Here is a 141,118-nt window from a genome sequence, read left to right as displayed (position 1 = left end):
AAATCCCACTGTATCTCAGAGCTTCCTGGCCTTTTGAACTGCATCACTGTATGGTGGCTCAAGGGGGATTTAATGTCTGCTGAGAAGAGCAAACCAAGGGGTGATTAAATGACAGGGATTTGGTTAATGTGATAATGATTCCCTTTAACTATAACCTATGGCAGGGCTGTTTTACTGGCTAAAAATAACTTGTACAAAATGTTATCTGCTTGGGAAACCTAGAGCTAGGGAAAAAGGCAGACTCCCTAATTCATCTGTTATCCCCAATAAGCACATGCCTTTCTCTGGAATGGGCCCTCCTTCCCCTCCCCCAGCACTTGCTCCTTACCCTTCTTTGCTCCCATCAGCTAATAATCCATCTGGGATTTCTACAAACAGGCTCTGGCTGGACAGGACTGCATCCCAGGAAGAGACTTTCACCTCAGTGACCTCATACTGGAAGTGGACAATGTGAGGTTTTCCATCGTTCACAGGGAGGTCCTGGGTCACAGTGAGCTTCTCGTCCTGGGAGGAGATCAGATCAGAGGACCAGATCACTACCGCTCTGGCCACATTATAGGCCCCCTAACCTAGGTGGGTCCTGGGAGTCTTCTTGGGCCAATCTCAGGGTAGCATGGGATAAACAGCACGCTGAAAATATAGTGCTGCATGCTGGCTAAATAGAGCCATCCATCACTCATCAGGCACAAAGACAAGTTGATGGCAGCGAAAAGCCAGCATAATGGGAAAGGAAATATTTACCAAATGTCCATGAGATGCCGAGTTCTGTGCAAGGTGCTTTCCCATTTTTCAATCACCACCTCAAGTATGTGAAGTCGTTACTAATATCCCATTTAAAATCTGACACACTGGGGCCCAGAACAATTAGGCAACTGACCCAAGCTAGTAAATGGCAGAGTTGAGACTCAAACCAAGTCTCCCTGATTCTAAGCCCATGTGTGTCCCCTACCCCAACGTCATGCTCTTTCTTCCCCTTCTCTCTCTGAAAGAGCAACATTAGCAACGAATGAAAACATATGTGAGGGTCTGGCTGGGGCCCAGCTCAACCAAAGCCTGCTTCCAGGTAGGCTGCAGGGTCAATGTTGTCTCCCCTGGGCACAGTCTCAAGAGACCAGAACTCAGCCACCCTGCGACCTTTCAATGCCAATCTTAGGGAGAAGCTAAACTTCTGGGCCTCAACCACAGAAGATTAAAAGGCAGCAAAGGGCTGACTACACTAGCCCAGATCATTCTCAGGCCAGACTGCCAGCAATCTCTTAAGCTCTTGGGATGTACCCTAAGCTGCCAGGATGACAGATGATGGAGCTGCAAAGTCCCTTCTCATTACCCCCTGCTACACTACCTGCCCACCCCCTATGAGGCTAGTATGGGATGGACAGCAGAATGCCTAATAGTCTCTGACAATGGGAAAACTGCTCCTCCTGGCCCTTGGTACCTCAAGAGAAACTGAGGAGTCACACCAAAAAGAGTTCTTGCACCCCTCCCATTCATCATTGTCCCACCCACTCAGGACCCTGAACCGGCACTGAAGCGCTGACCACCAAGCTGAGGAGATGGCAGTGTTTGCTGGTGCACATATCCTCCCCTCCTAGTACTCCCCAAAAGCCACACGGCAGCCTCCACTGAAAAAGTTCTTCCCGATCCCCTACTGGCCTGGCTTAAGGGAAGACCAAAGGGCCACAATTACTGCCCTTAAGCAGCAGCTCAGTGGTATCCGAGAGGGCTCTGCTCCAAGCCTTCCAGCCCAGAGTCCTCCTTACCTTATATATTAGAGCTGAGAGAGAAGGATCCCTGCCGCCCCCTCGCCCACCGGGGATCTTCGACAGTGGGTGAGGGGCATCAGGAGCACCACAGAGGCCCCGGAACAATGTGCCTGCAGCACTGGAGCTGGGGACAGTTACTCAAAGGCAAAATACTACTGCAAGAGACAGAGAAGGTAAGACCGTAAACACCAAGACTTGAAGACTCATCTCAACATCCCCTCCAACCCCTACCCGGTTCTCCCTAAACAAGCACTACACCACTGCCCGCATCCTTTTGGCTTTAGCTTCTAGATGTAGTCTGCCCTCTTAAAGCACACCCATCCTCGTGTAGAAAGCAGGTGGAATCCCAGAAGTGCTAAGGGAGTCAGTTGGACATATCTGACCAGAGGAGCACCTGTTAAACATCAAACAAATCTCTGTGGCACTGACAAACCTTGAGAGGAACCAGATCCTGGCTTGCCTTCAAGGCCTAGAACCCTGTACCCCCACCAGTCCCTTTCCTTACCCTAACAGTGTCTCAACAACCTATGTGACAGAATCTCAAAACCTATACAGTCACTTCTGGCTGGAGAGGCATATAGGCCTCAAGATACCACATGGATGGGGTACCATGTCCTTGAGGACCCAAGGCCACTTTTCCTCCCCAATCTAAACAAAAGAACTGAACAAGAAGACAATGACCCAAATCTCTCCACGGTCAAGAACTTAATTAAATCCAGGGATCTGGCTTCCAGAGAAGAGGTACACTGTAGTACAGAGTATTATGTTCTGAGCTTGTCCCTGGTATGCCACCAAATGTTGGGCTTCCTTGCCCTTTGCTAGACTCTAACCAGGGCATGGGTGTTTAGATTATACTGACACGACTGGTATGGACACTCAGGTACATGTGTATCAAGGATGGGGTGTTGCTAGAAGGTAGATTTGCTGGGAACTAAGTAAGGAAGCCAATAATCATATGGATCAGAGAGGGTGAAAGGCTCCTCAAGGAGCTCCCTGTGATCTCCAGGTGTGTACTCTTACTGCCACCATGATTTTCAGGTGGACCCTACAGGGCTCCAGATCTGCTCCACTGCCTTCTCTGAATCCAATTTAGTAGTTCCTTAAGCTGAGATGTAGCTCACTTCACAGGACAGCGGCAAGTGAAGCAGGGAAAGAAGCAGACTGCGTGTACACAACTCAGCAATAGGTCTGTCCCTTGGCCCCAACACCCCAGGCAGCAGGCAGCTGGAATGCAATGGATAACATATAGGAGGACACTGCAGTGGGTGCTGGAGCCAGCTCACAGGACTGTGCCCGTCTCTTCCCAACTGTGTGTTTAATGAGGTCATGCTGGTAGCTTGAATGGCTCTGGGGGAAGTATCTACACCACAAAAATCATCAAATGCTAGAAGTCAAGGCTCCCCCCCTCCCACCTCCGCCAAAAGGCGGCTGCAAAATAATGCAAGGCCCCATTCTTCACACTATTTGCTTTATACGGCATGCCAGATTTGAGTTCTTCACTTGGGCTCAGAGTGACAGAACTGAACTCACACCCAACGCGGCAATGGTACAATAACGCAAAGGGCATCCAGCTAAGATCCTCAGTACTAAGAGACAGCTGAGACAGGAAGTCCAAACCCTTCACTGCTCTAGCTCAGCTCCCCTTTCTCTCAAGGATTTCAACCAGGGGCCTGAAATTACACTTAGAAATTTCATTGGGAGATGGAGTTCCCAGGGCAATGTCAGTGGGCCCGGGGCAGCATCAACACCTGGAGGTAAAAAAACACATGCACCATTTCCTGCCTCCTCTGGAAAACCTCAGGCCATCCTCATCTCCCCTACTCTTAGCCTCAGTAACAGAGGAAGCAGAAGAAGCATGACTGAGGATTATGCTGTTTCCAATGAGGGACTTATTTTCTACTGAGGACAAAGAACGATTATAATGCCCCCATTCCAATGTGTTAAGGGATAGAATAATAGAGTATCCAGACCACAAAAAATTATGACCACAAAAAAAATTTGCTGTGAATGGCAAATTGCTTCTCTTTCAAAAAAACCTGATTGCCATTTCTGAAGTGAGAAGAACAGGAAGATGGGTATATACATGGTGGTTAAAGAAATTAAGGGGCATGAACAGCAATCAGGCAAGAGAAAGAAATACAAGGCACTCGGTCACTATTTGTAGATGACATGCTACTCTATACAGACAACCTCAACACCTTCACCAATAAACTATTAGAATAAATCAATTTAGTAAGGTTGCAGGATACAAAATCAATTCAATTTATATAAATCTGTTGCATTTATATATACTAATAACTACCAGAAGGAGAAATTAAGAAAACCATCCCATGTACAATTGCATGAAAAAAAAAAAAAAATAGAGGGGTGCCTGGGTGGCTCAGTTGGTTAAGCATCCAACTTCAGCTCAGGCCATGATCTCACGGCTCATGAGTTCGAGCCCCATGTCAGGCTCTGTGCTGACAGCTGGGAGCCTGGAGCCTACTTCAGATTCTGTGACTCCCTCTCTCTGGCCCTCCCCCACTCGTGCTCTCTCTCAAAAATAAACATTTAAAAAAATAGAATATCTAGGATTAAATTTAATGAAAGAAATAAAAGACCTATACTTTGAAAACTGTAAGACACCGATGAAACTGAAGATGATACAAACAAATGCAAAGATATACCATGACACGAACTGGAAGAATATTGTTAAAATGTTCCTACTACCCAAATCTAAAGACTCGGTGCAATCCCTATCAAAACACCAATGGCATTTTCCTCAGAACTAGAACAAATAATCATAAAGTTTGTATGGTACCACAAAAGAGCCTGAATAGCCAAAGCATTCTGGAGAGAAAAGCAAAGCTGAATGTATCATACTCTCAGATTTCAAAGTATATTACAAAGTTACAGTAATCAAAACAGTATGGTATTGGCACAAAAACAGACATATAGGTCAAACAGGATAGGGAGACCAGAAACAAACCCATACACATATGGTCAATTAATCTGCAACAATGAAGGCAAGAATATACAATGGGGAAAATACAGTCTCTTCAATAAATGGTGTTGGGAAAACTGCACAGCTACATGCAAAAGAATAAAACTGGGCCACTTTCTCACAAAACTAAACTCAAAATGGATTAAAGACTTAACATGTAAGACCTGAAACCATAAAACACCTAGAAAACATAGCAGTAAGCTCTTCATCAGTCTTAGCACTATTTTTTGGGATCTGTCTCCTCAGGCAAGGACAACAAAGGTAAAAAATAAACAAGTGAGACTACACAGAACTAAAAAGCTTGCAAGGGAAACTAACAAAACGAAAAGGCAACCTACTGAATGGAAGAAAATATTCACAAATGATATATCCACTAAGGGGTTAACATCCAAAATATATAAAGTACTCATACAGGGCTGCCAGGGGTGTCTGGCTGGCTCAGTCAGTGGAGCATACAACTCTTGACCTCGAGATTGTGAGTGTGAGCCTCACGATGGGTGCAGAGATTACTTTAAGAAAAGTAAAACCTTAAAAACAAAAACAACTCATACAATTCAGTATCAAAAATAATCCAATTTAAAAATGGGCAAAGGGGGAGGGGTGTGGCAAAAAAAAAAAAAAAAAAAAAAGGCAGAGGAAGGGTGCCTGGCTGGCTTAGTCGGTTAAGTGTCTGACTCACTCCCAGTTCAGGTCTTGATCTCAGGGTCATTAGTTCAAGCCCCTCGCAGAGACTACTTAAAAAATGGGCAGAGGTGGGGCGTCCGACTTCGGTTCAGGTCATGATCTCGCGGTTCGTGAGTTCAAGCCCCGCGTCGGGCTCTGTGCTGACAGCTCAGAGCCTGGAGCCTGTTTCAGATTCTGTGTCTCCCTCTCTCTCTCTGACCCTCCCCTGTTCATGCTCTGTCTCTCTCTGTCTCAAAAATAAATAAACGTTAAAAAAAAAAATTAAAAAAAAAAAGGCAACATACAGATGGCCAAGAGGCACATGAAAAGATGCCCAACATCACTAATCATCAGGGAAATGCAAATCAAAACCACAATGATACAATCATCTCATACCAGTTAGAATGGCTAATATCAAAAAGACAAATAACAAGTGTTGGTGAGGAAGTGGAGAAAAAGGAACCTTTGTGCACTACTGGTGGGAATGACATTGGTGCAGCCACTGTGGCAAACAGTACGGAGGTTCCTCAAAAAATTAAAAATAGATCTACCATGTAATCCAGCAATTTCACTTCTAGGTATTTATCTGAAGAAAATGAAAACACTAATTCAAAAAGATAATGCACCCTTATGTTCATCACAGCATTATTTACAACAGCCAAGATACAGAAGCCACTTAAGTGCCCATCAATATATGAATGGATAAAGCTGTGATATATATATACACAATGGTATACTACTCAGCCATAAAAAAAGAATGAAATTTTGCCATTTGTGAGAACGTGGATGGGCCTAGAGGGCATAATGCTAAATGAAAGAAGTAAAAGACAAATATGATTTCAATTATATGCGGAATCTAAAGGAACACCACAAATGAACAAACAAAACAGAAATAGACTTATAGACACAGAGAACTGATGGTTGCCAGAGGATGAAATTGATGAAGAGGATTAAGAGGTATAATCCTCCAGTTAAAAAATAAAGACATGGGGCTATGATGTACAACATAGGGAATATAGTCAATAATATTGTAACAACTTTGTACATGACACATGGCACCATTTTGAAACATATATAAAAACTGAATCACTATGCTATATGCCTAAAAACTAATAACAATATAGTATGTCAGTTATTCTTTAATTAAAAAAAAAAAGAAAAAAGAACAGGGGCACCTGGCTGGCTCAGTCGGTAGAGCATGCAACTCCTAATCTTAAGGTCGTGAGTTCAAACCCCACACTGGGTGTAAAGAATACTTAAAAAATTAATTAATTAATTTTAAAAAGAACAGCCTTCTGTTCTTGTATTGGCTTTAATGTTCGAAATGGTATTGTGGCAAAATATGCCACCAATCTCAACAGAGAACAGTGAATCTTTTAAGAACTTAAGTACAGTGAAAGTGGCTTCTAAACACAGGTCCTTCTGTCACAAGATCCAAACCAAGTTAGGTTTCATATTCAGTTCAGTTGTGTTTCTACTGGTTCCAATGCCCAGCTTTTTCCATTTCTTCCTCACATCTTGCTCACTCCATTGGGGGGAAGGCATGATTTAATCTTTAACACCAAAAAGAGGATTTAAAAAGTCAGTCTTAGGGGCACCTGGGTGGCTCAGTCAGTTAAGCATCCAACTCTTGATTTCGTCTCAGGTCATGATCTCATGGTTCATGAGATCGAGCCCCTCATCAGGCTCCATGTTGAAGGTGTGAAGCCTGCTTGGGATTCTCTCTCCCTCTCTCTCTGCCCCTAACCCACTCACGACTGTGAGCTCTCTCTCAAAATAAATAAACATTAAAAAATAAAAATAAAAAGCAGCAGCTCAGTCTAGAGCCCGATCAGGCCTGATCAGAAAGATCAGGCTCATTAAGAACAATCAAATATATCAGCCTGAACCCGAACATCCACTTGGTCTGGTCTTGCTTTTGGAGAAGACACAAATATACCATGCTAGAAATGAGGGTGTCAAGTATCCAAGTCAATTCAGAAGAAAGATGGGAGATCAGAGCCTGTTAGTGTCTTTATTTTCTCAGTTATCAGACATGCCCTTGGAAACACTCCTCAGGATACATATGAGTGCTACGACAGATCACATCCTGCTGCCTCTAATTTAAAGCATTCTGTGAAACCGTTGCCTGAAATGTCTAATTTCATACACTGACTAGAGACAGGCACTGCACGTAGCAGATGTATTCCTGGGGAGTGTTGCTGGTAAATCAAATTTTTATAATTCAAATCCTATTTTTAAATCTCTAGGGTGCTTACTATTTAAAGGAAGGAACTTTAAATCTCTTAATAGAGTAAAGAATCTATTAAAGAATCACTTCCAGTTGATTTTTTGTCAGTTCTGATTTTTATATTTAGTTTGCTCAAAGCAGTGGATAGCCTGCTATGTAGAGATTTAATATAAAAGTAATTCTGTGGCTAACTTCCATTCAGCTACATCTAACAAATATGTGAATTCATATTCTCCTTGATATACTTTTGATCATGTTTCACTTGAATCAGTGGCCTGCGCTTGCTTAGGTCTGCACCCTTTCTCTCTGGTTTCCATTACCTATCGGAAGGGGTGTTAGATGGCCTTGGTATTACCTATTTTGTGGTATCAAGTGAAAAGACATAAAAACCACATTCCCAAGCATTCTAAATTCATTCCCCTCTCTCAACCTCTTCTGATCCATTCTTGTCTCAGGCCCTACCTCATAGAACACTCTCTAGGCTCAGACTTCCCTCACACAGGCTGCTTTTACTGAGACTAGGAAGGCCTCTGATGACTAATCCCTACGCAAAGAGGAACCAATCCAGGGCTGCCATCACATTTAGCCAAGAAGAAATAGGAAGAAAGGTGGGAGGTGATGGCCACCTCCAGTCTAGTGGGACCTTAGAGGCTGATTTCCAGCTGCCAATTCCCTTCCCATATGAGAAAGGAACCCTGGGCAGATGCCAGGCATAAGTCATTTCACTAGGGCTGTTCTATGTGCCAAAGGGAGTCTACTTGCTAAGCACAATTATAAAGAAAATGACATCACCACTCTGAATCACAGACTGAAAGCAAAACTGGGTTTTGGTTGATTCTCCATAAGAAACACACTTACAATGGCAGCAGAATATCTGCCTCTGAGGTTTGCTTATAACACAACTGACACTGGTACATCTTTTGCCAAAGGTAGGCATAACCACATACGCCAGAGGTGGATGGATAGCTAGGTACTCATGCATTAAAATTAAACCTTAATTTTACATTTTAAGTACCTTGATCCAGTTTTTTTTTTTAATGTTTATTTTTGAGAGGGCGAGAGAGACACAGAGTGTGAGCAGCAGAGGGGCAGAGAGAGGGAGACACAGAATCCGGAGCAGGCTCCAGGCTCTGAGCTGTCAGCACAGAGCCCAACGTGGGGCTCGAACTCACCAACCATGAGATCATGACCTGAGCCAAAGTCGAACACCAACTGAGCCATCCAGGTGTCCACCTTGATCTAGTTTGTATAGTGAACTCATCACCCAGTTCCAGACTCTTCCCAGGACAGAATTACTTCATTGTTTACATGGTATCAAAGGCCTAGGAAATTTTCCTAGGGATTCTCTTATGCAAAGCATTTTATTCTGCTGCTAACAGGAAACTATCTGTTTGGTTCACTTCAAGTAACAAAATTCTTGCTCACCTACTTGGCTATTTCTGGTCTATAGCTTTCAGTTAGGCTTTACAGCCTTACGAGTCATGAAGCCAACTTGAATCAACACTGCATACTGTTTCAAAAAGGGATGAATTACTTTTTTTTTTCTAGAAATGCACATATATAACATCCTCTAACCCACTCCGCAGTCCCCCTTTTTATATTTCTGAGCAGCTCTGAGGTTAAATTTGGATTTCTTGGCAGCATGAGGAATTACTATTATTAGTCCACACTGCTTTCTGAAGCATACCTCCAATTCGGGGGGATTCCCAACTATACTAGGAGTCTCTCTGGCTCTCTCTGTGGAAATGACCTTGAAGGTACATGGTAGGAAAACTTGCTCTCCTTATTATCCCATACCCAAAAAGCCACAGTGCCAATAAATAAGGAATAAGCAAAACCATATTCTTTGGGGGAAGAGAAAGAAATTCCATCACTCAGGGAACCATTCTGTGAAGATACCCAGGGTAGCTCTGATGTGCTCTCGTGCTCTGTCCACCTCCAAGAGAAAACACCTGTAGAACCAAATGCTTCTCAAAGCCCATCAGACAAAGATTGTTTATAATATAGATATAAGGCCCAGGCAGGCGCTTCTCCACATACACAGGTGCTAAGCAGGCCCTAGACAGAGACTGTCTTTTTGCCCCCACAAATCCAGGGGAGAGAAAGGCCATGAAGCTGGATTTCCTTGGATTTAAACCTCATGTTCAAAAACCTTAATAAAAGTGCCTGTTCCTGTGTCTTCTTCCCTCCACCACCATCAGGAATTTTGACATTCTGGAGGTACTAATCAGAACAAAACTGAAAAGGAAGAGCTTTGTTTCCAAAACATACTGCCGGTTCCTCTGCAACTATTTCTTCCAGGAAACCAAGCCTCCACCTCTTGAGTATTTCACTAGAGCCAGGGAAGCTAGGAAGCCCATCCCCCACCCAATGAGAGCTCAACTCCTAGCCAGCTCCCCCTCCCCTCTGCGGATACAAAACACCAAGCACACAGACTGGGAAGAACATCCGGCTCTTATCGGGATCCCTAGTTAGGGCCTACCAGAATCCCTTTAGAAAGTTACAGGCAGGCCACAGAAGGCTGGGAAACATGTTATGGAAATAGGATTGCCATAACTCAAAGAAACCAGACACCCTGCACACACCACACCACACCACCCCACCCCCAGGCCAAAGTGGAGGAGCCTGATCCCAGGCCTTGCTCCTGCCCAGGACTTGGCAGGCCAGCTGGCTCCTCCCTCCACCTGCCTTTCATACAGCCAAGCCCCTCAAATTACCAACACACTAAGGGCCTTGGAGACAAGCAAGCCTGTTTTGCCACTTAGGAAGCTGGAAGGAATCTTGAGTTAAGCGAACCCAACCCCCTCTTTTTGTATGGAAGCACACTAGCCAAGCCAGATCTAGAACTCAGGTCTTGCAACCTCACAGTCAACCAAGGCCCTTATGTATTGGTTCCAAGTGCCCAACTCTGAAGGCTCAGCCTGCAAAGGACTTGGCACCAGACCAGCTCAGTCCAGAGGACTCCAGAGACTGCCTGCTGAGACCACACCACCCTCCAAATCCCACTGTGGAGACAAAAACATAAAAACAGAAAAGAAAACCCATCTCTTATACCCTTTTAGCAGACTTCCCTGTAGGTTTCTTTGCTTCCCTCCACCCCTGCACGTCATCCAGCCCTCTCTCATACCTGCTGTCTTATCCTCATCACACACGGCTTTCTTTATCACAAGCAATACCTTTTGCATCCACCTCCACCTCCTCAGCTCCAGAGGGGCTGGGTAGAGAAGATGGAATAAAAGCGGGAATGCAAAGGGACATGGACGTGGATAGCCTCCGAAAAAGAAAACAGAATGGGACTGTAAAGAAGCCTTGAGAGGTGGGGGTAATGGGTCAAATACAACCATAACAAACCAGGAAATGAGGGGTGGATTTTCTTTCTGCATGTTGGGAAGAAATAGAGGTGTGGGGGCTAGGTAAGAGTCTGAGAATGAAAATGTCTAATGCCTAAGAACTGAGTAACTCAAGGTAGGAGAATTTAAGAGGCTGTTGTGGGTATCTTGGGAATTTCTGGATAGTACCTGAGAAAGAAAAACTAAGAAACCCCTGAAGGAGACAAGGCCCTTTTCAGTAGAGAAAGAGCTGACATTCACTAAAGAAATATGATGGGAAAGGTCTTGAGGGGGAGGGGGCGGAGGCAGTGTTTCTTAACCCTGGCTGCACATTACAAAGAATTAACCTAGGGAGCTTTAAAAATACATACAAATAACCAAGCCCCACCCTAGGCCTTACACCAGATCTTTGAAGGTGGGGTCCAGGTGACTGATTTTTTCAAATTAGCAGCCAGTGTTGAGAAACATGGAGATACAAGAAAAGCTAAAAACACAGCTGGAATATTTAAGGATGGTGCTGCTAAAGGACTGGGAAAAGGCAAGTTAGAGACCAGCTTAGGGAGAAGGGAGCCCAGGTTTGGGAGGACCCCTGAATGGTAGGTAGAGCCCTATGGGAAGAAAAGCAATAAGGAAGGATAAGTTTGTAAAAAGAACTATAGTCTAGCTCTGGAGACACCACCGCACAATTTAAGGAGGATGTACAGGGAACAGACCTGCTTGCAAAACAATGAGGCCCAAGTATGGGGCAGAGGCCATAAGGCCAATTCTGGGGACAAAGGGTCTGGTGTGGAGAACTAAATGAGCTTCAGCCTCATTTCGGAAAGGACAGCAACAAGTCTAGGGGGTAAAATGAGGAAGACAATGAGACCCAAATTGTAAATAGAAGGCATTCTGATGTATAAAAAAACAACAAGGGTTAAAAATTGTGGGGAAACAGGATTATGGAGCAGTTTCAAAGAGTGTGGGGGCAGAAATACAGAGTATATTTGAAGAAGGGATGGATGACAACAAGGGCTGCCTTGGGAAAAAGAAGTAGAGAGAGGAAAGCTGAGTGATAAATTCTGCCTAGCTTGGGCAGGGGCAAGTATGTATGAGGCAAGTTCAGAAAACCACTGGTGCTGTTTCAGAAGGACGTGCAGCCTTTCTCTCCAATTAATGGGAGAAGACTGGGATCAGATTTTGAGGGAAGAAACTTGCAAAGGCCCAGTAGCCAGAGAGTGGGGCCTGATTTGCAGGCATTGGAGGTACAGAGAAAGAAAGGAGGCCTTCAATAGAAACAGGGTGGGCTGAGTGCTGTGATCTAATGATGGGATTCAATTAAGAAGGGAAGAATAAGAGTAAAATGAGTTCCAGCTGAGATCAAGTGTTTAGAGGCTAACAGAGTTTAGAAGAGTGTTGGGGGAACCCCACTAGGGGAAAAGGACGGCAAACAGAAGTCCAAAGTGTTTGAAAAATACAAGGAAGAAGGTTGGGAGCCAGGGATAAACGAGCTAACTGGGAAAGGGGTGTCGAGGGAGGAAGAATGGGAAAAGATAAAGCAGGAGTTAAGGGACCAGAGGGACAGTGGGGCATCACTGTAAAAACTATTAGGCCTGAGAAAAGCGGGGGAGGGGAAGGGGTAATGAGTCCAGTTGAGAGCTGAAGGTTGGAGCCTAACTGGGGGAGGGGCGGCAGTGATAACACAGGGGTTTGGAGGATGCAGTTTCAAGGAAAGAGAGTCAAAGCCAAGGGTTAAGTAACTAAAGAGGGAGGAAGATAGATTTGGGGAAATGGGAAACAATTTGGGGAATGTGGATGAGGGAGAAAGCCCAGTTTGGGGAATGGGGCACCGTCCGACAGGACTTAAAGGAAATGAGGACTGGATTCGAAGGTTGAGTCCTGGTTTGCGTGGGGGTTGGGGGTGGGGGCTTTGCGGGAGAAGGAGGCCCGGATGAGGGGGATGGGCCAGGCTGGAGGGAAGGGGCTAAAGGGCGGAAGGAGGCCCCGTTGCGGGTTTGGGGCTTGGACTGGGGTGGCTGAAGTAGGGAAAGGACCCAGTGGGGGGGTGGGCAGGACCCCGCTGTGGGAGCGGGAACCGGCCGGGGATGGGGGGAGGCCCTCAGAGGCAGATGCGGGGAGGATGGGGGCGGGGAGCCTGGGCCGGGCCGTTACCTGTCCTGGGTGTTTATCATCCTCGGCGACTCTGCTCAGGGTGAGAGGAGGCGGCGCAGGGTATGGGTAGGTGGATGAGAGGGTGGGTGTGGGGTCGCGCGCGCGGGGCCGATCTCTGAGGGCTAAGTCCCTGTCAGGCCGCGGGCCCAGAGCCCTCCTCCTGCCTCAGCGAGCGCCTGCCTCCAACTGACCCTCCCCGGCCGCCGCCGACGCCGCCGCAACCGCCCCGCCCCCAGTGCCTCATCTGCATAGCCCCACCCCAGCGCCGCACGGTGTCCTGGGAAACTGGGGCTCACAACAAAGGGCAAAGCCCGGCCCCGCCTCCGCGCAGGCGCACCAGGGCGTGAGGGGGGTCTGGATACGGACCCTCCTCTGCGGGCGGCTATGGCCGTGGCGGTGGCCTTAAGTTGCGCAGCAGGAAGGGTGCGTTGTATTTCAACTAGAGTTTTCTGAGCATTGGCCCGACCTAGTCCTCGTCCCTAGGCCTTGTTTGCATGGGGCCGAGCAGAGGTGTGTCATTTGTAGGCCCTAGGAGGATATTCTACAAAACAAAATCAGAAATCTAAGAGTAGTACACATATATTTGCGCCATTCCCAGACTAAGCCCAGGTTCAAAGATCTCAGTTACCTCAGCTCACAATGCAGATCAATAATCTCAGCTGCCAGTTGAGATCAACAATCTCTGCATCTGAAAGACACCTCAGGTCAATGGTTAAGGTCTAACAGTGGCTGGTGGTCATCTGAAGCCAAATCTCTGTGGGTCAGGATCACAGTCACCTGACAGCAGTGATGGAAGACACTATCACTAACTCGTTCACTTGAGATCACAATCATGCAAGGTTCACAGTCACCTCCATTCACTATCCCTGCTGGTCCTTATCACAGGTCGGTGACAACAGGTCACAAACACTGGGGCACAGACCCCTCAGATGACAGTCACTGCAGGCCACAGACACAAGTACTTCAACACAATCTGTTCATAGTCAATCCAGACTCTGGAGGTCACAAGAGAGGTCACATTATCTTAGGTCATGGTGGGGTGATATTACCTCAAAGCCCCTTCATTGATTTATTCAACAAATAATTATTGAGCAGCTACTTACTATGTACTCCAGCCATGTGCTAGAGTCCAGTACTACTCAATGGTCAATTAGGCAAAGTTCTTGCCTCACATGTCACAATCTAGTCAGAAAGAGAGACACAGGCCATCAAAATATGAAGTAAGTAAGTGCTCAATCTGAGACCACAGAGAAAATATGGAATTATGGATGGGTTCACCAAAAGGGTTGTCAAAATCACTCCAAATCAGAGTTCACTATAGTCCCAAATCACAAATGTCCCACATTAGAATCATCTCAGGACACTGCTACTTTCCTTCACAAACACCATGTTTTTGGTTCTTAGATGATGGGGATACAGGGATGGAAGAAAGGTTGGAGCTACCAAACAAAGGTTTTTCCAGCAAAAATCAAAGCAGTAAATGATACTAGAACTTTCCAGATTATGACTACAGTCTCCCACAATCTGGTTCACTTTAGATCCTCTTCCTTGTCCCCTCGGCTATCTCTACCACCACTTCCAAGTTCAGGTGTGGAATATTCTTATGTCAGTATATAGTAGAACTGAACAATTAAATCCAGCCCTGATCTATTCCATCTTGTGGTCCCAGAGACCTGGAACTCAAAGGGAACTGGGATGTCTCATTTCTGCCAGCACATCCCTGAACAAGTAACATTTTGACCTGAAGGATAGTTTTTGACCAATCAGCAAATATTGGGAACTCACTACATCAATAATAGGGACTATTTATTGAATATCATGCTAAGGCACTAATTTTTGCAATAGCTCCCCACTCCCATTCTACAGATGAAAAGAAACCTCAGGGAGATTTTGCCAACTAATATTTATTGAAGGCCTATACATACCAAGCAAGTTAATTTATTTGCTAATTCAAAGCCAGTGAGTGGTGGAGATAGAATTTGGACCCCAAATGGCCTGATTCTGTGCTTTGTCTGGATTCATATGATAGAGGAATGAGAAGGTCTCTGCACACCTTGCTGTTTGGGGGAATGATCATCCTGATGGCCACCTGGCCAGCAAGTGAAAACGTCACAAAAATGGGAAGCCACCTTCCTCTAACCTGTGCTGTCCAATATGATGCTGTCCAATGTGATGTCCACATGTGGCTATTTAAATTAAGTAAAATGAAGTAAAGCTATGAGGTGCTCCGACTCTTGATTTTGGCTCAGGTCATGATCTTATGGCTCGTGGGATCAAGCCCCACATCAGGCTCTGTGCTGACCATACGGTGCTCTCCCCGTCTCTCTGTCCCTTCCCCCGCAAAAAGAAATAAACTTAAAAAACATAAAAAAAAAATGAAGTAAAGCTAAACATTCAACCTCTCAGTCCCACTGACTACAGTTTATGTGTTTAATATTTATGTGTGGCTAGTAGTTACAGTGCAAATTTTCCATCAACACCAAAAGTTCTGGACAGCACTATGTCCCATCATTCCCCTATCCCTATTTACTTCAGTCAACACCACAGGTTCAAGCTCCCTCATCTGCTATCACCTCCATCCTTGTCCTCCCACTGGCAATAAGTTCCCTGCTCCCTGCCCCCAGGCACATCCTTCCTCTGTGCCCTCTGCAACCTGTAATCAGCAATTTCTCCATATCTTCAGCCTTTTCTCAGAATGTTGTCTTCACCTCCTTGACTTACCTAAAATTTTGTTAGCCCTGATTTGTACACTGATTCTTTAGCAGCACTCTTAAGTGAATGTTATTTTCTTCTCATTCTCCTGTACCTCAGGTCAGGAAGTGGTAAGTGTATTCCTCTCCCAACCTGAATGCCATTTCTAAGCCAGTGCTCCCCCAACCCCTCCTACAAAAACCCTGTTCCTTTGAAGCTTCACTGTCTGAGCATACCATCTTGGTTAATGTCCTCAATCAACCTCCAGGTCTCTCACTGCCCATCATTTAACTCTTGGCTCATTGCCTCTCTCTCCACCCTAAATTTTGTTATATTGAGTGAGCTCCACATCCATGTGATGGCCTCTCCATCACTTCCTTGACCACCTCATCTCCAGAGATATTTTCCACACTCCACAGCAGCTGGACCACTTCTGTAGTCACACCCTCAACTTTGTGTTCACCAAAAGCCATTCCACTTCCAGGGACGCCTGGGTGGCGCAGTCGGTTAAGCGTCTGACTTCAGCCAGGTCACGATCTCGCGGTCCGGGAGTTTGAGCCCCGCGTCAGGCTCTGGGCTGATGGCTCAGAGCCTGGAGCCTGTTTCCGATTCTGTGTCTCCCTCTCTCTCTGCCCCTCCCCCGTTCATGCTCTGTCTCTCTCTGTCCCAAAAATAAATAAAAACTTAAAAAAAAAAAAGCTATTCCACTTCCAATATGGAGACTTTCCAACTACAACCTTTTCCTTAATTAAATCTCCCTTAATAATTCTTTGACCTTCATCATGAGTTCTGATCCCTTGACTTCACTAATGTCTCACTACTCATGAGATTCACTTTCATATTCCTTCTTTCTTACCTTCATTTTCATCATCCATTACTATAATCACTCTCTTGCTCTGTCTCCTCCAATTGTGTTGGCTTCTTTGTCTCCCTCTATCTCCCCGTCCGCCACTCACACTCTGTCTCTCTCTCTCAAATAAACATTAAAACAAAATCAATACCTCAACGAAACCAATCAGGTAATAAGAGAAAAAGGAATAACAGAACATCACCATTTTGTACACCCTCAATGAGATCAAGATCATCAATAGCTCTAATATTACAAAGGAGAGACACTTGGAGGTTATGTGCCTCCTGATGAAAAGACACAGCACCACCTATGGAGTATTCTTGATGAAAACCTGAACCTGAATCAAAGCAAGCCTTTATATCTAACAACCGTTTACAGAAAATGAAAGGAGGTAGAGGAAATGGTTAAATGTCACCATAGGAATGCAATCAGCAAAATCCTGAATAGGAAATTTCTGAAGGACAAAAATCTCTATTTCTTCACCAAAAAGGGGGTGATAAAGAAGTGGAGAGGGAAGATCTGTAGATTATAATAGATGTAAGAGAGTTGTCCATCAAGTGTAACATTAGCTCTTTGAGGATGGTGCCCTATAGGCCATATGACATGATATATGACAATCACATGACAACCTGACATCACTATTAAGTGATGATATCACTATTAACCTCACATGCCCACACCCTTGATTCCACCTGCCCCCTCAAACCTTGTCCCTCCCCAGGCTTGCCCATGTTTCCCATCTTCACAAATGGCCCCACCACCATCTGGTTGCTCAGGTAGCTACCTAGTTGTTGTTACAATTCCTCTCTTTCCTTCACCCCTCCCCTCTTGTATCCAACACATCATAACTAGTCCTGTCATTTCTGTCTCAGAAGGGGTATATTTCTTTTCCATCTCTTCCACCCTGATCCAACCCACCACCATCACTTGCTCGGATCACTGCAGCCGACCTCCTGTCTCCTTTCTTGCCCTCTTCCAGCCCATTCCTTCCAGTGCCGCCAGGATGATTAATGTTTTAAGTATTTTAAAAATATGGGTAGGTGGCGGGGGAATTGGATGAGGGTGGTCAAAAAGTGCCAACTTCCAGTTATAAATAAGAACTAGGGGTAGAACGTACAACATGATGGCTCTAGTCAACACTGCTGTGTGATGTATAGGGAGGTTGTTAGGTGGATAGATCTGAAGAGTTCTCATCACAAGGAGAAGAAAAAACATATACTAATTTGTTATTGTTTTGGGTTTTTTTTTTTTTTTGTCTGTGGTTTTTTAAAATATCTCTGTGAGGGGCGCCTGGGTGGTTTGGTCGGTTGGGCGGCCGACTTCGGCTCAGGTCATGATCTCGCAGTCCGTGAGTTTGAGCCCCGCTTCGGGCTCTGGGCTGACAGCTCAGAGCCTGGAGCCTGTTTCGGATTCTGTGTCTCCTTCTCCCTCTGCCCCTCCCCTGTTCATACTCTGTCTCTCTCTGTCTCAAAGATAAATAAACGTAAAAAAAAAAAATTAAAAAAATTAAAAAAATATCTCTGTGAGATGATGGGTGTTAACTACATTTACTGTGATAACCATTTCACAATGTATGTAAGACACATCACTATGCTGTACACTTTAAACTCCTACAGTGCTGTATGTCACTTACATCTCAATAAACCCAGAAAACAAAACAAACAAAAAAGAAATCATGTTGAACTCAAACACAGGGTACCTACCATGTTCCAGAAATGAGCTGTTCATGCTCAGAAAAAAATAAACTAGCTATTTATCTCGAAAAATAGATAGATAGATAGATAGATAGATAGATAGATAGATAGATAGACAGACAATAAAAATCAGAATATAGATCATGTCGTACTTTAAACCCTCCAGTGGCTTCCTAACTTGTAATAAAATAAAATCTGAATTCCTCACCTCTCCTTCAGTGATCGAAGGCCTATATATACCAAGCAAGTTAATTTATTTGCTAATTCAAAGCCAGTGAGTGGTGGAGATAGAATTTGGACCCCAAATGGCCTGATTCTGTGCTTTGTCTGGACCTGAGCCTCCTGCATATTCTGATGCTTCCTGCATCCCTCTCCTTCCTGGAGTGACTCTGGCTCCTTTTCAGGGTCTCAAACATGACAAGCTCAGGGCACTTATTCCCACTATTCTCCTGGCCCAGATCTCTCTTTCCCCAGATCTTCATAAGGCTGGCTTCCCATCCTTGAGATCTCAACTAAAATGCTACCTTCTCAGAGAGCCCTTGGGAACATCACTAAACCCTGGGCATTCCCTTCACATCAACTGTCACATCTGCTGTCATTAGTCAGTTGTTGCCTTGTTCACAGTCTCTTACGCCCTTTAGACTGGAAGCTCCTCAAGGGTGAGATGCAAAAAAGCCTGGGCTGTAGTAGACACTCAATTGTAGACACTTTTTTTTATTTTGATAACATTCAGTGACTATTTTGTGCAGGCAGACTTGCGGCATCGTTGGAGAGACGTGATTTACACGTACGAAACAAACTAGAAGCAAGTGCAGATGCCAAGATTAGTGCAAAAGAGGGTTGCTCAGCCCCTCAGTGCAGGAGTTTAGAAGAATAAGCATCAGCTTCTTTGCTAAGAACAAAAGACAATTCAAATATCACTTTTTCAAGGTGAAAATAGAGCCTGAGGTACTAAAAAAGTAGACAAAAATAGAGGTTCCAAAAGGCCCAAGCAAGAAGATTAGGACATCAAGTGACTGATGTTTTTTCTTCTGTTCCCTCTCAGGGCTATGCCAACACTGCCTTTGGAAATCGTAGAAGGTTTACAGAAAGACATTGCCCAGGAGTCAGAAAACCTGAGAGTCCCAGTTTTCTCCCTTTTACTGGTTGTTGCTCTTGGGCAATGCACACGCGCTCTTTGTGCCTGAGCTTCTCACCTACAATCTGGGAGTTTGGGAGTGGGCTTTTGAGCACTCTTCCCTGCTCTCAAGACTTTAGGCTCCCAAGTGGCCCCTTGCATATGGCAGAGCTACACGGGGACAGAAATCGCTGAAGGAGGGAAGCCAAATGTCAGGGGAAAGAGACTGGGATTCAGGACTCATCTCATCCATCAGGAGAAAGGGCCTGAGGATTGGCCTGTTGTCATCTATCTGGTGAGCTCCCCTCACAAACTCTAACTTCTAACCTACTCCCTACTCCCTGAGATAGGATCTGGGGAAGAAGGGGAAGCCTGGCTTTTAGAGGTGGCAAAGATTACTGAGGAATCCTGCCCCTTGGCTCCCAGGGCAGGAAGTGCCAGGCAGAAGGCAAGGCAGGGGAAAGCACTAGAACTGAGAATGAGCAAAGAGCAGTACTGCCTGGGGCGTGGGGTTCCGGACCCAAGGAGAACATTATTTGAGACCAATAAGGAAAGAGAAAAGTAGTGGTTCCCACCGACTTCCCAAACCAAGGAAACTGGAAATGACTAGTAATTCCTTTCTGTTCCTCTGAGAATATGGCCCCAACAGGCCTGTGAGCGCCTCCATCCCCTCCTGCCCCATCAAGACGGCTCTGCCCAGAAGAGAGAATGAGGACTCCCAGGGGCTCTTGTTCCAGCACTCTCTCTATTTTCAGGACTTGCTTTCACCTCTGGAAAAAAACTTCAGGAAAAGTGACCCCTCCTTCCCACCCATACCCACTGACCAAAATTTCCATCAAAGCCTAGCTTCTGTCCCTCATGCCAGGAATCATACCCAAGTGGAAGCACAGACATCCCTGGCTACCATACAGCAAGGAAGGGGCCAACCCAGGAAAGGGGTGAAAGGTGATGTCAGCCATCTGAAGTTTCCCAGGGATGGTGAGAAGGTAGGGGGGAAGGTCTGAGGAAGGCAACCTTCAGCAACAGCCACTGAGAGGGAGGGGTGTGCAGTGGGAGTAGAGCAGCCAGGGGCTGTAGCCCAGGGCTCTTGGCTCGGTGCCCAGTCTCTGATCTGCTGCATTGTTCAGCTATTTCCTTCCTTGGAAGTAGTAAGCGGGTGGAGGGGACCAGGATTGCATGGCTGGGAGTAAATGGAGCAGGGTGGAGCTTCCATTGGGGGAGGGGGCCTCCAGTCTGTTCCCATGACCAGCTGCCCTTCCGGCAGCCAGGGGACTGCGTGGGAAAAGTTCTTGGAAGTGCTGGGGACAGTGTGTGTGTGTGTGTGTGTGTGTGTGTGTGTGTGTGTGTGTGCGCGCGCACACGTGTGTGCGCAAGCGCACTTTTTCATTTGTGTCTGACTGCCTTGCTTGGATTTAGTCACAAGACAAAGCCCTTTGAGAAATAGTCACCAGTCTATGTTCCCACTGGGCTGTGCCCTGGGAGAGGCACAAGAACCCGCCCCAACGCCTGAGAGAGGGACACTGGAGGCCTAAGACCAACTCCCTGAAGTCTTGACTTCTAGTGAATCTACATTGGCTGACTTCCCCGGATTTATGAGGATGCTTCTGGAATCTTCTGCAAAGCTTCCAGCTTCCTGGCAGAACTCCATTACTAGAGGGATGTTGGAAAGCAGGTGGGAACCAGACATGGGGAGTGGAGTCAATAATTCTCACAGCATCTCCCTAAAAAGCCTAGAATCCTTCATAACCACAGATCTTAGAGCCAGGCAGCATGCCAAGAGATTATATGATGGTCCAGTACTCAGCCTTCAGACAAGAAACCTTAATACAAAGGTCACAAACTAGCAGCACACAGGTGAAATGCATCCTGTAAACACATGCCTTGCTTAGCCAGCACAGCGCTTAAGAAATTTTTGAACCGATATTGAAAGATTTCACACAAAAATCCCAATTTCTATAGTCTCTTGAAGAAATTAGAAGATATGGCTAGACTGATGCCCTATTTCCCCAAGACAACATTGACTGGGCTGAGTAATGACTGCTCCCTTAGAAAGAGTGTGGGCTGTCCATGTTCCCACAGTCCCTATGGTCCCATTGTCCTCAACACTGAGGCTAAGTATCACTTGCTGTTGCTCATCATACTTGTGTGATTACTACACAGTTTTCTGGGCCTTTGTCTCTATCAAAAGGGGGAAATAAAAGAAACCAAGAGGGCCACCTGTTTCTAGAGAGAATATTTCTATGCAGCAAGTATATCCATGAGCAAACAAAGATGGGATTGGGTGTCCTTCTGCCACCTTTTCTACATCATCCCCTCCACTTTTCAGTGACATGATGCTTAATGCCACCCTCTGACAATACTATGTCACATGCTTTGTGCCAAAGTTGTCCCCCCACTCCTTCCCTCACCCCCAAATCATAATTCTCCTTTTCTCAGTGAGCAAATTCCAGCTGTAAGCCTACAAAAGTAATGTACTGGAGAAATCCCCAGCACCTGCTTGCTAATGACCCTGTGATAAAGCTGAAACTCCTTACCTTAGGTGTTCTCTCATGCAGCACGCTGCAAGATGTGCATGTGAATACACAGAAGCACACCTGAAGGAGCTAACACCAAACTGAAAACCAAGGTCACCTCTGGGGAGGTGAGGAGGAGACCAGAAATGGAGGTGATGGTCCCAAGCCTATCCCTAAAGCTTTAATATTTTACAAGGAGATTATAATCATGCATAAGATGCCTTAGCCTGCTGTTAGTCTCACCTCAGTTTATCTTTCCTGCTTACCTCCATGAACTGATCGACTCACAGTTTCCTATTCCCCAATTTTTGTGCCCATAGCTTTTCTCTTTTTCATACCCAGAATGCCTTTCTCCTCCTCCTCTACCAAGCCAAATCCAGCCCATCACTCAAGGCAGTAGTCTTTGAAAACTGTACCCCATGAGGGCGCCTGGGTGGCTCAGTCAGTTAGTCGTCTGACTTTGGCTTAGGTCATGATCTCACAGCTCATGGGTTCAAGCCCTGTGTCAGGCTCTGTGCTGATAGCTCAGAGCCTGGAGCCTGCTTCAGATTCTGTGTCTCCCTCTCTCTCTGCACCCCCATTCCCTGCTCACACTCTGTCTCTCTCCCTCTCTCAAAAATAAATAAACATTAAACATTTTTTTAATTTAGCCCATGAACACCCTAAACAAAGTTTTAAATTATGTACCCCTCAATAAAGCAGGTTTTTAAAAAACTATATATTCTCTTGAAGTTAAAAAATTTTCTTTCCAACTAGGTTTAAATACGGTTGACCCTTGAATACAGAGGGGTTAGGGGTACCAACTTCCATACAGTCAAAAACCCACATACCACTCTGACTCCCTCAAAACTTAACTACCAACAGCCTAGTATTGATCAGAAGCCTTACCAATAACATAGTCTATTAACACATATTTTGTATGTTTTATGTATTATATACTGTGTTCTTACACTAAAATAAGCTAGGGAAAATAAAATGTTATTAAAAAAAACATAAGGAAATACTGTACTGTAAAAATGTACATATAAATGCACCCTTACAATTTAAACCTACATTGTTCAAGGGTCAACTGCAGTTGCAAAGAGTATGATTTCTGGTGTAATGGAAATATTTACATTTTATGTTATTATTTTTTTTAAGTTTTTATTTATTTAAGTAATCTCTCCACCCCCCGTGGGGCTTGAGTTCATGAGCCTGAGATCCAGAGTCATGCTCTTCCAACTGAGCCAACCGGGTGCCCCGTTATCCACATTTTATTTATTTTTTAACTTCTTTTTTAAACTTTATTTATTTTGATAGAGTATGTGCGCACAAGCAGGGGAGGGGTAGAGAGAGAGAGGGAGAGAGAACCCCAAGCAGGCTCTGTGATGTCAGCGCAGAACCCAACACAGGGTTCGATCTCACCAACCGTGAGATCAGGACCTGAGCGGAAATCAAGAGTCTGACACTTAACCAATGGAGCCACCCCAGCACACCCGCCCCCCAATACTGACATTAAAAAAACTTATATTAAATGTATTCACTGGAATCACAGTGATTTGATACTCATCATCAACATTTGCGAATTGCATAAGCAAGCTCTTAAAGGAAAATTTACATCATTGCTTTTGTCCTTGAATTTTCTTTCCACTTCTCCCATATAATGCTATCCTAATGTAATACATAGTTTATGCTGGAAAATATTTTATTTTTTTTAATATTTACTTTTATTTTTGAGAGAGAGAGAGAGAGAGAGAGAGAGAGAGAGAGACAGAGTGTGAGCAGGGGAGGTGCAGCAAGAGGGGGAGACACAGAATCTGAAGCAGGCTGCAGGCTCTGAACTGTCAGCACAGAGCCTGATGTGGGGCTCAAACCCACAGACTATGAGATCATGACCTGAGCCGAAGTCAGATGCTTAACCGACTGAGACACGCAGGCGGCCCTTGAAAATCTTTTATTGATCATCAAACAATACTTCTCTGCCATAAATATATATGTTTATATAAAAATTAAAATTGTATTCTTTTCTTATTTTTTGTGGCCATAAGGCTCCAGAGTTTACAATTTTCTTCTGGATTGACTTATCATTACAATTATTATTAGTTTACTGTTTGTCAAACAACATAAATATATTGCAAATGTTGATAGAGCATTATTAAACATGAGTAAAAAAAAGTTTTAAAGTAAGTTCTATGCCCAACATGGGGCTCAAACTCATGACCCCAAGATCAAGAGTCCCCTGCTCTACTGACTGAACCAGCCAGGTGCCCCAAATAGTAAAATTTATAAAAAATACAACTCGAAAGAAAGAAAGAAAGAAAGAAAGAAAGAAAAGAAAAGAAAAGAAAAAGAAATACAACTCATATTGAAATAGTCATATACATGCTGGAATGAGACAGTGATCAGCATCAATTTTATCTCTACAACCTATTTTTATAGATGATAATGCTGAGAAATCTCGTTCACATAAACACGTACATGGGAATTGAAGAAGTTTGGGCAGGGTCGCTCAATTCCACCTAATCATTCAACAGGTGACAAATGAATTTGTTTTACTTCCTTCAATTGTGGAAGGCAAATATTGGGAAATTTTGACTTGCAGAACAATTTGTTGCCCAGACAACCTGAGTCATTTGCTTTCTCAATATTGAAATCACTATTTTAAATTGTTTCTTTGGGGGCACTGGGTGGCTCAGATGGTTGAGCGGCCTACTCTTGATTTCAGCTCAGGTCATGAGCTCACAGTTCATGGGTTCGGTTCATGGGGTCTAGTCTGGCGTTGGGCTCTGCATTGACAGTGTGGAGACTGCTTGGGATTCTTTCTCTTCCTCTCTCTCTGCTCCTCTCCTGCTCCCACTCTCTATCACTTTCTCAAAATAAATAAATAAACTAAAAAAAAAAATTGTTTCTTTGGAGCCCCAGAGATTTTTACACACCAAGGCAACATACCAAAATGAGAGTTAGGATGGACCAAAGATAAGTCTTTTGTACAATAGTATAGGTTAAATTATGTTATAGTAACAAGTAATACCAAAAATCTCAATTGTTCAAACCAACAAAGATTCTTCTCCCCTCTGTCCCCCAAACTCACAATACGTATCCATCACAGGTCATCTGGGGGTTCTGATCCATGCCATCGTCATTCAGGGATCTAGACCTCATCATCTGAAATGTCATTGGTCACCATGGCAGAGAGAAGGTAAGGAGAATCATACGCTGGCTCTTAAATGCTTCCACCCAGAAGACACATTTTTGCTCATGTATCATTGTCCAAAGCAAGTCACATGGCCACACCTGACTTCTAAAAGGTGGGAAAGTACCTATAAGAGAACAGGGAACATGGATGAGCAGCACAGATGGTTAACACACTTGTCTTTTGTAAAATGGAAGCCAAGAAATTGTGGAAATGAAGGGAGGAGACGCGTTCACAGGCACAGCCTAGTCCTTGTTGAAGATGATGTTCTGGAAGTTGATTCCCGTCAACATAACCCTGCCACCTACCCTTCGCTAAGAAAGCCTTTTTGCACCTCTAGGGGTACATGTGCCCAAGTGTGAAGACCACTGCTGCCTTTGTGAAGCCTTCCCTTCAGATCCAGGGACCTCTTTGAGTTCCTGTCATTATTGCCTCTACTATCCATTTGGAAGCTATTAGAAGAGTTAATTACATTTTCATATATGTGTTTCATGTTTTCCTAACAAGTTGTAGTTTCTTTGAGGATGGAAACCATATGTAAGTTTTTATATACCCCATATTATCTAGCAAGAACAGTTAGAACTTGTGAGTTCTGCTTGATGGCTGAATTGGTCACTTTTCTTGGTATGCTTCAATCTCATCTGTGCAGTGGGAATAACAAGGCTTCTTGCCCTTAGGATCACAATCAAGATGACAGAAGTAAAAGCTCTTTCCATCCCACTCTCTTTGACCTGACAGGGATCAGCGTCTTGAGACTCCACTTCTGAAAAGCTGTATGTAATGATGAGTCATTAAAGGCTCTTGAAACATCTGTGGAAAGTGGGTTTAGGAAGATGAGGCTGACATTAGTGAATGCTGGGTGGTTGGGGAATCCGACAGGTGGGTGGCGGGGCAGGGACAGGGAGTCCAGGTAGAAAGTTGCACTTCAGAGGTGATGCAGGGAATGGCGAGCCACATTGCACCCTCAGGGAGTGACCCCAGCTGACTTCCTGAAATTCCAAACCTGGATTCAGGGCTGAATCAGGTGGTAATAACAAACCTCATGCTTCTGCCAGTCAAAACCAAGCGTTCTCTGCACCCTGACACTGCCCCCTGGTGGCCTCTGGAGTCATTGCCAATACAAGGAAGCCGAATTATCATTAGGGGGATCTGGGATTGATGTGGGTGAGGACAAGATGGCCAAAATTACGGCTGTAGAAAAGGAAAGGAACCAAGGAGAGAGAGGAGGGGGCCATACACATGGGTTGGGTGTAGGCCAGGGGGAGTTTTTATCCCTGGACTTACTGCACAAAGTGAAAACTAGAAAGAGTCTTTGAGATGCAAACAACAGCACAAGGGCATGGTTTAGCCCATGCAACTGTTTTCAAATTTTTGGGTTAGTTGCCAACGTCCCAAATCAGGTAATTTCACATTAAAATCGGAATGTCCAGTTTCTCTTGAAAAATCAAAAACATCAAGCTATATGAGGCCACCATCCTGCTGAGCAGCAGCTAGTTGGGGCTGAGAGCCTTTCTGTCCCTTTCAGCAGGGCAAAAGCTTCCCTGTCACCCAGTCACCCAGGCTGCCTTCCTCAGTTCCACTGCCCCCTTATCCTGCAGGCTGGGAGTTTGTAACTCCTAAGTGGACATTTCATGCTGGAGAGCAGGGTCAAAAGGTATCAGGATGGGACCAACCAGTCATCCAATGCCTCCAGAATTTGTCTATTACACATCATCCAGGGGAACCTGGGTAGCTCAGTTGGTTAAGCATCCAACTCTTGGTTTCAGCTCAGGTCAATGATCTTACAGTTCATGGGTTTGAGCCCCATATCAGGCTCCGTGCTGGCAGTGTGGAGCCTGCTAGGCATTCTCTCTCTCTCTCTCTCTCTCTCTCTCTCTCTCTCTCTCTCTCTCTCTCTCCTCTCTTTCTGCCCCTAGGCTGCTCATGTGCCATGCTCTCTCTCTCTCTCAAAAATAAATCTTAAAACAAAAACAACAGCAACACAACAGAAAACAGCATCCAGCATATGCTTGAAGACCTTTGGGGACAAGAAAATCACTGCCTATTAGAGCAGCCCATTGCACCTTCGGATAACTCAGACCGCTTTCACAGGGTGGGAATGTCTGTCGAGGTTGTACTCTCCTGAGGATACAGGCCCAGAGAGAAGAGACTTGCCTACAATGTTGTCTCAAAAATTAAGCAGACACTTAGCAGGCATGTGTGAGGCACCACCAAGTGCCCGAGACTATGCTGGTGAGTGATGATGGCATGACCTGTGCCCTAAAGAAACTTCCAGTCTGGGCAGAGGTGGGCCAGGTTTACACAGATGGTATCAATACCTAGCAATGCTGATATAGTGACATCTGGGAATAGTGCATTGAAAGAGATCAGTCCAAATTTGAAATTCCAAGTCTCCCAGACATGAGAAATTAGACATGTAAGCTCTGAAAATATCAACTGTGGTTATAAAGCTCTGTGCCACTCCTGGCACATTACTACAGACATCTGGGAGTTGACTCCATGAGCCAGAAGGGCATACAGGCAACTGACTTGATCTTCTTTGAAACAGTGAGTCACGATACCTGAGTTTTATGTCAGTTCTGCATAACTGAGTGAATTTGGGGACATCTCTTTGCCTCTTAGGGCCAAGGCTTCTCCATCTGTGAACACAAAGGGCTGAATCAAATTTCTCAGGGCTTAATATTTACTTTCATATCCCCAGTACCAGCATAGTAACGGGCTACCTAGAATACAAATTCAATAGGTGCTCCCTAAATGTTTTTTTGTCGAATTAACTAATTATATGTTTGTTTATTTATTTTTAAGAGAGAGAGAAAGAGCAAGCTGGGGAGGACAGAGAGGGAGAGAGAGATCCCAAGCAGGCTCCACACTTTCAGCGCATAGCTAGATGCAGGGCTCAAACTCACAAACCTTGAGATCATGACCTGAGCTAAAACCAAGAGTCAGACCCTTAGCCAACTGAGGCACCCAGGCACCCCTAACTTAATTTATTTTTTAAGTAAACTGTACTCCCAACGTGGGGCTTGAACTCATGACCCCCAGATCAAGAGTCCCAAGCTCTGCCAACTGAGCCAGCCAGGCGCTCCAATGTTAACAATGCTCTCTAAATGTTTGTGATTGCCTGCTGACTCTGCTTCTGGGTGCATTACCCAGAACAGAGGCACCCAGAACAAATGGGCCCTGGAGTACCGCTCCTCCCCCTCTCCACGCCCCCCCTCCCCCCCCCCCCCCCCCCCCCCAGTTCCTCCTGGGAGATTAAAAGGGAAAAAATCCGTGTGAGTGAGGCTTGTGGCATTTTTTTTTTACCACAAGAGGGCGCCAGAGCACCACTCCACCATCCTGGACCCTGGGAAGAGGGAGGCCCCATCAGAAGCCACTTAAGTAGTGCTGTCTTGGGTGAACAGAAATGTCACCTCAGGCACCACTGGGGGCCGAGAAAAGATTCCTGAGATGTAAACACAAGAGGACACAGGACAAGGAGGCAATGGAGGATGTGGAGGAGGGAGGACAGGGAAAGAGCCAAAGAGAGAGAAAGGGACTCGCTGGAGTCACAGAACATGACTAGAGATACATAAAGAAATGAGACCTAGGATGAGGTAATACTGGGGTCCCATGTTACCTCAATTTCATAGGGAAAAACCTCTCTCTGAGCATCTCAGAACCTGCACAGTGGTCAACAAATGTCTTCACTTGACTGCACAGTAAAAAAAGGGCCAGAAGACAGATTGGGGTAGATCCTGAATGCCTGAATTTGACCATCAGCCCATAGGCTCTAGAGAACCATGAAAGAAAGTCCTTCAAAACTATGAAAGTGATATTTTGGAATGATTCATCTGTGGCTATGGACAAGAGAGATTTAAATATATACGTCCATAGGGGCACCTGGCTGGCTTAGTCACAGAGCATACAACTCTTGATCTCAGGGTCATGAATTCGAGCCCCTCGTTGGGTGTAGAGATTACTTAAACAAATAAAAGCTTTGAAAAAATAAATATATACGTCCATGAAGAGTATATGCAAATAAACTTGGGGGAATTTGATCTTTGGGAAAAATCCTAGTGGAGATCATCGCTTTGTGAACGGTTACTCCCTCCTTATTTCCCTTCCTGGTGCTTCTCTCTTCATCTCTTTCCTGAGACCCAAATCACTTTCCAGGAGGCACACTGTTGATTCCAGGGAGGAGAACCTGGGCATGGAAAGAGAAACAGGCACAGCTGAGAAGCCTCTATCAGGAGAGGCCAACTTTAGCAGGGGCTGAAATCTAGGGTGTCCTGCTCTGGAAGTTGAGGGGTTGCCTTGGGGTGAGAAATGGGGGCATCTCCCTCCACACCCACATCTTAAACCACCCATGTAGCTGTTCTGAGAAGCCAAGCACAAGACCACAAAACATGTCTCCAGAGCAGGGTCTGGACTCTTAGGGGAGGGGAGGCAGAGAACAGGAGGGCAGCACCCAGGAGGAAAAGGGAAACTGAGCCATTTGGAACCATTGACTTCTAAATCTTTCCCTTCCTGGTTACTACCCCCTTAAGTAGATCTATAGCCCAGACCCCAGGCTGCACCCAGAGAACAGGAGCTTTATTCTCCACCTCAGCGCCAAACACAGGCGACATGGGGAGTATACGTTCAATAAGAGTTGGTGGCAAGGATGAATGACTGCGGAGAGAGAATGGATGGTAATAGGGTGTGGTCCTTCCCCTTGGTGACAAGAGCCAAATACAACTTTGGCACCTCTCCAAACTGGAACTTCCTGTCTGTGAACTGGAGGTGGTTGTTCCCCAGACCACTTCCCAGGGCAAGTGCAAAAATCAGAGATAAGAGTGCTTTGTGGCTCCAGGCTGTAGACTTAGCTCCTGCCTTCTCTCCTAGCCCCATGATTTTAAGTTACTGAACACCAAAAACTCAAGTATTTCGTCTTGAATGATAAAAACTACTCATTCAGGCAACATTGTGAAGATGCAGTTGCTTACAAATGCTGACAAGATCACCAGATTCCAACATCAGTAGTTGCTGTAGGTACATGTGTAATCCTGCTCTTGCCAAATTAGGAAACACGTCTACCTTCAGAGATTTCTGAGCTCTGATCACCCTTATCCAGGTTTTTTCCCTCCCACATACTGTAATGGTTGGAGCCTTTGGTTTTTGTTTGTTTAGCCTCTTTCTTAACCAGGTAACTAGAGAGCTTTGGGTCACTGCTGGCTCTTCTTCCTGCCCAAGTGGTTCCCAGTTCCCATGAGGCTCTCCCAGAGTCTCCCAGGAGCCCTGGCTTTTGTGGGACCCTGTGGCCCAGAATTGCAGAGAAGCATTTAACTCTGGACGGGGATGCCAGAAAACTGGGTCTTGAGCCTTTTGCTTTCTGTGGGACCCACTTAACTTCGGTTTCCATAGCTGCAAAAAGTAGATAATGCCTTTCTTGCTTATCTCATAGGGCTTTTATGAGGATCACCAGAGATGGTGTATGTGAATATGTTTTGTAAACTGTAAAGCAGTTTATGACTATATTACTATTAGTATGACTGCTATAATTGTCAGAATTCTCAGATCCTACCAGCTAGCTCTGGAGGCTTGCAGATGTTCTCTGGGATTCCTGGGCGCCTGCCATCTCCTTCCTCCACCACTCCTCCAGGTAGAATGTGGGGCTAAAAACCTGTTGAGAACCCTTGATCCACTGGGAAAATAACCAAGGAGTACATAAATTAGAATCAACTCAAATTTTATTGTTAAGGATGAGAGAAAGATGACCAGGTGTTCTTTTAAAGATAACCATAGCAAACTGTTGAGTACCAACTGTGCTTTAGGCATATTCCTTACTATCATTCCTCTGTTACCCTCATAATACTGTGAGAGAAGGACCCAGATTCAGAGGGAAGAGATGGGCTTTCATGGAATGATACAGCCATTCCTTATATGAGACTCATCTTACTAAACTGTGTTGCATTTTCTCTACCCCAGGCAGAAATGGAAATACACTATCTTGGTTCTTGCGTAAGCAGAAAGCCAGATGGGTCCTATAGGCCAAAAACCTTACCCCCTAGGTTAAAAGGCCAGAGAGACGGCACAGGGCTAGATAGGTCACTGAGGGCTTCTCTGTGTCCCAGAAACCAGGAGCAGCACCCAGTATCCTGGAAAGAGATCAGTTCAGACTAAGACCAAGATTCCCTGGGCAGAAAGCAGAGAGTGGCATGATAGGAAACCTGAACTCTAGTCCTGGTTTCTGGAACTGCTGGGATAGACTTCCAAGCCCATGGCCATCCTGTGGCTGCAGCCTCTCTGCTAAAGGGTGTGTGTGTGTGTTTCTGGAATGGTCATGCAGGGGATGGGGGCGGGGGGGCAGTGGAAGGAGTCAGGCTGGGAGTCAGGAGACACAAGTGAAGCATGCCTTTGCCATTGTTCTTATAACATTAGAGCAAACCACTTCCCCTCTCTGTTTCGATTTCCTCATCTGTAAAATGGGAGAGAAGACTGGACTAAATACCCTCCATGCTAACATTCTGATGGTCAAGGGTCCCTCAGAAAACCAGGTGAAGTGGTTTGCTCTAAGACCAAGGGGCACCTGACCTCACTCACTGACCTCTCTCCAAATGCCTGCAGGGACTCCCACTACCCAACCCAATCAGAAGCCAGACGATGAGGGAGCTGTGGGTGTTGTCCACACTGACTAGAGAGTATGGTAGGGCTGGGTGATGGTCAAGGAGACCCAGGAGAAATGCCTTAGGAGCTCAGGCCTCTTTCCTGTCCCATTGCCAGGACAGTGATCTGCCCAGACTCTCCCTGCTCACAAGGGTGGGCCCTCAGCTGCTATATCCCCTCCTCTGTTCCTCAGGGAAAACGTCAGAGAGCAGGGTCTGCTCTCATGAAGGTGGCCCATTGACTGGAGGGGTAGGGGCCCGGAAGCCTATAGCTGGGTGGAGAGGTTTTTGCTTCTTCCTCCCAATACTTTGTAGGAAAGTCTTTCTTCTTCCACGTTTACATTTCTTTCTAGGGTTCCCTTCTGGTACTTTCCCTAACCCTACTGAGGGGCTTTGCCCTATTTCTCAAGAGTATTTGCATTCTAACAAGGAGCTCCTCAAAATCAAAAAAAGCTTTATTCCAGAACTCAGAAAAAGGAGCTCAGCAGGGCACATGCGTGACAGGCAGAGGAGCGGGGAAATGGCAAGGGACGAGGGAGTCCCCTTCCCTCCTGAGACTTCCGGGACCCCAAGGAGCCTAAGCCTTTACCCTGTACTGTTTCTCAAGGAAGCTGTCAGGCCACACAGCCTAAAAATTCCAAAGGTGGGCTGGGAACTTGCTCTCCTACAAAGGCTACAAATTCAGGCCAGGCACAGGGGACAGCCAGGGGCTCCCCAGTGCCTCAACAAGTATCCATTTACACAGGCCTCACTTGTGTGAAGAGGAGTGGAGACGCATGTACTCTGCCATGGAGACCATCTCAGCGCTGCTGGCAAGGGGTCCCTGAGCCAAAGAACCTTGGTTGTTCCCAGATGCCTAAAATCCTTTCAGAAAGGAAAGAAACCTTTCACCTGTAGTCAGATCAGGATTAAACCCCTCCAAGAAGGAAGAGGTGCTTTCTGGAAGGAGCACAGAATGGGAGACAGGGCCTGGCTGCTTCTGACTGATCTTACTGTCCTTACTAGGAAGTCATTGAACTATTCGAGGTTCATAGCTTCACAGTTCAGTCCAGACATGACTATCTGCTAAGGCCTCTCGCCCTGAGGAAAGGCTCCAGTGCAGCTGGAGGGCCCCTCTGGGATGGTTTCAGGGCCCCCTCACGTTCCCCGCTCCTCCTCTCAAGACCCAGGCCTGGGCCCTGCTCAGTAAGGCGTGACGGAGATCCCCCAGGGAAGCCAGAGGAGCAGGGGCCTTTAAATTATGGAGCAGCTTTCTTAGCCCCTCTCAGAAAGGCCCGGCGCCCCAGTTAAATAATTCACCACCTCAGGAAGACCCAGTGGTTCCTGACACTGCTGAAGTAGGTCAGGCATCAGCTTGGCCCTGGTGGGGCGGGGTGGTGGTGGTGGGGGGGGGGTAGTGGGTCTCAGAGCAGCTCCTCACCAGAACTAGGAGAGGCTGCAGGCTGGGAAGCAATGCCTCTGGATACTGCAGGGAGGTGAGGGGTACAGGGTACACAGGTGAACGCAGCCACCAATTCCCCTCCTCCCACCCGGACCTCTCCCTGGGGTCCATGTAACCAACCCTCTAGCCTGACACCCTGTGGCCTCCTCCTCCCTCAGAGCACCTGGGGTTGTGTCCTCTCTTTACATGCAGATACCAGCTGGGGATGCATGCGTCACCCCATAGCCTTTAACAGCTGACACATTTATCAGAACATCTTAGACCCAAAACACCCATTGCAGGACTGGGATTCAGAAAAGGTGAAACAGAGAGAGGGATACCAAGGTCACCCAAGACATAGGTGAGAAAGTGACCAGCCACAGCTGCTCCAGTTTCGCCCAGAGCAAGACTGGAATGAAACCACAGAGTGGGGACACTCTAGGGCCTGTCCTGCCCTCCCTGTGTAGGCACAGCTCCAAGCCAAGCTGTGAAGGGTATGGGGTGGGGGCACACAGATGGAAAAGACAAACAGCAAAGCCATGGGGTCAGTGCTCCAACCCACCAGAAACAGCTGGAAAGGATTCCAAACCACTACTTTACAGATGAAGAAACTGAGGCTCCAAATCACAACAGGGAACAACTGGGGCCAGCTGCAAGTTCAGTGAGGTCCAGGGTCATGGCTCCACATTTCTTTTCATGCCCATGTACTCTGGCTTCTAGCAAAACCTCCCCCTCAGGAACCAGAGCCACCACAGGGAGCCTACAAGGGTGTGGGAGAGTGGCCCTTTCTAGGGCCATCCTTCTTCCCTCCAGCACAGCCTCACAAAATATATACCAAGGACCCTTCCTGGGGGAGCCCACCCTTCCAAACCACACTCCTTCTCTGCTAGAGGGCCTGAAAAGGCCACAGGCCAGGAAAGGTCAGGCCAACTAAAACACAGCACCCAGAGAAAACAGAGGTCCCATTTGGGTGCTTACTCTGGGTGCAGGGAATCTCCATCCATAGCCTCAGAACTCTGGATGAAGGAGTGAATGAATCAAACACAGGGTGGGCTGGCAGATATGCCCCTGTTGAGGGGTCCTCTGTGAGTCTCTTTCCTCCAGGACTTAAGGTGCACAAGGAGGGAAGGTGGGAAGGGCTACATGAGCCGTAAGGCCTGGGCCCACCTCACCTCCCTCCCCCAGCTCGCAGCAGCTACCCTTCAGCGGTGCCCTCCTGGCGGCCGTCTAGGTCCCGTGGAAGCAAAGGTCAGAGAGCAGTTACTTTGGATGACTTTTTATTTTGCATTTCATATATTATCCAGCTTCACATTCTCACAGGATCAGCAATTACAACAGCCACCTTGTCTCCCAAGTATGAAAACGGCAAGACAGCCACACAGCTGCGGCCAAAGGCAAAAGCACTGATGTGCTCATGAAACAAAAAAATTGCACAATTTTTTTTCCTTCATTTTTCTGAAACTAACGCCTGAAACAAAGGCTCATTGCTGGAGAACGGAAACCCTTTTTTTCTTCATGCCTCAAACTAAACATTAAACTTATCTGACAAGGCGAACAAGGTCTCTTTAATAATTAATTGCACACACACACGAAAAATCCTTTATGATGCATAAATATTTTGTTACACAGGGTACAAAAATACTTTCACTTTTTGGTTGGTTTTGAAGTACGGAAAGAATGAGGAGCAGGGCAGGGGTGGGGTGCGCTGTGGAGAGGTAAGCAAAATGGGCAGAGAAAGGATTTTCTTAGCAGTTGTCGGCCCCTCTGAGGAGGACGCAGAGGACCCGGACTTGAAATGAAAAAGAAAACACTATCTCTGTCGGGTGGTGGCTGCTGTTCGGCCTGGAAGCGCGTGGGGGTGGTGGGGGTGCCAGGCTGCAGGACCGCAGGGCGGGGCGAGCTGCAGGGCTGGTCCTCACTGAGACAGGGGCTGCAGGGGAGGGTGTGCACAGAGGGACCCGGAATGATGGACCATTGGTGGCCAGGACCTGTTGCTATGGTGACACAATGTGAGAACAAACTGTACACTCACATATACACAAATTTAAGTGTCTTAATTCATGCCAGAAAACATGCAAAATTAAATGCCTCGTTTCTCTGAGGTGGAGCTGTGGAAGCAAGTCTGGACCCAGGGGGTCAGGCCTTGCTCAGTCCCAGTGAGACCTCCGGCCTGGGGCTGGGTGTCCCTGCAAGAAGGCCCCTGAATCCTCCCGGGAGGCCTTGGCGAGGGGCTCTGGGGAAGGACAGGGCTGAGGAAGAGGAGAAAGGAAACAGGAAGCAGTCCACTGAGTCAGGCTTAAAATTCACAGTCTTTGGAGGGAAGCAGCAGCTCTCCACAGGCCGCCTGGGGGCAGTGGAAGCTCAGAGCGGCTTCCTCCCCAGCGGGGCAGGGGCTTCAAGCTGCGGTGACAAGACCTGGAGGGAGGGGAGAGAGGTGGCCGTGAGCAGAGGTGAGGGACTAGAGATGAACCCAGGCTTCGCCCTTGTGAGGAGGCTGCAAGATGGATGGCAGGGGGTGTCGGTGGGAGGAGAAGGGGAAAAACCAGCCAGAGTGCCCTAGCACGCAAGCCCAGGTGGACGCCTAGCACCAGTGAGCTCTCCGGCTCAAGTAGAGGGAGGAACCACGGCCCTGCAGTAAGCCAGGCTCTAGAACACTTATCCTGGGCCTCTGGGCCAGCACTTACTGAAGAACTAACAGAACTGACGATATTTCCATCCTTGCTGGGTGGTATCAGAGGAAGGGTACCAGCGCACCTGCAAGAGAAGCCAACGTCAGGAGCTAGCTGTGCAGTCCCTTCTCTTGACTGGGGAGTCTTCAGTGTCCCTGCTGGAGTCCTGGTTCTGTCACTGACTGGCAGACGCCGGGCCACTTACTCACCTCTAGGCATCAGTTTCTTCATCCTGAAAATGGGAGAGCGCCACCTGACCTGCCTCCTCCGCAGGGTTGAGGTTCAAATGAGAGAATCGTTACCAAGGTGTTTTATGCTCCACTGAGCCCAACTGTACCAGGTGGACTTTTGGCAGTGGGGGTGCTGGTCAGCATTCTGCCCTTCCCCCTTGACTTGAAGAGTGTAGAATTTCTGACGTTAGGAGCATGAACCTAATACATTTTTGCTCAGTTTCCTTCTGTCTCAGTGCCCTCACCCAAGTACAGGACAGAGATGACGAAGTCACAGGGTGTCCGTGAGGATCAGGTGAGACACAATGTACAAACACTTTAGAAACCAAAGTTGCTGTGGTCTCTAAGGGGTAGGACTCCTGTCCTTGTAGGATTCTCTAAAGAAGTCATGGCTGAGACCCAGCTGATGCTTCCATCCCTTTCCATCCCCCTTGTTCCCTCCATTATCAGCCTCCCAGGTCTACAGATTTGTAACCCACCAGCTGAGGCCTCCAATGGGGGCCTGGCAGCTGTCTCAGCCCTGGCACTTGCCAGAAGGCCCTTCAGAGCAGTAGCCCCTAGCAGGATTCCCAGAGACGGGTCAGGAAATCATACGCCCTCCCTTTCTAGGCACAGCCTCCCCACGGGTCTGGGCAGTAAGCTATGCTGGGTGCCAAGCCAAGACTGCAGGAAGGCCACCTGCCCCAGTTATAGACAGCATGTCTGCCCCAGCCTAACCCATGGCTGCCTGGGATCAGTGGGGGAACACAGCATCACAAGACCTTGAATGAGGGGTAAGGGGAAGAATGCCCAGGGAGGGGAGTCTGGGGTCCCCTCAGGAAAGGAAGGGATGGCACGCCAAGAGCCAATGTAGAAAACAAGTAGCAGCTGGGCCCACAGACAACTAGCTTGACAGTGTGGTAGTTGGACTCAGTTACCCACTTGGCTGCCTGGAATCCCCGCCTCTGTAAGCGGAGAAGATGTCATGTAATGTCAGGTCGTCTGCGGGCTGATGGAAGCTTCCTGAGAACATACTCCTCTGTCTCCTCCAATTCTTACATGTTTTGTACACCCCAGGACTCTGCTCACCACATGCTCAACAGCAAGCAGAAGCTGGTTACCCTAAAATGCCAGGACACTTGGCATATAGCAGAAGCAGGTCCTAGGCCACCTAATCAATGCCAGAATCTTCCCTGGGCTCCAAGGATGTGGCACTGCTCTCACCAGGACACCGTGGACCCGAGCTGCTAGAACCACCTTGATTAAGCACCATATCACACACAATAGGAGATCAAGTGCCTCTTCTTGCCTTTGAGCTGTCCAGCCTCAGAAGCCACTATTTTCTCTCCTGCTGCCTCAACATCTGGAAGCAGTTCCCTCCCCTCCTGGCTAACAGCCAAGTGGGAGGCCAAGTGGGAGGAAGCCTCTCCTCCCCTTTGCTGAGCTGTGGGATGCACTCCCACCTGGAAGCGTGGCTGGACATAAGAGCTCATTCCGTAAGAGAGGGACAATAAGGAAACCAGCATGTGGCTACCAGATAAGCTTGTGGCCCACTCCAGCTTAGGGAATCCCCCGGTGGACCCTGACCACCACCCCTCACCTGGCTTCCAGCTGGAGCAGCCCCGTGACAAGAGATCCTGACAGGTGAGGTGCCTTGTAGGGCTGGACAAGATGCAAATGTTGGTTAGTGTGGGAAGGGCTCGGAGGCTTCTGACTCTCACCACTGGGGAAGCCAGCGGCTGCTTAAGGGGCTCCCTCGGCAAGCCTGCTTCATGGGGTCCCCCACTCCCTCCATTAGGTGCTGTGACTCAGTCTCCAAAGCAGCAGCTTTCCCCCCAGCCTGAGATGAGCCACTACCCCTTTGGGGAAGAAGTAGAGGAAAACCTGCATTTCTGAGCTCGGGATGGATGTACCATCCCAGTGGACAGTACATACGTGAGGGGCTGCCTTTCCATTTCCTCAGACACAGGTAGAGGCTGGCAGTCAGGGTCCTCTAAAGAAGTGCTGTCCCTTCCTGCCCCAGCTCAGAACAGGAGACACCCCCAAGGCCCAGGGATCAGGGCCAGCACATCAGGGAGTGAGTGAGCAGCCCACTCTCAAGGCCTCCAGTTGTTCATAGGGATCTGGGGGTCCTGAGAAGCCACCGCACAGGGACAGGCCCATGGGCATCTGGAATGACCAGGCTCCAAGAAGGGCAGCATCAAAACGAGGGGGGCGGGGCACACGAACTCGGTCCTCTCTCAGATCTTGGGACTAACTGAGAAGATAGACCAAGAGGTGGAGAAAGGAATAAATCCACATGGGAAGAAATATGAATAGCCAATAAATATGGGAGCCTCACTCATCAGAAAGTCAATTAAAGGAACACTCAGGTTGCCAAGTCTACACTGTGACCTTGTAATAGTTCTAGGAATTTATGATAAGGAAAACCAGCAGGACAGGTACCCAGGGAGGGGTGAACAAGGGCGTCCATGGCAGCACAGCCTATTGGTAGCAGAAAATTGTGTAACAACCTAATTTACCATCAATAGGGAGCTGGACACAATTATACAAAGGTGGGCTTGCCAGGCATCCAAATGTAGATCTACATTTACTGATGGGAAACAGTGTCCTAATATTTAAGTTTTAAACAGATTAAATGTGTAACTTTTATAAAAGCCACCTGGGTGGCTCAGTCGGTTAAGTGCCCAACTTTGCTCAGGTCATGATCTCACGGCTCACGGGTTTGAGTCCTGCGTCGGGCTCTGTGCTGACAGCTCAGAGCCTGCAGCCTGCTTCGGATTCTGTGTCTCCCTCTCTGTCCCTCACCTGCTCATGTTCTGTCTCTCCCTCTTTCAAAAATAAACAAACATTAAAAAAAAAAAAAAAAAGCATCCACATCTATGGATTTATTTATACACGCACACCCAACTATCTACTAACCCTATGGACTAAAAGTAACTATTTTCGGGGGAGCAGGATAATAAGCAAAGGGAAAAGACAATCTTACCATCTCCATTATACAGATAAGAAAATAGAGGCAAGGGAGTTCATGTAATAGGAAGGTCATTAGCAAGCGGTGAGCCAGTGTAAAGAGGGGGGAAAGAGCCCCAGTCAAAGATCCCCACCATCCTCAGATTGAAGTGGAAAATGAAGTCAAGTCTGGGAGGACTCTGGGATGCAAGGGGACACAGAGAATTCCCACTTTTAGGCATGTGCCAGACCCCATGCCATCTACACCTCTTGTGTGCCTCATCCTCTTAAAAGAAAAGTTTCTATCAAGAGGACCAGAAGGTTGAAGAGCACCTGGGTGGCTCAGTTGGTTAAGCTTCTGCCTTTTGGTTTCAGCTCATGTCATGATCTCATGGTTCGTGAGTTCGAGCCCCGCACCAGGGTCTGCACTGACAACGTGGAGCTCACCTGGGATTCTCCCTCTCCCTCTGCCCCTCCCCTGCTTGCTCTCTCAAAATAAATAAATAAACTTAAAAAAAAAAAAAAAGAGGACCAGAAGGCTGAGCAATATGGCCTCACGCTAGACAGAGCAGGACTAAGCCATCTCCAATGCCCCTCCTGTAGGTCTGGGCCCCACGGCCACATACGGATGCCTTGGCTGAGGCTGAGCTAGTGGCAAAAGGCATGCAGTCAGGGTATGTATGTTGGGACACAGAAAGGAAGGACTGCTTTTCATCCCCTTTTTCTACTACCTTCTCTCCAAGTCACCTCCTTGCTCATAGGCCCAGAATCAGTTCTGTTGTTCTTCTGGGTTCAGAATAATGCCCTCAGGATGAACAGCATCCACTTCTGGGCAGCACTGTCAGGGGGCAGGGAAGGAGCTCTTGGAAGGAAAAGACACAAATGCTATTACTGCATTTGGTTCGGGCAGTGCATTCTACTGTTGTGGAGACGGACATCCAGAGAAGTCCAGTAGCTGGGACAGAACTAGTTACTACCTCGTCCAATCTCTTGTTGCTAGCCTGCCTCCCGACAAGTGTCATTAGCTTTCAAGGTGGGCTTTATCCCCATCCCAGGGAGTCCAGAAACAGGGACTGAGACACAATGAGGCCTCCAGCCTCGGAGAGGACCCTGGGGGCACTAGATAATAGTGATATTAAATAATAACCATGATAACTGGCACTTCTCTAGCATTCCCTCTATGCTAATATCAGAAAAACAAATACCTACAAAGTAGGTATGATTATCACCATTCCAAAGAAATTGAGACAGAGAGGTTAAGTAACTTGCCCAAGGTCATAGAGGTGTTGCAAGAGCCAGGATTTGGACTGAGGCAGCTGGACTGGAGTTGGGCAGCCACTGGGCAGGGACAGGGTGGGAGGGAGGAAGCTAGAAAGGAAGAAAACAGGAGGGCACATAGCCCTGCAGTATGGAATTTAAGGACAGGAAGTAGCGTGCCCCTTTCAGCCAGCTGGAGGAGCTACCCCAAGAACGGCAGAGGCACCTCTGCTTATTAACTTGACATACTATCTCTGGTTCCCAACCTCTGCCTCACCATTGTCATGGCCAAGCATCTTGGAGCAGACAGGGTAGAACCCTCTCCACCTCATCTTGATTGCCCTCTCATTTTACAGATGAGGACACACACAGAGGCCCAAAGGTGAAGTCACTTGCAAAAGATCAGGTAGCGAAATGGTTGCACAGCTAGGATCGGAGCAAAGCGCCCGGCAAGGCCTCATAGGGCTGCTGCAGTGAAACTCCCTGCGTGGCCAGGAGCACTACTGCCAGCCTCCTGCACTCCACCAGGTCACAGAGGACGAGGACAGTCTCCTGGGCTCACCCGCTCTTTGCCCACCACAGAACCTGGTTTGTGGTAAATACCCAATCATTTCCCTCTGGGGAATGATCTTTACCACCTTCCTATCCCCTATCAATTTTCTGGCTGCCTGTGGTGCACAGCTGGGGAACGGTGCCAAGTTCAACCACACTTCTGCCCTCAGTACAATCTAAAGCGGCCATGGCCAAGGGGACCTCCCCTGATGGGGGAAAACAGTTTGCTAGGGTAGTAGGCGGGGAGTCTGTACCTTCCACCTCAGAACTGAGTAGATCCAGATGTCACTAAGCCCTTCAGAGGACCTGACATAGACACACACTGAGCCCCCCACCTTGGGCAGAGCACCCAAGCCCTCCCACCTTGGCTTCTGGTTCTTGTGAACTCTCTCTTCCTGGCTTCTTATATCCTGTTCTTCCTCGTGCCCTACTGCCCTGGTAAGGCGACCTCCATCAACAGCAAAGCTCGCCCGGCCAGGTCGCTCTTCCCAAGGCTCAGCTCTTGCTCACTCTACTGATCACAGGCCAAAGTGGGCTTGCCAGCACTCCTTGTGCTGCCTGGTGGCACTTTGTCCATACACCTGGCAGTGCCTCCTGTCACTGCACCAGGGAGGTCCGGGCCAGAACGGACCGTGGCTCACTGGCCTCGGGCACCTGGTATGGCACTCGGTGAGTGGCCCAGCACTAACCTCCCCAACTCTCCCCTAGAAGTGCTCATTCCCTCTTTCCCGCCATCCCTGCACAGGTTCACCATGGAGAGTGTCTAGGCTTCATGAAAACAAGCACTAACACTCACTGAGCACTCCGTGCTCCAGGTGTGGGGGGGCCTGTGGTGCCGGTCCTTCACAGGTGTTAACATCTAATTCTCTCAACAACCCTGACACAGATAATACTGTGCTCATTCTTCTAGATAGTAAAAAAGTCAGGAATTTTTAAGTGCTTTCTGAAGTTCGTAAAGACCAGAGAGGCAGAGGCAGGCGGCCTGGCTCCACAGAGCACACTCGGGTTGGGATCTGAATTGTGGCTGTCACCACAGGCAGAACGCAGTATGGCACCCGCCTGCACATGTTCGGTGGGTGGTGGGACCATGGCTGGGTCTCTCTCACACTCACATTCTGCCTCAGATCCCCGATGTGGCCTCACAGCTAATCCTCTCCCTCTCCTCTGTCTGATCCGAAGCCCTAAAGAGAATGTCGTGGGAGACGGCAGTTCTGCAGCTCTAGAGGCATGAGTGGCCCTGTGGCCATTCACGAACAAAGTCTGGCCAGCTTAGAGCCTCCTTCATCCTCTCCCCGCCTCTCCCCCAGAGGGGCTTACCTGAGCATGTAGGGCGGCAGCGGCAGCAGCAGTGGCAGCTGGGTAGGTGAATGCAGCGTGTGAGATGGCTGGGGTCAGCTCTGTGGTGTACAGAGGGTAGGGGGCCCAGGCCTCTGGGGATGCGGGGATCAGAGCAGCCCCCATAAGGTCATCTACAATGGGAGACAACAGCCCCCATTGTCAGAACACTGGTCTCCCCTTCCACTACCATTCCAAACAGAGAAGGGGACCTATCACTACAGTTGAAGCATAAGCTCCCTACTCAGGCCAGACTTCCCTCAAGGACCGAAAGACTGGGGGAAAAAAAGCCATGTTAACTTGGCCTGGCATGGTGAGCATCCTATCTGCTTTAAGAAGCCCTCAGATGAGGGGCGCCTGAGTGGCTCAGTCGGTTAAGCGTCCGACTTCAGCTCAGGTCATGATCTCGTGGTTCATGAGTTTGAGCCCTGCATTAGGCTCTGTGCTGACAGCTAGGAGCCTGGAGCCTGCTTCAGATTGTGTGTCTCCCTCTCTCCCTGCCCCTCCCCGGCTCACGCTCTGTCTCTGTCTCTCTCTCAAAAATAAACAAACATTAAGAAAATAATAAATAAAAAATAACTCACGCTCTTTAAAAAAAAAAAAGAAAAAGAAGAAGCCCTTAGATGGGCTTCTGCCCATCTCAACCAAGAAAAATCAGAGAAGGCTTCAGAGAAGTTGGGCAATGCTGACAGCTCAGGAGCTCAGTCTGTCCGCAGCCTAGCAAAAAGGCTACAAGGGGAGGAAGGAAGCATGGAACCCGCAGAGACAGGTGGCTGTGGATACAAGAAGCCTCCTGGAAAGGACTGACTCCCTCAGTGAGAATCTCAACAACTTCCCTCTGTTTGCAACTGCACTCAGGCCCCTTGCCTGGGGCAAGTAAAAGGACAGCAGACAATAGCTGGACAGCAGATGATAGCTCTGAGCACCACTCACAGGGGTCCCGTGCAATGAAGTGTGCTCCTAGGGCAGGGTGAGCGTTGGTAGGATTTGGTGTAGCCATTAGCTTGTTCTTGGCCATCTTGGTGTTGGCTTTGGCAAACTCTAGCCTCAGGGTCTGCGGGTTCTCAGGGTCAAAGCGAATACCCTACAAGAGAAGAGAAGGGAAGGGAAGGAAAGGAAGGAAAAGACTTTACTTTGTAGGACTCAGACAGTCTGTCCACTGCAACAGGTACAGAAGGGCCCCAGAAATGATCTTGCCTAAAAGACTCACCCATGCAGGGGCCAAGACAGACGACACACTGCTTGGACCTTGTGAGTAGTGGCGTTTGATAGACAAAGCAGCTAGGGACTTTGCCCCAGATGTTGGGGGATTAAGGTATATCTGTAGGCCCTTTTTAGTGGCATGGAGTGGGGGAAAGTTTGTAAAAGATAGAACAGGAATACTTGTTGTCTAGAGGTCTGTGGGTCAGAGAAAGCTTTGTCTACTCACATTCAATGCATTCTTGGCTGCTTCTGCTCCTGCTCGGCTGTCAAAGATCACAAAACCAACAGGCTAGTAGGAGAAAGAGAGAACATCCTCATATTTCTCCCAACATTCCATTTTCCCCTCAACAATAAAACAAAGCAAAAACAAAAAACAAAAACAACTTCTTGCCTATATCCTATTTTCAGCTAGAACAGTAGAAGTTTCTCATGCACCCAAAGTCTCCCATCCAGGTACTACATTGTGGGAAATGATTCCAATACAGCTTTATCCCACTGCATTAAACATCACCCTCTTGGTAAATCTTTTTTTTTTTTAATGCACGCAAGTAATTAAGTTCCAGTGTTTTCGCCAGCAAGAAAGGGGGCACCAATGTATTAAGGACATGGGAAGGCCCCAGGTTTGGTAAAGGGACAACAGGTTGAAAGCTTCCCAAAAACCAGAGAGGGAGGACCAGAAGCTGACTGGTAAGGAGAGGGGACCTGTGGAGGTCGCTCTTTCATCAGTTCAGAACAGAAACAAGATGAGAAAGAGCAGGTCTCAGCTGCCAAATGCCTCAAGATGAGGAAAAGGTAGCAGGCTCAGGTCCAAGCTCAGTAGTCGGTCTGGGCTGGGAGGGAAAAAAAAAAAACTTTGGAGAGAAATTACCTGTCTCGATGTGAGTTTGATCAGGGACCCTTCATACCCCTGCAGAGAGAGGTGGTTATCACAGGGAAGGTCAGAAGCCTGTTGTGCTAGCCCAGCCACCCATGACGTCAGCCCCCCTTTCTCCACCAGTGCTTGCCTGCATCATTCTCACACCACTCCCACCACGTGTCCACCACCCTGACCTCCACCAGTGTTGAGCGCCCTCTGCCCTTGTGTTCTGTATCACATGGTGTAGCACACGATGTGGGCATCATGTGGTAGCGTTCATCATTTCGTGCGTAAATTCCCACTTGCTCCGCTAACTTGTAATGTGGAAGCACAGACCCCACCTTTTTAAAGTTTTCTCAAAACTTGAACTGAAAAGACTACACTGAATCTCAAAGATTCCTTATATGGCAAAGCCTACTGAGATTCTCTCTTGTTTCCACTTTGCAGATGAGGAATGAGAGGCTCAGAAGGGCTAAGCAATCGACGAAAGCAACATGTGAATTAACACAACCAGGACAGAGAGCTGGGTCTGTGATCAGTTTCTGACACACTGCCCTCTGCCTTCCTGCTGCCCAATCCAGGTCGGATTCACTCCTGATGCTTCTCCTCCATCCTAGGCTCTGCCTGTGGGTGGCTGGGTCCAGACTCACCTTGAACGGCCTGAAGAGCAGGTAGAGTTCTCTGGGTTTAATGTCCACAGGGAGGCCACTGACGAATAGTGTTCGGACCTGGTGACAGAGACCACAGTAGACAGGGATGATAGCTCTTCCTCCAGGAAGGAACTAAAATCCTTCCAGAGTTTAAGGAGGAAATCTGTATTTCCTGGGCTTCCTTTGGAGGCCAGGGCAAATGAACACTCAGAGTTTCATAGTACTTAACTTTTCAGAGCCCTTTCTGTACCCTTTCCTTTCTCTACATTCATCCTGCAGTTGACTCAACAAGCACCTGCTAAGCACCTCTGTACACAGACTGAGCTGAAGAGCTGCAAGAGGGGAGAGCCCTGTGTCATAAGCACACAGATCAAGGATCCTTTTTCAGATCAAGGATTCCTGAGACTTGAAGAAAGCTATGGTGTCTTACCCCCAAGAATATACAAGTCAAAACATATATATTTTTCAGAAGATACAAATGGACCCCAGATTGAGAGTCTCTACCTAGTCTAGAGAAGAGGCAAGGATGTAAATGGATAGTAAGCCCTATACCACACTACACCAGAAGTGATTTCAACAGAAGGCCTGGCGTGTTCACATCCATCTCCTAGTGCTTTCTACGCTAGATGTAAGCTCTTCGATGGCAGGGAATATGTTGTATGTTTGCCTCTATGCCCAGGTCTTAGCATGGTGCTGTATTAAATGTTTACTGAATAAGAGACCTGGTTAAGGAGTCAGAGATGGAACAATTATGCTGGGTTTTGAAGAAGGAGTATGATCTTACCAGCTTCAAGTGAGGCAGATGATGCTATAAGTTATGAGCCTTGCCCTCAACATGGTTACAAGCTGATGGGAAAGCCAAAGCTAGACACCAGGTGTCCATCCTGTGACTCCAACCAAACCCGACCTCCTGAACTGTGTGTGGGTGAGGTCCCTAAGAGGGCTGGCAGACACTCTAAGTTATTACTGCTAGTTAAATGCTGCTGGCACCAGATGCTCAACTAGCAAGGCCAGATCAGCCAATAATTATAACGGGGAGGGAGGATTTCCCATCGTTTAGATCCCTTAGAAATATATATTAAAACCGTAGCTAAGTTGTGAAAAATCCAAACGAACAGAGCTTCCCTATACACTTGACACCTGATTTCAAGTCTCTTTTTTTAAAAATTTTTTAAAATGTTTGTTTATTTATTTAAAGAGAGCAAGCCAGGAAGGGGCAGGGAGAGAGAGGGTAGAGAGAGAATCCCAAGCAGGGTTTGTACTGTCAGCACAGAGCCCGACAAGGGACTGGAACTCACGAACCCGAGATCATGACCTGAGCCAAAATCCCAGGAGGTCATGCCCTGAGCCGAAATCAAGAGTCAGACACTTAACGGACTGAGCCACCCAGGCGCCCCTCAAGTCTCATTTCATACCACCAAGCAAGCCAAGCATAGATCTTCTGAACTCACCCCTGCCAGTATAAGAAAAAGCTCACGCGCCTCAGCCTGCCTCCCTGCCCTGTGGCCTTTCCTGATACCATTTAGATGCCCTACCTACAATGGGCCACATTCCCTCTTCAGAGGCACCAAAAAACTTGCTCCATATTCCAGTGATGGCCTGCCAGACCCACGCGACAGCCTTTTCAAAGTCAGTGGCTTGAATCAGGAGCCTGGGCAGCTAGGCAAAGCTACACCCAATGCAGGCAGGCAGGCCGACAGGCACAGACACCCCCACCACTCTACCTCTGCCCAGTCAACACACAGATCTGAACAACAGAGCCAGGAATGGCAAAGGCAACCACCCCCAACCAGTGTCACCAGCCCCACCCACACAAGAATGAGCCCAGCACGTGGCTAATAAAGAATGGATGAGGACAAGCTTCTTCTCTTGCGTGGGTTTTTGCCAAGAAGCATACCAAGCAGGATCCTTTGCCATTTAGGATGCATCTTCCCCCTTTGGTCATGCCTTTCCCTCACCAGACACGCCTCTGCTTCCAGGCCTGGGGTGAAGATTCTGCACATTTCACAGGCCTTGGCAGCTCGCATTGCTGTATACACAGTTCTCGAGCATGGCCCTGTTGCCAGAAGCACCTGGGAAAAACTGGACAGCCCGAGCTCCAGGGTAGTGTAAACCCAGCTCCTGGGCTCCAGAGAGCAACAGTCCTCTACACCCCTGCCCTTTGATAAAAGAACCTTTAATTTACACGCATACCACCAAATAGAAGTGACTTATTTGGGTCATGCAGCAAACCCAGGTCTCCTGACTACTCATCCAGGCTGCTTTTGGGTGCCAGAACATGGGTACTCAGCCCACCCCCCGAAGATGGACTCAAAGAGCGCAAGCCAGCCAGGGCCCTGCTGGAAGAACCTGGATCAGTACTACTCCCTCCTCCCTGGGATGTGGCTTTGGTCAAAGATGTGGAGCCAGAGCCGCCCCACAGAAACCTCTGCCTCAGTTCTCCCCAGGGGCCACCCATTTCACCCAGGCTAATTTTAAACCCTTCCTCAAATGGCTCCTTTCTGACCAGACCTCCCCAGAGGCCCCCTTAAATAGCAAGTTCTCAGCACAAAATTTCCTGCACGGGCTGGGGGTGGGGTTGAGGGTGAGTATAGGGGAGCTTTCCCTCATTCCCAGTTAGGATCCTTGTTTCCAACCTTCCTGCTGGGCCAGATGACCTTTTTCCTCTGCCTCCATGTTTTAGGTTCTCAAGTGTCCAAAATGCTACAATGCAGAGCTACCACCCTGTCCCTGGCCACCTCTCAGGGAGTAAGCTGAGGTCAGGCAGTTATGGATTAGGTGGGAGGTCCTTTCTGCCAGGTCACAGGAAGCCTAACCTGAATACTCTTCATGGTTCTCACTTGACCTTGGTTGCCCTGGAAGATGATGTGCCCTCTGCCTACAGGGCAACTAAGGGAAACTAAGGCCCAGATAGGGACCATGCAGCTTAGGAGCTGAGCTGGATAAGATCCAGGGACCCTGACTTAGTCACCTATGCCATCAGCAATCCACCTTGCTGTGGGGACAGAAAGAATGGTACCCGGGTGGCCTCGCTGGCCCCATGGGTGGGTAAAGAGCTGCCACTGTTCACTCAGTAGACAGTCCCTTCCCCAGGCACTTGTTTAGGATGCCAGTTGGAGTAATGGGGGAAGAATAAGAACAAGCTGGCAAACCAGAGGTGGCAGGATGTATAACCTTAGCAGGCTGGTCAACTACATGTGGAGAGGACAAGAGGTTGCAGAGTCTACCCTCCCTCCCACTCCCAACCCCATCAGGTCCTGCCCCAGCCCCAGCCCCAACTATTCCAGGCCCCAGACAAGCACCCACACAGGCCTGCCTCAGGCAGCTGCTTGTGCTGCCCCTCAGCACTCCCCTTCCCCTTCCTCACTCTTTTTAAGTTTATTTATTTACTTTGAGAGAGAGAGAGAGAGAGAGAGAGAGAGAGAGAGAGAGAGAATATCCCAAGCAAGCTCCACTCTGTCAGCATGGAGCCTAACTCGGGGCTCGAACTCATGAAACCACAAGATCATGACCTGAGCTGAAATCAAGAGTCAGATGCTTAACAGATGCTTAACCGACTGAGCCACCCAGGCACCCCTCCCCTTCCACATTCCTTAACTAAAGGGCACTCATCTTGTGGATTCCTCTATTTCTTCACTCCCCTTTCCTTCCTCAGAAGTCCTATGGGGACAGGACCCCCTGCCTTATATCGTTCCCACAATCTGAACTTACTCCCTCCACCTGGACTGTATAAAACCCCAGAGACAGGAGCCAAATCTTAAAACTTTCCTATCAACCAAGGTACCTAGAGTCAGGCCCCAGCACTTGAGATGCCCCCCATCTCTATGCACCTCAGCCCCCCAAAGGAGAAATTCCCAGCCATAGACAGATGTGGCCCAGCAGGGCAAGGTGACACCACACATGGGGAAGAGAACAGGCTTCAGCTGGGTACACCAGAGTCTGTACCCTAGCTTTACGCTTGACTTAGGGAAGTGGTTTCACCTCTCCAAATCTCAGTTTCTTCATCTGTACAATGCAGATACCATCTACCTCCAGGATAAAGAGCTCACTTTATGCCCGGCATGTAGGAGAGGCTCAACAAAATACTGGTTCCCTTAGGGCTCCTGTAATCACAGCATTCACCTGCACAAAAACCTCCCTATCAGGTACCATGAGCCATTTATTTATAAGGTTGCCTAGTGAGTCTGGATTGGATCCAAGTCAGTCTGGAGCTGGGAATGCAGATGAGTCAACCTTAGGTAGTCACTGGATTCTTTAGTGTTCCTTCCTCTTCCCCAGGGAGGGAATGACCAAGGTGGAAGGCACCATGGAGACCAGCTAGTTCAACATCCTCATTTTGCAGATGAGAAAACGGAGTTTCCGAATAGGAAGGTGACAGAATAAGCTGATGGCACACTCAGGATTCTTTAGGGGACAGTAGGGACAGAGACACACAGTTACTTCTCCAAAGCCTTACAACTCCTGTGTCCCAGGCTGGCACTGGAGACCACTCCTTCCATGCCACTTACTGGAGCCAGTCTCATGGCCATAAGGTGCAACATTCAGGAAAGAGTTTGGGTAGAGACAAGGATTCAGGCACCAGTTGCCTACTGATGCCAAGATAGAAAGATTAATCAAAGAACACCCGGCCTGCCTACTCCACACGTTTAGTACAATAATTCAACACACACACACACACACACACACACACACACACACACACACACACAAATGTGCTCAAGTATTTGAAGAAAACATAAGGGGTGGTTCACACAATCCCAGGCTGCTAGAAGGCACCAAACTTGTTTACCTGGGCCCTTCTCCTTCCGTACACTTAACTCTTTCTCCAGAAGTGTCCAGACAACCCAAAGGGTTAGACCCCACTCCCATCCTGAAACATGGAAAGCACTGCAATCCTTTTAAAACGGTCATCTTTAGGGGCACCTGGATGGCTCAGTTGGTTAAGCGTCTGACTTTGGCTCAGGTCATATCTCCCATGTCGGGCTCTGTGCTGACAGCTGGGAGGCTGGAGCCTGCTTCAGATTCTGTGTCTCCCTCTCTCTCTGCTCCTCCCCCACTCACACTCTGCCTCTCTCTCTCTCACAAAAATAAACATTATTAATAAACAAACAAATACTCATCTTTATGGCAAATACCAGCAGACAGGGCTGGACCATAGTCACATCCTTAGCACAGGTGGAAGGTATGTCTGGAACAGTGTAGAGAAGATATTAGGGGAGAAATGGAAACAGTATGGAGAATCTTTAGAAGTCAGTGAAAGGGGCGCCTGGGTGGCTCAGTCAGCTAAGCGTCCGACTTCGGCTCAGGTCATGATCTCACGGTCCGTGAGTTCGAGCCCCGCGTCGGGCTCTGTGCTGACAGCTCAGAGCCTGGAGCCTGCCTCAGATTCTGTGTCTCCCTCTCTCTCTGACCCTCCCCTGTTCATGCTCTGTCTCTGTCTCAAAAATAAATAAACGTTAAAAAAAAAAAATTAAAAAAAAAAAGTCAGTGAAAGAAGAAACATGCTGAGGAACAGCTTTTCTGGTGGAACCTGCTGGAAGCACCAGATTCAACATGGATTAAAGAACTGGCTAGAGAGATGTGCCCATACAGGTCATTGCAGACATGGCCATGCAGCCTTCATGATGGTCAGCAACAGACTCACCCACACTATAGATCCCAGCTAGCATCAGGTTTGCCTAGAGGAACCAAATGGCCTTTGGCACAACTGTGTCCCCCATCGAGTAGGTTTCGGACACTGGGCTGCTCTTCCTTTAGGCAAGTCCTGCTGCCTGTTCTTCCCCCAAGTTGCTGGGAGTGAAGGGGTTGGGGAGGTCTAGCCCCATCTGGTAAGTCCACACCACAGGCTATCACCGGTGGACAGACTTCCTGGGGTTGTCTAGGTCTTTGCTGTGTCTTCCGGGGCCCTTTCCCACTAGCTAGTGCTGGACCATATATAGTGCCATGGAGGTGGGGGGCACTGCTCACCTCTTCCACAGGAGGCCCCTGAGCTCGCTCCCAGTGCTCCAGGGGAGAGGAAGAGAGGGCAGGACCTGGGGAACTTCCCTCACCCCCAGAATTACTCTTGAGGTCCCTGTGGAGGGAATGTTCCCTAGAAGAAGCCTCTCAACTCACTTTCTAACCCCAGCGTGATAGAGCACCCAGGCTCCCCAGACTCCCTGGCTCTTCTCCTCGGGCCTCATACTGGAAATCTCTTTCTCCCTCTGTAGTCCTCCCCAGCCCAGAGTAAGATCACCTTCTAAAGAGAAGTAGGAAGAAGGACTCTGACAAACTCATTCTTATCTGTGTGTCTGTTGTTTTTCCTTTAGACAAACTGACATTTGTTTATAGATGTTCAGAAAAACGAAATAAAAAAGAAGGCTTTAAGAGCAAGGTGACAGTGACACCCACTGTATCAGCCTTACATATTTTTAACATTTACTTTATTTTAAAAAGTTATGGTTTCTGAGAAAGACAGAAAGAGACAGAGAGAGAGAGACTGTGAGTGGAAGAGAGACCGAGAGAGAGGGAGAGAGAAATCCCAAGCAGGCTCTGTGCTGTCAGCATAGAACCTAATGTGGGGCTCTCACTCATGAACCGTGAGATCACGACCTGAGTGGAGGAAACCAGTAGTCAGATGCTTAAATGACTGAGCCACCCAGACACCCCTTATTTATTTTATTTTAGAAAGAGAGTGCAAGCAGAGGAGGGGCAGATGAGAGGGGAGGGGGGAGGAGAGAGGGAGAGAGAGAGAAGAGAAGACATGAGAAGAGAAGAATCTTAAGCAGGCTCCACATCCAGTGCGAGGTCCAATGTGGGCCTCATTCTCAGGACTATGAGATCATGACCCAAGCCAAAATCAAGAGTTGGATGCTTAACTGACTGAGACACCCAGGCACCCCAGCATCAGCGTTACAGCACAAGTTCAGGCTTCTGTGGGAAAGGCTTCTAGGCAGGACTCATTCCTGGTGGACATCTCTCCTGGTCCTTAACACTCATACAGCTAGACCTGTCATTCAGTGCCCCCAAGCCAGGCCAGCTCTCTAGTCAGTGGCTGCTCAGGGGGCTCCCTCCTCCCCAGGGCACACAGGGGACCCAGCTCACCTAGAGGTCCTGCAAGAATTACAGGAAGGGGGCTGCTGGGCTGCTGGGAGAAGGGGGTGGGTAACCTACACAGAGGAAAGCAGCCAAAAGCTTCCATGTGGCACAAGACTGGGGTGGCAGTCAGTGGGGGCCCTCCTCCAATAAAAGAGGACCCTGCGCTCAGACTGGGGCCTGGCCACTCTGCCCTCACAAGTGTGTGCCCTCTTCTGCAATGGGAGGGACAGTCCTGATGTCAAGGGTCCTGTAGCTCCAACTCGCCCCAACTTTTTGACACAAGACTCCCTTCACACTGAGCATTAAACATACAACTTCACAGTTAAGGGCGGCAGCAGGGTATTGTGACTGAGAGGACAGGTCCATAAGCACCAGATTTTGTTATGAGACAGAAAGGGTAAACACTGCTTTCAAAAACAGTGGAATGCTAATAGATATTAAACCCTCTTATCCTTTAACTCTGAAGGACAAGCACAGCCTTCTTCAAAACCCCAGACTTAATCATCGCCAAGACCACACCCTGGACTTCAGGGACCACCCAGCCAGAGGACAGACTTTTCTCCACAAAGGATGCTGAGCTAGGAAAACAGTAGGGCCACCCCCCCCACCTTTCCCCGCCCCCAAATAAACACTATAGGCCCACTAGGAACACTCTGCCCTAGAAGACAGACTCCTGCCTTCCAGGCAAATCCCTGCCTCACGGGGCTGGGACACAGGAAGGACATGATTGGGAAAACTTGACTCTGGGCAATAGATACATCCTACCAAAGAGATAAAAATGACACTTGAAAATGGATTCTTTGCAGCAATCCTTTAGTATCTCTGAAAGTTGGAATTCAATCTGGAAAGGAAAAACTATTTCAATTGTCCATTCCATCAAATAGTTCAAGTGATGGGCTCACTTTGAATCCCCCCACCTACTCGATGCTTATTGTGAGCTCTGGTGTCATCTGGATGGAAAACACCACTTAGGGAAGGGAGTGGGGGGAGAAGGGAAATCCAAAAAGGGAAAAACAAGCCTCTCATAAGCCACTCCCACATCCTTCCCTGACTCCCAGCCTTCTGAAGCAACTGAAATGCAGAATATTTGAGCTGGAAGAAACCTTATTTTTAGATAAGGTAAACCAACACCCAGGGGTCCAGTGAGTTGCTCGTGGTCACTGAGCATGTCAGAAGCAGCCCCAGGGTCCCCAGGTGCTCGTGAGTCAATGCTCCTTTGCAGACCTTAACCTTACACACCAACTTACTCAGACCCCAGTCAGGTCAGCCTTGGGCTCCTTGAAAATAAGTGGCCTTGGGGCACCTGGGTGGCTCAGTCATGATCTCACGGTTTGAGTTCAAGCCCTGCGTCGGGCTCTGTGCTGACAGCTCGGAGCCTGGAGCTTGCTTCAGATTCTGTGTCTCCCTCTCTCTCTGCCCCTCCCCTCCACATGCTCTGTCTCTGTCTCAGAAATAAATAAACATTAAAAAAAAAACATTTTTTTTTAATATATAAAAGAAAATTAGTGGCCTTTAGGCTCTGACCTAAGGAGCCAGAAACAGCCCCTTGCAGAAGGTTGATTCAGGGCGGGGGGTTTGGGGTATGCTACTGGATGATGCCATGGTTGTCAACAGCATTAAGTACAGGGAGGTGAAAGGGAAGACAGACAGCCAATTCCCAGCAGCTAAGTGGGAGCAGCCTTGTGCCCCACTGACTTGGAGGCAGGGACCGGAACAGGGCCACACACATGCCTCAGACAGGGCAGTTGGGCGCATGTGGCCCCAGGAAGCCCCAAGTCCAAACGGAAGCCCAGGCCACCCCATCCTGACCAAGGGAGTTTTTGAGATGCAGCCTGCGTTACATACAGTTTATGGCTCTCCTGATACAAAGATGCTAAAGGTCCTTTCTAAGCTTGCACCAACCACCATCACACCCAGCTCTGCTCTGTCTTCTCCAAGGGGAAGAAACCCCATTGAGAATCAAGAAACTCGACTCTTGCTCGGCAAGAACCTGTTGATCAGACATGGAAACAAAACAACCATCAGGAAACCTGGGTAGAAGTCCTAGCCTGACCACCAGCAGGCAGGTGGCTTTGCGGCCTTCCTCTGCTGCCTCAACTGTAGAGGAAGGGTGCACTAGCCTCAGGGCCCTTCACGTTCCACCTTGTAAGATACCGAGGAAGTAGGAAAAGGTGACTGAATCGCAGTATAAGACTTGGGCATTGTCCTCCTCCATCTGCTCGGAGCTGAAGCGCTTCCCTTCTGCCCACAAGAAGGCAAAGTGGTGAAAAAGGGAATAGAGAACAAAAGGGTGACAGAGCAGAAAGTCAGCAGCCAGGTCCTGGGCCAAGGTGGGCTTGGAGGTTTGGGAGGGGTCTCTGCCGGGGCAATGTTGGGGTTGCCAAAAAGAAACCTCAGAGCAGTCTCCCACATATACCCCCCTGCCCAGAGATCTCAGAGGCCAGGGTTTTTTTCTTTTGTGCATGTGTATAGAGGGCAGGGTGGGGGATGGGTTCTGCCCAGGTCTCAGGCTTAAGCTTGGCACCAGCAGGTCGCTCTTACCCCTCCCGGGGAAAGAAGTCCCTCTGAGTGGGGCCACTTGACGAGAGGTGGATGGAATGTGGTGACATGGCCCGCAGACGCAGGACTTATAAGGGCTGAACGAGGACACAGGGAAAAAGAGCAAACAGATACAGCCAGACATTGGATGTGAATCGAGACACACGTTCCCATGCTCCTTCCGAGGAGCTCTGGGCTGCTCAGCTCCCAGACTAGGACGCTTCCCAGCTTCTAGCCTCCCTCCACATAGGACACCTCCAATGCCATTAGTCTGACCTGGTGTGAAGTCCCAGGCTTAGGATCTGTTCCACAGCGTTTTGCCTGCCCCTGCTAATTCCAGCCCCAAATCAAAGGGTGTGGCTCTCAGGACCCATTCTGGGCAGCACTTTGTGGTTTCCAGGTCTTTCATACCTACCATCTGGCACGTGAGCCCGGCAATCCTTTGATGTAACAGGCAAAGAAGTACTGGCCCATTTTACAGATGAAGAGCCAGCTCAGGGATTAGGTGTCTGGCCAGCCAGTGGCAGAGCCAGCAGTAAAATCCAGGTTGTCTGGGAACCTGAGACACTTCCCCTATAGCCTGCAGTGTGTACTAGAGTCCAGACTGTGTGTGTACAAGAATCAAGGGAACCAAGTTGGGATGGTAAGAAGTTCTCTAAAGGGTGGGACAGGGCTGGGTATGTAGAGAGTGTTAAATAAAATGGCTTCAGACCTAATGCTCCAAGCTACTTCTAGCCTCAGGAACAAAAGGCATAAACATCTTGGGAACACACCTGGTCAAAAGTCTGTTGTGAGTACCGGCCTACACCTCATTTACAGGGAACCAGATCTAACTGTGTGAACTGCACCATGCAGACTCAGTGGCATGGCTGGGTGACTGCTTTCCATTTGGTTCCAGACAGTGCCAGGGGCCACGGTTTTCAGAGGCCACTCAAGTGGCAGGCTCACAGGGCCCCCAGCATGGAGGCCTGCTGGGCAAGGCTTCCTTCCCTTCTATGCCATCTACCTCCCTATCCCTCCTGGGGCTGTGGGGTCAGCCAGCGCAGATCCATCGCTTGTCCCAGTGCCTGGTAAGGGCTGCAGTTGTCCTCACTGAAACACACCAACCCATGCATCAAAGAGTTGGCCTGGGGGAATCTTACACCCCTTCCCCAGCTCTGAAATCAACACCTCCAACCCTTAAACCACCTTATGGTATTCCACTGTGAACATAGCACTGAGCCTACCACACCTGTATACTACCTGAAGGAAGCAGATGAAGCCTGAGAAGGGATGTTTCCTAACATAATGCTACACTGTTCAGGAATGGAAGCTGCTTCAATGGCCTGTATTCTGGTTTGGAGCTCCTGAGTCACAAACATCCCAAGCTGTGCCTGGATATGGCCACAACCATACATCAAGAATGAGGACCAGTCTGGGCAGAAGTTCTTCACACAGCCTTCATTTCAACAAACATTCTCAAAAAAAGGGCCCTAGATCCTATTCCAGTAACCTCTCCTGACCACCTCCCACTCCACCAATAAAAGCCCAAACCCACTTGGGGAAGAAGTTGGCTAACCACAAAAGGGAACTAGGTACTCCAGACACTCATCCCATGGCCTGGTCCAGGTCAGGTTCTGTCCTTTCTCCCTGAGAGTCCCAGGCCTGTTCACAATTAAACAGGCAGCCTTGATGACTTCTGACAGCCAAGAGCCTCTGCTCAGTCAGCCGTAAATAACTAAAGGCCATGGCAGATAGACCTACACAGACCCTCCCACTACACACAGCCCTTGCTATACCCCAGAGGCCCCCAGCACAGATGGATCCACCAGTGGACTCTTCATGAAGGGAGGACCCCACCTGTCAGCCTTGGCACATCTCAGAGGTAACCATATTTTTTCCATCCAAGGATAGGATGGGGAAGCAGCGGAAAGAGGGAAGCCATGTTGTCCCTGGGCAGGGAGTAGATGGGGTTCTGGCATACAGAGCTTTGTGGACTATCTATAGTTCTGGCCTCACAGCAGCATGGTTTCTGAAGTCTAGTGATGGGCTCTGCCCCACTGCCTCATGGCTTTGCCAGGAGTGTGAGGACCCCTCTAAGGCAGCCATGGTCAGGGAACAGCAGAGAAACTAATACGGTAGCAGATGTCAGTGCTACCCAAAACCAATGGCCCAGCAGAGGCTGGGGGCCATTGGGTGGTACCAGAACCTAGCACTCTAGCTCAGCTCTGGGTAACCAGAGGTTGGAGGCCATGGAGCAGGAATCCAGCCCCCAGGCCAGGTGGGATGGACACCTATTATCTCTCAGGACTGTCTGGGGCCCCAGTGGGATAAATGGGTTAGAGACTATGAGAGCAAAAAGCGAGGCACCCGCACTTCATGTCTTGACTCCACTCTGAGTACTCACCAGACCCTCTCTGGAGATGAGAACAAGAAGAAATCATTACGTCCAAATGTTCAATGGATTTAGAAGCTGGTTCCTACTGGGATAAGCTAGCCAGGCTGCCCATGAGCAGGGAAGGAGGAGAGGAGGAGACCCAACGGAATGACCCACCCCCACAAAAATGACAGGCAGCTGCTTTAGAGTGGGTACCGTTTCCTATTTAAGATGTCCAAAGCATCAGGGTACCAGGGCAAGGGGGTGGGGTGGGGGAAGGAATGAAAGCAGTAAGCCCCTGCACAGGCAACAAGGGGTTGTATTGCCTGTAGGGAATTGAACAATAATAAAATTGACTTGATCTCGTTTTATTATCACCCTGCACTGGCAATTCTAAATCCTGTCGGTGATAAAGATGCTCCTTCTACAAGGGCTGCCAGCTCCCATCACCCAGTCTTCAGATACCTATCCCAGCCCAAAGGGAACTAATCTGGAACAGCAGGACCCAGAGCTCAGGCCTAAAAACTTTAGTTGCAGGATCTTTTTTCCCCCTATCTCCCAAACTCACCAAAACCCTAATATAAAACAAAACAGCAGATATAGTGAGTGTGTGGTTCAGAGCAAACTCTGGGTTCAAATCCCAACTTACCTACTAACTACATAAAAGTTATTTAACCTGTCTCAGATTCCTCATTTATAAAACAGTAATGACAATAATTCACAGTGCTCTTATTGTGCAAGTTCAAGGAGGTAAAAGGGTGAATTACTTCAGGTAATACCTGACTCAAACACTGTGTATGGGCTTACTACTACTAATCGGACAGCGTCTCTATTAGGTTACTTGAATAGAGAAGACACATGCACAACAACCCCCAGGGAGGAAGGCAGCCCAGCCTATAGCATCTGCCTGGATCTACCTGCTGGGACCCTGTGTCCAGGTAAATGCCCAGAAGTATAGACTCCTCCCTACCTTCATACCAAAAAAGAGCTTGCAGATACAGCATCAAGACGCCCCAGATTTTGTCAAATGTTTTTAATGGCAGAGAAAAGAGGAAGTGGCTGAGTCATATGCTGGGCCCCAGAATTCCTTCACCTTCATCTAGAGTGCAGAGACCTCTAGAGGACACACGGTGGGCCCAGAGGTGTCCTGCCTGCAAGGAGCCACAATGGCCTAGATCCACTGGATGTTGTGGACAAGCAAAGATGGGAGTGGGAGGGCAGTAAGGGGCCAAGACCCTCCAGTCAAACTGTAGCCCCTTTGGCTGCCATTAATGCCTGCCTCTCTACAGTTTACCATTAGGCTGGCAAAAAAACTTCAACTCTTAGAAACTTGAACTCCACCCACCCAAGATTCCAAATACTACTTTCCTTAGCAGCCCCCCCACAATGAATAATTACTGTAACTTAGTATTACCTTGTACTATGAAATTAAAGTCTCCATTTTCAAAATAGACCATGTTTTCAAACCACATGTACCCCTCCCCAGAAACACTGTAACTCTCTAGCCATCCCTAAAGAATCACTAAGACAAGCTTGGGTCTGGGATTCTACAGCCTCACAGGCAAGCCTGTCCTGGGCTGTCTGACCTCACCTTCTGGAGTTCTAGCACCAGCTATGACCCGCCTGGGTTAAGGTAGAGGCTCTAGACTGAAAGGGACACTCAGCTCTTCCCCTGAAGACCCTCTCCTTAATTCCTCACTGCCCTCCTTAGCTTTCAAAGGGTAGGAGAGCTTCTAACACCTCTCCTTTCCAAGTGACAGAAAATGCCAATTTTCCCAACCATGCATGATCTCAGGCACTTCACAATGTGGCCCCCACTACTGCTGAAAGCTAGCAAACTCCTGGAAGTCATGTGGCTCCACGATCCACCTCTCACTTTTACACATGCTACTCCCTCTTCTTGGAATGCCTTCTGACCGGCACAAGTCTAAGAACCTCCTACTGAGCTACATCTCAGGGAGGGCTCACTTCTACCTTCTCAGTGGTACCACTGCATCACTTGGTGATATCCCCTCATTTCCCCACATCCCATTCCCTCCTGGCAAGTCCTTCTCACCTTCCAATCTGTGATCTTTCACCTGGAATCCTGACCCCTGGTCCAGAAAAGGAACCTAATGCCTGTGATAGAGACAAAGCCCCAGTGGGTAGGGTGGCCAAGCAGGAGGAGTCAAGCCCATGCAAAGGAGCTTAAAATGAGGAGCCCCACTTATACCCCTTCTGGAACCACGAAAACACACCCCTTTCTCCAGAAACCTAACACCTTTAGAAATGAGTAGGGGGAGTAGGACTCTTTGGTTCTCTAGGCTTGCTTTACCTAATCTCCAACAGCCAGCCTGGGTTAGTCATGAAAGTAAACTACCACTGCTAACAGATTCTCCAGATGGTGGCTCCTGGGGGATGCAGAAATGACTGCCTAGGGGACATCGAACCTAAAGGAAGGAATCCAGTTCCAGCTCAAACCAGCAATTCAAGATGGAACCTCAGTAGGAGAGATCTTGGCCCAGAGGGCTAATGAGGGGAGGGGGCTCATCCTTGCAATTACCTGGCCAGAGCAGACACTGGGCTCCAGGAGATTCCCAGAGCCTTTAGTTTTAGACTTCTATTAAACACAGGGCTGTGCCCCTCCATCAACACACGGCAGCACTAGTGCTATAACCCACCTCTACCCGCAAGGAGAAGTTAACAGGGATTCCACTTCTTGAAGATCCTGCCCTCTCTCTCAGAACAGGCACTTAGAAAAAAAGTGACCAATACTTCAAATGCTTTAAGACTTTAGCTTGGCCACATGGTTCACCCTTCCCACTTCAAAGGGGTAAGTCTGAGGGTCAGCACAACCTCTTGGGTAAACTCCCTGTTGAAGTCAACCCTCTAGCATTAGCGGTATTCTGGGTCCTTGCCCAGCTTCACAGGAGATGGCTTTCCTCTCCCAGTTTCAACCCCCAGAAGGCCAAGCAGCGATCTGCGCCCCCCCCCCCCGCCCCCGCAACACCAGCAACCCTGTCACCCTCCCCCCAATTCTCAGGCGAGATTCTGAACAACCAGGTGTCATCAGGATGGGGTTAAGGTTCTCATCAGTGCCACGGGCCTGTCAGCATGTCAAGGTCCAAGGAGGACAGGGCCTTCAGGAGGCAAAACCACCCCACCGCTCTGGAGCCCACACAAAACTAGCGGACAAATGTCAGGCCCTCCCTCTCCACCCTTCAGAGTCAAGAGTTATATATTCCCCCACCCTCCCTCCCTCCCTAAAAAGTGAGATCTAGACCTAGATTCTCAAGATGCCATGCCATTGGTGGACTAGGGTTGGCAGCAGGCCTCTGAATTACTAAGAGTGGGAGCTGGTGGTGTGACCCTCCCACCATCCCTCCCACAGTGAGGAGCCCAGCCCAGCAGTGGGCCACTGCCGCCATTCTGCACCAAACCTAGAGCACGGTCAGCCGGCACCACCGCCACTACACTGGAGGGAGGTGAGGGAGGTTAGCGACACCAGCCTCCACCAGGGGATCTGCGGTTTCTCCCCCAGACCAAGGGGAAGGGAGCTCAGGGTGGATAACTGGCCCTTGGTTTCCTGGGCAAGAGCTTGCCAGGGCGCGGCAGGAAGGGTCTCCTAGCCTTGGAGTGACACAGCAGAGGCCAGAGGCCCCTGGAGAGAGATGCAAAGCCTGTCGTCCGCTTTCCGCATCAGTTTTTGTCTCTGTCGGCCCAGCTCCTGGTCTCCATTCGCCACCCTCAGCCTTAAGGCTTCTATTCACCACCTCATCATCACCCCTGCCACACACCCTCCCCGATTTCGCCATCCCATTAACCACACAGCTGCTGCTGATTCTACGAAGCCAAGCCGCCTCACACTCACTCCCTCCTCATACTTAGCACATGTCTGGTGGACAAGATAATGTCGCCTTTCCTTGCAGAATCCCACCCAGGCCAGCTCTGGGGTCCTGGATTGCCTGCTGGGGCAGAACCGGGGTGGAGGGGGGTGGCGGGGGAGAGGGAGAACCGGGAACGAAGTATCTTTAGGCATCTCTTTCTCAACTCTAATTAACTGCCCCGCTGACCTCTTTGCCAAAGCCCAGGTTCCGGGGCTGCAAGCAAAGCCCGTCCACCTCCCGTGACTACAGCTCAGTTACAGTGAACCAAGGTGCCGGGCAGCCGTCCCGGGCCTCCAAGGTCACCGGGAGGGGTCAGGGTGGAAAGTGCAAGAGGGTGAGGGTGCCGCCCGCCCGTGGTGCTAATCCCGCTCAGTTCCTTCCAGCAAAGGCGGGAGTCCCAGCAGTACCGGAGGAGCTCCTCAGGTAGCGGCCCGGGCCAAGAGTGGAGAACGAGGGACGCGCGGGCAGCAGGCGTGGGGCAGACGCCGAGCCGCTCGCCCACCACGGGACGCACGGACGGCGGCCGGCGCGCGGCCCGCCCCGAGCCCGGGAGGGCGGGGAGACAATGCCCGCCCGGCGGGGCAGTCCAGGCCGCGCGCCCCCGCCCGCCGGACACGGGCTGCTCCTCCCCGACCGAAGGGCAGCGGCGGGAAAGAGCCCCGAGCGATTGCCAGACCGGCCCCGCGCGGCGCGGGAGGCCCCGCGCGCCCTCTCCCCCGCCCACCTCCGCGTGCACTTCACCCCAAGTCCCGGGGCCGCAGACCCACCTCTTCCTCCAGAGTGCCGCCGGAGCCCGAGCCCGTGCCGGTGCCCGTGCTGGTGCTGTGCTCGCCGTCCGGCTTCAGGTTGCTCATGGTGCGGGGGGTGGGGTGGGGGTGGCGAGGGGAAGGGAACGCTGAGGGCGAGCGCGGCGCCCGGCCCCGGCGAGGAGGTGGGAAGGGGCGCGGTGAGCGGTGCGCTCCGGGAGTGCGGGGCGGAGTGGCGGTGGGGGGCGCACGGGGCGGTGAGAGGGGCAGCCGCCGCGTCAGGCTGGGGTCACATCAAGTTTGGCGGGTGCGGGATGTGGGGAGGGGGTGCGGCGGGGGAGGCACTGGGAACCGGAGCCGAGCCCGAGCGGCCGCCGCCTCCGCCTTTTCACTGCGACCGGCGAGTGCGCCCGCGGCGGCGGCGGCGGCGGCGGCGGGGGGCGGGCGCCGGGGGAGGGGGCGGGCGCCGGGCGGTGGCGGGGGGCGGGGGCCGGAACCGGCCTCAGCTGGGGCCCGGCCAGCCCCCTCCCCCGCCCTCCTCGCGGTCTCCGGGGGAACGCGCAGCCAATCCCCGCCGCCCACTGCGGGCTCGCCCCGGCCGGGGCCGCGGCGCGCAAGCCTCCGGCGGGGCTTTTCCCCTCTCTCCCGCGGCTTCTCTCCCTCGGTCTCCTTTCCCCTTTCCCTTCTGCACGACAAGTTTTTAAACTTTGATGAACTCGCCCAGTGAACTTTCTTAAAGGGTCCGCTCGCACCGTGCAGTCCCAGCCCTCGGGAGGTGGAGCTGCGTGCGAGGCACCCGCGCCCCCGTGTCCCTAGCCCGCCGCCACCCGGCGGCCCCACGAGAGCGGCGCTCGCGCCCGAAGCGGGTCTCCTGGGTCGTCAGCTTCAGGAAGGAGACCCCCCCGCCCCCACCTTGGACCATGATTTGGGGTTATGGGGTGTTCGGCGCTCTCATTTCACTCCCATATCCAGCCTCCCAGTCCCAGTCCACATTCCTGCCTTCCCGGAACGCAGAGCTGTTGGGGGCCGGGTTCTAAAGACTATGGCCGTCGGGGGCCCGACACCTGGGCTTTGGCCCTGACTGGCTGCTGTTTTGCTGCGTGACCTTGAGGAAATCACTTCCCCTCTCTGGCGTCAGGCTTCCAGCCCAGAGGGTGGGACTTAGATCAAACTCCCTTCCCGCTCCCAGTCACTGAATAGAACTCTGGGCGGGGAGATGAGTCTTTGGAACCCAAATAGTTATTAGCCCAGGGAGGGGGTACCTCGAAGGGTCTAGAAGATTCCATTCGCCTTCCTGCCCCCAACCCCCAACCCCGCCTTTGGGTCCTCGCCTCCCTCAGCTTAAATACCGCCTCCCCACACACACCTTTTCTCCTCCTATTCAGAGCCCCAGGGCGGGGGTAGGGGGGTGGGGAAGAGCAATCTAAGGGCATGGCGGGGTGGTGGTGACACCCCTCTGCGGGTCTGAAGCACGCGGTCTCCCAGCTGGTTTGCCTCCGACTTGAAAACCCACGCAGACTGGGCCAGACCCTGCCGTCACCTTGTAAAAACCCTTGTTCCCCTCCGGTCGCACTGCCCTCCGTGTCGGCCCCGCCCGGGAACTCTTACCCCCCCCCCCCCGACCTGGGGGATCCTGTCCAGAGGCTGTTTGGACCTGGGAAGACACTGCGGGGTGTTAGGGGACTCCTGTGTGACCCCGGCCGAGACCAGGCGTCTGTGGGTGTGATTCTGACTTTCCTTGCAAACCAGGTAATGGCACCTGTGTTTTGAGATTGGAAGTGATGTGCAGTGTGGGTGGAGTGAGAGAAGCTGTGTTTGCAGTCGTCAACTGGTTAGGACCCCGACCGTGAACAAGTGACTCAACCCTTCTGAGCCTCAGTGTGCCGACCTCTAAATAGGGCTGGCTCTACCATACGGGAGTGTGGAAGTATACAATGTTCCTGTGACGTGTCCCCCCCCACAAATTATAATTTCCTTCCTAATCTGCCATTTCACAGATGGAAGCCTGAATGGAAGCCTAAATGGAAGCCTAAAAAATAGGAGATATCTTTCCCAGTGACACATTCCTTTAATAAATTGTTGAACACCTACTATGTGCCAGGGAACCATTGTGTGCTTGTGTCAAGACCAGGAGAACCATGGTTTCCCACCACCCCCATTGCCAACACATGATTCAGGCCCTGTTATGAAGAGAACAGCCTCCTATAGGAATCAGGTACTCCTATTAGTGATAAGTGTGTCACTTTACCCAGAGTTTTCTAGGTACTCCCAACTTCTGGCACCTCCAGATGGAGCCAACCTGGTGAACCCGTGGATCTCCTGACCATCTTTCAGAGGCCTCAGTCCATTTTGGTCGTATTCCCACTCTTAACCCTTCTTCCCTAGAATAGATCTTCCCATCAGGCATGTCTCCAACTTTGGCCCAGCAATATTCTTCCTCTTCTTCCCCACCCCTTACCAATCCAAATCCTTCCTTCCCTCAAAATCTTTCTTCAGCCCCACTTTTTCCAGGTGGAGGAGCCTGGCCAGTTTTCTAAACTCAGGTATCCTTTAGAAGTTAGTTTGAGGAGCGCCTGGGTGGTTCAGTTGCTTGAGCATCCGACTCTTGATTTCCACTCAGGTCATGATCCCAGGGTCATGGGATCAAGTCCCCCCCTCCCCCCCCCCACCATGGAGCCTGCTTAAGATTCTCTCTCTCCCCTGCCTTTGCCCCTCTGCCCCCTCCTTGATTCTTTGTGTGCACACACATACACACTTTCTCTCTCACTCTCAAATAAAAAAATAAAAGAAAGTTTGAATTTTTCAAAGAGGAAGGGATTCTCATCTTGTCCTCAGGTCTTCATTTTATAGGTGAGGAAGCTGAGGCCCAGAGAAATAACAAATGGGCACTAGGCTGGCTCAGATAGTGGAGCATGTGACTCTTGATCTCAGGGTCCTGAGTTTGAGCCCCATGTTGGGTATGGAGATTACTTAAAACTAAACAGAACAAAACAGGGTCCACAATTGACCCCTATCACTGTATTTTTCCATGATATGAGACTGATGATTATTTAAATAATCTTTATTACTTTCATGATGATAAGAACAATACATGCTTATCGTTGGACAGTTAGAAGCTACATAATAGTTTAGAAAACAATTTGAAATCTGGAGAACAAGATTATTATTTCCCTCTAGTCTCTTTGTGCATATTTTAAAAATCAAAATTGCCAAATAGTCTGAATACTCCTTCCCCCCCCCACTTAAATTTGTCATGAATGTTTCTTTTTAAGTTCTTTAGTCATAATTTTTTTTTTTTCAAGTTAGGCACCACACCCAACGTGGGGCTCAAACTCACAACCCTGACATTAAGAGTCGCATGCTCTACCAACTAAGCCAGCCAGGCACCAGTCTTTAGTCATAATTTCTAATAATTGCTTAACTGCTATTAGGCATGCCAGAATTTCATCTCTTGTTATTAGACATTTGCATGATTTCTTTTTTTTTTTTTTTGCCTTCTTAAGAAACACCTTATACAAGGATTCTTAATGCCTCAGAAAGTTTTCTGTGTGACCAGACCTTAAGCACGTTTTTTTAAAGATTTTATTTATTTATTTATTTATTTTTAACTTTTTTTTTTTTTTTTTTGAGAAGCAGAGAGAGAGCACAAATGGGTTAGGAGCAGACAAAGAGGGAAACACAGAAACTGAAGCAGGCTCCAGGTTCTGAACTGTCAGCACAGAGCCTGATGTGGGGCTCAAATTCACAAACTGCAAGATCATGACCCGAGCTGAAATCCGCCGCTTAACCAACTGAGCCGCCCAGGCGCCCCTTAAAGATTTTATTTTTAAGCAACCTCTACACCCAATGTGGGCTCAAATTCAGAATCCCAAGATTAAGAGCCACATGCTCTTCTGACTGAGCCAACCAGGCACCCCCAGACCTTAAGCACTTTAGGGACAGCAACTTATTCCTCTGTATATCCTCAATAACCCCAGGATTGGAAGACTGTCTGTCCCCAAAGCGATTTGGAGATCATACAAATGCAAAGCTTCTACCCAGCCTGGCATGAGTACCCATTGATGCTAACTTGCGGTTGATGCAGATGGGGCTGAAAAGAGGAGTTCGGGGTGTACAACTCTGGCAGACTGCCTTCTTTCTCTGTCTTACCCAACTGTGACCTAGTAGCCCAGAGTCTAGTAGCCTTTTCAGCGTTCCCATCCTCTCCACATCACCTCTAAACTTCTCACATTTCTGTTCCCTTTGCCTGGAACCACCCCCCTTTCCCAACGTCCTGACCTTCCTGAATGTTCTGAGTGCCTTTTCTGTGTCCTCGTGAGCCTGGAAATCCTGGGAATCCCTTGTCTTTCAGTCTTACCTACCACATGGGAAAATCTCTGACTCTAAGAAGTGTTCACAAACCCTGCTAAGTGAATAGAGCCCCCCACCCTGGATCTCTGCAGCCACCTGGCCTCCAGCAGAGAGCTCCATGAGTGGTGGGCATTCGCAGTAGTAGGTGTTCAGTAAACCTTTGTGGAAATGGTACTGGGCCATTCCTGGGGCCTCCAGGTTATCTGACACCTGTGGCCCCTTCTCTCTGATCTACTGTACAGACATTATCATTTGTTTCATTCTTAGGATAAGGAAAAGAGTCAGATGTCCTCCCTCTTGAGAAACACTGCCTGGGATCTAGCATCCTGAGGGTGGGCCTGGCTACTTCCAAGCAGGCCTCCTATTCTAACTCCACCTCCCCTACCATCAGGAAAGCCTGAGTAATAAGGCATGTAAAGAAGGTGACCTTGAGGCCCAAAGGCTAGGATGTATCTGAGGTGTATTTTTTGGCATTTATAGGTTTAAACTCCACTTGGGTGCAAGAGGTCTCAGGAAGGGAAGGGAGCAGGATGCTGTCATTTATAAAGTACCTGCTTCTTCCTACCCTAGGCAGTGAATATGCCTTCTCATACAGTCCTCGCATTGTTCCTGCTATCCCTAGTTATAGATTAGAAAGCAGGGGCTCAGAAGTATTGGGGGAACTTGCCTAGCTACTGGTGGATGGCATGGGTGGTACAAGAAGCATGAGGCAGCCCTATGATGGGATTCTGATTTGGTGACCTTGGACAAGTTCCCAGCTAAGTATCAATCAATTCATCTGTAAAATGGGGAAACTAATCCACAACTTCAGGGATGCGTTACATAAGACAAATAACCTCATGGTAAATTCTTGGGGGTTGTGATTATTGCTGGTGGTCCTACTGCTAGTTTGAAGGCCAAGGTCAGAGTGGTGCAGATCAGGACCAGAGATCGGGTAATTTCAGCCCTAAGTGTCTGAGCTCTCTCTTTCTCCTCTTGCCTCCTTTACTCTGGGCCACATAGTAACATGTATCATAGGTTCAAATCCAAGGCAAACAGTGTTTCCAAAATACCTGTGCCAGAAGATCTAGGTTTGAATCCAGGCGACAATAGCAACCTGTATGACATGGGCAGGCAGTTTACTTTCTAAGACTTAGTTTTCTCATAGTAAAACTAGAGATGCCTTTGGCTTTCATGAGTATTATCCAGGCTCGCATGAGTGCTAAGTGAAATCCTGGTTCTGGAAGTTCTCTGATGGTCTCAGAGCTGTAGGGCAACAGGAGGAGAGGTTATAAAATCAGCAAAGGAATAGAACCTAGAACTTCACTTCAAACCAAAGAGCAGCATCTCCCTCACTTCCAAAAAAAAAAAAAAAAAAAAAAGCTATTTCTTCCATTCCCACATGGCTGAAAATTAGGGGAGGACATCATCCCTGAGGACAGGGATGATTTTTTTGTTTGCTTGTTTGTTTGTTTTTGTATCTCTGAATCCTTAGGACCCAGCCCAAGTCCTTGTAGAAGGGGTTCAGTAATGAACATTGAATGAATGGAAGGCTTGGGTTACCATGGAAAAATCCCTGAGAGAAGTACTTTTATACTAATATGTCAATGACTACATTTCTTCTCCCAAGATGGGAGAGAGAACGGGATGCCAGGAACCTGCAAAGAAAGCAGAAGATTAAAAAATAATGGTCAGAAACCCAAAAGGGGTGTCTTGGCAGACCACAGTTTCCTAGGCTGTGCTCTGGGCTCCCGACTTAACATCCTCCCTTTCAGCAGCCAGAGCCCCTGCCCCAGCGCCAGTTTCTACCAGACCACTGGCCAGTGGCCTTTGCAGATGGGGAAACTGAGGTTCAGCAGCTGAAATCCCCTAAGGTCACACAGTATGGTACTGAATTCATACTTTCTATTTAATGCCAAAAGCAGGTGGCATAGACATTTTCTGTTTGAGAAAAAACAAAACTAATCAAAGGTAATTTCTTGTAGAGTCCTCAAATTTTATTACCCAGAAAGTCTATGTTTAAAAAAAAAAAAAAAAAGAGTTTTGGCAATGATTACATGGTACTTGCTAAACTTTTACCGGCTTTGAGTCCTTCCCAGGGAACCAAAGGTCACTGAGAATGCCTCTCTGGACTGCCTCCCTGCCTGTCACTGGCCTCCTAGAAGCTGGGAGAGGACCCTGTGGACCAGACAAAACTCTGCAGAATTGTCTGATATGCCTGGGAAGCTGACCCCACTGGGCAGTTTCAGAGAGAGAGCAAGGGGCTGCAAGTAGGAATGGTTGCACTTGACCGGGGTCCAGTAGGGCACGTGACAGTTTTGGGGCTCTGCATGGGGTGGAGTAGAGCGGGCCAAGGAAGGAAGATGAGCTGGCCTCACGTCACCACTGAAAGTGACAGTGAGGCTTCTGGGCCCTCCATCTTTGCTATCTTTTTTGCCTTCCCGAAAGCTTGCTGCACTCATTTTCTCTAGGGCCTTAGGAATTTAAGAAGGAATTTAAGGAGGAGAGGGCAATGCTTTGCCCAAAGGGATGCTTTCCCCGTCATGGGTGTTAAGGCATTGCAGATCATGGAATCGACGTTAGAAGGGACCCTAGAGGTCATGCAAGCCAGGGGACCTCACATGTGGCTGCAGACCTGAATCGTCTTTGGAAAAAGACACATTCCTGGGAACCATATGAAAACAACTACAGCTAAATCTCTGGGGACAGATCTTGGGAATCTCATACCGTCACAATTAGAACCCAGGACTCAAATCTAGTCGATTGTATCAAACACTTGAATCTCTACCAAAAGCTAATCCAGCCTCTGCCTGAACTTGGGAAGAAGCAACTCATACCCTCCACCTCAAACTGCTCACTGCATTGCTCCACCTCCAGCTCTACTTACTGCAATATTGTTATCACGTGATGATTAGTGATCATTCACATTTGTCACGTACTTGGCCATTGACCCCTTAGCACAGACGCTAAGCTTCCAAGTTCTAGATTGAGACAGGCCTGGGTTCACATCTTGCTGCACTTTACATTTTGTCATTTTGGGCACAGTGACAAAGGACTCTGAGCCTCAGTTTCCTCATCTGTGAAATGAGGACACTTTGTGTGGAATCATGTAACAGTGCTCAACACCATGCTTGGCATTATGTCCTGTCGATTAAAAAGTTGTTCCTCCAGGTAAACCCAAATTCTGTCTCCCTTGTGTCTCCACCCAACTCCTCCACATATATGGCCCTGGGCTCCATGGCTCCATAAAGCAAACCCATGCTCCCTGTCCCTGGGAAGTCCTAGGCAGACAGCAGGCCCCTTTCCCAGCCCCTGACCTTGACTCCTGTCCCCTCACACCTTGTTTGGCCCCTCTTTTGAGAGGTTTGGCTTTAGAGATGATGAAATTGTGGGAGGAGGACTGCTCAGCAGGCCAGGCCTCTAAGAGTTCCTTGAGCATGTGGGGAATCAGAGCATCTTATGTGAAAGGGGCTGTAGAGAACAGTGATCCCAGGAGAGAAGAGATTGTCTCCTGCACTCTGCAAGTGTAAGGCCATTAAACTAGGCAGCCAGCTGTGGGGCAGGCATAGGCCCAGGCATAACACGTCACAGCTGGCCAGGTAGATGATTTCTCCTTATTTTACATTTGAGGCACAGAGAGGTTAAGTAACCTGTATAGTGATGCACAGCTATAACAGTCAGACCTGGGATTTGATGCCAAGTCTTCCTGTACACCATACCCAGAACTAGAATGAAACAGAGCAGTGGCATTTGAATTGAGGTCTAAGTCCAAAAGGCATTTTTCTTTCAGAAATCATCTAGATAAATATTTGCTCACTCCTTACCTGACAACAACCCTTTGCATTTTTACAGTATGCTTTATTTTTTTTTCCCATTATGTACACCTTCTTCTTCTTTTTTTTTTTTTTTTTTTTCTTTTTCTTTTCTGGGGTGGGGGAAGTGCTGATATTTGCTCATGGGGCTCATGGCATAAAATTCACAAGGTACAAAAGAATACTGAAAACAGTTTTCAGTTCTTCAATTACCATATGACCCAACAGTTGCACTCCTAGATACGTACCCCAAAGAATTGAAAACAGGTATTCAAGCCAAAACCTGTACATGAGTCTTCATAGCAGTGGTATTCCTGATAGCCAAAAAGTGGAGACAGCCCGACTCTCCACCAACTGATGAACAGATAAACAAGGTGTGGTACATCCCTAAAGTGGAAAATAAAAGCCATGACGAGAATCAGCATGGATGAACCTCAAAAACATGCTAAGTGAAAGAAGCCAGACACAAAAGGTCACATACTGTATGATTCCATTTATATGAGATATCCAGAATGGGCAAATGCATAGAGCCAGAGAGCAGATTAGTGGCTGCTAGGGGCTGGGGGAGAGGAGATGGGAAAGGACTGCTAGTGCATATGGGGGGGTTCCTTTCAGGGCGATGAAAATGTGGAACTACATCGAGGTGGTGGTTGGACTATATGGAAATTGTACACTTTAAAATGGTTCAAATGGGGGCACCTGGGTGGCTCAGTCGGCTAAGCGCCCGACTTCACCTCAGGTCATGATCTCACTGTCCGGGAGTTTGAGCTTTGCGTCAGGCTCTGTGCTGACAGCTCAGAGCCTGGAATCTTTTTCGGATTCTGTGTCTCCTTCTCTCTCTCTGCCCCTCCCCTGCTTGCATTCTGTCTCTCTCTCTCTCTCAAAAATAAATAAATAAACATTTAAAAAAAATTTTTAATAAAATGGTTCAAATGGTTCATTTCATGTTATGTGAATTTTACCTCAACTTTATAAAAAGAATATTGAACATTGAGTCTCTCCCCCCAATCCTATCCCCTAGCAACTGGCACATGTTCCAGAGATATTCTGAGCATTTCTAAACATTTGTGTGTATAGTTTTTCATATAAATGGCAGCATGTTGGATACGTCGTTCTGTACCTTGTTTCTTCTACTTAACAGATTTTGGAGATTATTCTACGTCAGCACGTACAGACTTGCTAGGCTCTTGCTTTTGACATCTTTATACTGTTCCATTTTCTAGATGTGCTCTGGTTTATCTAGCCTGTCTGTTCCCTTTTGATGGAAACTTAGATTGTTTCCAGTATTTTGCTATTTCAAACAAGGCTGCTGTGAATAGCCTTGTACATGGGTCATTTCACACATGCCTCTATCTGCAGGGATTTCCTAGAAATGGAATTACTGGGTCAAAGGGCACGTACATTTTAATTTTTCCAGTTGCAAAAATAATGCGTATTTGTTATACAAATTTCAAACAACTCTGAAGCTCATGGGCTAAAAAGTGAAAGAAGCTCTCCCCACAACCCATATCCTCCCTCTCCTTCGTCTGCCTCCCTTTTCTGTGCACTTCCTCCTTGGCTTCTGGCCTGCAGCTCTCAGAGCCTTCCCTGCCTGACTGATTCTGGGTCTCCCCCTCCTCCTCACCCCTCCCCCCCCCACCTCCTCCTTCTCTTATCCCTCAGTAGAGACTTTCTCATCTGTCCCCAGGGCCTGGCTGGGACTTAGGCTCACAGTCAAATATAGCCTTTACCACCAAACCTACCAAGAGCAGGTCCCTGGCAAATGTTTTTAAATCATAAAATGTTCAAACCAAAAGATTAGGGGCTTCTCACCCAACCCTCACATTCCACCTTACATAGGAGGCAACTGAGTCCCAGAGAAGGGAAATGTGGCTCAGTGAGTGGGTTTACAGAGCCAGGAAGAGAAGCCACATTGCCTGACACCCTGTCCAGGAGTCATTTCACTAATTTAGTAAGCAATTATTGAATACCATGAAAGCCCAGTGGGTCAGGCACTGTTCTAGGCACTAGGCTGTAGCAATGAATGAGATAAACCTCACATTATGCTTAGGAAGACCAACAAAAAACAAGTAAACAAAATATTTCACATGGTGGTAAGTGCCACGTGAGAATAAAGAGTGACTGGAGCCCAGGAGTTTTAATACCCAGGGTGGTGGTATCTGAGCTAGAACCTGAACCACAGGAAAGAGCCAGCTAAGCCAACACATGCAAAGGTCCTGAGGTAGGAAGAATATTTTTGTATTCAACAGACAAAAAGAAGGCACTCAGGACTAGTCGCTTAGGACCCTGGAGGCAGAGTGAGGTCATTCTTCAAATCTATAAGGTCAGCTTCAAACCTCTGTCCCAACCATTCCTCCCAATAGCTCAGCCTAGAGGACACAGAAGGGGATCCTTGAACCCTTGCTGAATGAATGAATGAGTACTGTGTCTTAAGGTGAGTGAAGAAGCACAGAGGTGTGTTACAGGATCCTTGAACAGACAGATTCAAGCCCCAGGTTACTAGCTGCGTGCCTTAGGGCCTGCTGTTGTTTACCTGTAATGGCAGCCAATTCTTCATGGACATTGTGACCTATACAGTTACATCTGTATGCAAATCTGCCCTTGTAGCCATAGTGGAAAAGCAGCCATAGACAATACAAAAACAAAGGCATAGCAGTGTTCCAATAAAACTTCATTTGCAAAAACAGGCTGTGGGCCAACTCAAACCTTAGAGAGTGCTTAAAATGTACCAGGTACTGGGGTACCTGGGTGGCTCAGTCAACTAAGCATCTGACTCTTGATTTCAGCTCAGGTCATAATCTCATGGTTTGCGGGCTCAAGCCCCACATCAGGCTCTGCACTGACAGCACAGAACCTGCTTGGGCTTCTCTTTCTCCCTCTCTCTCTCTCTGTTACCCCCCCCCCCGACACACACACCCAATAAACAAACAAACTTAAAAGAAATGTACCAGGTACAGTCCTAAGAGCCTTATGTATATTAACACCTATATAATGAGGAGCTCAACAGATAAGTTGTTCTGTAAGGACAACGTGAAGGACCTTCTGAGGCTTTTGTGGGTCCTCTGGATGGATAATCCTGGAGGCCCTTTCTGCCTCAAACTTTGTCCAGGTGGTAGTACAAGGAATTGTGGAATGACATTGGGAAGGATCTGAGAGATAGAGTGGGAATGAACCAGAGACTTCCAGAGTGGATGGCTCCCCTGGGACAGGGGACCTAGCTGAGAAGGGTCTGTAGTGTGTGAGCTCTAGACAGTTGTCTTCCCAGGAAAATGTAGCCCCTGGAGGGCTTCCTTTCCAAGTGAATGGCAGAAAAAGCCTAGCCTGGGGTGTAGCCCTGCAGGAACCCCCTCAGTCCTGTCTCCTAGTAGTAGGGTGCACATCTCTTCAACTCTGTGCCTCCACTGTAAAATGAAGGAGTTGGTTTAGACTCATTCTTTACAGCTACAGGCATTTATGGGTACCTACTGTATGCCAAAGACTACATCGGACCTCACCAGCAGTGAAGCAGCCTCAAGCACAAAGAACTATGCCCAAGCAGAATGGGAGGCCACAGCACTAGAGCTGGACCCTGAAGATGGGTAGTTGGGGCATTCCAGGCAGAGGAAAGGACATGGGCATAGAAAAACTCAGAGTATGCAGAGCCTTGTTTGGCTGGAGTGTCAGGTGAACAGAGAGGAGCTCTAAGGAGCAAGGCAAGAAGTAGAATTGGGTCCACGGGTTGTTAGGACCCTGGTGGGAGCTAGATCAAGGGTTATCGACAGGTGACAAGTGCAGGGCCTTAGGGGTCGGGAAAGAGACAGCACTGAGCCTTGCAGAGCTTTGTGGGAGGGGAGTAGGAGGGGGGGACAGTGATACCTGGGGCCTGGGTGGAGGGCACCAGGGGCAGGACAGAGAAGAAAGTGGGATTTGATAGGACATTTGTCTCTCAGGCTGGAAATGGGAGGCTAGCTGGGGACAGATTAAGGAAAAGCCCACCCAATATGAATGGCAGGCAGTGGCTGCCTTCCCAGAGAAGAGGTATTAGTAGGTGCTGCAGGAAGCAAGTTCCATTACTCCCCTTCCACCCCTTAACACTATTCTGGGAGGCCCACAATGCACATTAGCATGAGAAAAGCTCAGAGGGGGCATTGAGATACAGGTTTAGTTGATTTTACTGGCTGCTTTGAGTCCAGGGGCTCATTGAGGCTCACATGTGGACTTACTGGAAGAACATTCCAGACAAATTAAATCTAAGCAGGCATCAAAAAGATTTAACCATGGGGGCATCTGGATGACTCAGTTGGCTGAGCATGCAACTCTTGACCTTAGGGTCCTGAGTTCGAGCCCAACGTTGGGTGTACAGATTACTTAAAAAAAAAAAAAAAAAAAAAAAAGGATTTAACCATCTGACAAAGTTGAGTTTATTTTTAATTTAAAACAATTTTTTTTAAGTTTATTTTTGAGGGAGAGACAGAGTGAGCAAGGGAGGAGCAGAGAGAGGGAGAGAAAGAATCTCAAGCAGGCTCCACACTGTCAGCACGGAGCCTCATGTGGGGCTCGAACCCACAAAGCATGAGATCATTACCTGAGCTGAAACCAAGAATTGGATGCTTAACTGACTGAGCTGCCCAGGGCCCTGAATATATTTTTTAAATGTTTTGAAGTAAAATAGCTTCGGTTAGAGGGATGGATAGAGTAAGCGTGCTGCTTAAAACAACCTGAGCCTTGCCGGTCTCTACCGGAACCCATCTCCCCATAACATTCTAACCCAAGAGGTTGGGGTTTGTTATCCCTGTTCTAGATGAGGCAGCTGTGGCTCAGAGAGGTTTAGAAGCTGCTCCAAGATCACACAGCAGGAAAGTAGGGAAGCCAGGACAGGACTGGAACCCAAGTATCTCTGATCTCTGATTCCTTGCTCTTAACCTGCAGGACATGCAACCCACCAATTACATTAACTCTTCAAAAGTCGGGATTAAAAGTTAGTTAGCAATGGGGGCGCCTGGGTGGCTCAGTTGGTGGAGCATGCGTCTCTTGATCTTGGGGTCCTGAGTTCGAACCCCACAGTGGGTGTAGAGATTACTTAAAACGAGAAGTTAGTAGCCACATTAAACCCATGGTTGACACAACAGTCAAGTCCCCCTTTGCCTCCCACCGCATCAGTGCAGATGGCCTATCACCTGTCCTGAGCCCCCAGGTCTTTCAGAGCTGCTGGCTGTCCTGAGACACTGAAGCTGAAAGAAATGGCAAGGTCTCAGGCCTGGGAGCTTGGTGGAAATGGGCAAACTGAGAAGAGGAAACAATTTAGCAGGATGATTTTAGTTCATTTGTAATCAGACAGACTTGGATCCACCACTTACCAGTTATGTGACCTGAGACAATGAATCAACTGCCAATGAATATACTTCCCAGGATTGTAAAGTGGGGATAGTAGCAGTACCTACCTCACAATGTATATGAAATAAAATCAGTACTGTGTGTAACACACTGAGCCCAAGGCCTGTGTATGTACGTAGCAGCATTCTTTGATCCTTAGAGTTGATCCTCAGGTGGTTGGGGTGGGTCTCTTGAGGTTTCTTTGGCATACTGCAGGACTTTCTTTGGCATTCTTGGCATTTTGCATCTAAGATTCCCGCAACCTGTTGGAGCTGCTGGATAAAGGTTCAGGAGAGTGAGTGGAAACCAGCCTGGGAGTCTGAAGCAAAGCTCAAAGGTGGTCTCTGGGTATTTGGAGCCAGGGTAGAGGGCTTCTGCACAGGAGCTCAGAGATGCTGCTACCTGAACTTTTTTCCCTTTTCAATCCCTGCTAAGCACTTACCCAGCAAGCTCCCTCCTCCCTACACTCCATTTGAAGTCAGCCTTGGAGAGAGAGTGCAAGTCAGGGCTCTCCAGTCAAAACACTAGAGGTGACACCTTGCTCTGTCAAGCTGTGTGAACTTGGGCAAATCACTCAATCAATGTCTTTCATTGGTAGTTTCCCCATCTGTGCAATGGGATGTATAATAATACTAATCCCAGGGGAGAGGTTGAGAAGGTGGGTCTACACTGTAAAGAGAGGATACGAAAGCACTTAGTAAACTTTTTAAAAAATGTTTATTTATTTTTGAGAGAGACAGAGCACAAGAGCATGTGTGCAGGCAGGGGAGGGGCAGAGAGAGGGGAGAGAGGAACCCAAGTGGACTCTGTGCTGACAGCAGCGAGCCTGATGTAGGGCTTGAACTCACAAACTGAGATATCATGACTTAGCCGAAATTGGATGCTCAACTGACTGAGCCACCCAGGTGCCCCGAGCACTTAGTGAACTTTAAAGGCCATGCAAATGCTGGGCATAAATTTCCTCACAGAGCTGATATTGGCACCTCTTCCATGAAACCTTCCTAGACAGCCCAGTTGGAAGTGATTTCTTCCTCCACTGATCTCCCACTGCTGCTCACTGGAACATTACATATATACACGCTGCCCCTATCAAGAGACACAATTCTGAGTACAGAACAACCCAGGTGTCCTGAATTCCAGCTACTACCTTGGTAGTTTCTCTTGGCACTCCTCTTGTGGTCTGTCCACCAAGCACTTTCCTAGCACTTGTCCTGTTCTTCATCTGTAGATTTTAAGACCAGTCAGGTTCATCCTTTGTGGCTCTGCCACCTGACCCCATACCTTGGTGCATGTTGGGGCCCTTAACCCAAATGGATCAATACAGTCCTTCCCTGAGAATTTACATTTGGATCTGTGATTGACAGGGAGTAAATTCAGCATCCTGAGTAATTAAGCCTGTAACATACAAAACTCAGAAGCTGGTAGCTTTTCTTTTCTACCATGTAGATGGGGAAACAGGGAAAGCTGTGATCAGAGAAATAAAGATAAGGGATAGGAAAAAGTCCTCTGGGATTCATGGGGCTCCATGACTTTCTGAGGCTTCCTTCTAGTAAATTCCCTTTTTGGCTTAAACTAGCACTTATAGTTTCTTTTTCTTTCTTTCTTTCTTTTTTTTTTTTTTGAAATTAAAAAAAAAATCTTTATTTATTTTTGAGAGAGAGAGATAGAGCATGAGCAGGGGAGGGACAGACAGAGAGGGAGACCCAGAATCTGAAGCGGGCTCCAGGCTCTGAGCTGTCAGCACAGAGCATGATGCGGGGCTCAAACTCATGGACCTCGAGATCATGACCTGAGCAGACAGATGCTTAACCCGCTTAACCCGACTGAACCACTCAGGTGCCCCAAGCACTTGTAGTTTCTATTACTTCCTGAACTTTACAGAAAAAAAGCCTCAGAAAGGCTTACCACCATGCCTGGGGTCACATAGCAATTTAGCAGCAGAGACATCACAGGAACAGCAGGGAGCCTGCTTGGGATTTTCTATCTCCTTTTCTCTTGGCTCCTCTCCTGCCCGCCCCCCCCCCACTGCCCCCCCCCCCAAGCTGCACATGTGCTCTCTCAAAAATAAATACACATTAAAAAATAGTGTTTTAAACATTAATCAAGGTGTAATTGACATACAATAAATTGCACATTGTAAAGTACAGTTTGGGAAGCTTTTTCCCCACTTTTTTTGAGAGAGAGCACTTGTGAGAGGAGGGCACTGACAGAGAGAGAGGGAGGGAGGGAGGGAGAGAGAATCCCATGCAGGCTCTGCACAGTCAGTGCAGAACCCAATGCAAGGCTCAATCTCATGACCCTGAGATCATGACCTGAGCCAAAATCGAGAGTCAGATGCTTAACCAACTGAGCCACCCAGGTGCCCCATTTGTAAGCTTTCATGTAGATATACATTTGTGAAACCATCATCACATTCAAGATAATGAACATAACCATCCCCCACAAAAGTTTCCTCCTGTCCCTCCTTAATCCCTCCAGCTCCCTGCTGACTGTCACCCCAGGCAACCACTCAGCTGCTTTCAGTTACTATAGACTAGTTTGCATTTATAGAATTTTATATAAATGGAGCCATACAACATGTACTCTTTTTTGTCTGTCTTCTTTCAGTCAGCTTAATTGTTTTGAGAGTCGTCCATGTGGTTGTATATCTTAATAGATCCATTTCTGTTGCGGAGTAGTAATCAATTACATGGATATATAACAATTTTTTAAATTTACCCATTGATGTACATTTGGGTTATTTCCAGGTTTTGACTATTGCAAATAAAGCTACTACGAACATTTATGTGTAAGTCTTTATACAGAGATAAATGCTTTTATTTCTTTTGGATAAATACCTAGAAGTGGAATGGCTTCGTCATTTGGTAGGTGAATACTATGCTTAAGTTTTGCTGAGCTGTTGTTCAAAGTGGCTATACTATTTTACATTCCCACCAGCAGTGTATGAAAGTTCTAGTTGCTTCACATCTTCACTAAACCTTTAGTTTCAGCAATTTTAATTTTAGAAATTCTGGGGTGCCTGGGTGGTTCAATAGGTTAAGCGTCCAACTTTGGCTCAGATCATGATCTCATGGCTCATGAGTTTGAGCCCCACGTGGGGCTCTGTGGTAACAGCTCAGAGCTTGGAGCCTGCTTCAGATTCTGTGTCTCCCTCCTTCTCTGCCCCTCCCCCCTTGCTCTCTGTCTCTCTCTCTCTCTTAAAAATAAACATTAAAAATAATAATAAAAAAATAAAGTGGTAACCAAGAAGGGTTTAAATTTTTTTTAGAAATTCTAATAATTGCCTGTAATTTTAACTCTTAGGTCTGTCATCTATTTTGAGTTAGTTTGGGCATATATATGAGGTGTCAGTCAACTTTCTTTTTTTGTGTGTAGCTATGAAAATCCAATTGTCCCAGCGTCATTTGTTGAAAGATTATCCTTTTTCACTTTTTAAAATAGATATAGGGCTATTTTGATTATTTACCTCTTCTTGGGTTAGCTTTCATGCTTTGTGTCATAAAGAATTAGTCCATTTCATCTAAGTTATCGAATATATTGTCATAAAGTTTTTATGAATCATGTCAAGCACCTTTTCATGTGTTTATTGGCCATTTGTGTATCTTCTCTGGAGAAATGTCTATCCAGATCTTTTGCTCAATTTTTAATTGGTTTGTTTTTTTATTATTATTATTTATGTTTATTAATTTTGAGATAAAGAGAGCATGTGCACATGTGAGTGGCGGGGGGGGGGGGGAGGTGCAAGGAGGAGCAAAGAGAGAGGAGAGAATCCTGAGCTGCCTCCATGCTGTCAGCGGGGAGCCCGAGGTGGTGCTTTACCCCATGAACTGAGAGATCATGACCTGAGCGGAAATCAAGAGTCAGATACTTAACTGACTGAGCCACCCAGGCGCCCCTTTTTACTATCTCATTGTAAGAGTTCTTTATACTGTATACAAGTCCCTTATCAGATATATAGTTTGCAAACATTTTCTCCCACTCTGTGTTTTTTCCCTTTCTTTTTTTTTTTAATTTTTTTTTTTTTAATGTTTATTTTTGAGACAGAGAAAGACAGAGCATGAATGGGGGAGGGGCAGAGAGAGAGGGAGACACAGAATCAGAAGCAGGCTCCAGGCTCTGAGCCATCAGCCCGGAGCCTGACGCGGGGCTCGAACTCACGAACCGTGAGATCATGACATGAGCTGAAGTCGGACGCTCAACCGACTGAGCCACCCAGGCGCCCCTGTTTTTTCCCTTTCTTAAGAGTGCCCTTTGAAGCACAAAACTTTTAAATTTTGATAAGGTCTATTTTATCTGATTATTCTTTTGCTGTTTGTGCCTTTGGCATCATATTTAGGAATCCTTTGCCTAATTTGGGATTTACTCCTATGTTTTCTAAATAAGAGTTTTATAATTTTAGCTCATACATTTAGGTATTTGATCTGTTTTGAGTTACTTTTTGTATATGATATGAGGTAAGGTTTCCAACTGCTTTTTTTTTTTTCTTTTGTGCACATGACTGACTATCCAGTTGTCACAACACTATTTGCTGTAAGACTATTCTCTCACAATTGGTCTTTTCACCCTTGTTGAAAATCAATTGACCATAGACACATGGGTTTGTCTCTGGACTCTCAATTTTATTCCACTGACTTATATGTCCATCCTTATGCTAGTATCACACTATCTTAAATTATTGTTGGCTGCTTTGTAGTAAGTCTTATTTTATGTTTTTTAAGTTTATTTATTTTGAGAGAGAAAGAGCAGGGGTGTTTGGGGCCCCCAGGTGTCTCAGTCAGTTAAGCATCTGACTTTTGATTTTAGTTCGGGTCATGATCTCATAATTCGTGAGTTTGAGCCCTGCATCAGTCTCCATGCTGACAGTGTGGAGCCTGCTTAGGATTCTCTCTCTCTCCCTCTCTCTCTTCTCCTCTCCTGATTGTGCTCTCTTTCTCTCTCAAAAAAATTTAAAAAAAGAAAGAAAAAGAGTCAGCCACTTAACCGACTAAACCATCCAAGTGCCCCTGCAGTAAGTTTTAAAGTGAAGAAGTATAGATCCCCCAACTTTGTTCTTAATTTTCAAGATTGTTTTGGCTATTCTAGGCCCCTTGCAATTTGAATATGAATTATAGCATCAGCTTGTCAATTTCTACAAAGATGCAACTGGAATTCTGACAGGAATTGTGCTGAATCTGTAGATCAAATAAATGGGGCGTATTGCTATCCTAACAATACTCAGTCTCCTGATTCATGAACATGGGATGTTTTCCATTTATTTTGATCTTTAATTTCTTTCAATAATGTTTTCTGAGTATAAGTTTTTCATTTCTTTTTTTAAATCTATTCCTAAGTATTTTGGTATGCACTTTTGCAGCATATGTACTATTCCTAAGTACTTTGTTCTTTTCGATGCTATTATAAATGGAATTGTTTCCTTAATTTTATTTTCAGATTCTTGATTTATATATAGAAATACAATCAATTTTTATATACTAATCTTTCATCATGTAAACTTGCTGAACTTGTTTATTAGTTCTAATAGTGTTTTTTTGTGTGTGTGGATTCCTTAGGACTTTCTATATACAAGATCAAGTCATCTACATATATAGTTGTATGTTCTTCCTTACCAATCTTGATTTTTAAAATTTCTATTTATTGCCTAGTTACCCTGACTAGAACTTGTAATACAATGTTGAATAAAATTATGGGAGCAGACATCCTTGTCTTGTTCCTGATCTTAGGAGGAAAGCATCAGTCTTTCACTGTTAAGTACGATGTTAGCTGTGTAGTTTTTTTTTTTTAAGTTTATTTATTTATGTTGAGAGAGACAGAGATAGTGTGAATGGGCAAGCAGCAGAGAGAGAGGAGACCGAGAATCTTGAACAGGCTCTGTGCTGCCAGCAGCAGAGCCTGATGTGGGGCCTGAACCCATGAACTGTAAGATCATGACCTGAGTTGAAACCAAGGGTCAGATGTGTAACTGACTGAGCCACGCAGGCTCCCCCACTGTGCAGTTTTTATAGCTGCCCTTTATCATGTGGAGGGAATTCCATTCTATCCCCCCCCTTTTTTTAAATGAATGGGTATTGGATTCTGTCAACTGCTTTTTGGTTTTTTTCTACCTTTTGAGACAATTATGTGCTTTTTGTTTTTATTCCATTGATAAAGTTTATTACATTAATAGATTTTTGGAAGTTAAACTAACCTTGCATTCCCAGAATAAATTCCACTTCACCGTGGTATAATTCTTTTTTATATATTGCTGGATTCAGCTTGCTAGTATTTTGTTGATTTTTGTCTCTGTATTATTTTTTTTTTAATTTTTAATGTTTATTTATTTATTTTTGAGAGGGAGAGAGCACAAGCAGGGAAGGAGCAGAGAGAGAGGGAGACACAGAATCCAAAGCAGGCTCCAGGCTCTTAGCTGTCGGTACAGAGCCTGACGCTGGGCTTGAACCCATGAACTGTGAGATCATGACCTGAGCTGAAGTCAGACACTTAACCAACTGAGCCACCCAGGCGCCCCTTGTCTCTGTATTCTTAAGAGATATTGGTCTGTGGTTTTCTTGTGATCTCTTTGTCTGGTTTTGGTATCAGACATAATAAAATGAGTTGAGAATTGTTTCTCTCTCTTCTGTTTCCTGGAAGAGTTTGTGGAGAATTGTATTCATTCTTCTTTAAATATTCTGTAGAATTCCTCAGTGAAACTATCTAAGGTTGTGGGTGATTTCTTAAATTAATACTTCAATCTCTTTACTTGTTATAGGTCTATACAGATTGCCTATTTCTTCTTGAATTGGTTTCAGTAGTTTGTTTCTTTCTAGGAACTTGTCCATTTCTTCTAAGTTATTAAATTTATTGGCAGAAGGTTGTTGATAGTATTCCTTATGCTTTTATAATCCTTTTTATTTCTGTAAAGTTGGCAGTAATGTTCCTTCTTTCATTTCTGATTCTAGTGATTTTTTTCTTTTCTTGATCATTCTAAGGGTTTGTCAGTTTTGTTGACCTTTTCAAAAAACAACTTTTGGTTTATTGATTTTTCTCTATTTTCCTATTCTCTATTTCATTAATTTACACTCTAATTTTTACTGTTTCCTTATCTCTGCTTGCTGTAGATTTAGTTTGCTCTTCTTTTTATGGTGTCTTAAGGTGGAAGGTAAACATTTTAGGTTGATGTTGTATTTTTTATTTCTGTATTTTATTTTTATTTTTTGTTTATTTTTGAGAGAGAGAGCATGCACACACACACACACACACACACACATGTGAGCTGGGGAGGGGCAGAGACAGGCTCTCCGCTGATAGCAAAGAACCTGATGTGGGCTTGCACTCACAAACCTTGAGATCATGACCTGAGCTGAAGTCGGACGCTTACCCAACTGAGCCACCCAGGTGCCCGTTATTTTTACTTTTTCAAGTTTGTATTTGTTCATTTCTTTAAGTAATCTCTACACACAACATGGGGATTGAACTCACAACCCTGAGATCAAGAGTCACATGCTCTTCTGGCTGAGCCAGCCAGGTGCCTTTCTTTCTGCATTTTAAAAATGTGGCTCCACTATTTTCTTGCTTGCACAGTTTCTGACCATAATAAATCCATTAGCCTTATTTATATTTGTATGTAATATGTCTTTTTACTCTGGCTGCTTTTTAAAAAATTTTTTTAATGTTTATTTATTTTTGAGAGACAGGGAGAGACTGAGCATGAGCAGGGGAGGGGCAGAGAGAGAGGGAGACACAGAATCCGAAGCAGGGTCCAGGCTCTGAGCTGTCAGCACAGGGCTGGACATGGGGCTCAAATTCACAAACCGCAAGATCATGACCTGAGCTGAAATTGGATGCTTAACCGACTGAGCCATCCAGGTGCCCCTACTCTGACTGCTTTTAAATTTTCTCTTTATCACATTTTAAAAACAACTTACAATATACCTTGGTATAGGTTTTTTTGGAGGGGAGTGGGCTGGGTTCAGTGTACTTTATTGGTGGTACAAGACCAGGAAGGCTCCCCAAGCTCCTCCCACTCTTTAGGGGGTCTGAGTTGGAAAATACAGTGTGTTAGGGGATTGAGTTGGGGCCCTCAAGCAGCTGAGGGCCTCTGTCTTCCTCTTGTGTTCTTGCTAGGGCTCTTGGGCTGGGAGACTCTTACTCCTTGGAGGTCATGTGGATTGTAAGGTCTACCACCATTTTGCTGTAGTCAAATTCATCGTCATACTAGGAAATGAGCTTGACAAAGTGTTCATTGAGAGTAACACAAGCCCCAGCGTCAAAGGTGGAAGTGTGGGTATCCCTATTAAAGTTGCAGGACAAACCAGGTTCTCAGTGCAAATCAGGATGCCCGTGAGGGGGCTGATACCTGCTTCACCACCCTCTTGATGTCATCACATATGGCAGCTTTTTCCAGGCAGCAGGTCATATCCTGCTGACACATTGAGAGTGGAGACATGGCAGACCATGTTGGTGAGCTCCCCATATAGCTCAGGAATTACTTTGCCCATAGCTGTGGCATTGCCAGTAGAAGCAAGGGTGATGTTCTGCACAGCGTATGGCTGTCATGACACAGCTTACCAGAGGGGCCATCTGCAGTCTTCTGGGTGGCAGTGATGGCATGGACTGTGGTCATGAGTCCCACCATGATGCTAAAGTTGTCATGGATGACTTTAGACAGGGGGCACCAAGCAGTTGGTGGTGCAGGAAGCATTTGATGGTCTTGAGGGAGTTGTCATACCTCCCATGGTTCATGCCCATCACAAACATGGGGGCATCAAAGGAAGGGGCAGAGATGATGACCCTTTTGGCTCTACCCTTCATGTGAGCCCCAGTCTTCTCCAAGATAGTAAAGACATTATTGGACTCTACAACGTACTCAGCACCAGCATCACACTATTTGAGGTTGGTGGGATCTCACTCTTAGAAGATGGAGATAAGCTTTCCACTGATGACAAGCTGCCCGTTCTCAGCCTTGACTGGGCCATTGAACTTGCCATGGGTAGAATCTTTCTGGAACATGTAGGCGATGTAGTTGAGATCAATGAAGGGATCACTGATGGCAACAGTACTTTGTTAGAATTAAAAACAGCCCTTGGGGTACCTGGCCTGGGTAGCTCAATTGGTAGAGCATGTGACTCTTGATCATTGTGTGTAGAGATTACTTAAAAATCAAATACTTTTTAAAAAGTTTTCTTATTTGAGAGAGAGAAAGAGAGAGAGAGAGAGATGGGAGGGGCAGTGGGAGAGGGAGAGAGAGAATCCCACACAGGCTCTGTTAGCACAGAGCCCGATGCAGGGCTCGAACTCATTAACTGTGAAATCATGACCTGAGCCAAAACCAAGAGTCGGATGCTTGACTGACTGGGCCACCCAAGTGCCCCAAAAATAAAATCTTTAAAAAGAAAAGTGGCCCTGATGACCAGGTATCCAGTATGGCCAAATCCGTTTACTCCGAGCTTTTCCATTGTGTCTCAGGGAACCAACTGGCAGTGCACAAGGAGATGCAGCAGAGTGTTGAGCTGGGAGGAGCAGAGAGCTTGGTATAGTTTCTGTGTATTGTGCTTGGGGTTCATTAAATATTTTAGATCTAATGATTTATCAGATTTTCATCAGTTTTCATCAAAGTTAGAAGTTTTTCAGTTCTTTTTTCCTTTTCCTTCAAGTATTTCTTTTTCTCATCCTCTTCCCTCTTTGGGGGACTCTAATTACACACACACACACATTAGATCACTTGAAGTCATGTCACAGCCCGCCAATGCCGTGTTATTATTATTTTGAAGCTTTTTTTCTCTGTGTATTTTACTTGGGATAGTTTCTGTACTATGTATTCGAAGTTCGTTAGTCCTTTGCCATGTCTAATGTTCCATTAATCCATCTAGTGTATTTTCTATCTCAGACATTATAGTTTTTCATCCTTAGAATTTTAATTAATTTGGGTCCTTTAAAAATATCTTCTATTTCTCTACTTCACATGGTCAGTCTTTGTTTTATCTTCTTGCACATGTGGAACGTGGTTATAATAACTGTTTTAATGTCTATGTCTCTTAATCCCATCATCTGGGTAATTTCTGGGTAGGTTTCAATTGATCGGTTTTTCTTTTCATTATGGGTCATACTTTCCTGTTTCTTTGTATATGTGCTAATTTTTATCGGTTGGCAGACACTGTGGATTTTATTTTGTTGGATGCTGGATATTTCTGTAATCTTATCAATATTCTTGAGTTTTGCTCTGGGGTGCAAAAGCACTTGGAAACAATTTGGTCCTTTTTCAGATCCTGCTTTTGTTGGGGCCAGAGTGATGTTTTGTCTTCACCCACTTCTGAGTCAAAAAGTCTTGTGAGTGCTCTACTCAATGCCCCATTAATTGTGAGGTTTCCACTCTGGTTCCTGGGAGCCAGCACTATTCCTAGCCTCGTGTGAGCTCCCAGGATTATTCTCTCTAACCCTACTGGTTGATTCTAACCATGCTTTCGAGTAGTTTCTTCAAATGCAGGCACTATGCTGAATGACCAAAGGGGAACTACCTCTGTAGAGCTCCACAGTTCTCTCTGTGTGCAACTTTCTCCTTTTTGGTTCTCTGTCTTGTGTCCCCAGGCTCCTGACTTCATCTTGTCAGTGCAGCAGACTGCTGGTCTCCACCTGCCCTTCTCTCCCTGTGCTCTGGTCTGGACACTTTCTTTAGACAGTAAGGTGGGGCATTCATAAGCCTCTCCCCATTTGGTTCCTACTCTCAGGAGTCACTGCTTTTCCTAGTCTGACGTCCAATGCCTGGAGAACTGTTGTTTCACATATTCTGTGGGGAATTTTAGTCATCTCAGGTGGGGACATAAATCCAGTCCCGGTTACTCCAACTCAGCTGGAAGCAGAAATTCTCGTGATGGTTTGTTCATTTGTCCAGTGGGCACTTATTGGGGGAGAGCTTGCTGGGTCCCCCTCACAGTGGTCTTGTGGCTCTCCAGACAGTCCAGATTTTCCTATCTCAGGGCCTTTGCATGGGCCCTTTCCTCTGTCTGGACTGCTCTTTCTAGCTGTACTTCCTCTCTCAGCTCAGAGGCCTTTTCTGACTACTTACTCTGTGTAAAGTGAATTGCTCTCTTTTTTATTTCCCATCACACTTCTGCTTTCCTTTACAATTTCTTTTATTAGAGTGTAGGCAGGAGTTTCTGTCAGATTCCCTGGAGCCAGCTCAGGGCCAGGCACACTATAGGTATGCAATAAATATTTATTAAATGACTGAGGTCTTTGTATATTTCATGGTACCTGTCATATAACAGAGCTCAGTCAAACTGGGGCTGCTTGTCTGATGGGGGCATAGCTCCTCGCCCTAAGTCCCCACCAGGGAAGGGATACAGGGCCCCTGGACTGAGGCCATGCACTCCTTAGTGATAACTGAAGGCCCCTGGGTACCGGCCAGGGGAGGGTTTGACAGGTGGGGCTGATGAGTTCCAGACCCAGGCCTCTGGGCCCCGGCACAGGCCGACAGAACCGGACACTGGGCAGGAGCCAGAGCCAAGCTTCCATGACGTCGTTGCCTTCAAGGGCCATGCTCCTCCCTAGGCTTTTGGTGGGACTTCAGATCTCACCCAACCCTCTTAGAGCTATCTGCCACCAGATTCTGGGGAAAGATGGAGCCGTCCTCCCTGGTTCGAGTCCCAGATCTGGTTGTATGACCATCTACAACTATCAGAACACTCACAGAGTTGGCTCTATAAAGTCAAAAGTACTTTCTACATGGAAAACCTCTGTGAACTGAAAACAAGTGCTCACTGAACTGGCAAAGCCTTAGGAAGCTTCTGTCCCAAACCCCTACTTTTAACAAAGGAAGAGCCTGAGGTTTAAATGAAATAATGTATGTAGACTGCTTGGCACCGGGCTTGGAACTTTGTGTTTTTATGCTAGCTACTAGCCACCTGCCTACCCCTGGCTGAGCGACCAGTGCCTCAGTGCCTCCCTCCTTCCCATAGTCCTTCCTACCTCAGCTGGGGGCCTTGATCCATCTTTCTTCAACAAGGATTATAGTTATCATTTTCTTTTTTTCTAATGTTTATTTTTTGAGAGAGAGAGAGAGAGAGAGAGAGAGAAACACAAGTGGGGGAGGGGCAGAGAGAGAGATGGGGACAGAGGATCTGAAGCAGGCCCTGCACTGACAGCAGAGAGCCTGATGTGGAGCTTGAACTCACGAACTGTGAGATCATGACCTGAGCTGAAGTCGGACACTTAACCGACTGAGCCACCCAGGTGCCCCCGTAGTTACCATTTTCTGAGCATTTGTGAGGTGCCAAGCCATGAGGTAATAAGCACTCTACATACATCATTTAATTATTTTGTCATAGGATGAGATAGTATTATTGTCCCCATTTTACTGGTGAGGAAGCTGAGGCTCAGAGACATTAGGTAATCTCCTCAAGGTCCTATAATTAGTAAGTGGCTGACAGTGTTTAGACCTCAGAAGTCTCCTAGTGTTTAGGTTCTGGCTTCTCTTCCCTTAGATGTCTCTTCTAATAACTTGTATTTCCTGCCAGCTATTCCTTCCTGGGCCTTTGGGAAGGTTTCTGAGAATCCACTGGGTCAGTCATCGGAACAGGGCAAGAGAGGGTCTAAAGCTTCTAGCTAAAAGCCTGCCATGAGTCCCCACTAGGAGCTTTTGTGGAGTTGGCAGTAAGGCTGTCTCTGAGGGTCAAAGATAATCCCCTGTCAAAAACACAGCCCTGTAGGAAGGAACAGGGCATGGGCAGGAGCCCACAGACCCAGCCATTCTCTCAGCAAGCATCCTGCCAGCTGGTTGTCTAGGAGCTCCCAGTTGTGCATTCCCCACAGGACGGTGGGAGCTGTAGATGGAGGCAGTCCAGCCCTGTAGCAGCTCCATATGGGCAAGGTTACCTCTGATGGGGCTGCTGGGGGCCTGGCCTCTCTAGGAGGGGGCAGTACTGGAACCAGCCTTGAGGACCTTCCCAATTTGGATGAAGGAGAGTGGGGGTTGGATGGGCAGCCTTTCCAGCACAGGGAAGACAAGAGTGCTGGTCAGGCCATCCAGCGTTTCCCCCAGGCTCTTCGCATGTGCCCCAGCGTGTCCATAACAGAACCCTCTAACTCAGGGGTTGTTAGTGCCACTTGGCGCATGAAGAAACTGAGTCCAGGGTCCAAGACTGCAGGCAGGATGTGCTGAATGCCAGCTGATGAAGTGAATCATTCTAAGGGAGGCCATGGGAGACCACAGGAGGTTCCTAAAGCCATTTTACCTGGGTGATGTGTGGGGTGGAGAAAAGAGTGGAGACCAGAGACAGTGCAGAGACTGTTGGAGCAATCTTCGTGAGCCATGAGGGAGGTCTGGGCCAGGGCAAGAGCCAAGAAATAGAGGCCTTTGGGGATGGGTGGGGCTGATGGAAGGTGCAGGAGGTCTGAGCCAGAAGGGATCTCAAAGATCATCCACCCCACCCACCTGTTTTACACAAGGAAACTGAGGCCCAAGGAAGGAAGGGGGCTTACCTAAGGACACACAAGAGGTTAATAATAGAGTCACACTGGGGTGCGTTGCTGGCTCAGTCAGTAGATCATGGGACTCTTGATCTTGGGGCCATGAGTTTCAGTCCCAGGTTTGGCATAGAGTTTACTTAAAAAAAAAAAAAAAAAGTATGGGTGCCTAGGTGGCTGAGTTGGTTAAGCTTCCAACTTTGGTTCAGGTCATGATCTCATGGTTCATGGCTTTGAGCCCCACGTTTGGCTCTGTGCTGACAGCTCGGAGCCTGGACCCTGCTTCAGATTCTGTGTCTCCCTCTCTCTCTGCTCCTCCCCTGCTCATGCTCTGTCTCTCTCTCTCTCAAAAATAAGTAAATATTTTTTTAAAATTAAGAAAAAAAAGTATCTGACTCTTGATTTCGGCTCAGGTCATGATCCTGCGGTTATTGAGATAGAGCCCCATGTCAGGCTCTGCGCTGACAGCAGGAGCCTGTTCGGGATTCTCTCTCTCCTTCTCTCTCTGTCCTTCCCCAGCTCACGCATACACACTTTCTCTCTCGAAATAAATAAGTAAACATTAAAATAAATAAATAAATAAATAAATAAAATAGTAGAGGCATGCTAAAAAAAAAAAACAAAAAACAAAACCAAAACCTTAGAAGCTCAATGACACGCCCATTAAATATGGAGCCAAGTTTCCTCCTATAATAGACTCCCCTCCTCCAGGGATCAAGCCCTTACCTGGGGTTATCAGGGGTTCCAGTATGATCCAGTTCAGCTTCTGTCTTACTGTGGGACCCCAGAGCCTCCCTTCTCATTCCCTGGGCCACAGCTGGCTCATTTGTTGAGGCCATTGGACGAGTGGACTGCTATGGTCCCTTTCTGCTCTGAGTACCCAAAGAAAAACAGGCTAGGGCTTCCCCTAGTGCCTAATCCAGTCTGACACTTACATGGGTTGAGGCTGGTCCTGTTGCTGGGGCTCACATGCCTAGGGAGGGAGTACCTGGTCCTGAGGAGGCAACATGATCTGTAAAGGATCCCTGACCCTCTCCTTTTGAACCCTGGAGAGGGCATCTCAGTCATGTGAGGACCACAGGGACATTAGCCATGCAGAGATGGGAGGCTAGGCAGGTGGCTACCTGGGGGAAAGACTAGGAAGAGGGGAGAGAAGGAAGTAGGAGAGGGTGGCCTGGGATCTCAAAGGGTAAGAACTGAGCTGTGGGAAGGGCCCTGCAGGGGTCTTGCAGTGAGAAGGTGCCTAGCCTGCCTCCTCTGGAGGGTTGTGGGACATGCCACCGGCCACCTATAATTTTCTCTGTGTATGAACCAAGTCGAGGTGAACTGTTCTGGGCCAGGCTGGAAGGAGTGGGCCTGGGCCAGAAACCCTGGAGAAGGGGAAGGAGAGGGATGGTAAGCCTGGATGAAAGAGGAGGGAGGCAGAAGGGAAGGAGTCAGGGACCCCCACCTGGGAGCTCTGCAGGCAGAGGAAGGGTGTGTGCAGGGGGCTTTCAAGGATGCCTTGTCCCTGATAACGGTCACTCTCAGGTATCACATATAGGCATGCCAGGCATGAGGAGACCTGGTATGAAGGGCAGAAAGCATTAAATTTAAGCCAGGCCAGGCCTGTATTTCAGACCCTTCTGCTCACTAGCTGTGTGGCCCTGGGAAGGTCTCTTGGCCTCTCTGAGCGTCAGATTCTAGAACCAAAGAACCGTTGTGTTTCATCCTTCATATAGGCAAGATGTGGAGATCAGATGTCAATCCTACCCTAGACCCTCCCATTCCCTTTACTGGTCACCCTGGTCATGCCACTTCTTCACCCACACATACACCCATCCTAGGCCCTGGGACTGGCATTAGTCCTCATCTCCCCACCCCCACTGCCTATAAGGGGCTGCATGGAGCATTCTGGGAGCACCCTAGCCCCTCTAAAGGGGTTTGAGGCAATAGAGGACCTATTCAGTAAGGGGACCAAAGGGGAGGCTGGGAGTGGGAGGTGGGGCAAGGACCTTCCAATACCTGCTTCACCCCCATCCCCCTCCCCCCACTCTCTGATGGGCTGTCTGGGGCTCCCCTCCCCTTTCTCTAAGCTCAGGCCTTGCTGGTCTTCTCCACAACAAGAAGTGAATGTTATTTAAAAGGAGATCAGGAGATTTGCCTTAAATAGGCATGGAGTGCTGTGCCAGGGCCCAGGGTGAGAGGCGGGGGAGGAGGCCACCCTGAGTGGAGAGGGAAAAAAAGAAAGAGGAGAAGACCTTCTCTGGGGTGTGCATAGCCCTTCTAGTTTACCGAGCACAATCCCAGGCTATAGGGCATCGGTCACACAGGGCTTACTCCCACCCTACCCCATTCTGAGGATAAGGAAACTGAGACCCAGCTCAGGGAACTGACAAGCACGAGCTACCAGATGCCAGATGCCATGGTCTCTCCACAACACATAGTCCCCAGGAGTTCACAGAGGAATTGTGTCCAGAAGATAAGGCCCCCATCGTGGGGATGGGGGGGGCTCCCACAGGGTGGGGGCATCTTGGGACTCCCCCTGACATCTGCTCCCACCATCAGTTCCCAGGCCTTTGGCTCCTGCCCCCATGTTGCCCCTGCCTGACCCCCCAGCACCAGCATGTAATTGGACGCCCTCCTCACCCCACACCTTCCAGGGGAGCTGGGGCTCTGCTTACTGAACCCAACACCAGCCAGCCAGGAGGGAAGTGAGGGGGCGTTCCTGGCAAGGAGGAAGCTGGAGCCAAGGGAGTAAGAGTGGGAGGAGTGGGAGGTGGGCTAGCAGTCAGCCCCCTCCCACCGGGGCTTGTCTGGCACTTCCCTATTCAGGGTCTCTGTCCAAGCCCTTCCCCTTCCATCTTGGCCCCTCCTAGCCATTTCTGCCCTAGCAGGTGATGCTCTTGTAATCATAAAGAAATGGAGTCTTTTTTCCCCCCCTTTTTAAACTAGGTTTGAGCCCAGCACAGGCTCAAAGGAACTCCTAACCCTGAGATCAAGACCTCAGCTGAGATCAAGAGTCCGACACTTAACCTACTGAGCCACCCAGCTGCCCACCCCCCTTTTACAGATTTTATTTTTAATCTCCACACCCAACGTGGGGCTCAAACTCACAACCTGGAGATCAAGAGTCTCATGCTCTACCGACTGAGCCAGCCAGGAGCCCCCAAGAAAGGGAGTCTTAAGTGTGGGGTTTCTGGGACAAAGCTGGGGGCTGAGAGGCACTCATGCCTGCTCCTTTTTTCAAAGGCTCTCAATACCAGGGTGAGGCCTTATGCCCATCCTGGCTCTGCCATTTACAGCTAAGCAACTGTGAGCTGCCCACCTTCTGTGAGCCTGTCTCCTCCTCGATAATTGCAGTCTAAAGATCCCCTCAAAGAATTGTCAAAGTTTTGTTAAGGGTTTTGAGTTCAAGCCCCATGTTGGGCATGCAGCCTACTTAAAAAAAAAAAAAAAAAAAAAGAAAGAAAGAAAGAAGAAAGAAGAGGGCCATTTCTGATAAATGCACTCACTGACTAGGGCTGGAACTTTATGTTTGTTGGGGGAAGTAGGGGGCCTTCATTCTCCCCTTCTCCATAGTGTGTGGGCACAGCCTGGGTCCCCTAGGAGGGAAGACTGTGAAAGAGGACATTTCATTTACTCTGGATCCTGTTAATTCTCTTTGTTATTCTCTGGGCCACTCAAGAGGCTGGGAGGGTAAGGGAGGGGGGCAGTGCAGGGTGGTCACTTAAAGCAAGTGTAATGAAGACAATAGGAGCTAACTGTGAGGGTTTACCCATGCCTGGCTCTACCCAAGTTCTTTACTTGTCCTAACTCCATTGATGGCTCTTAGACCCATTTCACTGAAGATGAAATTAGGGTTGAGGATTTAGGTAGCATATTCAAGGTCACACGGGAAGTGGTGGAGCCATTTGGAGCTTTAGGGCTCTCTGTTGACTTTGCAAAAACCCCAGTACCCTGTAGCTGGGACTTGGGTTCTAGACCCAGCTTGCAGTGTGGCTAAATCATCTAACCTCTCAAGAAATCAGTTTTCTCTCTATACGGTGGGGATAATGTCCCACCGTCCTCTCAGGGTTATTGTGGAAAAATGAACAAGAGGGCTAATGAACACAAACCACGAGGCACTCCACACATACCCAGTGCAAGTTTCTCAACAAAGGAACCTCCCCCTCCCTATACCTACGGGGCACCCAGCTCCTGAGGTGTCCACGAGCCCCTCCCTAGCCCAGCAAGGAGACAAAGGACGTGCCAGGTCTCTGGGAAGGGACTAAATGACCACTTAGTGCCACCTAGTGGTCTTTAGTGTGTGGTGCTTGGGGAGCGGAAGGGCCTATTATTCTGGGATTGGGGGTCTGAGCATGACCATTGGCCCTGTGGAGGTGGGCAAAATATGCCAGGACCTCAGGAAAGATGTGACCATGCTGAGCTAAGCCCTCCCCCGGGCACCCCCCCACCCCCCCGCTGAGGGTAGGGTGCAGCTGGGCACTCCATCCGTCTGCCAACTCAGCCCCACATTTCACTTCCTCTGGACAGCTCCAGGAAGACAGTGGGGGGCAGGGCACGGAGTTCTAGTTCCAGCCCAGCTACTGCCTAGCTCCCCAGGACTCAGCTACCTCGTCTGCAAAATCAGAGTAAACATTCCTGCCTCTCAGGGGACCTTTTCTTTCATTTATCAAACATTTTATGAAGTATCTCCTTTCTGAAGTCCATCATGCTGAGCGCTGCGGGGACGCAAAGACATCGAAGCCAGGTCTCTTGCTCCCAAAGGCTCCACCTCATTCCAGGAGGAGACAGACTTGTGAATTGCTAATTACCATCGGAGGCAGGTCACTACTGAGTGCTCCATCTTCAGGCACAGAAGAGGGGGGTGGGGCGGCACAAAGTGGGACTCACAGGAGTCCCTCTTAGCCCCAGGAGGGGCTCTCACCCCTGTGTTGAGCCCCCTCAGGAATATGTCTGCCTCCCCCAACAGCCATTTTCTCTTGCTTTCCAGTGTAATAAAGTGGGATGTCAAGCTCCATCTTTCACACTTCTATGCCTTTGTACTGCACAGTTCCCTTTTCCTAAATGGCTTTCTCCAACTTGTCTACCTGATAAACTTCTCTCCAGCCTTCCTCTGGAGAGTGGAGGGGAGAAGGATGGGAAATGCCCATGGCTAGGCAACTAGAGGGGACACAGAAGGTCTCCCAAGCAGTGGCACAGGAACCCCCATCACCTGGACAGCATGCTCAGGCAGGTGGGAAGCCCCCTGGGCCCCTAACTGCGGGATCTCTGCATTCTTTCATCCTTTGTTCATTCCATGCTGTTGGCCTGCCCCAGTCCCTGTGCTGGGCTGGGTGCACCGGTTGCAGGAAGCAGGGGCCTCAATCCTGTTCTGAGGAGCCTTCTGGTGCAGGAGACAGACCCACAAGCAAGGACAACACAGTGGATGTGCTGAGACTGGAGCCTTTTTTCTACAAAGGGGCAGGGCTAGGTCCTGGGAACAGAGGTGATGTTTGAGGTGAGTCATGAGGGGTTAATCTGGACATCTCAGGTTAGCCCAAGTCAGGGAGGTATGCAGGGGGAAGGCACCCACCTCCCAGTCCCTTTCTCCAACTATCCTCTAAGTGAGCTCTCCTCACCCACAGGTACTCCTTATTTGATCACTTAGTTAGTTGCTTGCTTGTTTATAAATCTGTCTCCCTGTATTCACCCTAAGCATCCCAGGGCCAGGTCTTTCTGGTTCACTGGGGTCTTCAAGGTCTAGTCCAGCACCTGGAACATTATAGGTGCTCAATAGGTAAATATTTGTAGAATCAATGCATGAATGAACACACAGGCTGGGCAGGAAGTCTCTTTTATCCCAGAATGACAGTGATTACTGGAGATATTTTCTCTGTTCTGACCATAATTACCTGTCCACCACACCCCCATATTCTAAGCAGGGTCACTAGGCCTTTGGGCTTCTTTGCCTCAAATCCAGAGGCTACCTGGGAACACACTCTCCTGGCTTTTGCTTCCAGTTTCTTGAGGGGATTATGCTGGGGGGAAGGAGAGGCAGAGAGAGGAGGGTTTCCAAAACTAGGGAGGGGTGAGGGGTGAGTGAAGGTGCCCTGGGAGAACCACAAGGAGGTGGCAGGGCTCTGGAAGGCAGAGTATGAGGCTCCTGGAGAGGCTATGACCTCTCCTCCACCCTTACCTTTCCCTAGGGCCTGAGTAGAGTCAAAGCCTATGGAGCTTGTCACTGTGGGTGTCAGCAGCCACCATGAGGCCATGGACACAAGAGACTTGCTCTTGCAAGCCCTACTCCCAGCCTGTGTGATGCCAGCGGTGAATGGGGAGCCCTCAATTCTAAGATGGGGTTTCCCTACGCCCTCAGGGATATAGGTTTGAAGTTAGATTAAATTAGATGCCAAGAACATAAAGGACTGTGAGGTTCCTTACACACATCCCTCTGGCCTGAGGGCAGCTCCTCCTCACAGGGGACATGTGTGCCTTTCTCTGGAGCCTTCTGGAGAACATCAAGAAGGGACTTTCTGGTAGTCCCGTGAGGAAGACATCTTTAAGCAGGGCAAGTCCATATGAGACCAGGGAAAGCTAAAATCAGTCCTTGGGGGAGGGAAAAAAATCTGGGGGTAGTGGGACATGCCTACTAGTGTGTAGTAGGGGAGCGGTCAGAGAGGAGAGCCCCAGGAGAGGATGCAGAAGAAATGACTGCATCGCCAGGATCCTCAAACATCTTCAACAGCCTGGCTCTGGGGGATGATGGGACATTCATCTCTTGGCAGAAGCCCTGGTCCCTCTCGTACCTTGATGATATATCCAACCTCTTGCTAGGTACTCTTGCTAGTAGCTGCAGGGCTTGCATTGGAGACCAAGCCCCACCAGCCACATACCTGCACCTGCCTTTAGGTGTGGGCTGAGTGAAGCAAGGAGGCGGGAAAGTACAGGATTCCTTCCCTGATGGCTGTGCTTGTGTCCAGGGGACACAGAACTTCCCCCAGCCCTCTGCCCCCAGCTCCACTCTTGCCATTTGTTCTAGCTTCTCTGGTTCCCACTTGTATCCAAGCTTGGGTTTCTGGGCTTCCTATCAGTTCTTTGAGCTAGCCTTCCATTACCTTCCTTTCCTGCTCATTATCTTGAGTCAAGTTCTTCTGTTTCCATCCAAGAACCCCCAAGGTGCAGAGCTGCTAGGAAGCACAAGCAAGTGCTATCTGTGCTGAACTGGATGGTCCCCAAACTGTGTTAAGTGGAAAGAGTGAAAAAAGCAAGTGCAGCCAGACCAGTAAGCCCCTTGAGGGCAGGGCATGGTGAGATCAGCTCAGAGCTGGTTCTGCAAGGAGGGCTATGTCATATAGGCAGATGGGAAACACTGACTTTCAAATGGCACTACATTTAAAGACCACCATGATTGCCCACTTGTGGGTGGGTGGGGGGTCACCCTGATGGGCTTGGTTCCTCCTAGGAGTGTTTTCTATTTGGGGCAAAGAAAAGGGTTCAAGCTACAGAAAAACAATCAACTCCTCAAGATCAGGAAAAGTGGTGACAAGAGGGAGACAGGCAGGGGTTGTACAGGGGTGAGGCTGGCACCCCTCTGAGGCTCCACATCTTGTCTGCCAAAGAAGTGTAGGAACCAGATATTATGGTGATAATCATTAGTGATCATAAATGTTAATGACAGCTCCTGACCGAGTTCCTGCCATGTGGCTGGCCTCTCTCCTAACAACCCTACATGAAAGCCACAGTTACACCTGCACTTTACAGATAAAGAAACCCCCCAGAGAGGCTGTGTAACATGCCTGAAGTTACACAGCTGGCGAGTGGCAAAATCAGATGGAAAGCCAGGTCTGTCCCCTGTCAGTCTAATTCTCCACAAGCTGTAACCCTGCCTCTTCCATGAAGCCCATGGGGAAGGTCTGAGGATCCATAGCTCCTCCGAAGCACCATAGCACTGAGCTGCCCTACCCATGGTCTCCACAATTTAACTAGACACTCCTTGAGCACCTGCTCTGTGTGCTGGGGCCTCTGCTGGCTCTTGGAAGACAAGGATAAATGCTCTCAGGTACCCAGAATTCATGTCTTCCTGCAACCAGCATGGTTTCACTCCTTACCGTTGTCAACTTCATATTTAAAATACATTTACTCATAAGCAGGGAACCTTAGTTTTAGCCAAACTGTAAGGACCCCTCAGCAATTTCCACCTGACTCTTTGAACAACTGAAGTTAGTTTGCTGATGATCCTTTCCCAATTGGAACATTCAAGCTGGAGCCTTAGCAAGGCACAAAATAAAAAAGTTGCAACTGAGATCCCCAGCACTCAGTCATTGTGACAGGCCCATTTCCTACCATGTGAATTCTCTTGTGTGCCTTTGTCTGACTACTGGGCAACGGTGATTCACCTTGTCATTTTGCTGTGAGTCTCAATCTTGGGTAACTCAGCTTTCCAAATAACCGGTGATCCTAATAAAAGCTCATATAAGGGTACCGTGAGCTCAGCCATCGTGATGTAAACAAACACCTCTGTGTGTACCCACGGGGAGAGGGCCATGGCAACACTTATAGCCAGTGCCTCAGGCAGGGATGTGCCTTTGAGAGAGAGTGAGCATGTGAGAGTGAGAGATGGGCAGAGGGAGAGGGAGAGATAGAATCTTAAGCAGGCTCTATGCCCAGTGCAAAGCCCAATGTGGGGATCAACCTCATGACCATGATCATGACCTCAGTGGAAATCAAGAGTTGGACGCTTAACGAACTGAGCCCCATGGAATGCCTTCTTAAGGAGAGCAGAAGACTCAACTCAGAGTCCTTACACAATTCACAAGTTTATTTGTCCTAAATAAATACGATCTGAGAACATCCATCTCAATACCCCTAAATATGATTTCTTCTCCAAAAAGGGAGCTTAAGATAACAGGCACATGGTTTGCATTGCGTGTTCTCAGGTTAAGCTCAGGAGAGTGTGTGTCCTGGCTTGTGCTATCCTGGGCCTAGCTGTGATGATAACCCCAGGTTCCTTTCTCTGTGTGGGGCCTGTATTTGGCCTGAGTCTCCCAGTTCAGGACTGTTATAGCCTGTTCCTGCTCCTGAAGCACCTGTCTTCACTGCCTCTCCTCTCTGCAGCCCAAAGAGGGCAGCATTCACAACCGTGTGGCCCTGGGCTAGCCCTCGCAGAGAGCTTTGTCCTATAACACCAGGTGCCACCATAAGCCCTTTCCCAGTTGGCACAGAAAGGGTTACTCCTGTCCCTGGAAGTAGCTTACCCAGGGCAAAGGGAGAAACTGAGGCAGAGCTGGAAAAGGGGTAAGAAGTAGTCTCCCTTGGACCTGGACCAGGAAAGACCAGGAGGCTGAGAGCCCTAACGAAGGAAAAAGGGTTGACTATCTTCCCCAAGTTATCTTCAGAGGCCCTGGCCCACTAGGGAGGAAGAAGTAGGGGAGACCATCATGTGTCTTCTCTTTGAGGCTCAAAGGTTTGGGTCCTCATTCTCTTGGTCTGAGGCTGCCTCATCATCATTTGGAGACTTCTGGAGCAGAGACAGAGAAAGCCAGTCATCGGTTCATGCTGTCCCCTAAGGCCACAGCCCAGGGGCCAGCATCTCCTTCTTCTTGCCCCTGTTCCCAACAGAGCCAGAGAAGGCTCTGCCATCCCTACCCCAGGATCCCTTGGCCTTCCCTCTGTCCTAGTTCCCAGGCTTCCCACGCTATATGGCCCACCATCGGGTGATTCCATCTTACCATCTTGAGGCCCCTGCCCCTCTGCAGAGTGGCATAGAAGCTCAGCACACGAGGGTCACAGCGAACCACCATGGGATCAAAGTCCAGCACACGCAGGCCCTGCAGACTGCGGGCCCGGGAAAGGGCCACATAGGCCTGGCCACTGGCAAACACTCGGCCCAGAGAGATCTCCACGCAATCCAGGGTCATGCCCTGGGGGAATGGGGAGACACAGCTGGAGCCAGCTCAACCTGAAATCCCTTGTGCCCAAGAGCCTGATCCCACCTACACCAGTCCAGCTACTGCCTCTGGAGCTCCTCACCCAGTCTAGAGATTCTCAAGGCAGAGGGACAGATTGACAGCAGCTGAGTGTCTGAGTGGGAGGAGGTCCAAGAGACACAAATTCAGTAGAGGCATGGTGGCGAAAGGAAAGAGCACAGGCCTGGGTCAGACAAGCATGGAAATGAATCCTGGATCTGCCTCTCACTCTCTGTGTAACTTTGGGCAAGTTACTTAACTGCTCTGAGCTTTAGTTTTCTCTTCTGTAGAACAGGAATGATGATCACATCTATACCTCGCACAGTTGTAAGGATTAAATTTAACATCTGGTAGTGCCTCACAAAATGGCAGAATAGGAGATTATGTGTTTGGGAAAGGGAGAGGAAGCAGGATGGGAAACGCACTAAAGAAAGGTTAATTCTGCCACTGGTGTGGAACTTTGACTACACTTGATCTTAGCCAAAAGGCCGAGAAGCGATGGTCTGGAACTGTCTATCCAGAGCAAACTCAACCTCCATAAAGCCTTTAAGAACCTCCTTCAACATGCCCTAGGTCTATTCAGTCCCCCCGTCTGCCCTGCCCTGTCCCCGTCCCCCACACTGATTGCTCACCTGGCTCTTGTGGATAGATATTGCCCAGGCCAGCTGGAGGGGCAGCTGCTGCCGACTGAGGAGTTGGCCGCCAGTGGCCTGCACCGTCCAGCGGTCAGCATGGATGACCTCGGTGACTCCACACAGGAACCGCACCTGGGGCAGCCCTGAGGGAGGTGTGGAGAAATCCCACCTTTCAGCCCTGCTTCAGGGCTCAGAGGTGAGGAGCACCTCACATACCCCAGGGCCCTGCCGCAAACCCAAGCTGTAGGACTGCTCCCCCACTGCCTACCTCTCCCCTCTGTCTCGAACCCAACAACCACCCCACGGGCACCATTCACCAGGCCTCGGGACACCGCTAAGTTCTTCACCAACATCACCTGCAAGAGAAAGAGGACTTGACCCATGGAGAACAGCCCATTCCTATGCCCTGCCTCAGTTCCAGACTTGCTGTAGCAGTCCCAGAAGGCTGGGGGCACTCATGGAGGGGCACTAAGACCTAATCCTTAACTCTGCCATCTGCTGACTGTGACCCCTATGGCAAGCTGCTTTATTTTCCCCGGTCTCAGTTGCACCTAATGTCAAAGTGGAATGACATTTGCTGTTTGCCTCAGGAAGAGGGAAAGAGCAATAATGTAACAGACCTCACATGGCTCTGAAAATGATCATGTCTGTTATGCGATATGTGTATGGGCCGCAATCATGAGGGACAGCCCCAGGTCCTGCCACCCCTCTCCAGCCCTTAAGTGCCCTTCGGAACCCAAGGCAAGTCTCCCATTTGGCCCACCCCAACACCATGGGAAGAAGCAGGGCTCTTTCACACTACACAGATGTGGAAACTGATCTTCAGCAAGAGAAAGGGACTTGTCCAAAGCATTGCTGCTGGTGCTCCCAGGCTTAGCAAGAGGAGGGCAGTGGGAGGCTGAAGACGGGAAGGTGGGTAGAAGCGGGAGGGAGGGAGTTCACTGGGGTCACAGCTAGGCTTTCTGGCTGTGAAGCAGCCTGGGGAGAGGTGCAAGGACAGGAGAGGCCCAGGCTTTCAGGGTTTTGGCCCTGCTTCCCAACTCACCTGGGCCCCCAGCTTTAGTTGAAGGATCTGGCTAACAGGACAATGGGCATTCAGGGTTCGGGCTTGCTCGGGGTCACTGTCCATGGCCTTAAAGCTGTGTACCTCACCTAGGAAAAAAGAGTTGGGCAAACAGATTACAAGTCACTGACTTGTGGTTCAGTTTCCAAAAACATATATTAGACCAGGGTATGGAAGGAGGTAGTGGGGACAGTTCAGGCAAGCCAGGGCTTTTGAATCAGGAGCCTGGGTTCAAGTCTTACTTCCAACATTTACTAGTTCGGTGACCTTGACCCATTCAAAGTCCTGCCTCTCCAAGTCACAGTTACATCTACAAATGTAAAGGCCTTTATGGCCAGAGAAGTTAGGGGCCTAAATATCCAAGCTGTTGGGGGAGGAGGGCCCACATGTGCCTGACGGCTTCTCCCAGATGGTCTTGCCCAGCCCTGGCTCCCTGCTCACCTGGCAGTTCCTGCAGTCGCCTCTCATTGGTGAGGGCCACATCATCCTGGTGAGTGCAAAGCCTCGTGGCCACAATCCCATCTCGCCCCACCTTATGGGAGGCTGTGGCCTGGAGCTGGTGGGTCACTTCATCTGAGCACCTGTAGAGGCTAGGCTGTCAGGGCAGAGCACCCCCCTGAACACCAGGGAAGGCAGGGCACAGAGCTGATATGGCCCAAGCAATAGGCCATGGGTCAGGCTGAGGGATTAGAAAGGGTCACCAGGGCAAAATGTGCTGGCCCCCAGGCAGACCAAGTTGCCCTTCCCCACTCAGACCCCAGACATGGAGAATGATCATGGGCAGGCTCCCTTCCCTGTGAATGCCTCCAGGTAGGAGCTAGCCACCCTCCCACCCCGGTGCTCCAGAGGAAGTTGGATATGATGAGTGAGCATAGGCCAGAAGTTTAAAGGACCTAGACAAGGTGCTGATGTCGATAACCTGTCATACTGGTAGCCTATAATCAAATCAGTCTCCAGGTTACTATCTTCTAGCCTCTTGCTTGCTGCTTTGGGGACAAAAATCTAGTGTGTGTGTGTGTGTGTATATATATATATATATATATATATATATATATATATATATATATATATATATAATATGTGTGTGTGTGTGTGTGCGTGTGTGTGTGTGTTTAAAGTTTATTTAATAAATCTGTACACCCAATGTGGGGCTTGAACTGGGGACCTCAAGATTAAGAATCACATGCTTCTCCGACTGACCCGGCCAGGTGCCCCTAGCTGGTGTTTCTATCTCAAGCTTTCCTCCACACGAGAAAGCCTGGGAACAACAGCAAATCAGGTGGAAGAAGGGGAAAAACGGGACCATCTCTCACTGCTCTGCCACTCAGCCTTCCTCTTGTTCCCCACACATGCTGGTGTATGCTATGCACCTTCCTACCTGCCTCCTCTGTCTGACAGGGGTCTCTAAGCATAGAAAGCCCCTCACCACAACCACTTGCTCCCCATCCCATTTCAGTCTGGTTTTCAAAGCCCAGCTCTGGGCCATGTCTTCCACCTTCCTGTCCTCCTGTCCACTCTCACGTTAGACTAGTCCTGGCATTTCAGCCTTTTGTCCTAGCTGGGGTAGGATTATGTCTGCAACCTCCTTCCCTCATCAAGTGACCCCATAGGCTCTGAGAATGGAAGGAACTTGGGCTTTAGAATCAGACCAGGTTCAAATCCCAGCCCAGGCACTTACTGGCTGTGACTCTGGGCAAGGTACTTCACCTCTTTGAACCCCTGTTTCAGCATCTGTGAAATAGGAGTGTTAACATCTCTGATTTCCTCCTGTGTGTCCATGTGCCCACACTTCCCTGACATCTACTCTGTGCCAGGGCCTGTGCTGGGTGATGGGGACCCAACCTTGGAGGAGGCAGGGTCCCAGTGCTCACATAGTGACCATCTTCTATGGGGCCATGAAGCATTTTTTCCCCCTTCTCTGGATCCCTGTGTTCCCCTGTGACCCACACTTGGATCCTCATCCGTGGCCCCTTCTCTGTTCACCAGGGCCCACCTTCCCAGCCTGACAGCCTGCAGCAGAGAGATGAAGGTCTGGTCTGCCTGCCTCCACACCTCGGTCAGCTCTAGGGTCACTGGGACACATCTTCTCCAGCTCTTGGCCTGGTGTGGGGAGAGTAGGGGTATTAGGGAGAAGAGCAGACATCTATGGAGGACAGGGCTAGAGGGTGAGTGATACCTGAAAGCAGAACTTTGGGGGCTGGGAGCCCTTGGTTACAGGTGGCAGCTGCAGGAAGTCCCCACAGATGATGAGCTGGATCCCTCCAAATGGTTTGTTCTGCTGCCGGATAGCTCTGGAGAGGAGCATGGGGTACTTTAGGAGCTGGGATGGACAGGTTCCATATGGAAAACCACCAGAACACAGCCCTTACTGCATATACTCACCTGGCCACGGCTTCCAGCTTGTCAAACAGGTCGGCCTCCACCATGGAGATCTCATCAATGACTAGCCGCTGGCAGTTCAGCCAGCCCTGCCGCACAGCTGGCCGCTGAGCCAGGGCTACACATTGGGCCAGAGGAGCCTGGCCTGAGCCAATGCCTGTGAGTGATGTGAGAGAGAGTATTTAGCCTGAGACCGTGGCCCTGGCCCAACCCTGACCCCCTCTCCCTCCCTTCTCAGAGGCCTGGCTTGCTTCCAGCTCAAGCCCTAGAGGTTCCTACTTACCTGCAAAGGCATGAAGAGTGGTACCCCCGATGTGGCAGGCTGCCACCCCAGTGCTGGCAGTAGCCACAGTACCTGTGGGAGGCAGCAAGCCCAGGATACGCTTCAGCAGATAAGACTTCCCTGTCCCTGGGCAGAGGGTAAAGTCAGGGTCACCTGCTCCTCCACTGTATCCCACCTCCGTTCCCCCAGCCCCTATTCTGCCCTCCACTACCTGCACTCCCAGTGAAGAAGATGCTCTGGCCTTTCAGGACAACCCTCAGCACAGCAGCCTGTTCTTCAGAAAGCTGTGGTTTGCTTGGGGGCAAGCTCAGCCTCTTCACAGGCAAGGGCCACTTTGGGGCTTCCTATAGGGGGACAGGACTCAGAGCTTCCTACCACCCCTTAGGCATTGCCCCTCCCTTCTTAGCTTGCGCACAATGCTAGGTCTCTGCTGGCTTCACTCCTTGAAGCCCCTCCACTGATCCCTGGTGCCCTGATTACTGCATTAAGTAGGTCTAACGGAGGTCCAGACCTCCCTCAGCTCCCTCCCCTGGTTTCCCTAAATCTCCTGGTTCTCTCACAGGTCCTTCCTTCTCACTTCTCTTTCTGTCACAAACCTGTCTCTCTCACTTCAAAATACCCCAGCAATGGGGTGCCTGGCTGGCTCAGTTGGTGGAGCATGTGACTCTTGACCTCAGAGTCCTGAGTTCAAGCCCCACAATGGATGTGAGGCCTACTTAAAAAAAAAAAAAAAAAAAAAGTAAACAAAACAAAATACCCCAGCAAAACCCTGCCTGGACAGGGCCCCTTTCTTGTTCCATCTCCATCCTTTCACCAGCTTAGTCTTGAACCCCTGTAGTCTACCATCCATCTGCCCCAGTTCACAAACCCACCAGGCTTTGCACACCGCCCCCCCTCCCCCCCCCAAATATGATCAGACCCGTTGGCTGCCCAGACACTGCTGACCAATTCTTTTTTTCAAAAGCTTCTCTCCTTCTCCAGGCTGAATAGCTTCCTACTTTTTCTTCTAAAGTCACCTTTCTTTCTAGGCCTCCTTCTCTTTCCCTTTTAACGTGACCTGGGCCTTTTTCCCATTCTAGCTTACTCAGGAATTGCACTATGGGAAATACGCACAACCCTCATCTCTCTGTCATCCTCCTACGTCTGATGGGCATCTCCTCTGAGATAACCAGCAACCTCCTCGAATACTGCCACCATCCTCCCCCCAACCCCAAACTTGGACCTCCTGGGTCTCTTCCATCTCAGTGGCACACCCACTCCCTAAGGCGTCCCCGCTTTCCGGTCCTCACGTTGCTGGGCTCAGATCTCGCCCGGAGCTCCCTCGGCCGCTTCACGGGCGTGGCGTGCGGGACACCGGTGGGCGCCGCGCGCCGCAGCTCCTCCGGCTGCACTGGGCTGATGGTGACGAAGTCTCGGGGCCGCGGGCCAAGCAGCTGTGCGCGGGCGGAGGCCGGTCCGGGGCCCGGGGCTGCGGCCAGCTTGAGACGCAGCGTGCGCAGGAAGCGTCGCAGGCGGTCGGGGGGACAGTCGGAGAGCAGCAGCTGCACAGCGCCCGCGCGGGGAGCTCCGTCGACTGGGAGCCGTAGTGTGCTGCGCCCGGCCGCTGCGAAGCGCGTGAACAGGCGCGCCGCCCTCAGAGGGAAGCAGCGCGGCCGCCCCGCGGGCCCAGGCGCTTGCAGCCGCAGCAGCAACTCGCGGCGCTCATTTCGTCCCAGGCTCAGCTCCGCGGTGCGTAGGGCCTGGCGCTTTCGCGGCTGCCCGCTGGGGCTCAGCTCCTCCACAGCCACGCGACACCGCAGCTCTGCGTCCTCGAATTCCACTGGCGCTGCCTGGGTGCCCGACAGCATCTCCACCGCCCCCGGAGGTCTGCAAGAGGCCGGAAGCACAGGGGTCACAAGGACTCAGGGGCATAATAGGTGGTATAGAGACTTTGACAGGAGCCGGGTCAAAGCCAAATAAGGTCACGGAGGCTGGTACTGGTAACACAAAGAGGTCATGGAGACGGTGAGAGACCTGGGCCAACCAGAATTCACAGAGACATTACTCTCCTACGCAGTAATTTCCAGAATGGTGGATGGGCAGCATCAAATGCACCCAGGATTGGAGAGCCTCGGCTGTCTGACAAGCAGGCTCCGTAACAAAAGAGAAACCTGTTTCCAAGAGGCCCAGGGCGGACAAGGGGATCCTCAGTCCTCTCCCAAAGAAGAAGGGGAAGCGCACGAGGAGGGATGAGCAGGGGGCTGACTTGTAATAAGTACCTTCTTTCCTCCAGATATGTTCACTAGTTTATATGCAGCCAGGTCAATCTATTTCCCGTGTACAGAAATGGAAACGGACTGAGGGGCTACAACGACTGGTAGGAGTCAGGATTAGTGTGATTCCGCAGCTCTGACTCTTCTTCCCAATCTCTAAGGTGGGCATAGGGTGGAGAATATTTGCCAGCGAAAATCGCGAGGGATCCTGGGGCCCAGGAATCCCTGTTTCTTCCGTCTGACCCACTCGTCTGCACCCTCCCGGCAGAGACCTTTTGAAAAAAGCAGAACTTTGTCTCCCACCTCCGGGATCGCGTGGACACTCACTTGCACCGGCACTCGGAGGAACGCGCTGAACAGAGCCGGCCAGTTAACTAAACTTGGGCACTAGGAACTTTCAAATCTAGGAGTAGAGAATCATCCTATCACCGGCCGGATCTTTAAATTCTCCAGCCAATCAGAGACAGGGGCGTGACAACGGGCGTGTCTTTCATTGGGTTCCAACTCCCAGAGCTTGGGCTGTACCAATCGCAAGGTGGAGGAAGGAGGCTTATAGTGGTGGGCGAGCATACCAAAGCCGGTGGATCAGTGGAAGTGGAAAGGGGCGGAGGGCTGCAGCAAGGCGATGCGTGGTGTCGCGTCACACAACGCGGCTTGAAGATTTGTTTTCAGAACGGTGCCTCCAACACACTTTTTCTCTGCTTTAGCCCCCACACAGCGGCTGAACTTGGCCTTGGGGGATGAGCTGCCTCTGATCCCTCCCACCCGTGTTTACCTTCACCTGGCGCTTGCCGATTCCTGGACCCCTGGGCCGACCACCCAAAGGCCTGTCGCTTCCTCTGCCCCCGCCCCCTACCCCTCTTTTCATCCTTCTCTGCCTCTGTAAGGGTCATTTTATGCATTTGTCTCCAAGCAGGCTGAGGCCCATCGTTCAGGAATTCCTAGACCTGTGTCAGGTGCTCAGGGAGTACAAAGGAAGCATGTGAGCCTCTGTCTTCAGGGAGTTCGTATCCCTTTTGTCAAATGCACTGGCTGCTCAGAGAATGTATTTTTAATTATCTTTTCAACCCCCTCATTGACGCTTCTAATTACATAGCTGGAAGGGATCTTACAGGTGAGTCAGCCCCCTCCTTTATTGGCTTGTCCTCATTTTTCAAATGAGGAAACCAAGGCTCCAGGAGATTTTACCAAAGATCACATAGCTTGTAGATAGCAAAGCAAAGCCTTGAACCCAAGTCTAACCCAGCGTGAGCACCTGCTGTTTAACTATTATGCCACACTGCTCCCAGATGACTCGTCTAATTTCATGAAGGGAATCCAGGCCTGGACTGGAAGCTCAGCTCCTGACAGCTGCTGCCATGACCCAGCCCTGCCAGTTAGATGTTACTCTAAGCAAGTTTACTTTGTTTCCTCATATATAAAAATGGTCAAAGATGAAAATGTTCATTGATTGTAGAACTCTGTGGCTATACTAAAAACCATTGAACTGATGCTTTAAATGGGCAAATTTTTTGGCATATGAATTATATCTCAATAAAACTGTTAGAAAAAAAATCAGGAGAAATATTTTTCCTCTTCAGTTCTATCTTGACATATCAGTCCCCAGTGGCATGGGGAAAATCTCAACATCACTGTGGTAGGCAGAATAATGGTCTCCCTAAGATGCCCCCATCCTAATCCCCAGAATTTATGAATATGTTACCTTACATGCCAAAAGAGATTTTGCCGATGTGATAAATTAAGGATCCCGAAATGGAAAGATTATCCTGGATTTTTGGGTGGGCCATGGAATCACAAGCATTCTTATAAAGCAAACAGGAAAGCAAGAGAGAACAGGAGACGAGATAAAGAAGCAGAGGTGTGTGTGAGAAACAGAAAGATTTGAAGAGGTTACTGCTGGCTTTGACAGAGAAAAGGGTCATGAATCAAGACATAGAATACAGGAGGCTTCTAGAAGCTGGAAATGGCAAGAAAGTAGGTTCTTCCTCCCTAGAATCTACAGAATGAACACAGGTCCTGATTTTAGCCCAGTGAGACACATGTCAGACCTCTAGAACTGCAAGATAATAGATTATGTCGCTTTAAGTCACTAAATTTGTGGTAATTTGTTACAGCAGCAACAGCACTAAGAAACAAGTACAGTCACACAACTACAACGTGAAAAGAGCTAGGATTATGAACCCAGGTCTGTTTCTAAAGCCTCTGTTCTTTCTTCCCGCTACCCTTTGCTCAAAATGGGCCCAGCACACCGACAAACAGCCTGCTTCCTTCCCCTTTCTTTCTGTGCAGTACCCTTGACTGCCTCTAGAGAAGGCACAGACACTTCCACATGGATTTTCCCCGAGTGTTTTTTTTTTTTTCCTTTTGGCTTTCAAACTTAAAAAAAAAAAATTTGTACAATGTAAATAACATCAAAATTTTACCATCTTAACCATTTTTTAATGTTTATTTATTTTTGAGAGACAGAGAGGCACTGAGCACGAATGGGGAAGGAGCAGAGAGAGAGGGAGACACAGAATCTGAAGCAGACTCCAGGCTCTGAGATGGCAGCACAGAGCCCGACACGGGGCTCAAACTCAGGAACTGCGAGACCATGACCTGAGCCGAAGTTGATGTTTAACTGATCGACCACCCAGGTGCCCCAGCATCTTAACCATTTAAAAAAAAAATTTTTTTTTACTGTTTATTTTTGAGAGAGAGAGAGAGAGAGAGAGAGAGAGAGAGAGAGAGAGAGAGAGAGAGCGCACAAGCAGGGAAGGGGCAGAGAGAGAGAGGGAGACACAGAATCCGAAGCAGGCTCCAGGCTCCGAGCTGTCAGCACAGAGCCCGACGCGGGGCTTGAACTCATGAATGAGATCATGACCTGAGCTGAAGTCGGATGCTTAACTGACTGAGCCACCCAGGTGCCCCTTAACCATTTTTAAGTGTACAACTCATTGCCATTAAGTACTTTCAAGCATTGCATAACCATCACCACTAGTTCTAGAAAATTTTCATCATCCCAAAGTTTGTACCCATGAGAAAATAACTCCCCACTCCTTTCTCCTCTCAGCTCTTGAGAACTCCAGCATTTTATTCTGAACATATTCCAACATAAACAGAAAGGTTGAAAGAATTGTACAGTGAACACCCATAAACCCACCACCAAGATGCTACAATTAATGTTTTATCATGTCTGATCATCTGTCCATCTCAACATTCATGAATCCATCTATTATGCATTTTGAAGTTGCAGACAACAGTACATTTCATGTCTAAACACTTTAACATGCATAGCATTAACTAGGGTTTATGCTTTTTTTTTTTTTCTTAAGTAGGCTCCACACCCAATGTGGGGACTGAACTCATGACCCCACGATCAAGAGTCAAGTATGCTATACTGACTGATCCAGCCAGTTGCCCTAAAGCTTATCTTTTTTTTTCAAGTCCCCTCCCCCCTTTTAAGTTTATTTATTTTTGAGGGGGGCAGGGGCAGAGAAACAGGGAGACAGAGGATCTGAAGCAGGCTCTGTGATGACAACAGAGAGCCTGATGTGGGGCTCCAATTCAGGAACCTTGAGGTCAAGACCTGAGCCAAAGTGCAATGCTTAACCGACTGAGCCACCTAGGCACCCCCTAATGCTTGTCTTAAAAAAAATTTTTTTTAAATGTTTATTCATTTTTGAGAGGCAGAGAGAGACACAGCATGAGCGAGAGAGGGTCAGAGAGAGAGGGAGACACAGAATCGGAAGGAGGCTCCAGGCTCTGAGCTGTCAGCACAGAGTCCAACGCGGGGCTCGAACTCGGGAGCTGTGAGATCATGACCTGAGCTGAAGTTGGACGGAGCAACCCAGGTGCCCTGATGCTTATCTTTTTAATGTAAACTTCACAAATGATGAAATGCACAACTCTTACGCTTATCATGAGAAGAGTTTTGACAAACACATATTATCTGTGCAGCCGAGTCCTTATCAGGATATAAACCATGCTGTATATGGTAGTTACCAGCCACATGTGGCTAATTTTAAATTCAAATGAATTAAAATTAAATGAAATTTAAGCTTCAGTTTTGTTTTTCTAAAGGTTTTCTTTTATTTTTTATTTATTTTTTTGAGAGAGAGAGTACGCCCGTGCGAACGAGCGGAGGAGGGGTAGAGATAGAGAGAGGGAGACATGCTTCACGCTGTCAGCCCATAGCCTGAGGTGGGGCTTGAACCTAAGAACCGTGGGATCATGACCTGAGCCAAAGTTCAATGCTCAATTAACTGAGTCATCCAGGTGCCCTAAAATTCAGTTTTTGAGTCGTACTGGCCACACTTCAAATGCTCAGTAGTTGCATGTGGCTAGAAGCTATGGGACATTTTCTTCATTGCACAGTTCTAAGAACATTATCATCACCTAGAAAGTTTCCTCAGGTCACTTTGCACCACTCAATTCCCACCCTCAATCCTCAGGCAACTCTGCTCTAACTTGGTTTTCACCATAAATTTAGTTTGTTCTAAAACTTCTTGTAAATGGAATTATACAATATGTATTGTTTGTGTACAGGTTTCTTTCACTCAGCGTAATTATTTGGAGATTCATCCATGTTGCTGTATCAGTAGTTGGTTCCTTTTTATTGCTAAGTAGTATTCCATCCGTATGGATATACTGTACTAGTTTTCCATTTTACTGTTGATGGATATCTGGGCTTTCTGTGGGTTTATGCTTTAATTTTTAAAAATAAATACCTCAGTGAGGGGCACCTGAATGGCTCAGTTGGTTAAGCTTCAGACTTCGGCTCAGCTCATGATCTCCAGGTGAGTTTCAGTCCCGCGTCGGGATCTGTGCTGACAGCCTGCTTCAGATTCTTGGTTTCCCTCTCTCTCTCTCTCTCTCTCTCTGCCCCTTCCCTGCTCACACTCTGTCTCTAAAAAATAAACAAACATTTGGGGCGCCTGAGTGGCTCAGTCGGTTAAGCGTCCGACTTCAGCCAGGTCACGATCTCGTGGTCCGTGAGTTCGAGCCCCGCGTCAGGCTCTGGGCTGATGGCTCAGAGCCTGGAGCCTGTTTCTGATTCTGTGTCTCCCTCTCTCTCTGTCCCTCCCCCGTTCATGCTCTGTCTCTCTCTGTCCCAAAAATAAATAAACGTTGAAAAAAAATTAAAAAAAATAAACAAACATTAAAAATAAACAAAAATAAATACCTTGGTGAGAAACTGCTGAGTCATCGAACAGGTACACATTTACTTTTATATGAAACTGCCAGAGCTTTTTCCAAAGTGGTATGCCCTCCCAAAGTTTTGTAGGAGCAGCAACAGTAAACCCTTGGAGGGAAAGGAATCAAATGAATAACTGAATGGGGCTTAGCGGTTATTAACGGACCTCAGGCTCCGCCCTCTTTCTCCGTCCTGTCAGTTGGATCCTGATTGGCCCGTGGAGGAGGGAGGCGGAGCCAGAGAAATCTCACGTTTGGGGCCGGACTTCCTCCTTCTCAGCTTTGAGTTTTCCATCCGCCCTGTTTTTCTTACTGCTATCGCCGCAGGGTTAAATTCTAAATGAAGCGCAGCAATGCTCCCGTATCTCTCGCCTAACCCCAAGCCTGGTTTTGACGCAAGCTCTCGGGAGTTTTCTTCATTATGAAATTTCCTTCTTGACAACTCTTTCTGTACGTCTTAGGCGCTCTCCCTCACCGGTGGTCTTAATTCTAATCGCCAGCTCATTAATAAAAACCCAACAGTGACGTTATCACAGGACTGGGCGGCTTACAGAATGCGTTTTCGGCCATAATCTCATTTGATACTTAAAAGCTTTATGGTCCTTTTTCTCTCTCGCCTTAACAACTCTAAGCTTACAGGGACAATTTGTAGAGATGCTGAAATGGTCTTCCAGCTTCCAGAGCACTATTTCACTTGGCATTGCTTCATCACGGGGCAGCTGACACTCATTTATTGAGCCTCTGCTACAGGTAACCCTCCTTCCTTGAAATCCTCTTTTTCCACAACACACTCCCCTCGTTTCTTCATACTTCTACTTCATACTCGTTACTTCATACTTATCGGCTCCTCCTTTGCTAACTCCCTTTTCCTCAACCAGACCTCTCAATGTGGGGAGGATTTTATCTTTTTTTTTTTCTTTTCCATCTTTTCTAATCCCATGGCTTGATTATCAGCTATATGCTGATTCCCAATATTGTATCTCTAGCCTGCCTTTCTCCCCTGAACTCCAGACTGTCTCCATTTGTTCTTCTGATATCACCACACAGATGCCTAGCAGGCATGTCAAACTTACTTTCTCCAAAACAGAGCTTTTAATCTCCTTCTCCAACACCATATACACCTGTTTTTCTCCTGTCTTCATTTCAGTAAATGCATCACCATACCCTTGATTCCTTCTTTACTTACCACATCTAACCCACCATCAAAACCTGTTCTGTCTGCCTACAAAACGTAATTTGGATCTATTCTCTCCGTCTCCACCCCACACCCTAGAGCTAGCAGCCTATTGTCTCTCCCTGGATCTCAGTAGTAGTCTCCTAATGACACTGGATTCCGGGCTTCCACTCTGTCCCCCTACAATCCAGTCCTTTCTCCAAACAGCAGCGGATGGGATCTTTTCAAACATATAAACACATGTTGCTTTTCCCTCCATGGGAAAACCCTCCGTGCCTTTCTAGGCAATTCCTCTTAGAATAAAATCCATAGTCTTTACCACAGCCAACTCCCTCCCTTCCTTCCACTGTGACCTCAAGTCTACCACTTTCTCCCTTACTCAATATGCCTCTGTCACAATAGCCTCCTTGGTGCTCCTTGTACACCCAAAGCCCATTCCTATTCCTGAGTCTTTGCACTTTTTTTTTTTTTTTTCTCTGCATGAAGTACCTTCCTCCAGGGTGCCTGGTTGGCTCAGTTGGTAGAGGACACATCTCTTGATGTTGGGGTCGTGAGTTTGAGCCCCGAGGTGGGGGTAGAGTTTACTTTAAAAAATTAAAAATATTTGTTTAAAGGAAGAAAAAAATACATTCCCCCTCAACTCTTTTTGTGGCTGTCTCTGTCTTCATCTTTCAGGTCTCAGCTGAAATATCCATGTATTTACATATACTGTGAAATTAGTACTACAATAGGCTTAGTTAATATCCATCATCTCATAGATCCAATAAAAACAAAAGAAAACAAATTTCTCCTTGTGATAAGAACTCTTAGGATCTACTCTCTTAACATCTTCCCTATATATCATACAAAGGTATCAACTATAGTCATCATGTTATACATTACAGTCTAGCACTCATTTACCTTATAACTGGAAGTTTGTATCTTTTAACCACTTTCCCCCAATTCCACCCCCTTCCTCACCCCCACCTTACTGTCTCTTGAATCTCTATCTGTCCCTACCATCCTCATAAACACTGGCCTGGTTCAGGCTCCATCACCTTGAACCTGGATTTTCTGTAACAGTTTCCTACACAGTGGGCCTCCCCATCTCTCATGCTCTGTCACCATTCTTCACATAGCAGCCATGAAAATGAGTTTTGTCTTTGTTTGGTTTGGTTTGGTTTTTTTATTTCAGAAAGAGTGTGCATGAGCAAGGAGAGGGGCATAGGGAGATAGAATCTTAAGCAGCCTTCACAGCACAGAACTGGTGGACAAAGGACTCCATCCCACAACCCTGGGATCATGACCTGAGCTGAAATCAGGAGTCTGATGCTCAACTAAGGCACCCCAAAAATGAGGTTTTAAAATGAAAATCGCGTCCACCCTGCTTCAGTGGCCCCCTGCAATTTGCAGGAAGAATTTCAAATACCTTAGGTCAGCACTTAAGGTCCTTAATGCTCTAGCTCCTGATGCCTCCCCGATGGTACTTTTCTGAAATCTCCCACCACCGCCGCCACCACCACACACACATGACTGCACAAATCTGCCTACAGTTCCCCTGACAAGTCACGATGTTCTACAAAAGTTACTGCTTTTGTAAGATGTCCACCCTAGTGGAATACAACTCAATCACTCCAGCCCTTCCTCTGGGAAGCAGCTTTCACCATACACTGTGTATTCTTTCATCAGAGCCCTTCTAAGGACTTGTCTACCCTCCTACTGGCTCTTCATCTCTCCAAGGCAGGGCCTGGATCTTGTGAGGCCTGGTCATACAATGCTGCCAAAACATTTAGTAGACAGCACATACTCTGGAGTCAAGGGAGGTTTGAATCCTTGAAACCACCACTCACCAGTCAAGTGACCTTAAACAGGTCTAAGCCTTGGATTCAAGATCTGTTAAATGAATATAACAATTGTATCTATCTCTCGGGTCATTATCCACTTGTGTGAAGATTAAAGGAGATATGTGTGAAGAGTTTAGTACAGTGAGCAGATGACAGAGGCTCCCTAAATTCTTTTGAGTGAATAAATGCCAGGATGAAGTATTGGAAAGCACCCTACTTAAGAGGCCCCCAATAAGTTTTGTTGATTAAATGGTGTACATGCAAAACAGACTCCATCACTTCCACAGCCAAAAACTTTCAATGGTTTCCCATTACCCTGAGGTTAAAATATAGCCCCCTCAATACAGCCTTCAAGGCCCTTTCTCAGACACTGAGCTCTGTCGGCTTCTCCAGCTTAGCCGCTCCCTACCCGCCCCCCCCCCCCAACACACACTATACTGTTTCATGCTTCTTTGCCATTGCTTATACTCTCCCCTGTGTCTAGAATGCCTGTGTTGACCCTTTGTTCTGGTTTTGGTGCCCTTCCTATGTGCATTTACCCTCACATTTAACATACGGTTTTCTCATCTGTTTACACACCTTTCTCTCCTGATGGAGGACAGGAACTCTGGGTCTTGCCATTATCTTCCAGATATTAGTGTAAGGACTGATGATCAAGGCAAAGAAAATATTTGTGTTGAATGAATGCATGTGGTGCGGGAGCAACAACCAGAGGGCCAGCATGGCTCGCTGGATGGGAAAACCGATGCCAAAGTGGTTATCAGTGGCTCACTCCCAAAAGTGACAGAGCTCACTGGATATGAAAACTGACCTTACCCCAACCGAATCATGAGCTGTGCAACAACACAAATTCCTCAGGGTCTTTGGGCTCCTGCATGTGGAATCTGAGTTTTCAGATACAGGATCTTCTGAGTCCTCAGGCATGAGGTGCCCAGCTCTGGAGAGGGAATAAACCATACTGAGGGAATAAAACCATGTGGTTGCCATAAACATTGACTTTCTCAAATCCATAGCCTGGATTTTCCTCATCCTTTTAGATAAGGAACCCAGGCCCAGGCATAAAGAAAATGTATGCCCCCAGCTTCCTCCCCCTTGGGCCCCAAGCTACCTTTTTCCATGCAGGGCTGTAAGTGGCTTGGGGGCCTGAGGACCAGCAGAAGGCAGTGAAAGGGGAGCTTGGTCAACTGGTGCAGCTGCTGCTATAGCAGCTAGAGCCAAAGGAGGTCACCATTGATCTCACACATACTTAATTCTTCCTGCACAAGCATGCTTGGGCAGGGTTGGCTATGAGAGCTGAGACGGAAAGGGTGGGGGGTAGGAGGGGAGCTGGAGGCTGGGATGTAGCCAGTCACTTTCTCTCTCTGGGCCTCTTTCTCCCAAGTATAAAATGAGGGCGCGCGGTATAACTAACACTCCACTTCCACCCAGCAAGGCTGTCGAGGTTGCAAGATCACCGCTGGATGGGGGCGGGGGGGGGGGTGGAGGGTGACCCTCAGGTATAGGAACCAGAGAGAACAGCTCTGAGCAATGTCCAATGAAGGCAGGAGAACACTGCATTTGAGGATCCCTGAAAAACAGGGGAAGACTCCCTCCCCCGAAGTCCAGCCTCCCAGCCCCAAGTCTTCGCGTTACCGGACTCTCCGGACCTGACTAGAGGTCCAGGCCCAGCCCTGCCAGAAGGCTCCTGGGAGAAGAGGACCAAGTCGTCGCCACTGCCCCAGCGTCGGGGAGGAAAGAGGAGGAGCCTCTTGATGCTCCCATCTCTGGGCCGCCCAGGGCGGCGTGGCCCAGTCCCGCAACCCCAGCCCTCTGGGGCCTGGAGACTTCAAAGGCGCAAGCAGCCAGCGCCTCGGGCGCACGCTGGTCCTGCCCCACCCCGATCCCGCCCTTGGGCCCCGCCCGCGTCCCTCTCTTCGGCCTCTAGCCGGAAGCCCCCACCCCCTCCCTCCGCCCGGTCCCCGCACCCTCTGTCCCCTTCCAGTCCCTCTCCCTCGGCGGTCGGGGAAACCTCTCTCCGCCCTGCCCCTCCTGCTTCCTCCTTCTGGCTCCACCATCCAGTCCCCAAACCCCCACCCGGCCCCGTCCAGGCTCCACCCCTCCGCCCCGGCCCCGCCCCACCCGTTTCCCGCCCCAGCCCTGGGCCTCCCAGCTCTGCTAGTCCCTTCCCTGGGCCCCGCCCCCTCGCCCCCGGAAGCCTCTCCCCGCCCCCAACCCCGCCCCCCCGAAGTTTCTTGGGCCCCGGGCGGCCCGCGGGACAGAACGCTGAGAGCCGCCGCCCGGCCGGGTGTGGATGGAGGTGGCGGAGCCCGCGCGGCGCGGGGAGTGAGCGGCGGAGCGGCCGGACTTCTGCGGACTCGCGATGGAGGAGGAGGTGAGGGCCAGGCCAGACGGGGGGGGGGGGGGGGGCTGGGCTGGGGTCTTCGAGCCCCTTACATTTGTTGGGGTCGCAGGCTCAGGCCCTTGTTCCGATCAGCCCTCTCTCTCCGGACTCCGACACCTAACCCCTACCCCACCCCCATCTCTCCAGGCTGAGGCTAGGCAGATAGAGCAGGGGTGGGGGTAGTGTTCCGTGTCCCGCACTTCGCAGACACATCCTTCTACGTTATCTCTTTGGCTTCTCACACCAGCTGTGGGCATCGCGGTTGTTATAGTTCGCATTGGATTGAGGGGGAGACTGAGGCTCTGGTCAGTTGATAACTTGCTGAAAGTGGCCTGGAACTGGGCTCGAACCTGGTTACCGTTGACACCCCGTGTCGGCCGGGTCTGATCCTGAAGGGGTAGATTGAGTGTCCTGGAGAGTCTGTGGGGTCTGGAGTTCCTGTGTCAAGGAATCTTGAGTCTGTGACCGTGTCTGGTGGTGAGGATTGGAGAAGTTGCCTTTTTCTCCCCTGTATAAGTCCCTGTGATCCTCTTTCTCCTATCTTCTCCCTTGCCCCAGAATCAGGCCCACATAGGGGCTGATCCTGGCCCCTACCTTCCCCACATCCTTGGGAGGGCCAACTCCCTGGAGGAACTGGGCAGCCTTGAGCTTCCCTCTTCCCCCTCAGGACCCTCTTGATCTGGAGTTGGCTCTGGCACTCAGTGACCCCTGCCCTTGAATTGCAAACTCAGTTCTCCCATCAGCCCCATCACCGAAGCATACAGTGAGCACTTAATGTATACATGTGGAATGAATAAATTGGAGCCGGGACCTGCTGAGTCTCAAGGACTTTGCTTCTTGTCCTCTGAGGGGGTCTCAGCTTTTGTCCCTCCCAGCCCAAGGGATGGGGATGTGTTTGCCTGGATAGATGGAGGGAAAAAATGAAGGCTTCACTCTTGGGGTAATCCTGGCCAGCTGGAAAGCCCTGAGGGGATCAGGCTGCCCGTGTCCCCATCAGTGTCCAGCTCCCTATTTCCTGGGGCCACTGACTGTCAGGGTTCCTTCCAGGCCAGGCCCTGCATTTCTGTGGGATGGTAGATAAGTCACTTCCCCTCTCAGCCTGCATTTCCTCTTCTATAAAATATAGGGCTTGGCCTCCTCCCTGGGTCCTGTGTGATTGTGTCCCCTTCTCTCAGAGTGGGTGGAAGGAGGGGGCAAAGTCAGGCCACTATGATTTGCTGTGGTTTCTTTCTGACAGGGGTAGGGCTGCCCTCCCCCACCCCAGGCCCCTGCTGTGAGGGTTAGACTGTCTGGTTGTGGCCCCTCCCCTTCTCCCAGAGGATGTGGGACAGGATTACTCCATCTCCAGATCTGCTCTGGCCCCCAATTAAGGGAAGTTCTCCTGGGGCCTCCTGGGCCAATGGTTTGTCTCCTGGCCAGCTCAGCCCAGCCCTGCACTCCCTCTAGTCCTGAGTTTCTAACATTGCCGTTTACTGACTCCCAGATGCCAAGAGCTCCCCATATACCTGAGCCATCTAAGGGCTTGCCCACCTCCTCCCCACACAGAGGGGCTCCCTATCTCCTGCCTTGTCTTAGGCATCCCTCACTCTTGTCCTCCCAATCCTTCTCCTAATCACTTCTTGTTTCTCTAGGTCTCAGTGCTTGCCCATCTTTGTTTCTCTAAAACACCTCTTAGATCATAGTCACCTGCTCTGCCCCATGACCTCAGGCTGGCCTCACCTCACTCCCACATGGCTGTTTGCAGCCCTTCCCCTAGCTTACATTTCTCTCTGGGGGCCCCAGCTACCCTAATGCCAACCCCCCTCAGCTTCACTGACCTCCTCTGTGCAATAGCTTGGTAGTCTGAGGCTACCAGGCTGAGGCTGAGGCTTAGTGAAGAAGTTTGGGTCCAGACACTGGGCATTTGTCCATTTGAGTTCTCAGGCCCTCAGTTTCCCCATCCACAAAAAGAGGGAGGTGGGCAATCCAGAAATGTGATGATATGCATGCAAAAGCTTTGAAAACTGCGAATATAGATGTGGGATATTGTTGCAGCCACTGGAGTAAGGTTGAAAACCCAGAACCTAGGGTTTCTTTCCTGTTTCTGCCCTGGGGTTCCGCCCCCACCTTCTCTCTCTCAGTCATGCCTTTCCCTGCCTCGGCCTCTAATGGCTCCAGGCGACTCATTTGTCCACGTCCATCTAGAGAGAGGCAGGACAGTGTCCTGTCCAGCCCTGGTTTTGTGACCTCTTGCCCTTTCTGGCTATACTTTCTCATTCCATAATGAAGGGGTTGAATGAAGGGTCTCTTGATACCCTTTGTGTCCTCCCTTCTCCTCTGGGCCAAGGTGTGTGTCTCTTGCCTGCCTGACACTCCTACTAAAACCTTAGTTTCTGCAAGGACTTCCTAAACTAACCCCAAACCCCTACTGCACCAGAGAGCTGGGACTCATGTTTCCTTCCGGGTAGGTCCTATGTTCTCCCAAAAGGCTGGGGCCCTCAAGAGCAGGGGATGCCCTCCCCACCCTCAGACTGAAGACTTACCTTGTAGGGTCTCTGTTGCCCCCATCAGACTGCAAGTTCCCTCAGGGCAGAGTCTATGCTTCCTCTCTGATAACCCCATCCCAGGGCTCTGACATGGTGGGATCTTAGCAGAGTTTGGTCAGCACATCATTGGGCTTAAAGGGCAAAGGTTGTCATAAGCTCCCTGTGGTGTGAGGTGCCAACAAGGTTTCTTCTGCTTGTCTCTGTCTTTCCACCATGGCCTGTGTTGTGGCTTTCCACCTGTTCCCTTCCCTTCTGTGCATAGTGTTAGGGTGACCTGACATCTTTTTCTTTTTTTCTTTTCTTTCTTGTCCTAAAGGAATGACACAGAGGTCCTCCCACCTCAAGCAAAGGGGAGCCAGTCTGGTGCTCAGGGGTGCCTCAGGAGCTGCTCACAGTGGGCAAGGGAGGGTCTGAGTGAGGATGGGTGGGAAGAGAGAGGGTGAAACAGGAAGAACAGTGGTCAGCTGGTCAATAAGAGGAGAGAAGGCCGTGAAACTGGGCTGAGCAAGACAAAACCTCCCCTGTGAGCCCTGCCAAGAGGAGGGGCCACTTATTAAAACTTACTGGGGCATAGCCAAGCCCCCTGGTGGAAGTGTCTGAGGGGCAGGGAGAGGGGCAGGGTGGAGGGTAGCAGGCAAGCAGGACTCTGGCCTCTAGCCAGGCCTCCCTTTGGTGGCTGTTGCTGTGGCTAATTCCTGACAAGGAGACCCTTCCTGGGCTTTGGTTCATGCCATCTCCAGCCCCTTGTCACTTCCCCCCACATCCCCAAAGTGCCTTCTCCCCTCAGTCCCACCCTGTTCCCACCCAGCCCTAAAGGCTTCTTTAGCTAACTCAGTCCCAGTATTCACTGGGCACTGCTCTGCTACACCCTGAGAGGACAGTGGTTAAGGCACAAGCTTTCAGCCTTGCCCCCTGGGAACTTCCAGCTGACAGGAAGTTTTCACGTGTCAGACAGTGGGTGAGGCAGGCCTAGGAGGTCACAAGGGGAAGGAGTTTACAAAGGGGTGTGAGATCCCATGGGGTGGTGGGTGGGCCCCTGAAAAGTAGGAGGCAAGCTTGGAGCTCAGCAGTGGGAGACCAGTGCCTACTGCTCTGTGCAAGAGACACTGAGAGTCTGCAGGCCGAGGAGGTGGCCAACAGCGCCACTGTAGTTGCTGATGGAGGGGTGTGATGTGTGAAATGTGGGGTGGGGTTTCCCATTCTTCCCTTCTAGCCCTGGGCCTGGGCCAGCCTGTAGGGCTCACTGAGGAGATGAGGCCCCTGCCAGTCATGGTCGTGTAGCTAATGGGGGCTGAATACAGGGTCTCTGGTGTTGGGAGTGGTGCACGATAGGATGTGAGAGCCTCCCCCTTCTTGTCAAAGGTCCCTGAAGTCTCCTCTCTCCATGGTCAGGGTGGCTCAGAACTGGCCTATAGGCAAGCCTCCCACTTCCACACTCCTCCCATCGGGGAAGATACTTTGGGACCATCTGACTTCCCCACTTCTCTAGTCATCTACAAGTTAGGGAGAGATGCTGAGGGCACACCACATTCCTAAAGCTCCTAGGGTACTGAGACCTAGCAGCTAAGCCCATAGAGGCCTTCTCCCGAATTCTGAACCAGGCACAGGGAAAACATCCCTGAGAGCCGGAACGGATGCCAGTGACAACAACAGTGACAATGACAGATACCATTTCCCAAGTTTAGGGTATTCTAGGCACCTCTTTATATGCCATATCTTTATTCAACAAACATTTATTGAGTACCTACTGTATGCCAGATGCTATCTAGGCACTGGGGATATTGCATGAAACAAAGCAAAAATCTTTGCCCTCATGGAGTTAAAATCCTTGCAACTTCTGTTATTATCACCATTTCACAGATGAAGAAACTAAGGCTTAGAGAGGTTAAGTGACTTGCCTATGGTCTGTGTGACTTGGGTGTCAAAAGCTCAGACTCTCAACCACTGGAGTGTGCAGTTCAGAGGGGTGGGGCCACAGTGAGAGCCAAGCTGGGTCTCCCTTGCCATGATATCGAGCAGGGAGGTGCCCAGCCCCTTGCCCAGCCCCTGACAGCTCACCAGGCTTCTGCCTGGGCTTGTCTTTCCAAAGCCAGCTGTGGCCACAGGGTATCCCTGGGGAGAGGCATGCTCCTTTTAACTGGGGCCCCTTTTTTGAACTTTATGTAAATTATAAAGTACTCAAAATTAGTCAGTGCTAATTTCCTTCTAGCATCCTCTAGATTCGTCACGCTCTTGACCTCCTCTCTTTTACCCTCTCCTTCACACTCACTGCTGTGGGCACCAGTCACTGAAGCAAAGTGGTTAGCAAATCGGTGTATTTTTATTTTCATTTCACAGATATTTCTCAAGCACCCATTATGTGTAAGGAACAGTGCTAGGTGCTGGGGACCAGAGGTGAAATGAGCCCATCTGAAAGGCATGTACCTGACACCCAGCCACCTAAGTAGATAATTGAGGGCTGGCCTGGAGGCTCCAGGGTGGCTGCCCATGTCTGAGAAGAGGACTCGAGTTTACCTCCTGTACCAGCCTGTGGTCGAAGGCAGAGCCCTTGGAGCCCTTACCAGATGGATGGCCACCCACAAGTCCTGGCCTGTGGTGGGACTAAGAGCAGATGACCCCCTGCTTTGGGGCAGGAAGCCGTAGAATGGATTCTCTTGAAGGGCAGGGATGGAGAGGCAGATTACCACTGCCTGCCTGCTTCCTTCCATCCTTCTTCTCCTGCTTGAATGGTCCTTCTCTGGGACGCCTTCCTGGGCCACCCAGACCTGAGCCAGGTCCCCTACTGTCCACTCTCACTCCCTTCTTCATGCCCCTTTGACTGTTCCCTTCATAGCGTTTCATGCTCCTTAATGTATTTATGTCTGGTGTTTGTTCAGCTTCTCCTTCCCTGCATCGCCAGCTCTATGAGGACAGAGATGCATTATTTTTATTGTTTCCTGCTTACTCCAGCACCAGTGACGTTGTCAGTGCTCAGTATAACGTTTGTGGACTGGTTGAATGAATCCATGAGGCAGAATTGTGGAGCTGGAAGAACCTGGGGTCAGAGACCCGGTTTGACTTCTGGGTTTGTTTGTCCCACTGTGTGACTTTGGGAAGTCACACAGTTTGCTGTACCTCTCTGAGCTTCAGTTTGCTCTACCATGTGAATAATGATGCTTCCACCTCAGAGTAGTTATATCGTTTAAATGGGATGATGTGTGGCTCAGTATTGAGGTGGCTATTGCTATTATTACTGTTGTTGCTGTTGCCATTACTGTTAATTCTTTTTTTAATAACTGTTTTTAATGTTTATTTATTTTTGAGAGAGAAAGTGCATGTGAGCGGGGGAGGGGGAGAAAGAGAGGAAAACAGAATCTGAAGCAGGCTCTGTGCTGTCAGCACAAAGCCCGATGTGGGGCTCGGACCCATGAATTGTGAGATTGTGACCTGAGCTGAATTGGACACTTAACCAACCGAGCCACCCAGGCACCTCTATTACTGTTATTTCTGATACTTGATTAAGGAAGGATACCTGCCTTGGGAGTTGTGGGGAAGCTCATGTGGGATGATATGAGTAGGTACCCAGCAGAGGGACATATCCCTTGTGTGGCCATCGGACTGTGTGACCCCATGTCAGCAGCTTTCACGGCATGTCCTGTTGTTATCTTACAGGGTGTGAAGGAAGGGGGCGAGAAGCCTCGGGGAGCGAGGATGGCCGACAAGGCTGGCTGGATCAAGAAGAGCAGTGGAGGCCTCCTGGGGCTTTGGAAAGACCGATATCTGCTCCTCTGCCAGGCCCAGCTGCTGGTCTACGAGAATGAGGTAAGGACTCACCTGGCCCTGAGGTTGGGATTACTGGGGCAGGAGGCAAAGGGATGATGGCAGCCCAGGCCAGCAGAAGGATCCCAGAACTGGGACTGGAACACCTGCTCCACTTTTGACATGCTGTGCAACTGGATTTGGTTTGAGACCTGAGTCCTTGGGCAAGTGCCTGATCTTCTCTGGGTCTCTATGGTATGGGGACGATACCTCCAGGTGCAAGTCTCGGGCTCGTGCATGAGGGACCCTTTGAAGTGTATGTACATAGAAATGTGTGTGTCTCCTCAGTGTACTTCTATACTGTGACTCCTTGTCATTGGGCTAGGTTCAACATGAGTGAGTGTTCCAGAAAACTAGAGCTTCTTCCATTCAACCAAAACTTTGCTTGTTTGGAGTTCTTGCATACCTCTCATATGAGGCTCATAGTAGTCCCGTGAGGGTGTCATCACATCACATTCTATAGAGGGAGATATTGAAGCCCAAGGTGGCCAAATGATTGTTCAGCATCTCTGTGAATGAAGGAGTTGGGACCCAAACCAAATCCAGTGCTCTTTCTACCCATAGATTCTGGCGAGTAAACTCTGAAACTTATTTTTGGTGGAAATCCTCTAAAATATGTTGGATATCCTCTGCCTTATTCTACAGAAGGTGTTGGACTAAAGTGAGTCGTTCCTTCGTGGCTCAGAGTCCCCTATCATCAGATTATCCTACACTGCCTGACTGTACTTCTCAGCTTTTCTCTTTCCTTTAACATCAAGTGTCAGTCGCCACTTCTGCTGTCCTTGTGCTTCTCAGAGACCTCAGCTCCCCCCTCAGGCTTGTGCCCCTACTCATTTCAGTAGGCTTGAAACTTGGACAACCAAGGATGTTAAAATTGTGTGTTAAGTAAGAGTCGATGAAGCTCTAGGTGAGATCTGAGGAGGAAAGATGAATTTTGCTTGTGGATGCTGTTTGTGTTCTGGGACTGAGGCTATTAGAAGGCCCATCCACTGAAAGTGGGCTATCACTGTGTGCCTCTGACAGATGGAATACATGGGGAAGAACTGGTCTGGGGGCCGAAGAGGGATTCTGCCTGTCCTCTCATCCTTTCTGAGCATCCCTCAGGTTTATCTTGGCAAATTCATAACTGACCCAGGCCAAGAAAGGTTGGGCAACCAGATCTAACTGTTTAGAGGAACTGCCTTTGAGAAGCACCTTGCCTTTCCTGCGTGAGTCCCCAGGCTCATGGAGTTGGGGTGTCAGAGAAGCAGCTGGAGGAGAGCAAGGGAATGAATTATGCAGGGAGCCCCCCAGATGTTCTCAACCGCTGCCGTCACCAAATTAGGATATGCTGTGGCGGCAGCAGGGGGATATTTTTATAAATAAAGGCAGTTGTCACACCTTCCTCCAGTCCCAGCTGCCGTAATAGTTGAGTGACAAGCCCCCAAGCTGTCAGCCTGTCAGGCGCTGCTAGACTTGTCCTGGGCTGTGTCTCTGCACCTGGCCACAGCTGGGAAGCAGGAAGGATTTTACATCCCGTAAACACGAAACATCTAAATCAGGCTTAAAAAAAAATCACTATTAAAAACCTCAGTGCAGTTTCAAGAACTTTGCACTCAGGGGTGGGGGAGGTTGGCCCAGGAGTAGGAATTGAGAAATGCTTATTAGTTCAATTCCTCTTTCTGATGTAAGGAACTAGGCGAGTGCAAATGACTCTTGGCTGTTTCTTTGCTGTCAGTGAGGCTGACATTCCAAAAATGCTGCCCCCGCCCAGTGCCTGCTGGTTTATCCGTTTTTCTGAGCTGCAGAAGGGCCAGATGATTCAGCGTTTCGGGTGGAGAGGAGACCCAGGTCAGGCAACCCTGGGGAGCCGGGTGGTGGGGATGGATTGACTTTTTGTTCTCAGAGAGAGGAGGGTATATTTGGGCTACTAGTTGTCCAGTTGAGGGAGGCCTCTGCACATGGGGAGCTACTCTCTCTGGGACTGGGCATCCTTCCCCAGGCAGCTTCCTTTCTCTGGATGCAGGTGGGAGGGGACTTCCTGGGGTCTTACTCTGAGTCAGGTATTCAGTCCAGCAAACTGGTCCTATGTGTGCCCCTGTTGAGGGCTGCCCTTTGTAGGGCAGAAAAGAGAGCAGACACATGCAGCACAGGGTAGAGAGATACCCAGCAGGGAGTTAGAGGACTGTTCTTCCCCATGGCACGGTGTCCCTAGAACCTAGTATGGTGCCTGCTCCTGGCAGGTGCTTTGTGGATGGGGGACCTCAGAGGAGAGAAAGCATCAGGGCTCAGGCTTGTGGGTATGGCGGGAGAGTTTCCTGGATCTTACTAGTTTTCATGTTGAGTGGAGGAACTTGAAAAGGATTGGAGACTAGGGGCTGCAAAGAGATGCTTGGAGGCAAATACAGGAAAAGACACTTAACTGAACCTGGATGGGAAAGATCAGGCCACCCTGACCATCTGTCTGTTCTCCTTCCCTTGAGGGGCCAAACAGAGAGCAGGTCAGTGGTTATCACCCTTAGCTTTCCTTTGAAAAATACTGATGCCTGGGTTCCACATGCCCAGGTCCTGATGAAATTGGTCTGGGATGTTGCCTGGGCATTGGGGTTTCTAAAGCTCCCAGGTGCTAACAAGGTTGAGATTCTATGGTGTAAAGCAGAGGTTCTCAAACTTTTGTATACATCAGAATCACCTGAGGTGTTTGCTAAAAGTCAGATTGTTAGGTCCATTCTCCTATGGTTATGATTTAGTGGGATGGGGCCTGAGAATTGGCATTTCTAACAAGTTCTCAGGTGGTGCTACTGCGCTGGCCCAGGTACTACATGTAGAGAACCACTACTATAGAGCAACCTGTTGCTAAGGCATTGATCACCAAGCCTCTGACTGGCTGGGAGGAGTGTGGTGTGCTTGAAAGAGCTCCGGCCTGGGCATCAGCATATAGGTCTGAGTTTGGCTCTGCCCCTTGCATTTGTGTCCATGCTTCGTGGGCAAATCAGTTCGCCCCCAGGCCTCATTCTCTTTCTGTATACAGTGAGGTCAATTCTGGGGCTCTGGGCTTTCAGGTGATTGAGAGGTTCAGGAGAATCAGAGATGCAAAAGTGCTTGCTACGTGTCAAGGTTTCTTAAAATATGCAGATTATCATGGAGGGAAATCAGGATCATGGAGGGAAATCAGGGCATTTCCTCTGCAAACAGTTGAGTCACTGCCTCCCAGATATTCCACCCAAAATGGCAGAGCACCAACGCAGTCCCTGGGGATGCTTTTGCTGGCTCTCTGAGTGATGTCCAGTAGCAAGCATGTCCTTAACTTGTTGGCCAGCATCTAGGGCAGCTCTCCCCTCTAACTCCCACCCCCCAGGGCTGGCTTCTTCTTCCCTGGATGCTCAAGGGTGAGAAGTTGTTCCATCTGGGTCTCCCCTGGAAGAGGAAGCAACTGACCAACATTGGGGAGTTTGTCCCAGGCAGCTTGCTGGAGAGGCACTTGGTAGGTGGATCCCAAATGGAGAAAATACTCAAGTGCCAGGGCTGTTGGGCAGGAAGGCAGCCCTGCCAGTGTCCTCGGTGGCCTAGAAGAGGCTGGCCCACTGTCCTGGCCACTGGTCTTCTTAGTGATGAGGCCTCAGGGTGGCAGGCTAGTGGGGGGATTGCTTTTGAAGGAACCCTTGCCATCTTCATTGTGTAGGCCACAGAGAGTGGCCTCTTCACCTAGCCAGGGGTCAGCAGAGGAAGATGCCAAGTGGGGAAGTCACTTCAGGATCATTGTGGTAAAGGCAGGCATGCAGCCCCAAACTTCCCTCTGTGGCTCTGCCTGGAAAGCCTTTTCTTTTTTCTTTTTTTCTCTCATTTTGTGATATCTTACTCCCTCTTCCAGGCTGCCTCTTCCACAAATCTCTGCCTGGCCTCGGTGCCTACATGGACCGCCAGGCAGGCTTCTCTAGCTTCCCCTGTTTCTTCCTTTGGCCTTAGGCACATTTGAGTCGGCCCCGCTACCCACCTCCAGGCTGGCTGCCCCATTTCTCATGTGGATGCTGAGCCTTGAGCCTCCCTCCAGCCAGCATGGACTGAACACTGTCTACTTGCCAGGGTTTGAATACCACATCTTGTGATTGATTGGCAGCTCAAGGTTGCCTTCTGATGGATTGATACCCTCACTGACTGAGATCAGGGTCTGCGGTGGGGCCTGGGTGTTGGATGGTCTGGGTGAATTTGGCTCTCACTAGTTCATGGCCCCTCTATCTCCCTCCTCAGGACGAGCAGAAATGTGTGGAGACAGTGGAGCTGGGAAGCTATGAGAAGTGCCAGGACCTTCGTGCCCTCCTCAAGCGTAAACACCGCTTTATCCTGCAGCGATCCCCGGGGAACAAGGTAGGGCTATGCCCACTGCTGTCTGACCTTCCTCCAGGTCCACCTGGGTTGGTTTGGGAAGATCACCCCTGGAAGGCTTTCTAATGCAGGCCAGGCCCCTGGATGTAGCCCCTGGAGGGTCTCTTGAGTGTGGCTGAGGCTCACACCCAGAGGCTGCCACAGGTTAGACCTTTTGTTCATTTTGGCCTGGAGTCTCCCCATTGCCTGGTTGATAGGAGATGCATTCGGGGCACTGCTTTGAGGTCTGGTCCCCTCTCCCCTTCCAGGCACTGGGGCCTCCTTCCCAGGCTATAGTTGGAGGTGGGGTCCTTGGCCTTTCCCCACATCCTGGACACATGAGGCACAGGGGCTGAGACAGGAAAGCTGGGGACTGAGGCCTTCAGCCCACCAGGCCTGCAGCACTGATACAGTCTGGGGCAGAGGGGAGGCTATGGCCTCCACTTCATCTCAGGCCTTCTTGGGTGGGCCACCCATCCTGCCTCCGTCCTGGACTCAGTGCTCAGAGACCTGCGGCCCCCCAGCTTTCTTCCCTTTGCACTTTCCTTTTTTGGCTGAAGCCGGAGAAAGTCTCTTGCCTGGGAGGTTCTCCCCCTGGGACATGCTGTGTATGCAGATGATGTTTGCTGCTTGCACATTTCTCTGGCAGGGAGTCTGGGTGGGTGTTGATGCATGGTATAGTTTCACAGATGTCAGGAGAGAGTTTAGATTTGAGGCAGGCATGTACAGCACCTCTTTCCAGCTCGCGCCCATCTGCAGCTGGGCCACGCCTCGTCCCAACCCCTGCACATCATGTGGAGCCTCGCAGAGTCAGGCTGAGTCACAGAGGCTGGGGGTTGGGGAGCATCTGGTCTGGGCCTGCTGGAGGCTACTCTGTTCTCCCCCAGCTTTAAGGCCCAGGAGCCTAAGTCCTCTGAGTGCTGGGGCTCGGGGCTTGGGGCCCTGGAGGAGGCTGTGGTGCGTTATTTACTAACCCTTTGTCCTACTCTGCAGTGGGTGGAGCACAGAAACAACTGTGGAGCTCTGGGAATTGGGGGTTGAGCCCAGGTTTCACTTGACATCTGCTGCTTAGGGCTCTTAAGAAGAGGAGAGCCATATTTTGGTCTTTCAGGCCAGTTAGCCCCTGCCTGTTCCTCTCTGAGCAGGCACTGTAGTTGTGTATGTGTGTGAGTGACATGCAGAGTACATTATGTAGAGGTGAGTGTTCACCTGACCATGGGTCTGCCTGGGTCTTCGTGTGTCTCTCTGAGTGAGCTTATATGGATGTGAGGCAGATGGGGTCATGCTTCTCTGTCCTCTGCCAGTGCTGTTCTTCTCTCCCCAGCTCTGACAATCAGCTGATGGTGGGCTTAGGTGGGTGGGGACTAGCTCAGTGTGGGACTTACCTTCAGAGAGGCCTATTTGTGCAGCTGCATACTTAGCTGCTTTGGCCAACACCCTGCCTTCCACCCCCCAATCCTGCCAAGAGTTCAGATTGGCTCTGGGTGACTCTGGGAACAGGATGATAAGTCAGGGAGATGAGTCTGTGGAGCAAGTTGTGGGGGCTGCAGGGCGGTGGGAGGACAGCACATCCAGTTCCAGCTCTCCCTGACTCTCGGTGCCCGAGGAACTCATACAGACAGCAGGGTTCCCCAGAGGTCAGATGGTGGACCGCCCGGAGCACCAGGTCTCCCATGTCTTCTCACCCTCCTTTCCTATCGCCCTGGGTGTTCCCCATCCTCAGTGAGGCCACACGCTGGCCAGGAGGTCACATGACCCTGGCTGTCTGGTCCTGAGGCCGCCTTTCCCCCCCTCTAATCAAATAAACAAAGACGCCAGTGTCTTGCATGCCCCTCTTCCCCTGCCTCCCATCCCCACACCCCTGCCATGAGGTCACAGGCGGACGCTGCCAGGAAGCAGGGTGGCCTAGCTGGGCCTTGCTGCCCTGCTGGTCTCGGCCAGCTTGGCCCGTTCCTCTTTCCTGCTGCCTCTCTTCTCCTCCCACTTTTTTCCTCTCTGCCATTTTGTCCTCCCCTCTTTCCCAGGCCATGTGGGCCTATTCTGTGGCCAGTCCTGTTGGTTCTGAAACTCCAAGCAGGGCCTGTGCCCCAGGGCTTCTTGGAAGGGCTTGAGAGGGACCTGTGTAGCCTGTGGCTCTTTAGGACATAGGGCCAGGGGCGGGGCCAGAGGAACAACTTCTTGGTATTCCACTTGTCCCCATTCTGGTCCCCCTTGTGGGATGCCTGGCTCATTCAGCCAGGATAACAAGGTTCCTTAGAGTGGGACTGGGTCCCATTTAACCTTGCATTCCCTCTCCTAGGGGGTTCCTTTGGCCAGTACAATAGGTCTTCCTGAAGCCACCTCCTTCACAGGGAGCAGAAGAGAACACAGGCTGGGGCGCCTGGGTGGCTCAGTCGGTTAAGCGTCCAACTTTGGCTCAGGTCATGATCTCACAGTTTGTGAGTTTGAGCCCACGTCAGGCTCTGTGCTGACAGAACCTGGAGGCTGCTTCAGGAACCTGGAGCCTGCCTCGGACTCTGTATCTCCTTCTCTCTCTCTGCCCCTCCCCCACTCGTCTCAATAAATAAATAAATAAATAAATAAATAAATAAATAAATAAATAAATAAGAGAACACAGGCTGACCCCTTTTCCACGCCCAGGCCTGCCTCAGGTGGGCTGGTCATTGGGGAAGGATTGCAGGTTGGGTTGGGCCTCTGATCTTGTCCCACTGAGGCCCCAAGTAGTGCATAAGCCTGTGCAATGTGGGTTTGTGGGACTAGAACTCTTAGCTTGACTCCCAGGCCAGTGCTCTTTCTCTGCCCTACTCTTGCTCCATCTGTGGCTGATTTCAAGGGTATGCCTCTGCAGCTCTCTGGCATGCTGAATCCTCCACTAAGCGGGGGCCCCACCATCTCGGAGCCTGCAAGAAGGAGCAGCAGCTAGGCTCCAAGGGGTTGGCCCTGGGCTGCCTTTCTGGCAGTCCCCATCACAGGGCTGGGTAGGCCCTTGCAGAGCCTGGATGTTGCCACCGTCCCTCCCTGAGCCCCCTGCAGCCCTGATGGCTGGGCTAAGAGGCAGTTGCCAAGGTGCCCTGGGGTTTCTGACTTAACTGCAGATCTGCTGCCAGGATCGAATTTACCCTGGTCATGCAAATGAGCATTTGGCTGTGCCTGGCATGGGGAGGTGGGTGGGACCCAGGGCCCTGTATGAGGAGGAGGCGGCAGCAGCCAGGAAGAAGTTATATAACGAGGATGCTGCGGGGGCCAGGCAGACTGTGGTGTTACATAACATTGAAGGTGTCCGGAGGGAAGGCGCTATCTAACACCAGGGTGGGGGATGGGCACGCTGGCGACCCGCCCGACAAAGAACTAGGGCATCTTGAGGTCAGAGTGGGCAGTGACCCAAAAACGGGGCAAGGGAAGGAACTTTGGGCCAGTTCATTCATTTACTGGCTCATTCATTCAGTAACTATTTACTGAATACCTACTGTGTGCGGGGACCCTGGCATCAGTCCTGTTTAATTCCCTCAGCATTGTTTGGGTTAGGCATTATGCCTTTATCCAGATGAGGAAACGGGGACTCTTTTGTCAGAAGGAAGGCAATAGTGATAATTCCTTTTTTTTCTCTTTATTCTTTTTGAGAGAGAGAAAGCAAGTGCGTGCACAAACGGGAGAGAGACAGAGAGAGGGAGAGAGAGAGAATCCCAAGCAGACTCTGCACTCTCAGCACAGAGCCTGACACGGAGCTCGAATTCAGGGACTGTGAGATCATGACCTGAGCTGAAATCAGGAGTCGGACACTTAACCACCTGAGCCCCCAACAGTGATAATGCCTATTGCTGAGCACTCACTCTATGCCCAGCTCCACAGTCAACACTTCAGATACATATTTGATCTTCACAGCTCCATGAGGCAGGTTGTGGTGCCTCACAGGTTCCTTACAGATGAGGAAACTAAGGCTCAAGGTCATCCAGCTGTAAGCAGTGTTCTGTCCAACTCAGAGACCCTACTGCTATTGTGTCTGCCATGCAAAGTGGTCCCTCTGTTTGTGTGGTCTTGCTCCTTCTACCATTTCTTGTCTGATCTTGGATCCTGGCAGGGAGGGGGTTCTCTGAGCTGCTCTCTGTTTCTTCTTTTTTTTTTTAGGATTAAAAACATTTATTATTTTATTTATTTATTTATTTATTTTTTATTTTTTTTTTTCAACGTTTATTTATTTTTGGGACAGAGAGAGACAGAGCATGAACGGGGGAGGGGCAGAGAGAGAGGGAGACACAGAATCAGAAACAGGCTCCAGGCTCTGAGCCATCAGCCCAGAGCCTGACGCGGGGCTTGAACTCACGGACCGCGAGATCTTGACCTGGCTGAAGTCAGACACTTAACCGACTGCGCCACCCAGGCGCCCCTGTTTTTTTTTTTTTTTTTAATTAAAAAAAAAATTTTTTTTTAAAGGAAAATTTTTTAATTTTTTTTTCAACATTTATTTATTTTTGGGACAGAGAGAGACAGAGCATGAACAGGGGAGGGGCAGAGAGAGAGGGAGACACAGAATCGGAAACAGGCTCCAGGCTCTGAGCCATCAGCCCAGAGCCAGACGCGGGGCTCGAACTCACGGACCGCGAGATCGTGACCTGGCTGAAGTCGGACACTTAACCGACTGCGCCACCCAGGCGCCCCCCCAAAAAAAATTTTTTTTAACGTTTATTTATTTTTGGGACAGAGAGAGACAGAGCATGAATGGGGGAGGGTCAGAGAGAGGGAGACACATAATCTGAAACAGGCTCCAGGCTCTGAGCTGTCAGCACAGAGCCCGATGCGGGGCTCAAACTCATGGACCCCGAGATCATGACCTGAGCTGAAGTCGGCCGCTTAACCGACTGAGCCACCCAGGCGCCCCTAAATTTTTTAAACATTTATTCATTTTTGAGAGACAGAGACAGAGCATGAGCGGGGGAGGGGCAGAGAGAGAAGGAGACACAGAATCCAAAGCAGGCTCCAGGCTCTGAGCCGTCAGCACAGAGCCTAACATGGGGCTCAAACTCACAGACTGTAAGATCATGACCTGAGCTGAAGTCAGATGCTTAACTGACTGAGACACCTAGGCACCCCAAAAACACTTTAAAATTAAAATTTAATTTTACTTTATTTTATTAAAAACATTTTTTTAATGTTTAATTTTGAGAGACAGAGAGAGCGCAAGCAGGGGAGGGGCAGAGAGAGAGGGAGACACAGAATCTGAAACAAGCTGCCAGCACAGAGCCCGACGTGGGCTCCAACTCACGAACTGTGAAATCATGACTTGAGCCGAAGTAATATGCTTAACCAACTGAGCCACCCAGGTGTTATTTTATTTTAAAGTTTATTTATTTATTTTGAGACAGAGAGAGAGAGAGAGAGAGAGAGAGAGCGCGCGCACAAGGAGGGTAAGGGTAGAAAGAGAGGGAGAGAGACAGAGTCCCAAGCAGGCTCCACACCACCAGCACAGAGCCCGATGTAGGGCTCAAACCCACGAATGGTGAGATCATGATGAGCTCAAATCAAGAGTAGGACGCTTGAGGGGCGCCTGGGTGGCGCAGTCGGTTAAGCGTCCGACTTCAGCCAGGTCACAATCTCGTGGTCCGCGAGTTCAAGCCCCGCGTCAGGCTCTGGGCTGATGGCTCAGAGCCTGGAGCCTGTTTCTGATTCTGTCTCCCTCTCTCTCTGCCCCTCCCCCGTTCATGCTCTGTCTCTCTCTGTCCCAAAAATAAATAAACGTTGAAAAAAAAATTAAAAAAAAAAAAAAAAAAAAAGAATAGGACGCTTGACCGACTGCACCACCCATGTGCCCCCCAATTTTTTTTATTTTTTAAGCAGTTTCTTTTTTTTTAACATTTATTTATTATTGATAGACAAAGACAGAGTGTGAGCAGGGGAGGGGCAGAGAGAGAGGGAGACACAGAATCCAAAGCAGGCTCCAGGCTCTGAGCTGTCAGTAGAGGCCAATGTGGGGCTCGAACTCACAAACTGCTAGATCATGACCTGAACTGAAGTCGGACGCTTAAATGACTGAGCCACCCAGGTGCCCCTTTTTTTTTATTTTTGAGTAATCTCTACACCCAGCATGCTTAAATGACTGAGCCACCCAGGTGCCCCTTTTTTTTTTTTTTATTTTTGAGTAATCTCTACACCCAGCATAGAGCTTGAATTCACAACCCCAAGATCAAGAGTCACATGCTCTACCGACTGAGCTGGCCAGGTACCCCTCTCTGATTCTAATGTAAGAACTGGGAGCTCCTGCATGAGATGAGAAGGGATGCCTGGGGTGGGATGGGGTGTAGAGTCCTGAGTCATGGAATTACTTTATGTCACCTTGTGCAAGTCTCATCCCATCTGTGAGCCTCTGTTTTCCTCATCTGTAAGATGAGGGGGTTGAAATTGACCCTCAGTGCCCTTTCTCTCATACAACCTATGATTCAAGGCCAGAAAGGATACCCTGGGACTTTTTCACTTGGCCAGGGCTGAGTGTGGGGCCTTCTGGAGAGCTGCATGTGGCCCTGGTTCCAGTGGGCCTTCACCAATGGACACCCTTCACACCTGTCACCTCTGTCACTGTACTCAGCCTGGTGTGGATGTAGACTGGGACAGCTCCTACTTTATGGAAGAAACAGGCAGCTGGTCTGGGGAAGTCACATGGAATAAGACCAGATCTTGGCTCTTTCCACAGGGCAAAGCTGATTTGAATCCAAATCTCTGGCAGCATCATGCTGAGAGCCAGCCCCTTCTCTGCTTGATCTATCTCCTCCCCTCCCCCAAAGCCCCTTGTCAGACCTGTTGTGGGGGGTCATTTCAGTTTGCTCCTGACCAGCTGTGCCATCACAGACTTTGGGATCTGGGATGGGAAAACTTCCTTAAGACCCCAAATGTGAACTCTGTTAAACATCTGCCATCCACCCCATCCATGTTCCCTGCAGGTCAGCGACATCAAGTTTCAAGCAACCAGTGGGGAGGAGAAGGAATCCTGGATCAAAGCCCTCAATGAAGGGATCAACCGAGGCAAGAACAAGGCTTTTGATGAGGTGCGATGCAGTCCTACGGATGGCTCTGTGTCTCCTTTCCCGCCATGTGTGATCTCAGAGAGGATCCTGCCCCGCACCCCCCCCACTTCAGACAACCCTGAGATTATGCTACAGACACTGGGACATCTACTGTTGTTACCTCATTTAATCACAACACCCCTCAAAGTGTTCTCATTTTAAGGATGAAGAAACTGAGGTGTCAGGAAATTAATTTGTTTTAAAGTAAAAAGTGAATAGGTGGAGAGTAGAATTTAACTGGTGGCAGCCATGCATCCTTTCCAACCCAGCCTCAGCTGAAAACAGCAGGTGGGCCCAGGCCAGAGGGGTCTGGGCGGGGGATGTCTGAGAGCTTGAAAGCTCTCTTTTCAGTTTGGCTGTAAAGTCCAGGCTGGGCTGGCTTTGGCCCTGGGCCTCCCCATCTGTCTGCAATGACTACCTAGCCCCTGTTACTGTAGTGTGACTCTAGCACCAGTGGCTGTGATTAGGTTTGAGGTAGGCAGGGTATCCCATGGGGCCAGATCTCCTAGGGTGGATTGTCTCTGACATCATGGATTTGTAGCTCTTTGAGCTAAAATTGACCTGGGGTCCACCTAAACTGACCCCTTGGATTGCAGAAGCCTAAGACCTGAGGGGAGGAATCTTCCCAAGCAAGTCCCTCTTAACACCCAGGTCTCCTGACTCACAGCTATGGTTTCTATGTCATGTTTTATGAGACTGTATCTTGCTCAGCCCTTCACTAGCTAGAGAAACTGTCCCCGTTTCATGGGTGAGGGGTGATAGAGCATATTGTAGGTATTGAAGGCCCCAGAAACATGGGGTGGATGTCAGCCCAGTTTTGGTGGAACAGTCAGGAACAGAGTCAGTTGAACCTCACCCTCATCCCCACCCAAGGTGGGCCTGACTCTGAATCTGACCTAAGGGCTGAAGAGTCTTAGCCATACTCCCCATCAAGGACAAGCTACTTCGGGGTTCAGAGTCTGGATTTCCCATGCAAATCTTATTTACTCTTCCCAACTACTCCTGACTGTCTTTCCTTACCATCAGAGAGGATTTTCTGTCTTCTAGACACCCTGGCCTAAAGGGGCAGAGGCCTTGCTCTCTCCTGGGCTATCCCCAAGGGACCTGGGAGAAGGACTGGGTCCATTTTCTGGAAGGCAGGCACCAGGGGATCATGGGCTGCCTTCTCTCTGCTCCCACAGCTAAGCATAAAAACAGCCTCAGGGCTGTTTGTATATATATGCAAGTATACTGAAGGGCAAGGGCTGGTAGCCCATATCTAGGCAGGAAGACTGAGGCAGAGAGCGTGGCTGCAGAGAAAGGGAGAGCCTCAGATGGCAGAGAGATGACAAAGACAATATAGGGACAGGAAGCAAAGCAGAGGTCCAGACACAGGGAGGTGCCTTAAAGAGAGGGCCAGAGGTAGGGCCCTGACCCTATAAAGGGAAGATGTGGGTGTAGACCGTGCCTCTGAGTCAGGTTAATGTCTGGGCATTTCTTCCTCTCCCCAAGGCCTGCTGGGCACTAACCTTGTTCCCTCTTCCCAGGTAAAAGTGGACAAGAGCTGTGCACTGGAGCATGTGACACGGGACCGGGTGCGTGGGGGCCAGCGGCGCCGGCCACCTACAAGAGTCCACCTGAAGGAGGTAAGACTTTGTCCCAGCTTAGACAGGTAGGAGGTCAGGTGAGCCTGGGACCACAGCTCCTTAGGGTGGTAGCCAAGCTTGGGGCCACCTTTTTCCTGGAGACTTTTGGAGCTGGGGCTTTCTGAGTGGTATATGGGGTGTCTGTGTGTGGAGGCTCATGTGTTATATGTGCTTGGGGTGTAGATGTACCTGCTTTGCTTATTGAGTCTGCACATTGCCCTTACTCAGAGTTGGTCCCTAAGGGACACTAAGACCCTGAGGCTGGTCCCTGCTTCTCAGAGCTCAGCTTCCAGATGGAGAAAAGACCTGTCCACAGACTGCTTCAAGCGGAGTTATGACTAACTTCTATACAGAGGAGGGCTCTCAGAAGCCAGGCAAGAGAGACCACAGAGGGCCCAATGGCACTTGAGCTGACCCATGAAGGACAAGAAGGGCTTCAGTTGTCACACTTGATGTGAGGGAGCTCTCTGGCCACAGGAATGACCTGAGCTGAGGCAGGAGGGTTTAGGGCGTGCTGAGTCCCTTTGACTACACATCCCTTTGGGGTGTGCAGGAGCTGGGGATGGGATGGATAGGAGGGTACATTCCAGAGGTCAGTTTGATGCCCAGGGTAGCGTGGGTTGGGTTAAGGGAGAGAGAGGCAGGGGGCCAGGAAGAAGAGGGAGGAGGTGGGCCCTCTAGGGCTCAGGAGAGGCCAATGGGAGAGACCCTGGGAAGCAAGAGACATCTGGGCTTGCCACTGAATACAGGGCTAGGGGAGGTGGGCCAGACAGAAGGGGAGGGTTGTCAGAGGTGCCCCAAGCCTGACTGGGTGAATGGAGGCCCTGGACCAGGAATTGGGAGAAGTTATGGGCACAGTGAGGGTAAGGGAAGAGCCCTTTTTTGACCAATGTTGCTGATGGCGAGTGGATGGTGAGGGGAAAGATTTTGGAGGCCAGGAAAGAACCTCGGCAAATGCTACATTTGGTGGTGGGGGGGTGGGGCAGGCAGTAGACAGCCAAGGAAGAGAAAGCCAGAGAGGTGAATGGCACCTCCAGAGAGAGAAGGGCACAGGATGTGTTATCAGCCAGGCTGACATCCACAAGTCACAGGGGCAGGTCTGGGGAAAGCGGCAGGCGGTGACCCCATCAGAGAAGGGCTCAGCTTAGGTTTCCCAAGGGGTGCAGAGCTGGGGGTGCCAGAGGGAAGGGGACCGTGGTAGGGAAGAGGGAGAAGGGAAGGGGCTGAGGTCATTGGGGAGATTGTTTTTGAAATGGTTTTGGTTGTTTTTGAAATGACACGTCTGTCAGCTGAGGGAATAAAGCCCACAGAGGGAATGCCTGAAGTAGCCAGAGAGAAAGGGAATGCCCAAGGGGGAGAGCTACGTGTTGGGGAAGGGCCAGTCTTGGGAAGAAGGACCCCCTGAGAAGAATTCAGAGAGTCACTCCTGTCCCAGTGACTGAGCAAGTATATGTATTGGCCAGATCCCCTGTGGTAAATGGGAGTGGGGTTCTCAGCCAAGACCCCCACTGTAAGGGACCTTGAGAGAGGCCTCCTGCCCAGCCCTGCTCCGGGGCCTCTGAGGCTCCTTGGGAGGGTCTCCATGACCGTGGGGCTGCTGGGTGTCTCTGTAGGTCCCTCGGGCCAGGTGCGGGGCAGCTGCCAACTCAGTGCAGCTGTTCTTCTCTGGCGGTCAGCTGCGGTATGGGGCTGCCTGTGTCTGGGGTCATATCTGACGGCATGAGGAGAGTAGGCACTGGCTGCTGAGCAGCTGGGCAGGCAAAGGCTGCAGAGATGTGGGCTGGAGGGCTGGGCGTGAGGCTGGCAGATCATACAGCGGTCTCCAGAGAGGGGAAGCAGAAGTAAGTGGGCTCGAGACAACTTGGGAGGCCGTGTTTGAGTCCTGGTCCCATTGCCCCCCTGGATGGGTGCTTGCACAGATGGAGTTCTCTCAAGGCCATAGAGCCAGAAAGGGGTCAAAAACAGGGCTGGAGCCATGTCTCTTGCTGCCCAGACCAGTACAGTTGCCACTAAAAAGCAGTCTTTTTCACAGGCTGGGGCACCAAGACGACAACCTATCTCTGACCTGGCTTGTGATTCCAAAACAGGGAGTTCTATGGGAGTGAGGGAGAGGAGAGGATTCATCAGAGAATCACTTCAGCATCTAATCATGTGACCTTGGAAGCCAGGACAGAGGATGTGGAGAGTGGGAGGCTGGGGGCCTGGGCAGCCTGGATGGGAGGACTTGAGTACCTTATGGGTGGGCACAGATCCAAATGCCAGTCATCCAAGATGACACCTGTATACTGTCCCTTACCAGGTAGCCAATGCAGCTTCTGATGGGCTTTCGCGCCTGGACCTCGACGTGCCAGATAGTGGGCCGCCAGTGTTTGGCCCCAGCAATGATGTCAATGCAGCCCAGCCCCAAGAGACACTCAGGCCCCCTATGCCTCCTACCAAGCCTTCCCCACTGCCGGAGACCACCAGCCTCAGTGACAGAGTGGAGACTCCTGCTGGGGAGAGAGCCCCATCTCCTGTCTCAGCAAGCTCTGAGTCCCACCAAGCAAACTCAGAGACTCCAGTACAGGAGGACAGTGGCCCTGAGCAGACCCCCAGCATGGTCCTGCCTGACAAACTGAAGGTGAGCTGGGAGAACCCCAGCCCCGAGGACGCCCCTGACTTTGAGAGTACAGAACTCCAGGTGCCCTGTTCTGAGGCTTCTGAGGCTGTGCCCAAGGAGGGTGGGAAGCCTCCTACACCCCCACCCAAGATCTTATCAGAGAAACTGAGAGCTTCCATGAGTGGGATGGCGGCTTCTGGGCCAGACCAGAGTCCTGAGGCCTCTGACACCTCAGCCCCAGATCCAGCACAGATGTCAGTGAATGGCGTGGATGACAGTCTGGAGCCCGTCAATCCACCCCAGGCCTCGGGCATCCCAGAAACAACCCCAAAGGATGCAACAACGTCCACAGCACTGCCCTGCCGGGACCTGCCATCTCATTTCCATCCCCGCTGTTCCTCCCTGGGGAACCTGCTTGGGGAAGGCCCCCGGCGTCCACGGCAGCCTGGAGAACGGCTGTATCGGGCCCAGCTGGAGGTGAAGGTGGCCTCAGAACAGACGGAGAAACTGTTGAACCAGGTGCTGGGCAGTGAGCCGGCCCCTGTGAGCGCTGAGACATTGCTCAGCCAGGCTGTGGAGCAGCTGAGGCAGGCCACCCAAGCCCTGCAGGAAATCAGAGATCTGGGAGAGATGAGCCAGGAAGCACCTGGGCTACAGGAAAAGCGGAAAGAGCTGGTGACCCTCTACCGGAGAAGTGCACCCTAGGGCCTGCCAGGCCAGGGCGTGGTCCCTCCTAGCCAACCCAGTCCATCAAAGCCCAGCCCTGCCAAAAAACATGCTTCTGCTCAGGCCGTAGAAAGGCCATCAGGCATGTTGGGGGTATGGCCAGGAACTATGGAGATTCCTGGTATCCTTCCTGCCCTGCCCTGGCCAATGGTGCCAGGAGCCACCCAGGACCACTATCTGACTATCTGGCCCAGTTTCTGGGCTTGGGCAGGTAGCACACACTTGGTTGCTTGCATGGTTGTTCTGAACTGCCCCAGGGCTTTAGCATGGCACTTGGGGTTTCTGGGGGTGGCATCATCTCTGCTTCCCACCCCCAGTAGTTTACATTCCTGACTTCTGAATAGAGCACAGCTGAGCCCCCCCCTCCTCCCCACCCCTCCACAGCTCCCACATCCAGATGTTCCCGGGCAGAGAGCGTCATGGCAGAGGCAGCTTTGAGCCGTAACTAGCCCTCCCTACCCACCTACTCGCAATAGCTGCCAAGGCCTTGGGTCCAAGTTATAGGTTTTTCTGTCAGCTGAGTGAGACCTGGAATCCAGCCAGGGCCTGTGAAGGCAGGTGGAAGGCATCTGTGTGGGATTCCTATTCTGCAGGCCTTCCTCTCTGGTGAACTGTGATTGGAGGACTCCAGGGTAGAGGAAGAACTTGAAGGGTCTCCTAGTCTAGTCTCTCCCCCTGGACCAGCTTGTGTCCAACCCTGCACATTTCCTGTAGAGGTGAACCCGAGAATGGCTCTGAGGTCAACATCAGAAAATCCTGTACCTACTTCATTATAAATGAACCTTCAGAGGAGAAGCCACCTCAACTTCTGTGCCTCCCCAGATGGGATTTATATCTGGCTCTCTATGCTTCCTCCTGAACCCAAACAGGCCCAACATCCCAATCATTTCTTTGGATGCTGATGGGGGTATGTTGGGGCCTGAAATCACTTCCCTTTCCCCTCTTCCCCTCTGGCTCAGGCCGTAGATGGACTGCTCTTCCTGAACTTCCTAGTGGAAGGGGCATTTCCTTTTGTCCCTTTCCTGGTCCAAGCCCGCAGCCTGGGCCTCTCCCTATCTGTCGCCTCCCCTCCACCCCAATTCTCCCTGCACTTGTCCCTGACTCTGGGAACACACCCAATCTCCATCTAGGTGCAGAGGCCCTGAAGGCACGGCCACTCTCCCTGGGACCTATAGGAGTAGGAGCAGCTTCTGAAAGGCCTGCTCAGGGGGTTTTTAGCATGTGCACTTTTATTTACTGGAAGAGGACAGGGAGGGTCACAGCTGCATGTCCTGGCCTTTCTGCCCACTGCTCCACCACCAGTCGTGCCCACTGAGACCTGCCAGTACAGGTCAATGCCTTCTTTACTGTACTTCTACTTTGTTCTTGAGGGTAGTGGCCAGGGATCAAGAGGGGCAGATATCCACTCTGCAGCCTATACTGGGCAGAGGTGGAGGTGAACAGCAATGTCCTGACCCATGAGCCCCCACGGGCCTTCTCAAACTACACTCTTTGGACAAACGAGGCTACCATGCCACGGTCTGCCTATCCCTCCATCTGCCTTCAGTATGAAAGCAAGAATGGCATCAGGTGCCTAGTCACATGGCCCCCTGCACTCTTCTTTTGGGGAACAGCTTTCCCCCACCAGCAGCCTGGACCAGCTGGGGCTTTAGCCAAGTCACCTGTTTCCAGGGACTAGAGCCTCAGTTTCCTCCTCGGATAAATGACCAGATTGAGCAAGTAGCTCTGGGGCCATCTCAGTGACCTAATGCCATTATGGGGTTCTTATGGGATTCCTGTGCCTTGGTGACCTGGGCCCCAAGGGGAGGGGTAGAAGAATTGGGAATATGCAGGGTCTGCCTGGCCTGCCTCCTTGAGGAGGATAGCATTCCATGTCTTCTGTTTATGAAGCGCCTTTCTTGAAGTTTGGCAATAAATCCCTTTTTATGGAACTTCTCTGCTGCAAGCCTGTTTGTTGGTGTGGGGACCAGCTCTAGGGCTGGCCTCAAGGAAGCAGAGGGTAAGCAGTGGTTGGTCAGTGGCATCAGTGGTCCTTTAAGCTTCCTTCTAGTGCTTCCTTCCCATAGGCTTGGCTGCATCTTTGCTAAACTCAGCCAGGCCCTCCAATTTTACCCCCTCCCCACCCCTACCTACATGTTTCTATAGGCTGGGAGCTAAGTGTCGTAAGGCACAATGCTTTTCAATTTTTAGAAACTTAATTTGGAAATGATTTCGAATAGAAAAGTTGCAATAATAAGACCAGTACAAAGAACACCCACGTATTCTTTATCAGATTGACCCATTGGTTTATCTTTTGAGTACTTTGTGTCTTTAACATATATAATTTTTTTCTGAATCATTGGGGAATTAGTTTTCATGGTCCCTTATCCATAAATACTTTAGTGAGTATTTCTTAAGTATATTCTCTCATGTAACCATAATACAGTTATCAACTTCAGTAAGTTTAACACTGGCATACTTATTATCGCTCTTATTTCAGTTTTGTCATTTGACCCAATAATCTCCTATTTTTCCTCCAGTGGAGGCTCAAATATTGTATACATGTCTCTCTAGTCTCCTTTAATCCGAAGTGTTTCCACAGCCTTTATCTTTCATGATGTGGACATGTTTGAAGAATATAGTTCTTCCTCCCCACTGTTTTTAATAGATCATTCCTCACTTGGGATTTTTCATTGTGAGGTTTCCTCTGAATTAGATTGAGGTTATGGATTCTTAGCCAGAAAACTGTATAGGGGATACTAGGTCCTTCTCAGGGCATCACATCTGGAGACATATGACCTTCATTCATCCTTCATTGGTGATGTCAATTTTGATCTTCTGGTCAAGGTGTCTGATTTTTCTATTGTATAGTTACGATTTTTTTTTCTCTTGTAACTAACAATCTGGGAGATATTTTAAAACTGCACAAGTATGTTACACCTCATCAAAATTTCCCCCTAGATTTAGTATTCATTGAGGAGT

General features: G+C 49.2%; 4 protein-coding genes, 1 long non-coding RNA gene and 1 pseudogene across 26 annotated transcripts in view; 2 read left to right on the top strand and 4 right to left on the bottom strand.

Annotated features, from left to right (window-relative positions):
* OAZ2 (ornithine decarboxylase antizyme 2) overlaps positions 1-13,352 on the bottom strand; it is a 15,512-nt gene extending 2,160 nt beyond the window's left edge. Inside the window, 3 exon segments of the mRNA NM_001290005.1 lie at positions 329-504; positions 1,761-1,918; positions 13,120-13,352. Of these exon segments, the coding sequence (NP_001276934.1) occupies positions 329-504; positions 1,761-1,841; positions 1,843-1,918; positions 13,120-13,139 (353 nt within the window). The 5' untranslated portion in view covers positions 13,140-13,352.
* Positions 13,353-16,448: 3,096 nt separating this feature from the next.
* LOC102901406 lies at positions 16,449-25,967 on the top strand. 7 transcript variants are annotated; one of them, XR_002742892.2, is made up of 7 exons: positions 16,449-17,436; positions 19,400-19,766; positions 20,337-20,457; positions 20,888-21,143; positions 22,027-22,136; positions 25,073-25,162; positions 25,834-25,967. It is a non-coding gene; the product is annotated as an uncharacterized LOC102901406 (long non-coding RNA). The 7 variants fall into 7 exon arrangements; XR_002158308.3 differs by having other exon boundaries at positions 20,227-20,457; positions 22,011-22,136; XR_002158306.3 differs by lacking the exon at positions 25,834-25,967 and adding an exon at positions 25,497-25,802 and having other exon boundaries at positions 16,450-17,436; positions 20,227-20,457.
* An 8,495-nt stretch (positions 25,968-34,462) lies between these two features.
* On the bottom strand, positions 34,463-61,884 carry RBPMS2 (RNA binding protein, mRNA processing factor 2). 4 transcript variants are annotated; one of them, XM_023255206.2, is made up of 8 exons: positions 61,490-61,880; positions 44,886-44,963; positions 44,248-44,286; positions 43,606-43,668; positions 43,110-43,260; positions 42,159-42,310; positions 35,887-35,956; positions 34,463-35,617 (listed from the first exon to the last, which is right to left on the bottom strand). In XM_023255206.2, the coding sequence occupies exons 1-7, from the start codon at positions 61,574-61,576 to the stop codon at positions 35,894-35,896; spliced, it is 633 nt and encodes a 210-aa protein (XP_023110974.1). In that variant the 5' UTR covers positions 61,577-61,880; the 3' UTR covers positions 34,463-35,617; positions 35,887-35,893. The 4 variants fall into 4 exon arrangements, 3 of the variants coding, with proteins under 3 accessions (XP_023110974.1, XP_023110975.1, XP_044915105.1); XR_006599126.1 differs by lacking the exon at positions 35,887-35,956 and adding an exon at positions 35,957-36,103 and having other exon boundaries at positions 61,490-61,882; XM_023255207.2 differs by lacking the exon at positions 35,887-35,956 and having other exon boundaries at positions 61,490-61,882.
* Positions 61,885-66,261: 4,377 nt separating this feature from the next.
* On the bottom strand, positions 66,262-111,796 carry PIF1 (PIF1 5'-to-3' DNA helicase). 13 transcript variants are annotated; one of them, XM_045059161.1, is made up of 15 exons: positions 110,104-111,782; positions 103,977-104,553; positions 102,899-103,031; positions 102,688-102,813; positions 102,408-102,561; positions 102,202-102,316; positions 102,019-102,125; positions 100,467-100,606; positions 100,008-100,114; positions 99,231-99,318; positions 98,960-99,105; positions 98,091-98,282; positions 75,030-75,236; positions 69,858-69,996; positions 66,262-67,455 (listed from the first exon to the last, which is right to left on the bottom strand). In XM_045059161.1, exons 2-14 carry the CDS (start codon positions 104,532-104,534, stop codon positions 69,907-69,909), a joined length of 2,163 nt encoding a protein of 720 aa, XP_044915096.1. In that variant the 5' UTR covers positions 104,535-104,553; positions 110,104-111,782; the 3' UTR covers positions 66,262-67,455; positions 69,858-69,906. The 13 variants fall into 13 exon arrangements, 12 of the variants coding, with proteins under 12 accessions (XP_044915096.1, XP_044915097.1, XP_044915101.1 ...); XM_045059162.1 differs by having other exon boundaries at positions 66,262-67,063; XM_045059166.1 differs by lacking the exon at positions 66,262-67,455 and having other exon boundaries at positions 69,683-69,996; positions 98,091-98,304; positions 99,280-99,318; positions 110,104-111,796.
* LOC101097487 lies at positions 82,787-84,133 on the bottom strand (annotated as a pseudogene).
* A 3,529-nt stretch (positions 111,797-115,325) lies between the features above and the next one.
* PLEKHO2 (pleckstrin homology domain containing O2) lies at positions 115,326-140,088 on the top strand. Its single transcript, XM_003987038.4, has 6 exons — positions 115,326-115,482; positions 121,668-121,817; positions 126,042-126,158; positions 133,085-133,189; positions 134,734-134,832; positions 137,132-140,088. Exons 1-6 carry the CDS (start codon positions 115,471-115,473, stop codon positions 138,134-138,136), a joined length of 1,488 nt encoding a protein of 495 aa, XP_003987087.2. The 5' UTR covers positions 115,326-115,470; the 3' UTR covers positions 138,137-140,088.
* Positions 140,089-141,118: the final 1,030 nt, after the last annotated feature.

The sequence above is a fragment of the Felis catus genome, chromosome B3 (assembly GCF_018350175.1).
Source record: "Felis catus isolate Fca126 chromosome B3, F.catus_Fca126_mat1.0, whole genome shotgun sequence".
Taxonomy (NCBI): domain Eukaryota; kingdom Metazoa; phylum Chordata; class Mammalia; order Carnivora; family Felidae; genus Felis; species Felis catus.
Note: the sequence above shows the minus strand (reverse complement) of the source record. Positions and strands in the feature narration are given on the sequence as shown.

Coding starts and splice junctions, on each gene's coding strand:
- RBPMS2 (XM_045059170.1), bottom strand. CDS start 61,576: ATGAGCAACCTGAAGCCGGACGGCGAGCACAGCACCAGCACGGGCACC. Junction 44,964..61,489: donor GCGGCACTCTGGAGGAAGAG/GTGGGTCTGCGG, acceptor CTCTGTCACCAG/GTCCGAACACTATTCGTCAG. Junction 43,261..43,605: donor CAGCCAAGAATGCATTGAAT/GTGAGTAGACAA, acceptor CTTCTCTTGTAG/GGTATTCGCTTTGACCCTGA.
- PIF1 (XM_045059161.1), bottom strand. CDS start 104,534: ATGCTGTCGGGCACCCAGGCAGCGCCAGTGGAATTCGAGGACGCAGAG. Junction 99,106..99,230: donor GTTCGAGACAGAGGGGAGAG/GTAGGCAGTGGG, acceptor CACCTCCCTCAG/GGCTGCCCCAGGTGCGGTTC. Junction 75,237..98,090: donor GGGGCAGGGGCCTCAAGATG/GTAAGATGGAAT, acceptor ACCTTTATCCAG/CAGCTCCAACAGGTTGCGGG.
- PLEKHO2 (XM_003987038.4), top strand. Junction 133,190..134,733: donor AGAACAAGGCTTTTGATGAG/GTGCGATGCAGT, acceptor CCCTCTTCCCAG/GTAAAAGTGGACAAGAGCTG. Junction 134,833..137,131: donor CAAGAGTCCACCTGAAGGAG/GTAAGACTTTGT, acceptor GTCCCTTACCAG/GTAGCCAATGCAGCTTCTGA.